Here is a 106,824-nt window from a genome sequence, read left to right on the forward strand (position 1 = left end):
GTTGTTGTAGGGTTGCCCCGTGCTGCCCCCCCGTGGGAGCACCCACCCGAGGGTGGTCCCGGCAGCACCCGCTCTGCGGGGCAGGGCTGAGCCCAGCGGGGCGCGGCCGCGGTTCCCCCGGGGGTCCCACGAAGGCTTCGCCGCTGCTGCCGCTGGTCCCCGCCGGCAGCTCTGGCCGCATCTCGGGGTGCCTGAGCGTCCCCGTGCCCCGCCGAGCTCGGGTGCCCCGCGGGGTGACGGGGGGCGACGGGGCCAGCCGGGCTCCGCTGGGTTTGCCCCCAAAGCGCTCGGCACCCACGGGACCCCCAGCCACTGCGGCCCCGCTGCACCTCGGCCCCCCGGCTGAGGCTCCGGGAGCGGGGAGGTGCGTGGGGGGTGTGTGCATGGGGTGTGTTGGGGGGTGCACGGTGGGTACATGCATAGGGGGGTGCGTGGGGGTGTGTGTGCATGGGGGTGTATTGGGGGTGTGTGCACGGTGGGTACATGCATAGGGGGGTGTGCATGGGGTGTAAGTGCATGGGGGTGTGCATGGGGGGGTGTGCATGGGGTGTAAGTGCATGGGGGTGTGCATGGGGGTGTGTGTGCATGGGGTGTAAGTGCATGGGGGTGTGCATGGGGGGGGTGTGCATGGGGTGTATCTGCATGGGGGTGTGCATAGCGGGGTGTGCATGGGGTGTATCTGCATGGGGGTGTGCATAGGGGGGTGTGCATGGGGTGTATCTGCATGGGGGTGTGTTGCAGGGAGTGCACAGTGGATACACGCATGAGTGTGTGTGCGTGGGGGGTGTGCATGGGGGGTACATGCATGGGGGGTGTGTGCATGGAGTGTAAGTGCATGCGGGTGCATTGGGGGTGTGTGCACGGTAGGTACATGCGTGGGGGGTACATGCGTGGAGGGGTGTGCATGGGGTGTATCTGAATGGGGGGGTGAGCATGGGGTGTACATGCATGGGGGGTGCATGGGGGGTGTGTGCGTGGCATGCATGTGCATGCAGGGTCTGTGTGCATGGGGGTGTGTGCACAGGGACAGTGCGTGTGGGGGGGTTGCAGGGAGGGGTGTGCGTGTGTGTGTGTGCGGCGGCCAGGCCCCCGGTCCCTGCGCTGCTGTGGTGGAGGCAGCCGGGTGCTAATGCACCCTGACACGTTCGGCAGCGGCTGCCGGTCCTGGTGCTGACCCCGAGGGGCTTGGAGACCAAGCACTGACCCCCGCGTGGGGGGCTCCAGCCCGGGCCCCCCAACCCCGGCCCAGGGGCCACCTCAGGCAGGCAGGAGCTGTGGGACCGATGCCCAACCCCTGCGGGTGTGGGTGCGGGTGGGTGCTGCCGTGTCCACTGGGACCCCCCTTCTGCTCCTCTTCTCCCATCCCTGCCCCGCTGGGTGCAGAGCATCCCTGCGCTCCCCCGAGTAGCCCTGGCCCCTGCCCGCCGTGCTCCTGCCCGCCGTGCCCCTGCCCGTGCGGCAGCGGCAGGGACCGAGGGGCTCAGCTGCCCGGGGAGGTTCGGGTTGTGAGGCATCTGCTCCCCCCACGGAGCAGGGACCCCCCCAAACCAGCCGAAATGCGAGCGCTTTCCACTGCAAAAGATGTGTTTTTCTCAAAACGGCGCCCAGCATCTGGGATTTGCTGGAAAGGGCAGGTTTTCACATCGGTTCTGGAAACGTCTGAGAAAAAAAGGTCACTGAAAGCTGCTGGGAAGCTCTTCGGAGAGGCGGCGGCTGGATTTAGGGGGGCTGGCGCTGGGAGCCGCGGTCGGCAGAGCCGGCGGTGCCCGGCCTTCCTGGGCCGTTGCCCTCTCCCCGTGTCCGCCCGCCCCGAGGTTTCCCATTTTCCCCACAAATCCCTCTTTTCTCCCCCTTTTCTGCGCTGCCGCTGCGCTCGGCCGGCAGCTGCCCGCTCCCGGGGGAAGCTCCGGCTGGAGCGGGAGCCCCGAGCTCGGGGCTGGAAGCAGCAGTGAGCGCTGGGGGGGGAGAAGGGGGGCAGTTTTACCTTTTGCACCCCGATGTGCAACCGCTGTAAGCATCAGCACCCCTCGCCACTGCCTGGATGCCAGGCACCCCGAGAACCCCGGGCACCCCAAGCAGCCTGGGCACCCCGAGAAGCCTGGGCATCCCAAGCAGCCTGGGCACCCCAAGCACCCCAGGCATCCAGGGCACCCCGGATGCCCCAAGCACCCTGCTCACCCCAAGCACCCTGGGCACCCCAGCTACCCTGGGCACCCCAGGCATCCCAGGCACCCCAGGCATCCTGGGCACCCTGGGTACCCCCAGCATCCCAAGCACCCTGAGCACCCCAAGCACGCTGGGGACTCCAGGCATCCCGGGTAGCCCGAGCACCCCAAGGATCCTGGGCACCCTGAGCCCCCTGGGCACCCCAAGCACCCCGAGCCCCCTGGGCATCCTGGGCACCCCAGGCACCCTAACAGGGCAATCCTCATCCGCCGCAGCACCCATGCCACCTCCGCCTGGGGACAGCCAGGCTGCAGCCCCCCAGCAAAGCACCCACGTCACCCCACTCCCCATCCCACTTGCACCAGTGTCCCCCGAGCCACCGTGTCCCTGTCCCGGAGCCTGCAGCCTCGGGGGGACGCCTGCACAGCGGTGCTCAGCCTCCGTGCTCAGGACCAGAGGGTGCAGGATCTGGCCTGGAGGGGCCCTGGGGATCCCACTGGCCCCAGCGAGGGGGTTCAGGGCTGGCAGTGGGTGGGTGGGCACGGCCCCACGCCATCTGCGGGGCTGGGCTGCGCGGGGGCTATTTTGGGTTTGGGTTTTTTTTCCCCCCTTTTTTTCCCCAGTTCAACCCAACAACAAAATGGCTGCGATGTTCATCCCCGCGCCCCGCTGGGAGCCGCCTTCCCTGCCCGCGCTGCCGGGGCACCCGAGCACGACTAATGTGCGAGAGCACCCCGGGAGGAGGCGCGACCGGCTTTTTCCCTTCTCTTTTCCAGCTCTTTATGTATTTGACAGAGCTTTTTGCTGCTTCCTCCCCCCCGCCTCTTTTTCTGCCTCCCCCCTCCACCCACATGGCACGGGGCACCCCGACTCCCGCTCCCCTGGCCCCCCGACATCCGCCGGCATCCCCAGGTATTGGGGTTTCTCGCTCTCCCCCAGCCTCTCTGCATCCTCATGGACCAGGGTGGGGGGTTTCCCCCCCTCTCATCAATCCGCACGGATCCTGCCTGCCCTCCCCAGCCCTGCTCAGCCCCACGGATGGGATTTTGCCCCCCAGATGCCGTGCATCCCCATGGATGGGATTTTGCCCCCCCCAAATGCCGTGCATCCCCACGGATGGGATTTTGCCCCTCACAAATGCCATGCATCCCCACGGATGGGATTTTGCCCCCCCCAAATGCCGTGCATCCCCACGGATGGGATTTTGCCCCCCCCAAATGCCGTGCATCCCCACGGATGGGATTTTGCCCCCCCAGATGCCGTGCATCCCCACGGATGGGATTTTGCCCCCCCAGCCCCACACATCCCCATGGATGGAGCTTTCTCAGCCCCCCCCAGCCCCACAGCCATGGGTTTTGCCTCCCCCACCCCACACATCCCCCCCACCCCGGGTCCTGGGGGGGGCCGGCAGGAGCGGGGGGGCAGCAGCTGCGCGGGGCCGAGCCCCATTCCTTATGCATCCCTGCCCTGATGCAGCCTGACAGCCCGTTGCATTTGGTACCTCGCACATCCGCGGCCGGAGCTGCCTGCTATTTTGGTTGATGCTAATTTGCTCCGTGTTGGGCGGCGGTTCACGCTCCGGTCAGCCTTGCCTGATACTATATTCCCATTTTTTCCAGTAAAGGTTTTTCTGTCAGCTCCCCTTAGCCTTGACGTGCTCCCCGAACTGTGAATGCAACGCAGTCGGGGACCGGGCCATGTGAGCCTGTCAGCTCTGCTCCCCTCAGTGGCCAGCGCTGGGGGCACCCCGGGGTGGGGGGCACCCCGCTCCCCTCGCCCCCTGATCGCCACGTCTCGGGGAGGGGAGAGGCGGTGGGGTGAGGGAGGAGCGGCGTTAGGAGCCCCGGTGGGAAGGGGGAGGTATGGGGGCTATAGGTGCCAGTGTGATATACTCCCCACAGCCACCTGTGAACTGGCTCCCCTGCCTCACCATCACTCCAGTGCACCCCAGCTGGGCCCAGCAGGTCCCCATGGGGTTCTAGGGAAGCCCAGGACATCCCCATGGGGTTCTAGGAGAGCCCAGCACGTCCTCATGGGGTGGTACGGGAGCCCAACATGTCCCCATGGGGTGGTGCAGGGCTGAGCACGTCCCCATGGTGTTCTAGGGGAGCCCAGGACATCTCCATGGGGTTGTAGGGGAGCCCAGCACGTCCTCATGGGGTGGTACGGGAGCCCAGCACGTCCCCATGGGGCTCTAGGGGAGTCCAGCAGGTCCCCATGGAGTTCTAGGGGAGCCCAGCAGGTCCCCATGGGGTGGTACAGGAGCCCAACATGTCCCCATGGAGTTCTAGGGGAGCCCAGCAGGTCCCCATGGGGTGGTACAGGAGCCCAACATGTCCCCATGGGGTTCTAGGGGAGCCCAGCAGGTCCCCATGGGGTGGTGGGGGAGCCCAACATGTCCCCATGGGGCTCTAGGGGAGCCCAGCAGGTCCCCATGGGGTGGTACAGGAGCCCAACATGTCCCCATGGGGTGGCAGGGAGCCCAGCAGGTCCCCATGGGGTGGTAGGGGAGCCCAGCAGGTCCCCATGGGGTGGTACAAGAGGCCCCCGTGCCCCTGCCCCACCCTGGTCCCATGCAGTGCCACCAAGGTCCCAGCCCCTGGAGGCTCCTCCTGGAGGGATCCCCCGGGGGGCAGAGGAGGTGGCCGAAAGCCCGGCAGGGCTGGTGAGATGCCCCAGGGCCCCCCACCTTGGCTGCGTGCTGTGGGGTGCTGGGCCTCGGGGGACCCCCAGCAGCAGAGCTCAGCCACCCGTTGGGGGGTGCAAGGGGTCCCCCACCACAGCCCCCGCTCCCCACTGCCCCGCGGTCCCCAGGTGAAAAAAAGTGTGGCTTTGGGTGGTCCCCTGGCTTTGGGGTGCCCGTCTGGATTTGGGGTTCCCCCTTGAACCTGGGGTGCTCACTTGGACCTAGGGGAGGCCCTGGGGTGCTCAGCTGGATTTGGGGGAGGCCCTGGGGTTCCCACTTGGATTTGGGGTGCTCCCCTGGCCCTGGGGTGCTCGCCATCCCTCACAGCCCTCTCTCTCTGCTCCATCTCCTGTCCCTCTCCCCGTCACTCGCGGGGTCTCCATGCCACCCCTCTTGCCCTCGGCGGGGGTTCGGGGGTCCCGTCTCCCCTCGGCGGCCTGGGCTCTCTGGAGCTTGGACTGCCCTCTAGTTTCCCGGCTGGCGGGGACGCCCAGCGGGGACCTCCCGGGGGGGCTTCTCCACAGGACACCCAGGACGCCCACACAGTGGGTGCCCCACTGGTGACACCGCCGAGCCTGGCCCTGGGACGTGGCTCCGGGGCCGGCAGCCCTTGGTGCAGGGACACGGGCATGGGGCCAGGGCATCGTCACCTGCCGGGGACCCCTCTTCCGCACGGAGAACCCTGGGAGGGTGTGTGTGTGGGGGTGCTGGGGCTCATCCTGCACACACCCCGTGGCTCAGCGCCCAGCACCCGCGAACACGTCGTGCAGCGAGTGGGGGGACCCCAGTACCCTGGGGGGGAGTGTGACCCTGCAGCCTGCAGTGCTGCACCCCCAGGGCACACCCGCACCGCACCCCGCTGCACCCACACCGCACCCCACTGCACCCACACCGCACCCCACTGCACCCGCACTGCATCCCACTGCACCCGCAGGATCTCGTCGTACGCACGCAGTGCCCCACTGCAGCAGCGCAGCACCCTGCTGCACCTCCACGGCACATCAGCACCCACGTAGTGCCCCGCTGCACCCACAAACACCCCCACCCCTTCCACCTGGTGCCTCGCTGCACCAGCACAGCACCCCACTGCATGCCAGCACCCACGTGGCACCAGCACCCACATGGCACAGCCACACACCAACACCCATCTGACCCACCAGCACCCATCCAGCACCCATCTGACCCACCAGCACCCATCCGGCACACCAGCACCCACCTGACCCACCAGCACCCATCCAGCACACCAGCACCCACCTGACCCACCAGCACCCATCCAGCACACCAGCACCCTCTGATCCACCAGCACCCATCCAGCACACCAGCACCCACCTGACCCACCAGCACCCATCCAACACACCAGCACCCACCTGACCCACCAGCACCCATCCGACACACCAGCACCCATCCAGGACACCAGCACCCATCTGACCCACCAGCACCCATCCGACACACCAGCACCGTCTGACCCACCAGCACCCATCCAACACACCAGCACCCTCTGATCCACCAGCACCCATCTGACCCACCAGCACCCATCCGGCACACCAGCACCCATCTGTCCCATCAGCACCCATCCAGCACCCACCTGACCCACCAGCACCCCCATGACACCAGCACCCCTGGCAGAACAGCCCCCACCCGCTACCCCAGCACCCACGCAGCTCACCAGCACCCAGCTGGCAGGGTGCCGACGCAGCACCCCACCGCATCCCCACCGCATCCCCCCGCCCCCTCCGCACCCCACGGCACCCCCGTTCCTGCCCTCCCCACGGCCACGGGGGGCTGCGGGAGGACCAGGGGCCCACCCATCACCCTGAATCCCCGTGGGCGAGCCCGGCCCCTGGGTGCCAGGGCGGCGGGGGGCTGGGGGAGCCGGGGGTGGCGCGGGGGGGCCGGGGGCTCGGGCTGCGTCAGCCGGGGATTAGCGGGGCCGGGATCCGCCTGAGCCCCTGATCCCGCTTAGCACCCGGCCCCGGCGCCCGCCCGGGGCTTAGCGGCCCCTGACGCCACCCAAAGCTGTCACCGGGTCCCCGGCACCCGGGGGGACGTGGGGACAGAAGGGCGGGGGGGTGGCAGAGCCGGCATCAGCTGCGGGCTCTGGTCTCCCGGACTGACCCCCAAACCCTCCCCCGTGCCAGATGCTGGGGGTCCCTTGCCGTGGGGGGGGGATTCTCGGGTGGCACCCTCCTGCCACACCGGCTCTGCACCCATCGGGGTGAGAAGGGGCTTTTTTAGGGGACACCCCCCTGCACCCCAGCATCGCACCCCCAGACCTCGGCCCCTCCGCTGGCTCCGGGCTCAGTCCCGGCTCCCGGGAGATGCCCAGCACGGCCCCACGGACACCCGTGGGTGCAGGGGGCCGGTCCCCCCCGGGACCCCCGGGTGGACAGCGGCTCAGCCAGCAGCGCGGTGCCCGGGGAGGCGGCGGGCGGCCCGGTGACGCCAGCCCGGTGACGCCAGCCCGGCTCTAAATCCCTCCTGTGAGCCGGAAAAAAACCTCCCGTGGGGTTTATTAACTCATTTTCAGAGCCCGGCCCCGCCGGCTGCCGGCGCGGGAGCTAACTGGGTCAGGCGTGTGCCTGGGCCGCGGCCACCGCCGCCACGCCGGGCGCCAACCGCCCTCCCGCCGGGCAGCGGGCACGGGGGGACACGGGGGGACACGGGGGGACGGGGTCACCCCAGCACCCCGCAGCCGGCACCCACCCTCGGGGCCGCGGCGCAGGCAGCCACGTGCAGCCCCGCGTGCCAGCGCGCGCCTTCCCGCACGCGTGCGCCGGGCCGCCTGCACGCTCACGCACACGTGTGGGCGCACACGCGTGCGTGGGGAAACTGAGGCACGGGGCGGTGAATGATGCACCAAAGGCGCCCTGAGGCAGGGCGGCGGCGGGGTGCCCCTGTCCGGGGGGATCCCGCCCCCCCCAGCCCCGCAATAATATCAATTAGGGATGCACAGATCAACTTTAACGAGCGGCGTCCGGCAGCTCGGCCGCCCTCTGCCCCCGCTAACGCTCTGCCTCTTGCGAAGCGGCTCCGTGGTCCCGACCCCCCCCAGCACCGGGACCCCCACGCCCGGGCTGAGCCGGGGGGCCGGGGCTGGGAAACGCTGAGTCGGCAAAAGTGCTTGGAGAGTGGGAGGGGGGTTTGGGGTGGGAGAGGGGTCCAGGGTCCAGCCTGATGGTGACAGGCACCCGCTCAGCATCGGGTCATTGGGGGCCCGGGGGAACCAGGATCCGTCCCTGTCCCTGTCCCCATCACTGTCCCCATCCCTGTCCCCATTCCTGTCCCTGTCCCTATCCCTGTCCCTGTCCCCGTCCCTGTCTCCATCACTGTCCCCATCCCTGTCCCCATTCCTGTCCCTATCCCTGTCCCCGTCCCCGTCCCTGTCCCCATCACTGTCCCCATCCCTGTCCCCATTCCTGTCCCTGTCCCTATCCCTGTCCCTGTCCCTGTCCCTGTCCCCATCACTGTCCCCATCCCTGTCCCCATTCCTGTCCCTATCCCTGTCCCTGTCCCCGTCCCTGTTCCCATCACTGTCCCCATCCCTGTCCCCATTCCTGCCCCCATCCCCATCCTCATTCCTGTCCCCATCCCTGTCCCTGTCCCTTGCTGACCGGAGGAGACAGGAGCGTGGGCAGGCGGGACGGGGTCTGGGGGTGATAGACATGGGTGACATTCCCCAGCGCAAAGGTCTATGGGGACCCCTGCGCTTGGCCCCGACCCTCGGAGCCGCCACCGCTCCCCAAAACGCATGGCAGCCCCCCGGCACGGAAGCCACCCTGGCCACTGGTGGGACCACCCGGGTGTCCCCAGCACTGCAACTCCACAGTGGCTGCCCGAGCTTGGACCCCGACGCTGCCTCCCCGGGCCCCCCCCACCTCCCCAGGCCCCCCCACCTCCCCGGGGTCCCCCCACCTCCCCGGGCCCCCCCACCTCCCCGGGCCCTTCCAGAGTTCACCTCCACGTCCCCTCCGCAGATGTCCCGGTGGAAGGTGGCGGGGACAGCGCAAGCACAAGTGCCACCGCACCGGCCGTCACGCTGTCCCCCCAGGCGCTGGGGACAAACCACCCCCGCACCCCCAGCGCCTCGTCCCGCTGCCCCGGGGCCCGGTTTGGGTGGTTCTGCCAACCGACACAATCCCCCTCCAAGGGGGACGGTCCAGGGGACCCCCGGCGGGGCGCAGCCGCGGTCTGGGCGGGCGCAACACCCCGCGCTGAGCCTGTCCCCTGGGCAGGGACAGGGGCTGGAAGTGGGGGGGGGATGAAGGGATGGAGGGGGGATGGAGGGATGGAGAGAAGGATGGAGGGAAGGAGGGAAGGATGGAGGGATGGAGGGATGGATGGAGGGAAGGATGGAGGGATGGAGGGATGGTTGGAGGGAAGGATGGAGGGATGGAAAGAGGGATGGAGGGAAGGATGGAAGGATGGAAGGATGGAGGGATGGAGGGATGGAGGGATGGAGAGAGGGATGGAGGGAAGGATGGAGGGATGGATGGAGGGATGGAAAGAGGGATGGAGGGAAGGATGGATGGAGGGATGGAGAGAGGGATGGAGGGAAGGATGGAGGGATGGAGGGATGGAAAGAGGGATGGAGGGAAGGATGGATGGAGGGATGGAGAGAGGGATGGAGGGAAGGATGGATGGAGGGATGGAGAGAGGGATGGAGGGAGGGAAGGATGGAGGGGTGGAAGGATGGATGGAGGGGTGGAGGGATGGATGGAGGGATGGATGGAGGGGTGGATGCAGAGCTGGATGAATGGATGGATGGAAGGATGGGAGCACAGATGGATGGAGGGAGGGATGGACGGGTAGGTGGATGAATGGACAGACGGACAGATGGGTGCATGCTATGGGCAGACACAGCACCTACCGCACAGACGCGATCTCTGGGAACAGAGAGGGGTAATGGAGCCGGAGGAAGGCGGCCAGGCGCGAGGAAGGACAGACGGATGGGGCCCGCTGCATCTGCATGTCTGTGGTTCTGCTCTCCCAGGGCTCTTCTGGCTGCTGCCTGTCCCGCTGCTCCCGGTGCCGGTGGGACAGAGGTGGCCCTGTGCCGTGCCGAACCGGACCGGGAGGCACCGCAGCCCCGGCACCGCCGCACCGGGATGGGGACGGGTTCGAGGAGTCGGCTGCTCGGGGTGAGCACTCCCAGGTCACCCCGAATCCAGCCCCTCTGCAGCCCCCCGCCGACTGCCGCCCCTGTCCCACAGCCGCCCCAAGCCCCCTTTTGGGTCTCACCAGCGTCCTCCTCCACGCGGGGGGTCCCCGGCTCAGCACCGCACCCAGCGCTCCCACCGCCGCAGCCCATTTCCCAACCCACCGGCAGCGGGACGGATCGAGATCCCCAAAAAATATCTCAGCCCCTCCAAGATCGGTGCTTCCACGTCGGCGCCGAGGGCGGCAGAGCAGAATAAAACCGCTCCCGGCTGCCACGGCGGGGCCTTCCTCCCGCCTCTCCCTCCTCTGCCTCCCGAGCAGGGTGCTGCGCGCCAGCGGGCGACCCCAGCACCCACGGGGTGCTCAAGCTGATGAAGCGGGGCTGGGATGAGCTAACGAAGCGGGGCTGAGCCCGAGCTAACGAAGCGGGGCTGAGCCCACGTCCCCGCACGCCGACGTCCTCTCCCCGCCCCGGTGCCCTCGCTCGCCCGCCCCACGCCCGGCTGGGACCCACGGTGGCTTTGGGGCCGGAGCCTCCCGGGGCTGCCCGGGGTCCAGCAGGATCGGGGTGTCCCCTGGAGCACTCCTGGCTCCCACACCCCATTTCTGGGGGGTCTGCGGAGGGGCGCGGTGGAGGCACCGGGGGGATTTGCTGCCTGTTTGCCCGTAAACCCCAAATCGCCGTGTCTTACCCCGAGCCAGTGCGGGGCCCACGCGCCGCCCACACGCCCGGGTTTCGGTCCGGCTGGTGCCACCTCTTGTCCTGGTTGGATCCGAGATGGGGGAGCCACCGCCGCCGGGGTGGGGACAGGCTTGGGGACGGGGTCGGGGGGTCCTGGGGACCGCTGCCCTCCGGTCCCCGTCCCCGAGTGGGGTGGCGGGATGCAGTCGGCGTGCTCCCAGCATCACCCCACTGGCTCCCTGGTGCCGAGGGTGGCATCCAGCCCACGTGGGGACATCACTGTCCCATCCCACGGGCCTCGTGGGACGCCCGCCATGGCCCCACGGACTCACCGGCAGCTCCCGGCCCCTCGGCAGCCGCCTCCGGCTCCGCTCAAACTTTGCCTCACCAAGTTGAGACAAAGGCAGCGGGTCCCGTCGTCCCCTGTCCCCTGTCCCCGCTGTCCCCAGACAGCCTGGTGCCACCGGGACTTAATGAGGGCACGAGGGCGGTGGGCTCAGGGGCTGCACACACACACACTGCAGCTTAACCCTTCCCCTGCCGCTCCTCTCCACCCCATCTTTGGGGCAGCTGGGGACTTTTTGGGGGCTCCCCTGTGCCCTTGGTGCTCCCTGCACCCAGCGTTGCCCTGCGGGGGTCCCAGCCGCAGCCCCCCGGGGCTCCCCACCCTGCAAAACGCTTGGGAAGGATGTGGATGCCCCCGAACATCTTCGTCCCCCGAGCCGTGCAGAGCGGGGTGCCCATGGTCCCCATCCCTGCGCAGCACCCTGGGGTCACGGGGCACCCGCCAGCCCCAGGTCCCTGCAGGTCTCACCCTGTGCCCCACGGCGCAGGGGAGCCCCAGGAAGGGCTGGAGCGGCTGGTGGGGGGGGAGCTGACCCCCATCCCGGGCTGGCTGTTCTGCTGGTGTCCCGGTCCCAGCACCCCGGGACCAGGGAACCCCCGGCAGCAGCGACGTCGCTGGGCCATGTGTGGGATGGCCTGGGATGGCCTGGACTGTCCTGCCAGGCTGGAACCAGCCCCCTGCCCACTCTGGGCCACCGCTGGGCCACCGCTGGGCCACCACTCCCCTCCACCCAGTCACCGTCCCATCATCCCCATCTTGTTACACTCCCTTCTACACCTCCTCCTGCCTGCCCCATTTTCCCCCACCTCCTCTTTCCATTCCGATATGCCCATCCACCCATCCATCTGCTCAGCCATCCACCTCTCCATCTGCTCCATCCACCCCTCATCCTCTCCATCCCTCTGCCCTTCTATCTTACCCGTCCATCCATCCATCCTCTTCATCCCTCTGCACCTCTGTCTTCTCCATCTGCCCCTCCATCCACTCCATCCATCCATCCATCTTCTCCATCCATCCATCCATCCATCCATCCACTCCATCCATCCATCCATCCATCTTCTCCATCCATCCATCCATCCATCCACTCCATCCATCCATCCATCCATCCATCCATTCCATCCATCCATCCACCCATCTTCTTCATCCATCTGCCCCTCTGTCTTCTACATCTGCCCCTCCATCTTCTCCATCCACCCATCCCTCTGCTCAGCCATCTGGCTCTCCATCCTCTCCAGCCACACCATCATCCTCTCCATCCCTCTGCCCCTCCATCTTCTTCATCCATCTGTCCATCCATCTGACCATTCATCTGCCCCTCTGTCTTCTCCGTCTGCCCCTCCACCTTCTCCATCCATCATCCATCCATCATCCATCCATCCATCCATCCATCCATCCATCCATCCATCCAACCGTCCTCTCCATCCGTCTTCTCTGTCCATCCATCCACGCAGCCATGCATCCCTCCGTCCTCTTCATCCTCTTCATCCATCCACTCCTCCATCTCATCCATCCACCTGCCCACCCCTCCATCCATCCACGCATCTGGCCTCCCCTCCATCCCCTCCATCCCCCCCCACCCTCCCCGTCCATCGCCCCCATCTCAGCCCCCGGCGTGGGGACAGCGGCGGGGCACAGCGGCTGTCACCCGCTGTCACCCGAGGAGGGGCTCAGCTGTGCCCGCGTCCCCGTCTGCCACTCGGCTGGGCCGCGGCTGATGGGAGCTGACAGCCGCTCCCGCGCTCGTTAGCGATGCTCTAACGAGGGGAAGGGGTGTCCACTCACTGGGAGCCTGAGCCCCTGCCCCTGTCCCCCCACAGGGGGATGTGGCTTTGGGGACAGAGGGGGACCCGGTGCCGTGGTGGCTCCTGGCCCACAGACACGTCCTCCAGCTCCCACCCCACGGCTGGGATGGGGGTGATGGCTGGAGGCGGGGGTTGGAGTGGGGGACCCCCCTCCCACGCTGGGGCTGGTCCCTGTGGGACCCCCCTTTTGCTCGGATCCAAGACCCCAGGGGGTGCCTTGGAGGGGGGGGGGCTGTGTGCATGTGTGGGACTGTGTCCCGAGTGGGTGCGTGGGGGACGGCTGTGTCCCGAGTGGGTGCATGCGTGGGGCTGTGTCCTGAGTGTGCATGTGCGCAGTGCAGTGTCACGGGTGGGTACATATGTAGGGCTGTGCCAGGGGATGTGTCCTGAGTGTGTGGGGCTGTGTCGCGGGTGGGTGTGTGGGGGGCTATATCGTGCGGGGGGGTGGCTGTGTCGCGGGTAGGTGCGTGGGTCTGTGTCCCGCGTGGGTGCGCACGTGTACGACCCCCGCGACTCCCGGGGAACGAGCCCTCGCCCCCCGTGCCCCTCCCACGGGGCTCCCCAGGGTTACGTGGGACGGGGGGAAAAGGCATCGGAGGGGCGGCACAGGGACCCGGGGCGGGCGGAGGGGCGGGGCAAGAACCCAGAGAGGCGGGGCGAGGCGGAGCGGGGCGGAGCCGGGAGTGTGGCGCGGGGAGGAGTCATGCTGGGGGGGCGTGGTCAGGGCGGGGCTTGTCCCGGCAGCGATGGCGTTGCTTTTCGGCGGCGTGGAGGGGTGAGGGGTCGCGCCGCGGGTGGGGGGATCCCCACGGGGCTCTGCACCCCCCCGTACCCTCACCCTCCCGGGTACCCCCAGCCCGGGGGGGCTGCAGCCGGCCCCCCACCTACCCCTCCTACCCCCCCCCGTGTACCCCCAGCCTGGGAGAGGGGGGGCAGGAGGGGTCGGGGGGGGGGCAGGAGCCGGTCGGGGTGGGGGGCCCGGCTGCAGCCGGGGGCCTGCAGCCGGGCCCCCCACCCCGACCGGCTCCTGCCCCCCCCCCCGACCCCTCCTGCCCGGTGCAGGGTGTGGCCAGGGACCGAGGGCAGTGGGGCGGCATGGGGGGATCAGCAGCCCCCCCCCCCCCAAGGGACCCCCATCCTGGTGTGTCCCCCCTCCAAGACCCCCCTCATCCTGGTCCCACACCCCCCCCACCCAGGGACCCCCACCCTGGTCCCACAAACCCCCACCCAGGGACCCCCATCTCGGTGTCTGCCCCCCCCAAAGGTCCCCCCCATCCTGGTCCCATAAACCCCCACCCAGGGACCCCCATCTTCGTGTGTGCCCCCCCCATCCTGGTCCCACCCACCCCCCCCAGGCACCCCCATCCTGCTCACCCCCCTCCCAGCACCCCCAAGGGCTGGTGGGGGTCCCCGGGGAGATGCAGCGCGGGGTGGGGCTGAGCGAGGGTCCCCCCCAACTGGGGATGGGGGGGGTATGGGGTGATGCTGGCAGCGTCCCCCCTCCTCTCTCCGCAGGGGGGGCACCCACTCCAGGGTGGTGGTGGTCTCCGGAGATGGCCGAATCCTGGCTGAGACGGAGGGACCCTGCACGAACCACTGGGTGAGCCGGGGGACGCCCCCCTGCCCAGCCTGGGGCGGGGGGGACGGACACGGTGGGGGAGCCCTGGTTGTCCCCAGGCTCCTGGGGCGCTTGGGTGGGATGAAGCCACCGGAGAAGGTGCCGGGGTGTTGCTCATGGGACGTGGCGAAGCTTTCGGCCGCGTGGGACCCCCGGGGATGGAGCCCCGGGGGGGTGTGTGGGGGGCTCTAGCGTGCCCCCCCCTCGGCTCTCAGCTCATCGGCTCCGAGAAGTGCCTGGAGAGGATCGAGCGGATGGTCAGCGAGGCCAAGAGCAAAGCCGGGGCCGACCCCCAGGTCCCCCTCCGCTCCCTGGTGAGCCCCCCCGTCCCCCCCGCACTGCTCCCCTGCGACCGGCATCCTCCCCAGGGGTGCTCCGGCTGCGCGTGCCCCCCCGGGGGGTGACGGGGACCCTCCGGTGTGGGACAGGGGCTGTCCCTGAGCGGGGGTGACCAGAAGGACGCCATCGGCAAGCTGACGGAGGAGCTGCGCCGGCGCTTCCCCCACCTGAGCCAGAGTTACCACATCACCACCGACGCTGTCGGGGCCATGGCCACCGCCACCGACCACGGTAGGGGACAGCGAGGGGGACGTCCCGGTGCGGGGAGGGGGGGGTGACCGCGCGTCCCCCCTCCGCCGGCTCTGACCCCGCAGGTGGCATCGTCCTGATCTCGGGTACCGGCTCCAACTGCAAACTCATCAACCCCGACGGGTCGGAGACGGGCTGCGGCGGCTGGGGACACATGATGGGTGACGAAGGCTCAGGTGAGGCCGGTGGGCAGGGGGTGGTGGGGGGCACCGGGGGGGGGTCTCAGCCGACTCCGTGCTCCCTCCGCAGCCTACTGGATCGCGCACCAGGCCGTGAAGATGGTGTTTGACTGCATGGACAACCTGGAGGTGCCGCCCCACGACGTCGGCTACGTCAAGCAGGCCATGTTTGACTACTTCCAGGTGCTGCCGGGGGTCCCGGGGGGCTCTGGGCTGTGTGCCAGGGCCTGGGGGGGCTGCACACCATGATGGTGGGGTCTGGGGGATGCTCCAGGCTGCACACCGGGATGGTGGGGTCTGGGGGATGCTCCAGGCTGCACACTGGGATGGTGGGGTCTGGGGGATGCTCCAGGCTGCACACCGGGATGGTGGGGTCCCAGAGGCTCCAGGCTGGATGGTGGGGTCCTGGGGGGGGTCCCCTGTGCTGGCAGCCGGGCCGCGGGGCTCACCGGTGGGTTCCCCCCTGCTCCCGGCGCTGCAGATCTCCGACAGGATGGGCCTCCTGACGCATCTCTACCGCACCTTCGAGAAGTCCAAGTTTGCGGGATTCTGCCAGAAGCTGGCGGAGGGTAGGGAAGCCCCGGGGGGGGCGCAGGGGGAGGGGGCCGTATGGGGGGCAGCCTGTCCCTGCCACCCTCCGTCCCCGCCTGGGGACTGTCACCACGTTGCTGTCCCTCCTGTGACGGCTCCCCGGACCCGATCTCTGCCCCCTTCGCCCCGAGCACCCTCCACCCTTGTTGGGGGACCTGTGTCGGTCCCCCCCACAGCCCAGCCCAGCTTGCAGGGGTGCAGGGGGGGGTCCCAGGTCCCCATCCCACTCCCCCCCACCCCGTACCCAGGTGCCCAGGCTGGGGACCCGCTCTGCTGCCACATCTTCAACAAGGCTGGCGAGGTCCTGGCTCGCCACGTTGTCGCCGTGCTGCCCAAAATCGACAGGGTGAGAGCTGCTGGGGATGGGGAAGGGGGTGCACGGGGTGTGGGGGGGGGTCCCGGTGCCAGCTCTGACCCGCTGCCCCCCCCGCAGAGCCTGTTCCTGGGGGAGCTGGGGCTGCCCATTGTCTGCGTGGGATCCGTCTGGAACAGCTGGGAGAGGATGCGGGCGGGTGAGCAGAGGGATGGGGGCTGCTGGGGGGGGGGGTCCTGCGGTCCCCCGTAACCCCGACCCCGTCTGTGCCCCCCCAGGGTTCATCCGCGTGCTGGCGCAGGCGCGGGGGGAGGCTCCCGGCTGCGTTTTCTCCCGGTTCAGCCTCCTGAAGCTGAAACGCTCCTCGGCGCTGGGGGGGGCCCGCTTGGGCGCCCGGAGCATCGGCCAGGCTCTGCCCTTGGACTACGCCGGCAACGTGGACGTCTTCTACACCCACGTCTTCTAGCCGTGCCCCCCGGGACGGAGGGACCCTCTGCACGCGGCGGCAGGGGCTCGGATAAATGGGTTTTGTAATTTGGCAATAAAAAGGTTGCACCGCCCGAAGGGAAATGGGCCGGGGGCTGGCACGGGGGCGACGGGGCAGCGTGGGGCCGGGAGCGTGGCCACGGGGAGGGGAACCGGCCCCGGCGCAGCCTTGCTGGGTGGGGAGAGCTCCGAGCCGTGGTGGGGCTGCCGGAAAACGAAGAAAAACGGATCTTGATGGTTCCTGTTCGGTGCCCGAGGAGGACGGGCTGCAGCGGCCGGGTCTGGGGTGCTGCCCAAGCCTGCCGGCGGCTGAGCCTGCCGGGCGGGCAGGGAGGGGGTCCGGCGCTCGGGGGTGGCTGGACCCAAGCGGAACAGGAGGGAGGAGGTGCTGGGGAGGAGGAAGAAGAGGAGAAGGAGGAAGCCTTTGGGCTTTAATACCCAGGGTGCACGAAGTCAGCGGGGTGCGGGTACCTCCGGCCAGCGGCCCTGGGGACCATGGCGAGGTGCAGCCCCGAGCAGCGGCCCCGGCGCAGGGGAAGGCTGGGGCTGGTCTTCAGTTAAAAGAATTAAAAACCAGGACAGCCAGGACAGCGTCCCAGCAAGGCTCCTCCGCACGCCAACGTCCTCATCCAGCACAGGATGAAGCCCTGGGCCGGGCGCTGCGGTCTACGATACCCTGCGTCCAGCCGGGCGAAGAGGCAGCAGGAGAGGCGGCGGCCTCGATGCTGGGAATCCTCTCCCCTGGCTTTCAATTTTTTTTTTAAAATTTTATTTTCTCGGTGTCAAATTCCTGACCAGGCATAAAGCGGAGCCGTTTCCTCCTCCAGCCGTTTCAGGCTCTGCCCAGCCAGCTCCGCGGCAGCCCCAGCCTCCGGCAGAAGATGCTGGAAGCCAGCGCTCCCACGGCCCCGCAGCAGGGTACCACCACGGGGGTGACGGAGGAAAATCCTCCAGGAGCTATCCTGCCGGGACCGAGACACCAGAGGAGCTGGTGTTGAATGGAGACCTTACCCCTTCTCCAGGCAAGACTTCTGCACCGCTCAGTTCCAAAAAAAGTTTATTTTTAATAACGCATTGTCTGAAATTTACAGCACGTCAGAGGGTGGGGGTGGGTTTTTTTGGTAAGAAATCAAATAGAAACCAGAGAAAGGGTGGTGGCGGGGGGGAAAACTGCGCTACCGCTACAAAAGAAGTTTGCCCAGCGTACAGCTGCCCTTCCCCGCGCCCCGGCTCACGTCCTGCAAAGCCCTGGGCGCAGCCGGAGCCCCGGCGCGGAGGGACGGCGCAGGCGCTGGAGGCACGGGCTGTACCGGGAAACGGGAGAACTGCACCCAAACCAACCCGTACCTCTGGGCAGCAATATTTAAGATGGGCACCTTCAACAGGCTGCCGGCTCCAGCTGCGGTAGTGTCGGGGTTTAGTGCTGGTTTTAAGACCGGCAGCCAGCGACGGGACATCTGTTGAGTTACAGAGAGCAGCTGAGTTAAATCGGCTCAAACCTCCGCTCGCCATTAGTGTTTGTGGTCCAATAACCCCGGGCCCTCCTGCCGAGCTCGCCGACGGGCGCCGGCGGCTTCGCTGTGCCGAGCTAATGGAGACGGAGCAAGCCCTCGGCTATCGAGCGGCCATTAGCTTCCATCTCTGCAAACCCCGCAGGGATCTGTAATCCCCCTCCATTAACTACTCCGTTTAAGTAAAGGGAATACTGGAAGTAAGTGCGCCCGGGAGGTGAGATTTACACGGATGAGCAAGAACTCACCCCCAACGTTACCAGTAACTATTTTAATGGTCAGGCTACACCCCTCACCGAGAAGCCCCTGCTTCCTCTGGATGCAGATTTCTGACCCGGGCTCTCCAAAGGAGCCCGCCAAGCACGTGATTTAAAACACCAGAGGCGCCCGGGGCTGCGGTTCGGGGAGCTGAAGCCCGGCCGGCTCCTGCCGATGGGGAAGGAGGCCCCCAAGAGCAAGTTCACCCGACAGGCACGGATGCTGCTCACCAACGGATGGATGCTGCCGCTCCGGCGGCTTTGCCTGGAATGCCACCGCCTCCAGAGCCTCAGCCCAGCCTTCGCGCCCTTTGCACGAAGACGCTGCCCATCGCCTTCTCTGTCTACGTCTGTGGGTGCTGCTGGGGGCTCAGGCTCGTCTCGACAGAGGATCCTTCTCCCGGGGAGGCTGCTTGACACCAACTCCTCCCCGCTCCACTCTGCTGAGAACGGGCTCTGATCGGTTTTTCTTGGATTTATTTCAATGAGAAATGAAGGTACAGACGCTTCAGAGCCACAGCCCATAGTGCTGGATAAGCTGAAGAGCCGGGGCGGGGGGAATTCTTTAAGGAGAAGATGTGTTTTGTAGGGGCAGCCCTTCCCTTGGGGTGGACGGCGGGGGTGGTGTCTGACGGGTCTGGTCTCCCCTAAGAGCTCCCGCAACCGACTGAGCCGGCAGGACTCTTGCCTACCAGCAGAGAGGCGCATGCGTTAGTGTTCCGCACCTATCGGAGCGCTGGGGCAGGCGGCTGCTTGGAGGGATTTAGGGTTTACAGTCTTGTTACACTTCACTTTTCCTTTAGCGAAAGAAATCCTGTTTAACGGAAACAGGGAAAGCCAGCGCGGCTCCTGGCCCAGGCTCGCTGCCTCTGGGGAGGGAGCAGGCGGGCAGGGGGATCCCTACAAATTCTACTTAAACAAGAAAACATGACTTTTCCACTAGCAGGTTTGAAGCACGCATCGAAACGGGCCTCTGAAGCAGGGGGAGTGCTGGACTCCAGGGCAGACCTAAGGGCTGCAAGTCCTAGAAAGCAAAAACTGCCAAAAAAAGGTGATAGACAATACAAAGGAGGAGTTTAAAAAAAAGGGGAGGGGGGGGAAAGAAAAAAAAAGAAAAAAAAGGTACTTGAAGCGTAGAGCAAGATTTTGCCACGTTGCAGCAACTCTGCTACGGCGCAGAGTCGAGCTGGGGGCCGATCCCCTCCCTCCTTCCCCCCCGCCACCTTCCCCCGGAGCAGGGACACAGTCTTTCCAAAGCCTGCCTTGACGGTCAGTACTTCACGCCGGGCACAAACTCCTTGGCATCTGGATTCAAGTTGCTTTTGCTCTGGAAAAGAAGAGGGAGGGGGGCCCATCAGCGGTCCAAATACCGGCACCCCCGCCAAGCATCGCTCCACGGACCCACACCCCGAGGATCCGTCACGGATGTTCTGGGCTGCCCCGGCCCTCGTGTCCTCGCAGGCACCCGCAGCACTCGAGATGCTGCTGAAAAAGCACCAGCTTGAAAGCAGCTCCTCCCAGGCTGGGTTTTTTTTTGGGGGGAAACACAGGAGAACCTGCTGTCTCTGTCTCTCCCTGTTCTTGCTTCGGCACAGGGCCGCTGGTGGATGTGCTGCGAGGTGCGAGCGGCTGTTTTATCCCCGCCCGCGGTGAAGCAGCGCAGCCCGAGCACAGTCAGCAGGGCTGGGCCAGAACAACCCCCCCGCCGCGCTGGTCCAATCAGCCCTGCGGCAAATTCCTGCTTTCAGGGATGAAAACAGGCATTGCCTTCACGCTGCTGCTCGTCCAGCCACCCAGAAGGTTTTCACCACTCTAAACACCTATATAAGCTCGGGGCGCCCAGCACCCCTGGAGCGGACCTGGCTGGTCCTCCCGTACCTCTCCAGCCTGCCAGGACACCCCAGCTCTGCCCAAAAGGCAAGAAAGGTCCCGGCTTGCTCTGGGATAGAGCCCCGCTCACATCCAAGTGGCAGCTCCATCCCACAATTTCTGGAGAGCAAGTTGTGCAACTTTCAGGGTACGTGGCTAAAACGAATAGCCTTGCAGAAAACTCCAGTCGTCACCGGTGCGTTATCACCAGCTCTTGCCCCGACACCCCACTGCCAGTAAGGAAGCCCCCCATGGAAATCCCCCCTGCTTCCCCGGCCAAGTCCTCTGCTCTTCGCCAGACCTCGCAGCACGTTCTCCGAGGTCCTTACCAGAATGTCCTCTGAACTGTGGCCGTCGCCAACGGAGAGCCCGTTCAGCTGCTGCTGCAGCTGCCCCATGCCCTGGGGCAGGTCGCGCGATGGAATGAACCAGTCCTGGTCTTCTTCCTCCAGCATCTCCTGGAAGCAGCGGTCGAGAAACTCCTGCTCCTGCAGCTCCTCCTCCACCTGCCCAAACACACCCGTTAGTCGCAGGAACAAACGATGCCTTTTCCGCACGCCGTGCCCACCTGGTAAACGCAGGGTCTGCAACGTGCCTACCTCACCCCGGTACCTGTCCATGCCTCAGAAACACTACGGCAGAGCCAGGGCTGCATTTTAAACCTAGATGAAGAACACAGCTGTGTCACCTGCCTGTAGCCACCCCCAGGAACTGCAAGAGCACAAAAACTGGCACCTTTTGAGCGGAGCAAAGCCGTGCTCAGGCATCGCTTCCCGGCCGCTGCAGACCGCCGGGGAGGGGAGATGCAGCCTGCAAACTCATAGCACCAGGCGAATCCAGAAGGGAACGGGATAGGATTTACGGGACATCCCGATGGATCAACGCACGCACAGGATTTCAGGCTGCCGGGCTCCAGCAGAGCTTGCTGCAAAATGAAGGGGATGGCTAACAAAGTCACAAGCGGGAAGCAGTGCTAGACGCGCGTGTTGCTGTGCGGATCCTCTGCCACGGAGCGCTGCTGTCGCCCTGCCAGCCCGCATTTTGCTTTCTCGCTTCCCGTGCTTCTCCGGTTCGCTAAACCGGCTCTGCTCAGCCCCCTCGGCAGACCGGTGCTCTGCCGGCACCGACGCAGGGTGGCAGTCGGCTCCCGTCGAGCGCACCACGGGTGACGCCATCTCTGCTGCAGGAAAACTCCTCCCGAGGCCGAAGAAAGCCACGGGACCTGGCTCGGGCTCCCGGCGCGGGGGAGCGCAGGCAAAGCGAGGCAGGAGAGATGGGCAGGAGGGGGTCCGGGGTCCCATCCTCACCCTCCAGCAGGCGCGTACCATCAGTGGGTCGCATCGACCAGCTGCTCCCATCTTCCAGGCTGGTTTTCTCTGGATGCTGACTCGAGCAAAGCAAGCGAGGCAGCGAGCTGGGCAGCCCGCGCCGCCAGCGGCCTCCTGCTAAACAGGCACGTGGTCCCCAGAAAATGAGCAGACGGGGCGACAGCCAAAAAACAGCACGATTTTGAGCAGCTGTTATTGAGTCCAAGAGGGCTGAGTGAATCCATGAACCACAAAATGCTCTGAAAAGCTTTAAACCCTTCCATTTCACCAGAAAGCAGAAACTACAACCGAAACTGGCTTCCTGGGGGGAAAAGGGGAGCTCTGCAACCCACCGCGCCCCGTACTGCGGCCCCTGAGCTGGGGACGGGCCAGCAGCCCCTGCCACCAGCGGGTTATCGGGGTCCCACTGCCCCACCACGGCTTTACAGAGACCTGCCCCTCAGAATCGGCTGGGGAAGGTAACCCCTACAGCGCTAACGACCTTCAGGTTATTCACAGCCAGTCCCTGCCACATTTTAAATCACATGCGGGAAAACCCCTTGCGAGGGTTGTGAAAGGCTCTCTCACGGTAACCAAGCCTTGGACGCTGTCTCCAGCCTCAGCTACTGGAGAGCTGCTCTCCACCAGCATTAGAAACCAGTTTGGGGCAGGGGAAAATCCCCTTTACTGCTAGCAAACCATACCATCGCTATCCTCAACTGCGTTTCCAGAGGCTGTCCTTGAAAGTACATGCTGGCATAGCATGTGAAAACAGGGTATTTAAAAAAAACAAAACAAAACAAACACCCCAGGACCGCTGGCTCGCCCTGGCAGGTGACGATGACGATGACTGCCCTGGGATCCTGCACTTCTACAGGGCGCTGGACGGAGCGAGCCCGGGGCTTTGGGCATCTCGCGACCCTTCAAACCCAGGTGAATATTCCCCCTCCTCCGAGCCTCGGCCCAGCAGCACCCCGTTTCCCTTCCCACACCAGCGCCTCTTCGGTGCACGCAGCGGCCATCGGGGCCAATGCCAGTGCTGGCTGCGCGCCGGGGACGCGGTGACGGTGTCGGTCCTGGACCAGGGGACAGGGAGGGAGAGATCCTGGACACGCTCACACCTGTACCTACCTGCTGCCCCTCTGGCCAGAAACCATCAACTCCTTCGCACTGCATCGTGACAAGAGGAGAGAAAGGGTTTAGTACTTGCTCAGGGCTCTTCCTTGGCTCCCTGCGGTATTCCGTGCAGCTCTGTCACCTCCCGCCCCAGGCTCTTCTGCACCAACTCGCCCGCTGTCAGCACAGTTTCTTCTCAGCACGAGAGCCCACCACTCCCTTTTTGCCCTCCGGGATGTGCTGGCTCCGTGCAAAAAGGAACGTCGCTAGCATAAATAAGGGAGGACCGTGCCAAGAAGCTCGTGGGTTTCTGAAAACACCTGCCTGTCCCCTTGCTCAGTGCCCGGACGGCAGAAACCCCTGCGGGGGGGCGAGGAAGCAGCGTGGCTTCCGGAAGCTGAGGAAGGTGGAAGAGAAAGCGGGTCTGGGGGAAGATTCAACCCCAGATCTTACAGCAGCCCCAAGCCACTGGGGCTTGCACGTGAAGGCGGCAGAAGCCACCATCGCCACTGAAAGGGAGGTGCCTGCTGGCCCCCACCCCGTGCCCCCATCACCGGCGTCTCATCCTCTCCCGGGAGCACTCGGGAGCGACTCCGGCCAGGGAGCAGAAGGCAGCCAGACGAGAGGCGCGAGGCGCAGCGTCCCAAGCCAAGCCCCGTGAGTAGCCATGCCGGCCTGAGGACGGCTTCTTCCAGGAGCGCTGCCTTCCGACGGACGCAGATCCCGGCGCAGGACAGCTCTCCCTGCTCCGGCTGGTGCCCCCCCAGCAGACACATGGACTTCAAAGCCCTTAAAGAGCGACTCCAGCTCCTGTGCGAACCACTTTCCCCCGAGCAGCGTTTCACCTGGAGGTGGACGAAGGGCTGAGCTCCCAGGGCATCGCCAAGGAGTTGAAGTGCAGAAGCGAGGGCTGGCAGACCAGGAAAGCACGGGCGAGTATCTCGGCGACACCGTGCCCAGGACAGGGAAGCCCTGAGGTCTTGGCTGCGTTTTCCTCCCTCCGCCTGCACATGCTCCCCTCCGCCGTGCCTCGGCCGCCGCTCCTCCGCCCCGGGGACGCTCCCTCCGGCAGGGAGCTGCAGTATGGTTTGCTTTGCACTTTGCCTTCATCAGGTTTTTAATCAAGACAGCGCTTTACAAACATTAACTAATTAATCTAGCACATTTCCATCAGCACAGCTGCTTGTGGGGGCCGGCTGCTGCCTAATCACGTCATGAAATAAAACAAAAGCTTTGAGTCACAGCCCGCTAACAATTGCTAACGTGACGCGGGGCGGCAGAGGGCTGCTGCTGCACACTCACCAGGAGTTACTGTCAGCGGGCGGCTGCAGTTCCCTCCTGTGGGAACGAGACTTAAGCATTACCATATGGAGATTTTCTGCTGAGAACACCAGTAAAGCTGATGAAATCCTCCTTTAGTGACCAGGGGTGTGGTGGGGACGTGAAATCCCTCTGCCCGGCCTGCCCGCAGCTCCAGCAGTCCCTCCCTGCCGGTCTCCTGACACCCCGGCGATGGGAGTCTGGTGCTCGGCCACGCTGGTGGGGATGTTTCAGGGAGGGGACAAGTGTCCAGGAGACTTCAGATTTCCTGCCAGTAGCACAGCTCAGCCAGCTGAAGGGGCAAGCTCCTTCCTCGCCCAGTTCAAGCTGGCTGACTTCTCTCCAGCTACTGGGATGATGGCAGGAGGGACCAGTGAGCCTCCAACAAGCTGCCTCGTGCTGCCCTGGCGTTTGGAGGAAGACCCAACGCAGAAGCACGAGGAGGACGCTATGCGGTTGCTCCCTCTGCTCCAGCTCGCAGGGTCACATCTTTATTCCACAAGCAAGAGCTGCTCAAATCCCACCACGATCCACCAGAAGCTCTCGAGAGCTTAGCTGGCCGCTACGGACCCAGCATCTGGTGGCCAAGGCTCCTACCAAGCGGTCTGGCTGCTCCAAGCGTATTTGGGACCATTTCACTGAAATGGAGACTTCTACCCAAAATGAGAGGTACTAACTGCAGGAACTCATTGCTGAGATAGCCAGGCTCCAAACGCTCTCAAGTTTTGAGCACTGATTTTTATACTGGTCCTCTCCTTCCAGCTGAGCACGCGGAAAGCAAAGCTGTTATCACAGCAAAGCACAGGAGAAGATGAAGGTGCCATCACTGTCCCTCTGAGAAAGATCTGAGAGGGTCAAAGGCATCGCGAGGGTTTTTTTCTGACTTTATCCAGCCCATGTCCTTACAGGCAGATCCAATATAAACGGGATGACTCTGCCCTTGAGCCGAGAGCCACCGTCTCCATGCAGGGCCCGCGCCGGCGTGACTCACACGCACTTCATGGTGCCCATCAAAGGACACCTTTCCCTCTCCCCTACCCTGGCCTCAATTTTAGCCACAGAAACGCGGAGCTGGCAGCCACCCTCCCGGTCTTACCTGTCTGTTGAAGTCTTCTTCGTTCTCCATCCACATGTACTCTGCAAAGGGGTTGTTTTCCTTTTCATCGTGGCCATTCACTACTTGGTCCTCTTTGGATTTGGGACTGGACGCTGTTGTACTGGCGAGGTCGGAGCCATTCATCATTACTGTGGGAAGAGAAAGAAGGGGGTGAGGGAGCTGCCGGGGACCCCCGTGCACCCCAACCCGCGCTGGCCACCCAGCTCCCAATGGACGCTCGCCACTGGCCGTGCTGATAGCTCACAGCTCAGGCTGCCGGCACAAGAACCTGCTGCTTCCAGGCTGCTTTTTTTCAAGGCACAGCGCTATTCCCAACTCCTCCTCTCTCCTTGAAAGCGCTGGAAACAGCATTACACACCTCCCCGGCAGTGGCAGCGTTTATTTTTCATGGTTTTGACCCGTCACAGATAGTCAGAACGTACTTGGTCTGGACTTAGAGCAAGGGGTGACCTGACCAGCAGCTCCTGGAGAAGTTGTGAACAGGGCTTGGACAGGCACCGGCACCCCAAACCCCGTCCATCCATCCGATTTATTTTAAATCTGCCACAAAATACACCAAGAGACCACAAGTGGGTTATCACTGCAGTCAACATACCAACACCACAGAAGCAGATTGCCCCCTACCCCAAAATACCGAATTTTTTGGCAGAACATACGCACGCCAGTTCGTGTCCCTTTATCTCTGCTGTAATTTCTTTATTTTTAGAGGGCATTTCGCAAAAGCCTGTTGCTTTGCGACATGAAGGCTGCCTTTTTCTAAAGCAGGCATTCAGAGTCCCAGGAGCATGGCTTGAAGCAAGACAAACCTTAGGGAATCCCAAAACTCGCCTTCCGAAAGGCTCCCGGGAGCAGACGGAGAGAACACGCAGACAGATAAACAAGACAATAATACAATAGCAAAATCCTACGGAATAGCAAAACGCGGACTAAGGCCAGCACAACCCTGCTGAAAAATGTCCGAACATCACGTAACGACATCCCAGCTGTATGTTTTACTCTCCCCTGGTAAAGGCTTTATCTGGAGCTGAGCTGCGTCCAGCACCAGCACAGCCCCGGGGCACAGGGATGAACTGGAGAGCATCCCACAGGAGCAGGGGCTGGAAAACGCTTCTTGGGATGACTGGCAGAAGCGGGTTGGTTTAGTCTCAAGGAGGACGAGAGCCAGGGAGCCCCGCACAGCAACCCTTTAGGTACAGAGGGAGGTTGCAGAAAAATCGGCCTTTTCTCCTTGTGGATACAGAGGGTTTTTCGGTTTTTGCAGCAGTAGAAATTGGATTTGGAGGGGGGTGAGGTTGGGGAGACCAGTAGTGACGATGGGAACCAATACCCTTCGCAGGGGGACAAGCCTCTCCCCAAAAGTTTCAGGGAACAGTTAGCGATGGGCACCAGGGTGGTCCAGGTATGCCTAATCCTACTTTAGGAACACAAAGACAAATTAGACGACCTCTCAGAGCCTCCGCGAGCCCCTACAAGGCTGTGAGAGCAAGCAACACCCCCGCCGGAGCCCGGTCTTTTCTGTCCCCCAGCTCCCATCAGATCTGCATCCCAGCAGCCGCTCCAATCCCCCGGGAGCAGGGGTCCCACTTTACTCGTTAAATGCAGCCTGCTGTAGGGGCCAAGCAGATTATTCTTATTTTTGGGAGGAATCTGAAGCACAGAGAAGTACACGACCTGTCGCACGTTACTCTCTGAAAAGCATCCCCGCCGATAACAAAGGCGCGCAGCCCTTGCATACCGACAGCAGCACAGCTTTAACACGGCTGCTCCTGGGCAAAGGAAAAAGGGGAAAAAAGGGGAAAAGGAAGAGCAGCCAGCCCTCAGGCTGCCTGCAGCCTCGGGACGCAGCAGCAGGCCACACTGAAGCAGCCTTTGCTATCTGCAGAGAAGCAAGAAAGGCTCCGAACCGAGCACGGAAACGTAAGCGGTGCCAAAGCCAACACGGCGGCTCTCCCGCGATCAACGAGACTTATTGACGACAGACAGCTCACGTCTGGCAGGAGGGAGTCGCAGGGCAGGCGGGGGGGGAACAGAGCTGCAAAGCAAGCGAAAAGGCATGAAAGGTTTGGACGGGGGAGCTCTCCCTCCTTCCCTGCCTGCTCCTCTCGCCGCCAGCGCAGACGTTTGCACAGGCAGAGCCCGGAGCTCAAGGACACGCGGGTTTTGAGGAGCTGGTGGGGTTCACTGCTTACGTACAGCGTCCAGAGCCGGGTCCTCTGCACAGACAGGCAGGATCGGTGCCGGGTCGAACCGAAAGCCCTCCCGCTGCCCGGCTGTAGGTCAGGCAGCTGCTGTCAAGAGACAAAGCCAGGCGCCTGTGCCGGTCCAGCGGCTCTGGACCAGCCACTGCAGAGAACAGCTTAGCTGGAGAAGCAGTATGAGAGAGGAGGGAAGGTTTTGCAACGTTTAATTTTACGGTTTTTATGTTTGTTTTTCAAAAAAAAAGAAATAAAAAGCTTCCTCTCCCTCCCCAAGTCTCCACACTCCTTACTAATCTGGCTGCAAAGAGACCTTGCTCCCGTGGTGCCAGCTCTCGGCAGAGCTTTGCAGCTCTTGCTGAACAGCAAAGGGGGTTTTCCCCGAGCGTCTGGCGTGGGTGAGCCGGGACCCGCAGCACGGCCGTGGGGAGCCGTGGGAGGAGGAGAGGCAGAGGAGGGCGGCCTGTTGTGGTTTGGGAGCAGAGACATGAAAGGATGGCTTGTGTCTAGTTTCCCTCCCAGGTTTATAACGCAGCAGCAGGACTTTCATCGCGGTTCCCGTCGGCAGGACAGGTTTTTCAGGCGGATGGGGAGCAGCAAAGGCAGCAGCTCTCAGCACAACCAGATCGCAACAGCCCTGAGCGCTGCCAGCATCCCAGCATCCCTGCAGAGCCTGCAGCCCCTCGGCCATCCACACGTCCCACTTCAGTGCCCGGAGCGAACCGAAGGGCTCCCATGGGGCAGGCAGGGTCCGGGAATGCCGGCTGAGCTCAGCTTCCCGATTTTGGCTTCCACCATCCCCTAAGGGGCAGAGGGAGAGCCCGGGACCCCCGGCTTGGAGAGGCCAGCACGGACATTTAAGTGTCTCGGAGCGAGACAGGAGCCCTTCTGCAGGGCGAAGCCCCTGCGCTTTGCTGGGAGAAGGAGCAGGCAGCAAGGAGAGGCAGGCACGTCCCTGGCGGGGGGGGGCTCCTGCCTGCACATCCACTGGGAATATCCTGGGTGAAAAAAACTCACCGAACAGGAAGACAGGCACCCAAATCTCCCGTCGGTGCTGGCATGAAGGGCAGCGGATACCCAGGGGCAAGGGTATATGCACAGGAGCGACCTATGTGATGTACCGCTTCGGCAGCCCAAACACGAAAGGGAAAAACAAACCCAACCAAGGTGGTTTTTTATCTCCCATTTTTCACAGGTGGGTCTGAAGGACCCAAGGTCATGGTTTTCCCCTATCCGCCGGCACTCGGAGCATGCCAGCAGTCCCTCGCAGCAGCCCCGGCCATGCGGAGCCATCCCCGCCTGGAAAAGCGCCTTCCAAGAGTGCATTTTCCAGTCTGGCCGAGCCAGGCTCAATGTATGTTTTGGTCTGCGTGTTATTTATCTGAGTCACCGGAGCAGCGCTGTAACTGTCAGCCTGTTGACGCTCTACCAAGTACGCACAGAGCCAGGGTAATTTTGATATATTGCTGAGACGCTGCAGCAAGCTTACTGCTCTGAGCCATGGCGCCCCATTAAAACTAAAATAAATAAAAAAATCTGCTTTCTTATAATGAAAGCTTCTTGGACTTGTTTCTGCTTTCCCCTGGAAAATTAAGTAGATTTAAAAAAAAAAGTAATCTTCAACCTGGGGACTGAGAGTCCAGAAAACACATCCAGAGCACACAAACCACCTCCCGAGAGCTGCATGACCTGAGCCGGAGCACAGCAAATCCCGAGGAGCTACGGCAAATCCCGAGGAGCTACGGCAAATCCCGAGGAGCTACGGCGTGTGGCTGCCTGCAGGGCAGGGAGGCAGCCTGGGAGGTCCCTGCTAGTCTTTACAAACATCATCGTCATTCTTAATGCTCCCAAACTCGCCTGCGGCTGGAACAGCAGCCTGGCAAGGTAGGTTTCCTTCAGAAAAGGTACTGGACAACACGAGCTGGGAAACAGAAATTCAGCCCCCATTTGGTATTTGGGTGATGCTTAAAGGGATGATGCTTTAAAGCTACAGATTTCACGGGACCTGACCCCAGCTGGGGCTACCAGGAGGTCCTGGCTCCATTAGCCTGGAAATTGTCACCGAGGCAAATTAGCACAAGTGACCGAGACATCCGAGGGCCAACTAATGAGCGCAGCTTGCGCAGGAAGATGCCAACACAATACCACCGTCCCAACGCCGACCGCATCCGAAGAGGATGGACTTTTTTCAGAGGAAACATCCACGTTTCTGTGCGGTCGTGCCTCTTAACCCCTGCGCTGCTGCGTGGTCCGGGCACAAGGCTGGGCATCGTCCAGCCCTGCTGCAGAGCTCTCGGCAGGGCTCTGAGCATTACCTGCCCTTCAAAGCCAAGGGGGAGAAGCGGCAGGCGCGATGCAGGTTGTGACGGCGGCTCAGCGCTGCCCCCAGCCCCTCACCTGGTCCCTTTGGCAGCAGCGGACAAGTCCTGCAGCTACCTGTCCTCTGCCCACCTCCCTGCCTCCTCTGCCTGCACTGCCGCGGTCCGATCCTGCACGCACCGCGCTGGTGCAAACCCCGCCGAGGTGATGGGTTGTGCGTGCGAGACACGCTGCCCTCGCTTCAGAGCAGACGCTGCGAGGCCAGGCGGGCTCCCTCATCCCACCGGGCTCCCGCTCCTTGGAATTACAAAGCAGAGCAAGAGCAAGGTCCCCTTGTCACCCTGTTGAGACGTTTGATGCAAGGAGGGCAGAGACTTTGTGAACCCGAGTGGGCAGGAGGTGGGGAAGGACGACTCAGAGCGGGAAGCACCCCAGCGCGGTATAAAAGGGGGCAGCCGACCCCGAGGGAGCTGAGACAGAGGAGCGAGCGTGAGAGGACAGCAAGCGCAAAGGCGCAGGTACCCGCCGCGCCGCAGGAGGAGCGCAGGGGGCGAGAGCCCGATGCAGAGGAGGAGATAACGCAGGGCGATGCGGTCGAAGCGGCAGGGAAGCAAGCTGATCTCGCAGGCAAGCATTCTTCCAGCGGCGAGCCACGTGCGGAGGGAAGGGCAGGCAGGCAGGGCTGCGTGGCCGCCTCGAGCGGGCCGGCGGGCTGCGGCACCGTCCGTCGGGTGGAGAGGGGTAAGGACAAGAGGCAGCAGGCGGCGAGATCGCGCTGTGGTTGGAATGAGCCGTCCTGGGAGGAGAGCGTACACGCAGGAATGCTTCAGGCTCCTGCGACGGAGCAGCATAAGGCATGGCGAGTTATTAATAATCTGGATAACGCACTTCGATACCCCAGAATTACACATATGGTTATCTGCTCTTCCCAGGCAGGCCGTTAGACCGTTTCCTTACCCGATTCAGGAGGGTACACACGGCAGAACGAACCAGGGTTAGGCACAGCAGGACTGAGGAGCTCCCGGGAGGCAAGATCCTTCGCGAGTCCCGCTTCTGGCCGGTTTCTGCCCCTACGAGAGCGTCCCTTTCTTACGCCAAGCACGGCACGAGCTGCATTCCTCCCCTTCGCCCCCAAAGAGTTAACAAACAAGCCGGCACCAGACAGGAGAATCGAGCACAGCTGCGCGCTTGGCTCAAGGCGAGGGACATATGGTCCTCCTTACCCTCCCAGGCTGGCGCGGCCAGAGCCAAAACCTTGGCGGAGGCTGCTTCGGCGGGGAGCGCCGGGTTACGTGATGGAGGAGGCTGGCCGGCCAGGGCTCCCAGCTCTATAAATAACTTTGGGAATCATTGTGTTTGCAGACGGGCTGGTCGTTCAGCAGGAAAACCCACCCAGCGCAACCCAGACTTCAGAAAAAAAAAACCTGAGCCCTTCTTTCTCCCTGCACTTTCACGGCTCCTCTCCCTCCCGCCTGCCCCGCAAGCGCGCAGGAGCCCGGCTGGGTTTGCAAGGGCTGGCACCCCGAGGGGAGGCGAGAGGTTACCGCTGCGTCCCCAGGCCTGTGCTGCTCACCCTCATCCCCGCTACGCTTTGGGTTTGACAACAATCAAATTGCCGAGCATTCATAAAAAGAAACCCACTATTTTTCCCCCGCCTCAACCAGTGCAGAAACGCCTCCCGCAGAAGAGGCATACTGGCGCGTGAGCAAATTGGTTTGAAGTCCTCGACCAGAAGCCCAGGACTGATCCATGCCCAGGCAGCGCTGGGGCAAGGCGGGGAGGAGAGGGCTGGATGTTTTTGCAGGCCACCTCTCAACTCCTCCGAAGCAGCAATTAGAGAAGGGCCTCATTTCCCAAGAGTCCGGATTCTCCCATTTCAGCTCGCACACGTACTTCTCGTGCTCCACAGGTCGATCTGGTTCAGCCCCACTTCCAACGCCCTCGCTCCTTCCACCAGCTTCTCCTCCTGGCCACCTGCGCCTCGCACAGCAAACGCAGAGATTACCTTGCTCTAATCTCCGTTTACAGATAAGGTCTCCGCACCTCCGAGTCCCAAGCTGCACTTTTTATCTCCCAACCGTGTAGATTTTTCCAGTAGCCGTGAGCGTTGCCAGCTGCCCCGCATGGCACTTGCGATGTTCCCCCCTCTCTGCTGCCAGCTGGGTCTCACCGGGTGTGACTGGGTCTGGCTTTTTCTGCTAGGCTGCAATCCGGCTCAGCCCCAGCCCACGCTCTATCACCACCCTGACGTCTTTAAAGTGTTTTTTTTTTTCCCCAGGCTTGTCCTTCCTATTATACCGGCGCTTCAGGTTTTATTCCCTACCACCGACGCCGAAGCGCTGAGCTGGCGAGCTGCTGCAGACCTTCGGGAGTCACCCAGCGCTCCCCGCTGTCTTCAGCCCTCTGTAATTAGAGGGCGTTAAGTCTTCCAGGTTAGTCTGGACTTCTAATGTTAGGCTGGACTCCTGGTACTCCCTTCTCGCGCTTGCTGGGCTACTGCGGGGGGGTGCCAGTCCCTGCTCGCAGCCCGCAGCAGATGTGGAGCTTTCCATTTTCAGATATCTCAGTTGCTGAGGAACTGCATCCTATTTCCATCTCTGATCTGGGGGATAATCTCATCCTGCACTATTTTAATCTGCATCCACAAGAACAATCCCCACTTTACTCAGGCACAAAACGCAGTGCAGCCAGATCCCCCCGTCATTTTGAAACCACCAGAAACATCGAGCACGCTTTTGCGCTGTGTCCAAGAAACGCTTCGAAACCTCATTCCAAATTCATCCTAAACACCGCTCTTCACTGAGCTACTTTTAATCTCAGGCAAAGACGACACGTTCTGCACTTGACAGCTCACAAACGGGTCCTGCTGCTCGCCAGGATTAACGCTGCGATACGCTGCAGCGGCGCTACGGCCAGCCAGCACCGCGCCTGAGCCCGCCAGCAGCAGGGTTCTGTAATTTCTTTATGGGAATTGATCACAGAAATTTTAAAGACTTCAAAACAGAGCATCCGTCAAGCAGCACCTTCCAGCTCCCCGGGCAGTCACGGCCACTTCTGCTCTGGGAGGGGAAAACTCCTGACGGGAGCCGGGAGACGCTCTTCCCACGGACACGCCGCGAGCTTCCCGCACCGGGACATCCACGGGGCAGGGCAGGGACAGCGTTCCCTGCCTGAGAGAACCCAGGGCAGAAAAAGCCAGCGGTGCAATTTCTGCAGCAGCAGCGGCTGGAAACACAGTCCGGGGCAGCAAACGGAACGCTCGGCCAGGGCTCTCCGGATTTGCAGGAGCAGCTTTATCTTTGTTTGTGCCGGAGGCCCGACACGGAGGCACCTTTCCAGGCACCTCGCCGTGCGTGCCCAGTACTCGCATCTCGGGCTTTGCCCGTGCCCTCCACGCCATCGCTTTCACTCTGAGCAGGGTCGGGGGAAGCACAGCACGGCGAGGCCGAGAGGGCTAAGGCAGACGTGACGATTCCACCCGTGTTTTGGGAGCTTGGGTCTGCACCTCGGCAGCTGGACCGCACTGGCTGTGGCTGCTCCCTCCCTTGGATGGTAGCACCGTCACAGCTGCCGGGGCTCGGCACCCTTCTCCGGGCCACCAAAGCCTGACGAAACGTTCCCCGTCAACACCAAACAAGAGCGGGCGCCGGGCAGGCCGGCTGGCGGCTGCCTTTCAGCAGCCTGGATTTCGGCTGCTGACAACAGTGGCGTGGGTCAAATTAACACCGGGGTAAGGGCCGGCGCGATGACAGCTCCGGGGACAGATGCTGTCCTCGCGCAGCTGCGGTCCCCAGGGCGCTGCAGACCGGCCAGCCCGGCCTGGCGGGTGATGGATGACCCGGAGGTGAACGGCCGAGGGTCTCGCTTCACCGTCCCGCGGCCGTCTGCAAGGGGAAAAAACCCTGGCTTTAAGGGAGGGGAACAAGCCTGCTTCCCTCCTCGGCCGCTCGCTTGCGGAACAAAAGCCTGAAAGTTTGCATGGAAGCGCAGCTCCCTCTCACAGCGCGCTCTGACACACCATCCACCTGCCTACGGCTGGTGTTTTCTGCCCGTCTCAAGTAAGTTCACGGGGAATCCTGCAAGGACACGTGTGCATCTTAGATAGAGCGTGCACGCACGCCTGGCTCTTCCCTACCCAGCCTGGAAAAGGGCTGTCCCCTCAGCTTGCCACCCAGGAGCTCTTCAGAGGGAAAAACTGCGGACTTCTTTGCGCAGAAAGGAAACGCGGACATTTTCAATGCAAGATTGTAATACGCATTTTGATCTCGAGCTATTAGGAACCGAACAAACACAACCAAGGGTTTCCCGCTGCCTTTTCTGTGGCCTCCATGGCCAAGGCTCACAGAGGAACAAGGATGCGGATCAGCCGTACTCCAAAGCGACGCAGAGCCCCGCGTGCATCCCGCCAACCAGTCACCACATCAGACGCGGAAAGAAGTTTCCCTACCTGGCTGCGATGCTCCTGTAGCAATACCTGACTTGTCACTGCACGCCAGGCTGAAACCTGAAGAGCCAGCACGTAACAAAATACCTGAAGGGCACAAGCCAGGAGCCGGCTACGCCGTGCCGAGCCTGCCGGTGCCGCATCCCGTCCCCCGTAAACACGGCTGGCGGGGGCAGGCAACCTCCTCCCGGCCCAAACCCACCCGTGTGCTGCATCCCGAGCCTCCGCGGCACAGGCTGAGCTAGGTTTTGGTTATTATTTTTAAGGTAAATTTGAGAAACCAGCTACCGGTCACCGCCATCTGCAAAGACAGCACGTTGTGCCGCCCGCCTCCGGGTTGGGGGTCCGTGCGGGGCCGCCGTGCCCGTCCCCCCGCGTGCTCCGCTGGAGCGGAGGTCGTGCCGTGGGAGCGGGTCAGAGCGGGTTTTGGGAGGGAGAAGCCAACCTCCCCCTGCCCCATGGCTTTGCTGAACGCTTCAGGGCCGGCAGCACGCTCCCCTCGCCTGGCCCCACGGGGGAGAGGGGGCCTGGCCCAGGCAGAGAGAAGCCCGGGGACTGTTTCGGGAGCCCGGGGCCAGGAGAGGACGCGGGGCAGGGCAGCGGGAGGGCGCCCGGCTGGGTCCGGCAGGGCCCCTTTGGTGAAACCAGCCAGGAGGGACTTCTGCCGGTCTCCCCGACCGGGGCCCGGGGTTGAGTACCCGCTCCCGGGCGTTCTCCGCACCCGCTTCACCCTTCTGGGGAAGGAGCTGCTCCAGCAGCCCCGCGCTGCCCGGTCTCCGGCTCTACCCGGCCTGCGTGTCCCGGGGAAGGAAGCTCCCCCAGCAACACGCGGCACCTGCGATCCGGTAACGGACCTGGAGCCCAGCTGCTCCCCCGCCGCCGGAGGAGGGCTGCCGGAGCCCGGTGGTTGCGCTGGCAGAGGTGCGAGGCGCGGCGCGGGCCTGCGAGCGTCGCCCAGCCGGGCCGGACTGGGGCCTGCCGGGCCTGGGCCTGCGCCCGCCGGCCCCACAGCCCCCGGTGGTCGCCCCGAGAGGCCCGCAGGCTGCCGGGGCCCGGTGGGCCTGCGCCCCGGGCTCGTCCCGCAGCCCCCTCCCCGCCCCCGTACCTGCGGGCCGGGCCGGGCCGGTGCCGCTCCGCGGGCGCCCGCCCTCCGCTGCCGCCGCCGCCGCCGCCGCCGCCGCCGCCGCCGGACCCCTCCGCTGCCCGCCCCGCGCGGCGGGGACACGCCCACCCGCCCCGCCCTAACAGGACCTGACATCCCCATTGGCCAGACCCCCACGCGTCTCCGCCCCCCCGCGCTCAGCTCTAAGTTCGGTTGGGCGGATGGGAGGGCGAGCGTGTCGCTATTCGTTCAGTCCGCTGTCACTCCAGATCTAGTCGCACCCGCTCTGCCGCCCTCTGATTGGAGACCCGGCTCCGCCTCCTAGCCTCCGAATTGGTTAACCTCGAAGGGTCGGATTGGTTGGGCGCACGCGTCCCCCACGTGGGGTCAGACAGGCAGACCGCGGAGGCGGGACCGTGGCGGGGTGGGCGTGGCCGGCTACAATGTAAATAACCACATCTCCCCGCCCCGTCGTCCAGATGCTGATTGGCGGGAGCAGCGCCCAATGGGAAGAGGCGTCACAAGCCACCCGCCCCGCCGCGCGGGAGTGCTGCTAGAGAGCCGCTGATTGGCGGGTTGATGTAAACACACCGAGGGGGCGGGGGATTCCCCGGGCACCCGCGCCCGAAGCTTGGGGGGCGGGGGGGGGGCAGTCACGTGGTGGGCGCGTGGCTCGGCGGGGGGGCCCAAACCTGCACTATCGGGGGGGGCACCTGGGGGGGCACCCGGCTTGCACCCCAGTGCTGGCGGCACCTCGGTGGGGGGGCCCAGCCCTGCACCCCCAGAGTGGGGAGAGCACCTGGGGGGGGCCAGCCGCGCACCCCAGTGTTGGGGGCACCTGGGGGGGGGCCCAGCCCTGCACCCCAGTGTTGGGGGCACCTGGGGGGGCCCCAGCCGCGCACCCCAGTGTTGGGGGCACGTGGGGGGGGCCAGCCCTGCACCCCAGTGTTGGGGGCACCTGGGGGGGGGGCCCCAGCCGCGCACCCCAGTGTTGGGGGCACCTGGGGGCGGCCCAGCCCTGCCCCCAGTGTTGGGGGCACCTGGGGTGGGCTCCAGCCGTGCACTCCCAGTGTTGGGAGCACCTGGGGGGGCCCAGCCCTGCACCCCAGTGTTGGGGGCACCTAGGTGGGCCCAGCCCTGCACCCCAGTGTTGGGGGGTACCTCGGGGGGCACCCAGCCCTGCACCCCCCGGCCCCCCAGCACCGCCCCCGAGGCCCCCCACGCCCCCCCGGGTACCCGTGCCCAGCGGCCGCCCGTCCCCCCGCCGTGACGAGCCCGGGCCGGCTGCCAGGGCCGAGCCGGGGCCGCGCCAGGCGGCACCCGCGGGCACCCGCGCCCCGGCCCCCCGAGATGCCGGCGGGTGGTGGCGGGGGCTCCGCGCCCCGAAAGCGGGGCTCCCAGCACCCCCCGACCCCCGGCCCGCTGCCCCTCGACCCGCTCGGACGGTGAGTGCCACGGCCCCGGGGGGTCCCCGCAGTTCCCGGGGGTCCCCGCAGCCCCCTGGGGGTCCCCATGCCTGGCTGCCAGCCCCTGCGCAGGGTGGGTTTGGGGGGGGGGGTGAGCCTTTCCCAGCCCCTTCTGTGCCCCCCACCCCAGCCGGACCCCGCATTGGGGTACGGAGAAGCAGCCCCTCTCCCCGGCACCAGGACGGGGGTCCGACCCGTGGGGGGGGCTTCAGCAGGAGGGTGCCCATGGGATGGGGGTGCATCCCCCGTGGGGACCCCCATAGCAGAAGGGGGTGTGCCAAAATCTCCTCCCACCCATCGAGGTGACCCCAAACCCCTTCCACCCTCCGGACTGGGATTTTGCTAAAATGGGGAGGGTGGGGTGGCAGCTTGGGGGAGTCCCCATGCCCCTGGCCAGGGGGGTCCCCACTCAGCAGGAGGGTCCATCCTGGGGGGCATACGGGGTTTGGGGGTCAGCCAAGGGATGCTGCGTGGTCCAGGGACCCCCACAGGGCTGGATCCCCCCCTCCCTTGTGCCAAGCTTCAGGTTTGTCCCCAGAAATGTGGGGGTTTGCACGCACGTGTGCGACGCCCAGACCCCCCCGGTAGGATGGCCCCCGGCAAAGTCCCAGCGTCTCTGCCACTGGTGTCCGGGATGTCCCTGGGCATGTCACTTAGCTCTCCTGCCCGATGGGGAGATGTGCTACCGAGCAAAACACAACCTGCTGGGCTGGGGGACGAGGGGAGGGACGGATCCAGGGCCAACGGGGTATCCGTCCCTCCCCTCGTCCCCCAGCCCAGCATCTAGATGGTGGCACCAGCCCCATGGCCACCACGCTCCCATCGATGGCCGGAGCGACGAGCTATTTCTAACCGCGTGCCCTCATCCGTCAGGAACCTGCTCATCGCTAGGTGCTAATTTGGGGGCGTGTTGAGAAATAGGGGCTGGATATCGGGGGACAAACATCACAAGGTGTCCCCAAGAGGCGAGCAGGATGTCCGCAACGGCCGGCCGGGCATGTAAGACGAGCAGGTTGCTTCGTGGAGGTGACAATCCCTCCGTCGCTGCCATCTACTTGGGCGACCTGAAATGTGGCACCCTGGGGACAAATTAGCTCCCCGGGGCGGCTGATGGCTCCTTGTATGGCTGAGGACCGGGCTCCGCCACCAGACAGGATAAAAATAGCTCATGGCCTGATCCAGGGAGGTGCTGGGCACCCCCCCGGCACAAGGGGATGGTGCATCGGGTCTTGCCCATATGGGTTTTGGGGTGTGGGAGATGCTGGTGGGGGTCTGGGGGTGCTGCCGGGCATCTGCCGGCACAAGGTGGGGGGACAGAGCTGGGGCAGCCCCGCTCTGCGGTGGCAGGAACGGCCCCGGGGAGGCAGCACGGGATCTCCCCGGGGCGCGGGGACGTTTGTCCTTGCTGCCCGTAACGGGAGACGTCCCCGAGCGCAGGACGCCTGGGTCCGGCCCCGCGCCGTCGTCCCACCACGAGGAGCCCTACGGCTCCGGTGGATTTGCAGTTGCCCCCCCCCACCCCAGACCCCCACCTGCGGGTCCCCTTTGGCTTTTGGGGGCACAGGGACCCCCGTGGAGCTGGAGCTCCCGCGCACAGCCAAGGCGAGGACCTGAGCTGTTTGGGGGGCTCCCGGGTCACTTTGGGGTACGAGAGCCGGGCGATGGCGCAAGTGGGCACGGCTCTGCCCCCAGCCACCCCACCCCCGGATTCTGGGGGGTTAACGGGACGGGTAACGGGCGAGGGCAGCCCCCCAAGGTCAGTGAAGGCCATCGAGTACCCGAGTTAGTCCAGGAATGCCACCGACGCGCGGTCACACACCGCCCCGGCCCCAGCCGCCGCTGGAGGAATGTCAAACGGCTTCCATCGGCACCGCACGTGGTCTCGGCCACGGGGATGCCTCTGCGGGGACGGGGACACGGGGCTGCACGTCCCCCCCCGCTCTGTCCCCAACACGGACGCGGGGCTGCACGTCCCCCTGCCTTTAACCAGCCCCCTCGACCCACCAGCCCCAGCGCCCGCATCTCCCCATCTGTGCCCACGCGCTCCTCCACATCCCTTCTCGCCCTCCTTCCCATCTCTCTTGCTGCTATTTTGGGGTGGATTTGCACCGGTTTGGGGGTACTGGTGGCCAAAGCAGCACCCAAAAGGCCCCGTCTGGGTCCCTTTTTGGAGCCAGAGGTGGAAATTCGGGAGCCGTTCGAACTGGGAGGGGAGAGCCCTGTGCTGGGGGGTAGGACATGGGGCATTTTTATTTTTTTTCCCCCATTCCTGTGCACGGGTTGTTCCAAACCCCGACAAACCCCTCCCAGCCCCAGAAACGTCCCTTCTCCTCCCAAACTCCCGGTGGGACCCCCCGGCAGCACCGCTCACCCCTGCGCTGCGGGCAGGGGGGGCTCGGAGGTGGCGGGCTGGGGGGACACGTCCTCCTGGGCAGGGGTGCCACGGGAGGTGGCACGGAGGGGACACCGATGTGCCTGCGGTCCTCGACCCGTTAGAGGCAGCCCAGGGGTGGCACCCGGAGGCAGGGAAGGGGGCTTGGGCAGGAGAAGGATGCGACCCTGGAGCTCAGCAATTTCAAACGACATCAGTTGCTGGGACTTTTAAGCCTGGTGTGACCGTGTGGGGGACTGCCAGCACCAGGGCTCCCAGTCCTCCCAGCTCCCAGTCCTCCCAGTGTCCCAGCTAAGGAGCTGTGCATCAGCTCACCCAGCTGTAAAGCAGCGCCGCGGGGACGGCATCCTCCGGAGCCGCGGGCGTGCCCGTGAGCTGTTTTGGAGGCACGGGTGGGTGGCCGGAGGCTGTCCCCAGCCTCGGCGCCGGTGTCACGCAGCGTGAGCCCCCGCGCCGTCCCCGGGGGCTGGCGGCTGCCATCTGGGACGAGGGGCTGTCACACGATGGGGGGACAACGGGGGGGAGCCCAGCTGCCGCGCCGCAGCCGCTAAAATGTCACCCTCGTCAGGCCTTGCCGATGAATTAATAAATTACGCGCGGGACCGTGGGAAAGCAGGTCCTTTGACACCTCCCTCGTCTCCGCTCCAGCCCCAGGGCTCCGGCTGGCGAGGGTGCAGCCGGGACCGGGGGGCAGAAAGCGAAGCCCGGGGGTCCCTTCCTGCGGCGGAGGAGCAGCGGGCGACGGGGAGGTGGCGGCTGCTCCGTGTCCTCGTCCCCGGCCAGCCGGGGTAGGACCGAGGGGAATCCTCTGTCGGCAGAGGATTCAAAGGATGCAAAGTGGAGGGTTTCTGGGTCTGCTCTTGCTTGAGCTTCGCAGGAAAGAGCCTGAATAAAAAGGATGTTTTAGGGGGGTTTCCAGCAGCCCCGGCACCGGCGGGCAGAGCTGCTGCCTCGCTGGGGCTTTGCTCCCGCATCCCCCCGCACAGGCAGGGGCCAGAGGGACCCGCCGAGGAGCCGGACGCGAGAAGAGCCAGGGCAGCGCGTTTTGCTTCTCTGTCGGGGGGGGGCACCCCCTGTTCTCTCCTCGGAGCCACGTGGAAAGCGAGCGGAGGGGATCGCACCGCAGCTGGGATCCCCGCGGGATCGCTCCGTGCCGCCGCAAGACGCTGCTCCCACTCCAAAACTGCCTTTTGATCTTGCCAAGCTCAATATTCTTATTTTATTCTGACAGCCTCATTTACACGCGTGGCCTCATCTCTGTGCTCACGATCTCGAGGGGCCGATGCAGCCCTGATCCATCCCATCGCCCCAGGCCTTGCCCCACTTCACCACTATTTAAACCGAGCGTTGAAATTCACTCTCACGAGATTTTCTGAAGCTCAGCATCCAAACTGAGGCCAGGCACCCACCGAAGCCGCTCCGTCACTGCCCTCCTCAGCTGGACAGCGGGGAGAAAATACAGTGAAAGGCTCGTGGGTCGAGATAAGGACAGGGAGATCACGCAGCAAGTACCATCACGGGCAAAACAGGCTCAACTCGGGGAAATTAATTGAATTTATTGCCAATTAACAATGAAGTAGCATAATGAGAAATAAGAACAAATCTAAAACCCCCTTCCCTCCACCCCTCCCTTCTTCCCAAGCTCAACTTCCCTCCTGAATTCTCCACCCCGAGCGGTGCAGGAGGACGGGGAATGGGGGTTGTGGTTTGTGCATCTCATGTTGTCTCTGTCGCTCCGTCCTCCTCAGGCTCTTGCCCTGCTCCAGCGTGGGGTCCACCCACGGGAGACAGTTCTCCACCATCTGCTCCGCCGTGGACCTCCACGGGCTGCAGGTGGATATCTGCTCCACTGTGGACCTCCACGGGCTGCAGGTGGATATCTGCTCCACCGTGGACCTCCATGGGCTGCAGGTGGATAACTGCTCCACCGTGGACCTCCACGGGCTGCAGGTGGATATCTGCTCCACCGTGGACCTCCACGGGCTGCAGGTGGATATCTGCTCCACCGTGGACCTCCACGGGCTGCAGGGGGACACCTGCCTCACCATGGTCTTCACCAGGGACTGCAGGGGAATCTCTGCTCCAGTGCCTGGAGCTCCTCCTACCCCTTCTTCCTCACTGACCTTGGTGTCTTCAGGGCTGTTTCTCTCACATATTCTCACTCCTCTCTCTGGCTGCAATTCCACATTTTTTCCCCCCCTTCTTAACTACGTTATCCAGAGGTGCTACCACGTCGCTGATGGGCTCGGCCTTGGCCAGCAGCGGGTCCATCTTGGAGCCAGCTGGTGCTGGCTCTATCGGACATATGGGAAGCTTCTAGCAGCTTCTCACAGAAGCCACCCCCGTAGCCGCCCCGCTACCAAAACCTTGCCTCGCAAACCCAATACAGGAGTAGACGTACAGTTGTGGCAAAAAATGGATCTCAAGGGGCAGTCCCGGGGCGGGGAGCAGTAATTTCAAGCCCTGGGACGCCTGGCTGGGAAGGCAGTCCCCGAGGCAGCCAGCCCGGAGAGCCCGGCCGGCGGTGCGGGATCCCAGCCCGGCTGCAGCTCTGCCGGCTCAGAGGCACCATCTGCCGGGAAAGCTCCAGCTCAGCCCGGCAGCTCCGGCGGGGATGGATGTGCCAGCAAAGCGTGAAGAAAACATATTCCCCCGGTCAAGCTCGGCTCCTTCCCTGCAGAGCAGCAGCCGCAGGGGCTGGGGCACACGGCTGCGGGGGGACGCACGGCGTCCTCAAGTCTCCAGCATCCATCAACGTGCCCTGACGGAGGGACTTAGCTGCTCTGCCACCGCTCAGGTCCTTTTTAAGCTGCTTTTAAAACACCTGCTAAGGCCCCGCTTGCAGTCAAACAGGACGTGCTTTGAGGGCAAGCGTGTTTTTTTTGCTGGGGCAAGAGAAACTGCGGTCATTTTTTGAGCCCTTTTGGGTGTTTCTGCTCAACGGGGAGAGCGCAGGGACCCGAGGAAGCTGCAGGAGGGGATGTCCTGGTGCCCCCTTCCCCCCGCAGGAGGATGGCACGGTGAGGCACGGATCCGGCACGCTCCCGGGGTCTGCAGGCTCTTCTCCCGGGAAGCCCCAGCGCACAGTGCATCAGAACGGGTGCAGCGACTTGCTCGTGTGGGTGGTGAGGAAAATGGGGCTCGGGGATCCGGATAGGCATCATCCCAAGCTCAGCTCTTCCGAACGCACAGCACAGGCACCTCCGTCCTCGGCCACGGCAAGACGAAGAAACCAGCAAACCAGGCGGAGGTCCAGAGCTCCTCGACACGGGCTCTACCCATCTACACTCCAAGGTGTGCAGCATCCATTAATGGCGACCCCCTTGTCCCTGTGATCGACAGGAGCACGCCTTGGGTAACTGTGGTGGCACAGATGCCCAAACTGACCGAGTCGTAACACGACCGTGTGTCTAGGCTGCGGTTCTCCCACTCCTCCCGACCCCAGCCCTGGCTCTCACCCTTTTTTTTGGGGTGTGACACCTTTCCTACAAGGTGTAATCGCAAACAACTTCCCCAGGATGCTTCAGAGGGAAGCGGCAGACCTGCTACGTCTCTTCTGCAGGGGAAGCACCTGAATTCCCACTCCCTCATAGCCCCACATACTGGGCAGAGGAACTGGACATCTGAAGATGTAAAACCAATTAATTGCATCCAATCCGTTCCCAAACCCGGCTGCGGGCTGAGACAACCCACGCTGTCACGCGGAGCAGGGACAGTTGCCAAATACCGATGTGTTGGGCAAAGAGTACGCGGGGCTCTGCAGCCGCCAGCCAGGTCCCCGAGCTCACAGCCTAAAGCACTATTAATACCCGTCAGCCCGGGATCAGATCGGGTGGAAAACACAGACTTTGGGCAAGGCTTGATAATGTGATGGGGATGGGAGAGCAGCTGGGAGCCAAAAACCTGCCCGAGTGAAGTCCTTTGCACAAGGAGACGCTGGCTGCATCGGCTCCTTCTGACTCCATGGTTTACATCTCTCCTACAAGATTTAGCCCGCACCTCGTGTTAGATGTGTGCCCGCTCCCCAGCAGCGACTGCCTCAGCCTGAGGCTTCGGCAATCACCCGATCTGAAAGCGGATTGCAGTTCTGAAACATCGTCTCTTTCCACTTTCTGGCTACACCCCAAGAGCCTTCTCCCCGCAGCCCCACAACCCTTGTGAAATACAGGGTGGTTTACGGTGAGCTTCAGGGCCAGCGCTGGAGAAGGCACTCGGGCTCCTGCCGTGGCGGACCCCTCTCTCCCGCGCGCCGAGCTGCTGGGCTGAGCTCTCAGCTATCTCCTGGGGTTGTTCTGGCAGCAGGTTTTGTGGTTCGGTCAGGTACACGTCTCTTTTGGGGACCTTCTCTTATTTTGACCCAGAGCAGCATGTCTAAGAGCCAAAGGGGTAAAGACAGTTCGGGATTACTAAGCCCCCTTAGAAAGAGCAAGATTCCTTGTCGTATTCTCACATGGACACCCCTTGTCCATGCTTGAAATATTCAGAATGAAATCTTATATGCTTGTCATCTGTGTCATTTTACAGTTAAAATGATCAAAACCAGTTCCAAGAGCGAGGCCTGGCAACGTATCCTTGGGCTACGTAGCATTGCATTTGCAAAGGGCAGCTTCGTGACTTCAGCTGTGGCTCTGAGCACCCTACATCACACCTGGAACCAAGTCAGGAGCACAGAAAGTTTGGCAAAGAACCAGCAAACACCTAAAACAAGCTGGATTAAGAGACCTGTCCAGCATCCCACGCGGATTTCTTCACAGGAGCAAGGATAGGACCTGACTCTGGCTGAAGCTCTTATGAAACTAAGACTTTTACTTCAATCCCTTTGCATCTCCCAAATTTTGCAACAAATGAGGCGAAGTCCTGCAGCAGACAGGTCCTCCAGGCACCCAACCCCACCAACGCAGCAGAGCTGCCAGGGCTTCAGTGTCGTATCACGTAACGGGAGATTGTGTCGGGACACCAGGATATGTCAGACAGATCAGGTTGCACAAGCAGCCTAAATGTTTACATTCCCAAAGGTCTTAGTGCTTAATTTGTTTAATTTTACCATCTTAATGATGCCTTTTAAGACAGCGCTGCTGTAATTGCTACAGGATATTTAGCAAATGAGACCTTGGACGTGATTCCAGCCTCGTTTGCACCTGGGCCTCAGTGCGTTTTGACTCAAATTTAGTTTCTTATTTTCAACTGTTATGTTTTACAGCTTTCAGGGCAGCACCATGGGAGCAGGGCGGCGTTCAAGCTCCGCGTAGGCAGAGCACTCATCTTATCTTTCTTTTATAAAGCCTTTGACCCAAACGATGCTTTCCCAATAAAACGTTAAAGTCTCCACAGCAGGGGCCAGGCAGACTCCACCCTTGGGGTGCTCCTAAAACCGCAGTTAACTCTGTCAGAGTCCCGTGGTCTCACCAAAAAAGCTGATCCTATCTTTTAGTTTACAACAGATTTTCTCTTCCAGGGTACTTTGTCAGTGAAGATCTTCGGGCTGGCCCGAGAATGGCAAAACAGACACAGGCATGGATCACATAATTTAGCTGTAAATTTGATTCAGAAGTTTAGGAAATACAGCTTCCAAGTCTCCAAAATGATCTTAGCTTCTTAATTCCCCTTGCTGAGCTGTGGTGGGAGTAAGGAATGCCTGTGGTCTACAGAAGTCATGGGTTGCAGGACTAGATGGCTCTAAGCAGGTTTCAAAAGCCAAGAATAAGTGGGAGTCTTAACCTTTAAAGGTTTTTAGGGTTTCCAAGACTGTGATGTGCTGGAGAGGAAAAAAAAAACAGGTTTGGAGACAAAGACCAGGAACCTATTTCTGTGTCAGCCCAGCTTTGTCACAAAATCCAGCACCAGTGAATCATTTTTGCTGGATGTATGCAAAGTGCCTGCGGGATCTCAAACACAACGAGAAAGACAAACGCCCAAGCGACTTCAAAGCGGTACAGCCTGACAGATCTGCACGGCAGCCAGTCCACCAGCCCTGCTCAGCCCACTCCCAGTCTGCTAAAAAAGAAGCTGAGTGGGTGCCTGCTGTCTGCCACATTTGCAGCAAGACGCAGCGCTTTCAGCAGCTCTGAAATATGCTCCACCGCACAAGCAAATGGTGTGGTTTTGGGCAAAGCTGGTCACAGGCCTGCTTTATACCATACGTGCTTTGGGGGCAGTCACCGTGACGCAGCAGCAGGGTTTCTGGCCGACTCTGTGGTTCGTTTTGGCATCCGCTTTGGTATTTTCAGGAAATAACGTGGAAGCTCTTAAAGGCATCTCCTGTCTCCTCGGGGAGAAGCCTGTGACTCTGCAAAGGTGCTTCACGGGCAAGAGCATGAGGGAGCACCGAGCAACAGGAGCTCCCTGTGCCAAAACCTCGTAGGGTCGCCCAAAGTGACAGAGCTTTTTAGACTCTCCTTTTCAGGTCAGCACCAGCACTGCAGACTCTAGTTAATGGGGGGGGGATTGCATTTGGGGACACTGATTCACTGTATCCCCAGGGAAGTAGGCTTGTTGGAGGTACCAGGTATTAATGCTGCTGCTCCAAAAGCGAACATCATTCCAGACAGCAGCACGGACAAGCCCTGTGAGTCAGTGCCTCAGAAGTCTTATGCTCTGTGCTGGTTTCCACTGGAAAACTGGGGCAGCCGCTGGCTCCCAGTCAAACCCAGGACACCTCAAAGAGGAATTCAGCAGAGGGAATCCACACGTTCAGCTGGGGCCACGCGTGAGGCCGAACATACACTGGAGAAACATAAGGTGGGAGCCACCTGAGATGACACTTCCAGAAACTCATGGTGTTGCTGAGGGAGGCTCGGGCAGGGAAGAGGAGGACGGCTGCTCAGGGCCCTCACAGCTCTGAGGTCCACAGGCGCAGGTCAGCGAGCAGCAGCAGGCAGACGAGGGAAGGCAGGTGCCCCCAGACCGGCAGCCACACCGCAGGCCCAGAGCGGACACCAGGCCTTCAGCAGAGGGACGAGGAGAAGACAAGAAGCAGGATGAGAGAAACAGGGGCTGGAAGAGAGGGAACAACAGCAGGCCTATGAGAAGCAGAAGGAAACAGCAGCGATGCCCAGAGAGAGGCGGTGCGAGCATAAGCACCGAGCACAACCCGACCGCAGCCGCCCCCGCCGCCATGACGGGCTGAGCCCGGCGGCAGCGCTTATATAGGGGGAACTCCCAGCATGCTCTGCGGCAGCAGCCGCTGGCCCCTTTCCGCACGAGGCGCATGCGCAGCCCCTCCGAGGCCAGCGCTGGCGACTGCACATGCGCACTGCGGGTACCGTGCCCACACCGAGGGAACTGCCCCGCCGCGGCTTCGCGGGGCTCAGTGCGCATGCGCCGCGGGCCGCGGCTCGCACGCCTGTTCTGCGCATGCGTCCTCCGCGCCGCCGGCCGCGCTCCGCCCCTTCCCTCCGCGCGCAGGCGCAGTGCCAGTTGTCGCCGTCCCCGGGGTTGTGTCTCAGCGGCTGCGGTGCTCGGCCAGGCCCGGCCCGGCGCGACGCGGCGGCGGCGGGGGGAAGCGGCGGAGGAAGCGGAGCGAAGGGCGGCTGTGAGCAGCGCGGCTCGGCTGCGCCCCGCCGGAGGTAGGAGCTCGGCGTCGGCCGCCCCCCGCCCGTGCGTGGCGCAGCGGGGGCTGAGGGGACGCACAAAATGGCGGCGGGTGGGGGCGGCCGGGGCTCCTGTCGCAGGCCTGGGGACGGCGCCCGCCGTCAGCCCCCACGGCGACCCCCCGGTCCCGGTCCCGCTCGCCCACCGGACCCCCGAGCAGCGCCGGTGCGGGCTGCCCGCGGCGGGGGGACGCGGTGTAACGGCCTCGCCGCCTTTCCGCGCTCGTTGCTGCGAAGCGCAGCTGGTTGATAGCGGGGTGTTGCGGCTGGTGCCCCTTTATTTATTTTGCTACCGAGAGGATTCAGCACGGCGGCGGTGTTGTGTACTTCCCGCCCTGCCGGGGGCTGCAGGTGAACACAGGCATGCCCTGCCCCAGTGACCCTGCACCTGGTTGTGTTTTCTTGCAATGCAAAAGGCAGATGAATAAACACGCGCTTGTAAACAGCGGCATAACGTTTATCTGCATTGCAGCCGAAGGCTTGGCACGCCAGCAGTGTGCGTATTGGTTTAACAAGTTTGATAATACAACCTGTGTTTACTCAATCTGAGCTTTTACTTGTTTGTTAAGGTAGGGAAGTGCACCGTTTGCTTTCTGATTCTTACCTGTGTTCTGTCTCTGTCTAGCTGTGTTTAAGTGAAAGGTCAGAGCTTTAATTAAGTCCATAAATTTAGCACATTACATTGAAACAAAGCTATCTGGCAGTTTGGGAATAGTGGTTTTGGCTTTCAAACCAGCCGTTGAATGAAGTGATATTCACTCTGGTTAACTGCAGAGGTTGTTTTTCATCACCACCGTGTCCTTCGAGAGCTCAGAACGTAGACATGTCTTCTGGCACCTCATACTTGTGTGTTGGGGTTAAAAAGATAGCTTTCCCATTTCTTGACTTTGAAGATGGTGGTAATTGATCTGAATTGGTCAAAATAACCGAAACAACAATGAAAATTCTTTTCACCGAAGGCAAAGTGTTTTAGCACTGTAGCATAATCTGGTTCATAGTGCTTACCCAGGAACCTCGCATATTTGGAGATTTTTTTTTTTTGCAACTTGGGCACATACTGCTTTAGTATTTTTGCTTAGTTACAATTATTTTAATACAGTAATGTAATATAGGTTGTATTTTTTAAAAAATTATTCTTCTATGTGATTATTTTAAAAAGTATTTAAATAACTGATTAAAATGTATTGTGTTTTTAAAAACAAAACAAATCATCCATCCTGGTTTATAGCCCAGAATTGCTGTTGAAATGTGTGTTCAGTTTTGGGTTATGCTTTTCTCTCTGGTATGTGATCATTCACTAGGCATTTAAAATATTAACTTATAACTATGTTGTGAGATCTTCAAGAGGGTGGATATAAAAGTGAGATAATTATTTTCCCTATTGAGAAAGCACTCTTGAGGGACAAGAAGTATCTTTAATTGCATTTTTTTTTGATTAAAAAAAAAATCATCTGCCAGAACAATCACGCTGATTTGGAGGGTGGAGGACGTAAGGGACTAGGCTGATCTCTTCTCCAGCTTCTATGACAACTGATAGAACTGAGTGGTGTTTATCCAAGGGTGGGGTTCCAAGTGATTACAAAACTTGCTGCTCCCTGCTATTCGGTTGGATTCCTTTTCCTCCCTTCTTCCATTTCCCAAGTATCTTGCAATTTGGTTTTGGGGCTGAGCTCGGTGGAAGCTCAACCGTACTCATCTTAGTCCTTACTGAACAAGGAGCTCCTCTGTATGAAAGGGGAAGAACATTGAAACTTTTTTTTCCCCAGTGTTTCACGTTTGAAGGTAAATAAAATGTTTTCTTTGTGTCCTGTTTTCGGCTGGGATAGAGTTGATTTTCTTTCTGGTAGCTGGTGTGGTGCTGTGTTTTGGATTTGGTATGAGAAGAATGTTGATGGCACATTGATGCTTTAGTTGTTAAGTGGTGCTTGCATGGGCTAAGGACTTTTCAGCTTCCCATGCTCTGCCAGGTGCGCAAGGGGCTGGGGGGGGAGCATAACCAGCTGGCCAATGGGGTATTCCATAGCATGTGACGTCATGCTCAGTATATAAACTAGGAGGCATGGTCCGGGAATCAGCGATCACGGCTCAGGGACTGGCTGGGCATCGGTCGGTGGGTGGTGAGCAGTTGCATCGTGCATTGCTTGCTCTGTATATTCTATTATTGTTGTTGTTATTATTACTACTACTGTTTTCCTTTGTTTTTTATTTCAATTATTAAACACTTTTTATCTCAATCCATGAGTTTTCTCACTTTTGCCCTCGCAATTCTCTCCCCCGTCCCTCCGGAGAGGTGGAGTGAGCGAGTGGCTGTGTGGTGTTGCTGGCTGGGGTTAAACCATGACACTTTGCCATCAAGTTAAATATTCTGAGTGGAGTTTGAGGTTTTTTTAGTCAGTTTTAGGCAGAAGTATTAGTGTTTGCTCTTTGTCCGCAATGTTCTTGGGCACATCTCCACGTCAGGTGTGCAGAGCTCTGTATGCCTCAGACCTGTTGCATGCATATTGTACTTATGAAACAGCGTGCAGGATTTGTACTGCTCTAAAATTTTACATGGAAGGTGAAAATTGAAAAAGGCCAGTAGATTTCTGCTGCTAATATTCCATGAAGGTGCTGAAATGCCCTGTTTCATTTTGTGTTAAGAATTACTTGCTCAAAGACTTGTGCTGATTTTTTTTTGGTGTGTCTGTATAAAACTTGGTGCAGTGAACCTGATGAACGCTGGAATGGAATGGACTCTTTTTGGAATATTTTAGTGAATTATGTTCTGAGTACTGAGTGGTACTGGCTCTGGCTGGGATGGAGTTAACTGTCTTCACAGCAGCCTGTGACCTGTGTTTGGGATTTGTGGCTAAACCAGTGTTGGTCACACACCAGTGTTTTGGCTGTCGCTGAACAGTGCTTGCAGTGTCAAAGCTTTCCCCCCTGCACCCCTGAGAGTAGGCAAGAGGTTGGAAGAGTACTCAGCTGTGACCTGGATTGGCTAAAGGGATATGCCATACCACGTCATGTCCAGCTCGGCAGTAAAAGCTGGGGTAGAGGAAGAAGAAAAGGGTGTTTTTGACTTCCAGGGTGGCCGTTGCTTGGAGCCTGGCTGGGCACTGGTCTGCCTGGGGAAGGTGGTGAGTAATAACTGCCTTTGGTTGGGTTTTTTTCCTCTCTTTCCTTCACCTGTTAGATTGTCCTTGTCTTAACCCTTTCTCACTTTTGTGCTTCCTTTTTCCCCCCGTCCTGCTGGGGGGGAAGTGGGGGTGAGTGAGCGGCTCGGTGGGTGTTTGGTTGCTGGCCGGGGTCAACACACCACAGTCCTGTGTAGAGCTCAGCGTGGGGCACGAGGGGGATCGAGATAGTGACAGATTTGATCAGAGTGTGCCAGACTGAATTTATTGCTGTTTAGCTGCTACTTGGTAGGGCTTTGAAATGGCAGCTTTCAGCCTTTGCTGTTTACTGTGTTGTTTTGTTTTGCCTGGGAAACCTACGATAAAAGCAGTGCTTTGAGCCTGGTCTGGTGTTTGGCCTCTGCGTTGCTGTCATCCCAGTGCTCCGGGAACCATCCCCTGGAGACAACAGCGATTACACTTTCCTCCTCTTCTCCTCTAGGACAGATCCTGCCAACCTTGTTGCAATGGCTCCTCAGTTTCTTGAACATCCTGGCATAACTGGAGTGTTCGTACTGGTGTGTACTGTGAACCTGGTTTTGATTTCGACTGTTGTTTGTAATGGTAATAATAGTGTCCCCCTGCCACCAGCACCCTGCTGCGTGAGCCGGCACAGGCAGGACGCAGGAACAACCACAAAACCACAGATGAAATGCACAGAGTAAATTTATTTTTGTTACCTCACGGACCGAGGGATCCCCGAAGCAGCACCTGGGCAGAGGCACGCAAGCGGGGACGCTGGCACCGCGGAGCTTGGTCCATGCTAGAGGATCGCCGATCCTGCTGTTTTCGCCCGTATTTCAGGGATTCGCGCAGGCGTAGTTTACCACTGTGCTTTGATCTTGGGCAGGAATCTCAAGCATGTTTGATAGGGTGCCTCTGAGTCTGTCACAGGCCCATGTTATCTAAACACAGATGTTCTGCTTGTCAAGCCCACAAGGCCAAACAACCATTAGTGTGATAGATGTGTTTTTCGACACCTCAGCTCCAGGTCACTTGAGCGTGTTCACAGTCCTCCTGGCCAGTCTTCCGTTATTTTCCCACGCCTGCACACGCTGCCACCTCATCAGGCTCTGAATCCACTGATCCCAATTCAGATCTTGGTGGATCCTGCGGTAACCACCCGGCTGGGGATGGCGGACGGGAATGTGCCCTGTGGCAGCCGGCTCCTGGGTGGCACAGTGTGTGGGAGAATTTGAGCAGGTGCCTAGAGTGGTTTTCACCTCTGATGGCCTGGGAGTTTTTGCCTGAGCAGGCATGTAATCCTGCTGAAATGGCAGACCACCTGAAGGAGGGATGCCTTGTCTCTGCCAAAAAGCGACAGCGACTTCTAGTGCTGTTTTGGGACCTGGCCTTCTCTTCCCAGGCCTGTGTTCAGTGCCCTCAGAGGAACTGGAGGGTCCCTGGATCCGAGGGCATGCAAATGGACACCATGGCTAAACCTGGAGGTGACTGCCCTGGGGTGGAAGCACAGCCCTGCCCTTTGCCATGGACTGATACGGGCAGCACCAGAACAGCGTGAAGCCCCTGAACACCCGCCATACACTAACATCATCATTGTATTGGACAACACAGTGGAGAAGGAAATGTTTGAGAAGGGAAAAGAATAATCCAGATCCTTCTGAAGGCTGGTTTTACCATAAAACAAAGCAAGATCAAGGGACCTGCAAAAGAGATGCAGTTCTTAGAACTGAAGTGGAAAGATGGACGTCGTCACATCCCTATGGATGTGGTCAATAACGTAACAGCCGCATCCCCACCAGCTAACAAAAAAGAAACATCAGCTTTCCTAGACGTGGTGGGTTTCTGGAGAATGTATGTTCTGGGTTGCAGTCAGCTTGTGGGTCCTCTCTATTGGGTAACCCAAAAGAAGAACTATTTCAAGTGGGGCCTTGCGACAGGCCTTCAAATAGATCCAACAGGAGATAGTTGGTGCGGTCACCCTTGGGCCAGGCCGGACAGACCAGCTGCGAGGAGCGTGCTCTGCGCTGCAGCCAGGGAGCACGGCCTCCCCGGGAGCCTCGGGCAGAAAACCCCTGGGGAGACCCGCGGCCACCTCCAGGGTTTGGGAATATTTCAGTGAATTATGTCACTGAATTGTACTGGGCCTGGCTGGGATAGAGTGTGGTGCTGTGTTCTGGATGTGTGGCTAAACCAGTGGAGGCAAGCACCGATGTTTTGGCTCTTGCTGGGCAGTCCTTGCACAGCATCAAGGCTTTCTTCCCTGTCCCCCCAAGCAAGCAGGCTGGGAGGGGACAGAGCGGGGACAGCTGACCCAAACTGGCCAAAGAGCTGTTCCATGCTGTGTAACGTCATGCTTAGCAGTAAAAAGTGAGGTAGAGGAAGAAGAAAAGGGTGTCATTGGCTTCCAAGATCCTGTGTGTTTTTGAGCCTGGCTGAGCATCCATCTGCCTGTGGGAGGAGGTGAGTGATTGCCTTTCTTTGCTCCTGGTTGTTCCCTCCCTGCCTTCTGGGAGGGGGGTTTCTAAAGACCTGTTAGACTGTCTTTATTTTAAGCCATGGCTTTTCTTGCTTTTGCTCTTCCTATTCTCTCCCCGTCCGGCTAGGGTGGGGAGGTGGTGGGGAGTGAGCGCGTGGCTGTGAGTGCTTGGCCACTGGCTGGGGTCAGCCCACCACATAAGTATATATTGTATTTTGTTTACATTTATGTCCTGGTTTCAGTTGGGATAGAGTTGATTTTCTTTCTGGTAGCTGGTGTGGTGCTGTGTTTTGGATTTGGTGTGAGAGGAATGTTGGTAACACACTGGTGTTTCAGTTGTTGCTAAGTGCTTGCATGGGTCAAGGACTTTTCAGCTTCCCATGCTCTGCCAGGTGCGCGAGGGGCTGGGGGGGGAGCACAGCCAGCTGGCCAATGGGGTATTCCATAGCATGTGATGTCATGCTCAGTATGTAAACTAGGAGGCATGGTCCGGGAATCAGCGATCATGGCTCAGGGACTGGCTGGGCATCGGTCAGTGGGTGGTGAGCAGTTGCATCGTCCAATGCTTGCTTTGTATATTCTATTATTGTTGTTATTATTATCGCTACTACTGTTTTGCTTTTTTTTTAATTTCAATTATTAAACTGTTTTTATCTCAACCCACGAGTTTTCTCGCTTTTACCCTCCCGATTCTCTCTCCCATCCCACCGGAGAGGGGGAGTGAGCGAGCGGCTGTGTGGTGTTTAGTTGCTGGCTGGGGTTGAACCATGGCAGTCCTTTTTGGCACCCAACATGGGGCTTGAAGGGTTTGAGATAACAACAGATTAACTAGAGCATATTAAGGAATCTATGTCTGTTAACAGTTGCCGGTCACAATATTGATTCCTCTGTTCTTGATGTTAGTTTATCTGATCTGCACCATGCTCTTGTTTTTGCTGTACATGTTAAAGATTGGTGTTGGTTTTTGCAGTCTGCTGTGCTCTGCAGTGATTAGTGATGTTCTGCCTGGGAGATTTGTTATTAAGGCCTTGGACATTACATGGTATTTGGGTTTTGTACTGAAGCAGTTACTGTACTTTGGGTACCACCTCATGGAGACCATTAGCAATTATAGGTCTTCCTCTGAGAGGTTTTTTATGGAGGGAATACAGGATGGCCCCTTCACTACTTCTATGATGTTTTCTCCTTCGTTAAAATAACTTGTCAGTACCTTGAACATCCCTGGGTAGTTAAGATACATGTATTGGTATTTCTTGGGAATATTGTTTCAGCTTTGTCTGAGGTTAATAAGCAATTTAAGAATGTCATCCAGAGATCTGCCCCAAGGCTGGATAGTTATGAGTGGCAGGGCGAGTGGGATAGCATGGGCAAATGCCTAGGACGGTGGGCACCACCCAGTGTTCTGGAACTTCAGCCCTGAACAAGTGCAGAATCCTGAAAAATTAGTAGAATATTTGGAAAAAGTATGCTGTCACCCTGGCCATTCTATCACTACAATGTGCTGGGGCCTGGCCCACGCCTACAGAGCCCTGTTCAACACCACTCAGAACCCCCAAGGGGAAGAGAAGGTCTCTGCAGCTGATGACAAAGCAACATGCCCTGCGGCTACCCCACCCCCCACAGCAGGCACTGTGGCTAGCCCAACCCCTGTGACTAGAGAGAACTAACCCGTGCTGGTATCAGTCGCCCCTATACAAAAGAAGAAATGCACAAGAAAATCAGCTCGTTTAGTGAGGGATGAAGATGAACAGGGCTATCACAAGAACAGGAGGAGGAGGAGGCAGGACCCGTAAATGAGATGGTGACCACCCGATCCCTATCTCTGGGTGAGCTGCGAGATATGCAAAAAGACTTCAGCCGAGATATGCAAAAAGACTTCAGCTGTCGTCCAGGCGAGCACATTGTCACCTGGCTGCTCCGATGCTGGGATAACGGGGCCAGTAGCCTGGAATTAGAGGGTAGGGAAGCCAAGCAGCTGGGATCCCTTTCTAGGGAAGGGGGCATTGACGAAGCAATTGGACAAGGGTCACAGGCCTTCAGCCTCTGGAGGCGACTCCTGTCAGGTGTGAAGGAAAGGTATCCCTTCAAGGAGGATGTTATATGCCATCCAGGCAAGTGGGCCACCATGGAGAGAGGTATCCAGTACCTGAGGGAATTAGCCGTGTTGGAGGTGATTTATGATGACCTGAACAACAAACAGTTATCCAAAGACCCAGATGAAGTCAAGTGCACCCGACCCACGTGGCAGAAGTTTGTACCAGAGCGCACCAGTGTCGCATGCAAAGTCATTGGCAATAGTGACCTGGAAAGAAGGAGAGGAACAAAGGGTCGTTCTGCGTCCTTCTGCTCAAGAGAGAAGACATCGTGGGTACACACCCCGGGGCACCCTGTGGTTTTACCTGCGTGACCACGGAGAGGACAGGAGGAAGTGGGATGGAAAATCTACCTTGACCCTAGAGGCACGGGTCTGTGAGTTGCAAGGAAAAACAACAACAAAAGGGGGTTCTTCCAGGAAAATGGCTGCTTCAGTCTCCAGCGAGCAGTTCCCCAGACAGAGTGGAAGGTCTGATTTCATTTCCAGTCTTAATCAAGGGACTTTTGATTCACATCTAAAGAAGTGAGTACACAGTACTATGACCAGGACTAGAGGGGCCCTGGCTCCGGCCGGGTGGAGGAAAGGGGCAACCGGGTTTACTGGACTGTGTGGATTTGATGGCTGGCACATCAGAGCCACAGGAGTGTAAGGTTCTAGTGGACACTGGTGCACAGTGTACCCTGATGCCACCAAGCTATAGAGGGGCAGAACCCATTTGTATTTCTGGAGTGACAGGGGGATCCCAAGAGTTAACTGTATTGGAGGCCGAAGTGAGCCTGACTGGGAATGAGTGGCAGAAGCACCCCATTGTGACTGGCCCAGAGGCTCTGTGCATTCTTGGCATAGACTACCTCAGGAGAGGGTATTTCAAGGACCCAAAAGGGTACCGGTGGGCTTTTGGTATAGCTGCCCTGGAGACGGAGGAAATTAAACAGCTCTCTACCTTGCCTGGTCTCTCGGAGGACCCTTCTGTTGTGGGGTTGTTGAGGGTCGAAGAACAACGGGTGCTGATCGCTACCACAACAGTGGCAATATCGCACCAACTGAGACTCCCTGATCCCCATCCATGAGCTGATTCGTCGACTGGAGAGCCAAGGAGTTATCAGCAAGACTCGCTCGCCCTTCAACAGTCCCATATGGCCAGTGTGAAAGTCTACTGGAGAGTGGAGACTAACAGCAGACTACCGTGGCCTGAACGAAGTCACGCCGCCACTGAGTGCTGCCGTGCTGGACATGCTGGAACTCCAATACGAACTGGAGACAAAGGCAGCCAAGTGGTACGCCACGACTGATATTGCTAACGCGTTCTTCTCAATCCCTTTGGCGGCAGAGTGCAGGCCACAGTTTGCTTTCACTTGGAGGGGCGTCCAGTACACCTGGAACCGACTGCCCCAGGGGTGGAAACACAGCCCTACCATTTGCCACGGACTGATCCACACCGCACTGGAACAGGGTGAGGCTCCCGAGCACCTCCAGTACATCGATGACATCATTGTAAGGGGCAGCACAGCAGAAGAAGTTTTTGAGAAGGGGAAGAGAATAGTCCAAATCCTTCTGAAGGCCAGTTTTGCCATAAAACAAAGTAAGGTCAAAGGACCTGCACAGGAGATCCAGTTTTTAGGAATAAAATGGCAACATGGACGTCATCAGATGCCAATGGATATGATCAATAAAATAACAGCCATGTCTCCACCAGCTAGCAAAAAGGAAACACAAGCTTTCTTAGGCGTTGTGGGCTTTTGGAGAATGTATATTCCAGATTACAGCCTGATTGTAAGCCCTCTCTGTCAAGTGACCCGATTTCAAATGGGGCCCTGAGCAACGACAAGCCTTTGAACAAATTAAATGGGAGATAGTTCAGGCAGTAGCCCTGGGGCCAGTCTGGGCAGGACAGGTTGGCTTGGGACTCTGAGCAACCTGATCTAGTTGAAGATGTTCCTGCCCATGGCAGGGAGGTTGGGCTAGATGACCTTTAAAGGTCCTTTCCAATCCAAACTATTCTATGATTCTAAAGACATAAAAAATGTGCTCTACACCGCAGCCAGGGAGAACAGCCCTACCTGGAGCCTCTGGCAGAAAGCACCGGGGGAGACTCGAGGTCGACCCTTAGGGTTCTGAGTCGGGGATACAGAGGATCCGAGGCCCGCTACACTCCAACCGAGAAGGAGATATTGGCAGCATATGAAGGGGTTCGAGCTGCTTCGGAAGTGGTTGGTACTGAAGCACAGCTCCTCCTGGCACCCCGACTGCCGGTGCTGGGCTGGATGTTCAAAGGGAGCGTCCCCTCTACACATCATGCAACCGATGCTACGTGGAGTAAGTGGGTCGCGCTGATCACACAACGGGCCCGAATAGGAAACCCCAGTTGCCCAGGAATCTTGGAAGTGATCACAAACTGGCCAGAAGGCAAAGAGTTTGGAATATCCCCAGAGGAGGAGGTGACGCGTGCTGAAGAGGCCTCACTGTATAATAAACTACCAGAAAATGAGAAGCAATATGCCCTGTTCACTGTCATCTTGTGGGAAAGCATTGGAGGTGGAAGGCTGCTGTATGGAGTCCTATACGACAAATTGCAGAAACTGCTGAAGGAGAAGGTGAATTGAGTCAGTGTGCAGAGGTGAAAGCCATCCAGCTGGCTTTGGATATTGCTGAACGAGAAAAATGGCCAGTACTTTATCTCTACACTGACTCAGTTTGGCTGCTGCTGACCAGTGCTTGCACGGTGTCCAGGGTTTTTCTTTTTCTTGCTCTGTGCCCCCGAGAGGAGGCTGGGGTGGGCAAGAGGCTGGGAGGGGACACAGCTGGGACAGCTGACCCGAGCTAGCCAAAGGGATGTTCCATACCGTGTAATGTCATGCTCAGCAGTTTAAATTGGTGGTGTGGTTTAACCCGGCAGGCAGCCAAGCACCACACAGCCGCTCGCTCACTCCTCCCCACCCCCAGTGGGATGGGGGAGAGAATTGGGGGAAAAAAAAAAGTAAAATTTGTGAATTGAGATAAAGACAATTTAATAGAACAGAAAAGGAAGGGAAAATAATAGTAATAATAATAATGATGATAGAATATACAAAATAAGTGATGCACAGTGCAATTGCTTACCACTCACTGACCGATGCCCAGCCAGTCCCCAAGCAGCAATTGCCCCTCCCCGGCCAACCCCTCAGTTTATATACTGAGCATGACGTCTTATGGTATGGAATACCCGTTGGCCAGTTTGGGTCAGCTGTCCTGGCTGTGCTCCCTCCCAGCTTCTTGTGCACCTGGCAGAGCATGGGAAGCTGAAAAGTCCTTGACTAGGGGAAAAGCTACTTAGCAACAACTAAAACATCAGCGTGTTATCAACATTATTCTTGTACTAAATCCAAAACACAGCACTATGCCAGCTACTAGGAAGAAGATTAACTCTATCCCAGCTGGAACCAGGACAGTGGGGTGGAGGAAGAAAGAGGAGAGTGTTGGCTTCCAAGGTGGCTGTTGCTTGGAGCCCGGCTGGGCACTGGTCTGCCTGCGGGAGGTGGTGAGTGAGAGCCTTTGCTTGGCTCCCCCCATTTCACTTTTCATGCCGTCTCTACCTCATCCCATGAGCTTTATCACTTTTCCTCTCCCTGTCCCACTGGGGAGGGGGTACGTGAGTGAGTGGCTGTGTGAGGGCTTTGGCTGCTGGCTGGGGTCAGCCTTCCGCATGTTTAAAGTCTCATTGCTGTCAGTGCAAACAGTTCCCGGGCTTGCCATTGCTTTGTCTTTGTGGCCTGAAGATGTTGGCTGTGGGTGAATATTTGATGATGTCCTGGTTCCAGCTGGGATAGAATTAATTTTCTTCCTAGTAGCTGGCATAGTGCTGTGTTTTGGGTTTGGTATGAGAAGAATGTTGATAACACGCTGATGTTTTGGTTGTTGCTAAGTAGTGCTTATGTAGTCAAGGACTTTTCAGCTTCCCATGCTCTGCCAGGTGCACGAGAGGCTGGGAGGGAGCATAGCTAGGACAGCTGACCCAACTGGCCAGTGGGGTATGCCATACCATATGATGTCATGCTCAGTATATAAAGTAGGAGGTGTGGTCTGGGAAGCAGTGATCGTGGCTTGGGGACTGGCTGGGCATCGGTTGGCGGGTGGTGAGCAATTGCATTGTGCATCACTTGCTTTGTATATTCTACTATTATTATTATTACTACTGCTATTTTTCTTTGTTTTATTTCAATTATTAAATGTTTTTATCTCAACCCATGAGTTTTCTCACTTTTGCCCTCCCGATTCTCTCCCCCATCCCACTGGAGAGGGGGAGTGAACGAGCGGCTGTGTGGTGTTTAGTTGCTGGCTGGGGTTAAACCGCAACAGTCCTTTGAGCAGTAGTATTGGTCTCTGCAGTATGCCTGGGTTCCCAAAGTGTCATTATATTGAAATGCAATCTTTACTTGACTGTTCTGTAATTAGCACATATGCAGAAAATTTGGTACCATTTATAGAGACAAATCAGCAGAAAATTATCCTTTCAATGACTGTGTGAAACTATGTCTTCAGATAAAGCCTTCTCTTGTGTCTAGAGAAAGCAGCTTCCACATTCTTATGAGGTCTCATTGCTGAGCCTGTAACTTAAGCCTCCTGTTTTGTTTGTGATTGATTTTTATATTGCACAGCTGACTTGAAAGTGTCTCTGGTGCTGATAGACAGCTTCAAGATGTAGGTACCATTTTTTTTTTTTCACCTTCAACACTACGAGCTTGAACTCAGCGCTTTTTCCGCTTGCAGCACTTCTCATATTTGCTTCAAATCTGCTAATACCCACTGCCTTTGACTGTTGCTTGCTGTACCTGTGAGAGAGAGGAGTTTTCTACGTATTTTCATTGGCTTGCCTCCAGATTGGTTTAGTGAATCGTCAGCTTTGTTAACATCCCTCTCTGGGTCACTTTGGTTAGGTGGCATTAGCTTTGCACAGAGAGGCTCTGCAAGCGGGCTAGAGAGAGTTTGAAAATGCAAAACAGTTATTTATTGGTAACCAGGCACTAAGGCTGGTAGGATGTAACAGACTGCTAGTCTAAGCGTTAGTATGCTCACTGCTCCCAGTGGGACAGCCAAAGGGTATTTGCTGACCAGACGGGCACGGGGAAGAGAAGGCCTCGCTGCTCCCCTGAAAGGGCTCCTCAGTGTTGTTGGTTGCTGTCATCCATGCATCAACAGCTCCTCCCTGTTTTTTTTTTTTCTTTAGGATTTTTTTTACCGTTCTCAGTTGGTGTTTTTCCTGTTAAATCCTTGAGCTGCAAATGGGACATGTCTGTCTCTGCCCATAGTCCCCCCCCACCTTTTTTTTAACTGTCTCTACAGACTTTACCAGAACTCTTTCCTACAGCTCTAGCTCTGGCCAAGGTTATGCAGCTGGGCTGCACCAGAGGTGGACCTTGGATCCTTAACACAGGCAACTGGACCTCTGGGGAAGGAGGAGGGTTATAGGGAGAGAGGGTAAAAGCTTATTCCAGCTGTATCCTCGAACCAGGGAAGGTGCAAGACCAACCTGTATTCACCACGTGGGCAAATGTTGTCATTGAGGCCCTCCAGTGTGTAAGCAGGCAGCCAGAACTTTTACTTTATCTGTCCGTGTTGGGAAGCTTTGTAAAATGGACTGATGAAGTTGAAGGGAAAGCAAGAAGGATATCATCTGGCTTTTCTGTGATACTCTGAGATTTTAAGTTTCAAGGACTAACTTTTCCAGGAGTCAAGTAAGAACAATGGTCGTTGGGGAATTCCACCTATTTTTCATTCACTTATGATGAAGCATCAGCAGGGCGCTTGGTCACTGCTGTAAGACTAGTCAGGATGTCACTGCACCAGAAAAAGCAGTCTAGAGGATCACAGACTGTCCTGGTTTTGGCTGGGATAGAGTTAATTTCCTTCCTAGTAGCTGGCATAGTGCTGTGTTTTGCGTTTGGTATGAGAAGAATGTTGATAACACTCTGATGTTTTAGTTGTTGCTAAGTAGCGTTTACCCTAGTCAAGGACTTTTCAGCTTCCCATGCTCTGCCAGGTGCACAAGAAGCTGGGAGGGAGCACAGCCAGGACAGCTGACCCAAACTGGCCAACGGGTATTCCATACCATAAGATGTCATGCTCAGTATATAAACTGGGGGGTTGGCCGGGGAGGGGCGATCGCTGCTTGGGACTGGCTGGGCATTGCTCGGCGGGTGGTGAGCAATTGCATCCTGCAGCACTTGCTTTGTATATTCTTCTATTTTTATTATTGTTACTGCTATTTTACTTTATTTCAGTTATTAAAACTGTTCTTACCTCAACCCATGAGTTTTCATATTTTTACTCTCCCGATTCTCTCCCCCATCGCACTGGAGGTGGGTGGAGTGAGCGAGTGGCTGTGTGATAGTTAATTGCTGGCTGGGGTTAAACCACGACAGAGACACATCCCGACAAAGCTGCTTTTGAAGAGGAAGGTGAGAATCTAGCCTTAAATGTCCAGACCATTGTTTCCTTAGTCTTGGCATCTCTTTATCTTTCAACTGTCATTTCCAGCATTTCTTTTGAAAAGGTCGGTCACGAGACCCAACCAATGAAGGCTTCGCTGCACGCCTGCTGCTGTGCGGCACTTGGTTGGATGTCAGAAGAGAATTTGAGCGTACGACTTCCACGGGAAAGAATGCAGTTTAAATGTTTGGCCTCTATTTCCTACGACTTCAGGTGCAGTTAGGGCCCGGTGACAAGGAAGCTAATGTCTTAGATGTGCTCAAATATGTTTGCGTTACTGTGGACCTGAGTGAAGTCCTGAATGTTTCACTGCAGATAGGTTTCAGAGTCATTAGGGGCAATACAGCACAAATGTGGATGTCTTCTAAAACCTCGGCTTTGAGGTTACTTTGTACTTATGTTTTGAATTCTTTCATGAACTAGACTTTTGATCACAGAGATCACAAAACTGTCTTTTGTATTTCTTCAATTATTAATATTGATGGAGAACCTAACAGCCTTAGTTTGAGAGATAAATTCTTAGTATCTGTTCTCTTATTTTCCTGACCCAGGAAGGTAGTTTTAAATGCTACTGCCACGTCTCTTCTGTTTACCTGAAGAGACTGTTTTTGGTGTGTGTCTTCCAACACCACAACGGCTGAGAAAGTGGCTCTCACGATCCTGTTTGTTAAGGGCACCCATTTCTGAGGCTGTTTGTTTTTTAACATTTTTGGAGGGTGTGTTGTGGTTTAACCCCAGCCCGCAACTAAGCCCGCACAGCTGCTCGCTCACACCCCCCTGGTGGGAGGGGGGAGAGAATCAGAAGCCTAAAAGTGAGAAAACTCGTGGGTTGAGATGAAGACAGTTTAACAGGTAAAGCAAAAGCCGCACACACAAGCAAATCCAAACAAGGAATCCATTCATTGCTTCCCATCGGCAGGCAGGTGTTCAGCCATCCCCAGGAAAGCAGGGCTCCGTCATGCGTTAACGGTGACTTGGGAAGACAAACGCCATCTCTCCGAATGTCCCCCCTTTCCTTCTTCTTCCCCCAGCTCTATATGCTGAGCATGACGCCATATGGTATGGAATGTCCCTCTGGTCAGTTGGGGTCAGCTGTCCCGGCTGTGTCCCCTCTCAACTCCTTGTGCCGCCCCAGCCTGCTTGCTGGTGGGGTGGGGTGAGGAGCAGAAAAGGCCTTGACTGTATGTAAGCACTGCTCAGCAGGAACGAAAACATCCGGGTGTTACCAACACTGTTTCCAGCACAAAGCCAAAACACAGCCCCATACTAGCTACTATGGAGAAAATTAACTCTACCCCAGCCAAAACCAGCACAGTAAGTTAGCAGGCCCAGTATTACCATGTCCTGAACAGATTGCAGCATTTTGTTCGTTGATTCTGAGAAAAGCCTCTGACTATTTTGCTTAATTAACATCTAGGGTAAAATGACATTAGAATCTTTAGACTGTTAACTGAAGAAAGTTTCAGGACTTAGGAGCTGGTACATTAACTTATAGCATGGTCTGTAGCATCAGCACAGAATACTGGACCTCTGTTCTACTTCAGTAAGGCTATTTTTATGCTTTTAGTATTCAGAATGGAAGATGTTTTTTCCTCATTTTGGAGTACTGTTGCTAAAACAAAGTGGGAAAAAGTTATCCTCAATTTTAGTTTAGAATATTCACTGAAAAGCAAAGGGAATTTAATCTGTTTTGCTTTTAAATAGGTTATTCCAGTAGCGCACTCTGGGCTAAAGTGAGTATATACCCATATTCCCTGCTGAACATGACTGTGTGCCTTAGGAGTTTGCTGGAGTGAAAGCTCTAAAAATTGTCATGAAAGAGAAGACACCTCATCGTGGCATTCTGATACCGGACTGACCGCGCAGTATGCTGGTTGGCTCTTTCTACCTGCGGGTTCCCGGATCACCATTTCTGAGCAGGCTGGTGGGGTGTGAGCTCAGAAGAGAGGTTTGTGGGGACATATGACTTGTGGCAGTGGTTCAAGATACTGGTGTGGGAGCATACCTGATGGCAGCACACTGGTGGTGGAGTGGGCTACGCTGCCTGGGAATCTCTACTTAAGGGGTAAAAATTCTTCCCGAACAGATCCCCTGGGAGTTTCCTAATCCATTGAATTAAGGTTCAGTTTGCAAACCAGCATGTTTATTTTTAAAGTGTGCTCTACTAATGTATTCTTACTTGTTCTTGTTATGGGTGGCTTTGATATTGTTCTCTCTCCAACTACTTTCCAAATCAATGTGCTGAGAGGGTTTTTTGCCCTCCAGTGATGAGAGTTCCAGAGAAGAGCAAAACTGAACAGCAAGAGATTACTTTGTGGATGTTTGCTTAATAGTCTGTTTTGAAATGGTCTTGAACGAACTTGGCCTGACATGCAGTTACCATTTAAATATGATTTATTTTGTGAGGGAGGAGGGATATTGGGTAAGGAGTCCTGGATTAGAGGCCAGGGTTCTGGGATTGTTGTTGGTGGGAATCTTTTCTTTATGATGACTTCCGATGTTTTTGTAATGGAGAAGAGAGATGGGTAATGTTTCTGTAGCTAATGTTTCTCCTTGGCCTAACTTCAGTTTGTACTTAATTGAAATTAAATAATTGCTAATAGATCTTAAAAAGAATGCTTAACATACAGATAGTAACAAGTTACAGGGATTCAGCTGTAAAATCTGAGTCTCCTGCAGCTTGTACGTGGTTCACCTCTCTCAAGCTATAGTGGCGTGTAATTTTTATTTTTTGAGTTGTGGTTCTCAAACTTCAGAACTTCAGTCCTTACAGATGAGAAACATGAGAGAGGCACCTCTATTTACTTGAAAAACTTTTGTTTAGAGTCAACTCAAGTGAGGTTTGAAAACAAAACCTGTGGTGGAGTTCGTGTTGGTGAGACGAGAACCTCAACACTGCAGAAATACAGCATGCAGGTTCAGAAACAACTAGGAGTGTCTGCAAGCCCTTTTATAGTTAATGCTTAGTGGAAATCTGCTAGTAAAACCCATTCAAACCTAATGTATTGCTGCACGAAGAATGTAACCAGCAGGTTATCCGGTTTCGGGAGACGGCAGACTGACACGGGGCGGAGTGGGGACTTCCTGGGATCCTTCTGACTGTGCCAATTGTGCAGTTTTGGAGTGTTGTAAATGCAGGCAGAGCTGGGCAGATGAGGCACCTTGCTTTGAGTATGCTACAAGAATGCATTTCCAAAACTCCGGTATTTCATTTGTTGTTAGTGTGAGCATCGCTTTGTCTTAATCTACCTGTATTTGTACATTCTTTTACTGCCTTACAGGATTGAGTTCTCAGTGGTTTCAGCTGAAGGAAAAGATGTCCGTTTCCATTGCCATTGTTCTTTTTTTATGCTCGTATGTAGATGGTTTCAGTTTTTGTGTGATTTTACACCTTTCTGTTTACAGTTGCTTCAATATAAGATCTTGCCTTTAACATCTGGGAAATGGAAATTTTCTAGCCACAGAATTCAAATGTTGTCACACCCTTTGAATACTTTCAGGGTATAGTAGTTTACCCATGAGAGTGGTCATGGGAGTGTCCCTCCTGAAAACTGTTCTGCTGTCTTCGGATGGATTCCACGATGACTTGACATCCAACTTCTAACTGTTCTGAATTCTCTACATAATGGTTTCACTTAGAATTCATACCTCATAAACATTTGGAGAGGGTTTTAATACTTTGGCTTATTGCTCATAAAATAGCTCTAATTGTAAATAAATCCAAACTATGTTGTCATTAAGAACTGAAATGTGAAGTTTTAGAAAATGCTGTTGAAAGTGTCTCATCACTAGGTATGTTATCTGTGACATTGAACTTGTTGGGTAAAGCTCATTTACTTAATTATGTGTTACCTGTTCGCTGCATATTAAGATTTTATCCAGCGAAAGAAAATGGTTTTGTTCAACAGAATTTCGAATTCAAAAGTACGATTTAAACTGTCATTAAAATACTGTTTTGTGACTTCAGTTGTTTTTCTCACCGGTTATAGAATCCACCGCGTAAAGTAGGTGAAAAGATAAAATAATCTAATACTTGTCTTTTAACTTTCAGCTTTGTGTTATTCTTGGAAAGTTTCGCACCACTTGTGAATTCCTTGAACCTTGGCATTGCAAGCCCACTTCTGTTGGGCCCTCCTCCTTTACAGCTTGCACAAATTAAGACACAGTTGGCTCTTCAGCAATTGACCTCAGTTGCTACCAACAGTTCTGCACCTCCTCATGCTTGGTTAAATCAGGCATTTCTGAAAAGCACAATGTTTAGCCCTAGAGGAACTTTACCTCAGAGGCCGAGAGGACCTAATCCATCTGGCACAAAGCCTCCAGGATCCTTTAGGGGAGGAGGTGCAGCAGGTCTTCAGAGAAAGCCTGCACCTGGAACACCTCAAGGAATGTCACCAAGATTTTCGGGACAGGAAACGTTTCAGTGGACGGGTTCACAGAGGATAAACGTTCGGGTAACTCTGCACAGGCCTGATCCGAGGCGGGTGAAGGAGAAGACAAACCTACACCAGGAGCAGAAGGGAGAGCCTCGCACAGCTTGCTGGGATAGTAACCCGTGCCCGGCTGGGACAACTGGGCAAAAGCCATCGGCCCCGGCACGGATCTCGGAGCAGAATTCAAGTGCCCAGAACCGTTACACACCAGAAAGCGCTTCCAGCATTTTAGCGAGTTTCGGGCTGTCTAATGAAGATTTGGAGGAACTCAGTCGCTATCCAGATGATCAGTTAACGCCTGAAAACATGCCGCTAATCTTAAGAGAAATACGGATTCGTAAGATGGGTCATTCTTTATCTGGTTTACAGTCTCAGAGCAGAGCAGAAGAAACGATTGGTGGTACGAGTGGTGCAGCAGTCAAGAGTAAAGTGATTGATTATGGGCATGCAAGCAAATACGGTTACACTGAAGATCCTCTTGAAGTGCGTGCTTATAATCCTGAAGTGCTGACTGAAGATCCTCTCAAAGCACGTGTCTATAATCCTGAAGCATCGAGCGGAGAGAACAGGGAAGACTTCCAACGAGAGCAGACTATGTCAATGAGTGTCCCACCATCTAGCGTGACATGTAATTCAGTGTTTCCAGTTGAAGATTTAATAAAACAGACGAGGTTCCAGAATGATTCCTCAAATACTCGATCGTTTTTTCCAGCTGAGACTCCGGGAAAGGTGTCGGGTTTGTGTGCAACGCCCGCTGGACTCCCCGTGGTGAAATCTGTATCCCAGCCTGCCATACCGCCTGTCATGCCACCTATGATGCCACCTATAATGCCACCCTTGGCACAGCCCATGATGCCGCCTGTCATGCCGCCTCTTGTCCAGCAGTCCGTGACCCAGCACGTAATGCCACCCATGACCCAGCCACCCTTCTCAGCTGAACTTCTTGCAGCTCTAAGCCAGCACGAAAGAATTCAGCGTGAATCTGGGACAAGCCAGTCTAACGCCCAGAGCGGCTCGGGAGCGGGACAGAAGCCCTTCCAGACACAGTCTGAGGGGCCAATTAGATCTCCTTTTGGTATTGTGAAAGCGTCGTGGCTTCCAGCGTTTCTACAGCCTGATGCCCAGAAGATAAAAAGATTGCCCACTCCGTCAATGATGAATGACTACTATGCTACATCTCCAAGAATATTTCCACATATGTGTTCTCTGTGTAACATTGAATGCACTCATATGAAGGTGAGTGTCTTTCACAGATTATTGCATAAACTTGTACTCGGCATCTTACCTGCTGCACTGTTTTATGAACTAATTTTTTACTGTTCATTAAATGAATTGTGATGCTGTTCACCAGTTTGAGTGCTTACATGCAAATTTCAAAATGGCAGAAACAGCGCTAGTAAATTATTGTAACTGCTGCACAGCGTGTTGTCTTCCAGATTGCATTTCAAAGTTGCCATACACATTGATTTTTATTTTTTTAATATTAAAAATTATTGGTGTCTTCTGCAGTGGGTTTCAAATGACAAAACAAACCCTTTGTCAGTGGAGTAAAATACTAACGTCATCTGGGTGACCAAAATGTGTGCAAAAATTGTATGCTGAATCTTGGTAGGGTAGATGAGATGTTCATGTATTCAGCCCCTCTCCTGCAAAGTCTGCATTAAAACAAAGCAGCCTATTTATCTGCAAAAATTTAATCTTCCAAATGTGGTCTGTGTGACATTGGCTGTTCCAGAGACTGAAGACTAGCTCTGAGGGACACACAAAATGCTTTCATTCATCTGGCTGGGCTTTCAGCTGTGAAGCAAGTAACAGTTTCAGCTCTTGAAGGAAGAAAAAGAAGGAACTGGTGAATTCTGAAAGCTGTGGATTTTTCTTGAAAGACCTAGGCTTGATATGTCAAAAATACAGGAGAACGTAATTTTAAAAAATTGAATAATTCATTATTAGTTTCATGTGTTTAAATTTTAAATAGTCTTCAGCAAACGTGTGGAAAGCCTGTAGGGGAGTGCGTTTTTTGCAATTTGGCAAAATCATGCAAGATTGCTAGGCCCTAGTTGTGCTGTGTATTAAAAAAGCGAATGAATAGTTAAGATGGTGACAGCTGTATTAGGGGCTTCAGAATAAAAATAAATTTTCAAGTACTTTTACACGGAAGCACTGAAGGCCAGGGAGAAGTGCAGCTGTTGGGGCAGACTTGAAAACTTAAAGGGAAGTTTGATTTAAAATAAAGATGTGTAAAATTGAACAGGGCAACAAATTTGGGCTTGTGTTAATAAATGGACGAAGCTCTTTGGAAAAGTGTAATCTGTTTAAATGTGAATTATTCAGTCGCTTGCTTACTGGTGCTTTCTAAAATTAAGCAAATGTTTTTACTAAAAATACTTCTTGACAAATTAGCTATGAAGTTTTCTGGGGAGATTAAAGGTTATAACTTCTTGCCCTAATGGCGCTACAGCGTAGCATGTGCAGACATTCTGATCCGACTGCAACTACGCAACCTTTTCTGCCTGTCATGGCTGCTTCTAGTTCTGGCATATATTAACTTTATTCTGAATAGTATTTTTTTTTCTTTATGTACACCTGCTGCTGCGTAGGCAGTTCAGACTGTTTTGAGACCTCATGGGACAAGCCATGTTTAGACAACAGTGTTGCAAAATAACCAAAAGAGTTAGTGGTTTTTTTTTTTAACTGCAAAAAATAAAAGTTTGTGTTAAGAAATGTCAGTCTTGTGTATTTGTGAATTTTAAAGAATGAAGAATTCCTCTTACTTCCAGTTTTACAGTTCGGTTTTACAAATAAAATTGTCGTCTTTGTCTCAGTTGCATGGTTAAAGGTGACGTAGACATTCAGGTTTTTTGTCTCTAAAGTTGTGCTAAGTGTTCTAGAGGAAGCGTACGAAACAGCACCTTCAAACTGGAAGTGATGGGGAAATGATGTAGTAGAAGTGGATAGTCGTGTGGTATGACTTGCACTAGGAAATGGTTGTTTTCACACAGAGCATAGATGCTGTTTGCCACAATGTTGTGAAATTTGAGCTGAAAAATAACTGAACAAGTTCATGGAAGAAAATCCTTCAGAGGCTATGCAAAGACCCTCCGGTGGCTCAAGAAGTCCTTGATGAGCAGATGGCTGCAGGTGTCTTCTGGGGAAGCGGCTCTGTTTCGTTACGCACCTCCCTCGCCACCCCCTGTTGCATGCCATGGGAGAAGAGGTGCTAGGTGAGCTAGATGGACCTTTGGTCTCCTCAGCACGCCTGGAGATGAACTGGATCTTCAGAGCTGTTTTTAGGTCAAAGTGATTAGATTTCTGGTGTGTAGTACCAAGTTGTAACAAGCGGTTTAAGAATGCTGTGTTATAAACAGATGTCTTTGTAACGTGGCAAATAGGAAGGAAGATAGGCAAGCAAAGCGGGTAACGTGAGACAAGAATGGATGAAGATGGTGAAAGATACCAAATGAGGAAAACCTTCTCTTTATCCAAGGCTTGAAGATACTAGATATCTGAAAAACAAGGTTTCAATGATGTTAAAATGATGGATTTCAAGTTCAGATTATTAATGGTGATGAGCTGTCTTTTTTCATAGATTCTTTTAATCCAGCCTTGTGTTGAAGTACAAACTCATCTAGGATTCATTTTCTTGCCAAGGTTGAAGCGGAAGCTGCATTTCCTATCGGAAGAGAATCCAAGTGTGTTACCTGGCATTAGTTTATAAAAATGACAGGATTGGGGCTGGATGTGAGACCCAGCTCCTGGAGAGTCAGTCTGCCTCTGAAGCTACGGGGACAGTTAGTGGTTAAAACGTCGTATTTGCATCATCTGAACTGTATCGCCCTTGTTCTTTCCACTTGGCTCTCCCGTAAAGGCAGTGAACCACTGGCTGAGTTTTGGCTTGGAGTGAAAAATGCTTCTGCTGTTCCCCAAAGCATCCCATCAGTCCTCCCTGTAGGTCTTTCTTCTTAAGTATCTAATTTGCTTAATTAATGAGGTCTGATGAAATCGGAGCTGAAGATGACCTTGAGATGTCTGCAGTATACCAAAATACAGAGTTCTGTTTTGAGTGTCATACAGCTAAGCAAGTAAATGTATTTTCTAGTTCTTTTGTAATCTGAAAAGAATCCTGAACACCTCTTCTACACAACTATTTCTATATATTTGAAGGTGGGGTTTTGCTAATACACTGTTCAGAAATCAAAACTTAAAATATCTTCCATCTGCATGGCATAGCTATTGTAGATCTGTCCATGAAAAATGTATTTTTTTTAAGCTTTGAAACTTTTTTGTAGGACATGGATAATCCTCGTGTGCAATGATACATGGCAGGTCAGCAGCTGCACAATAAGCTGCCTGCAGTCCGCGGCTGAATGTGAAGAATACTTCAGCTGTTTCATGCAACAGACTTTGGAAAGACTCCGTTCAGCATTTCTTTTCCTATCAAAACCGTTCACTGGATCTTCAGCAATAGGTGGCGGGAGCCTCGGTTAGTTGATGATGCCTCCAGCCACCTCGGTGGGGTCTTGCTGAGGTATTTGTTCAGAGGTGAACTGGGAGAAGTGCTGCTTCTTGAATCAAAAGTGCAGCTTTGGGCTTGGCTATCTGTGGTCCTTCGGTCAGGTGTCAGCTCTCTAACAGGGAGACTTAGCAGTCTGAAATATTGTGGGTTCATGGTAACTGATGATTACCATGGACTTGGAAGCGAGTTGTTGTGGGAGCAGCATCAGAAATGTGAAAGATTTGTCCTTATTTTTATCTTGTGTTAGGAAGGTTTCTGTAGCTTTGTCAGAGTTGGCCATACACAATACTGTGTTAGAAGAAAAGGTATATAAGAAAGGTGGGCTTTTTGAGCTTTAAAAAATTAATTTGGAAAATTAATTGACGCTAAGGTGACTTGCTGGAAGGTGTACTCAAAAATTTGTGCATCCGTGTCCTGCAGCTTTTTTTCGGGGAAGGGTGCCCAATTCTGCCCTTAGTTAGATGGAACCTCACCTCAGTGTTGTCTTCTTTCAAATATATTTACAAAACCCCCAACAGATTGAAACATTTTGTAACTATTTCACAGAGCAGCTTCATTTTCAACTTGAAATTGTGGATATATTGGAATAACAAAGTGTGATTTCTCTGTCTTCAAACACATGCCAATTTTGGAACAAAGTGGATGTGCAGTATTGCCAGCACGAGGGGTCATATTTACTGTGTATTACAATTTTTGTTTTCTAGCTTAAATAGCTTTAAAGTGAGGGTGATGTCTTCTTGGGCTTTAAGTGCATGAAGTCATGGGGACTCATTGTTTTCCACAGAGAACTGCACTTACGATTCCTTTGCTGAAGTAAGGGGACAAAATGGGGTCTACACCATTTTACTCCTAATTTTTCTTGCTGTGAAACCAGCACAAACAAGTGCAGGTGCTATCCCTGCGTGTTATTGTTACCTCACTTTGGCAGAAGAGGCGCGTTTGGAGACTGAAGACACCACGCTCTGTTGTCAGCTGCTTCTTCAGGACCCTTTTGGTGGCGATCCACAAGTAACGGGAGATGTGCCGGTCGCACGGAATTGGGTGACAAAGGTGCTCGTCCCTGGGGGGTGTCGGGTTGTGGAGCAGCAGTGCTGCTGCTGCAAGAAACTGGCTGCAAGTTCTCACTCGTTCCAGGACGTGCTGGGAAGGGATCCTGTCCTTTGGGGAAGGATCCATCTTCGGGACAGACTTGCCAGAGAGAGTGGAATACTTCTGAAGACTGAGAAGGGCAAGGAATTCATAAAAGAGGAGGAATATGCATAAATGGAGACTCCTGTAATTCTGTGAAATGCAAGAGGGCATTGGCATACTGAAGACTTGAAGAAGAGAAGAATGTTGTGTTTGTTAGGGAGGAGAATATCTCTTTGTAGGCCTGCCAGTCTCGTTAATGATTGTTGGACCGGTAGCTAAAGACGCTTGGAAGCAAAATGGCCTCCCTCGGCCCTCGCGGAGACTGTGTGCGCTTTCTTCGTTTGGGACCGCGGAACTGGGATACTTGAAGCCCAATTTCCTTTCATTTCCGCAAGCTAATTTGTTTTAGCCCTTGAGTAATAGTTTTTCTTTTTCCTGTCGAACTTGAAGACTCTAGAAAAATAGCGTTCTTAAGAAGGGGAGTGCTTAGTAATGGCGTGTTATCAGGAAAAAAAGCATATAATGGTGAATTGCTGCTCTTTACTTGTGTGCATGCTGTGTATTCACTGTGCATGCAGTTCTGTGGCCACAAGTGGTTTATCGGTCTGCTCTTCAACTCCTAATATGCTTTGGTGCAACTAGTGAGACTAATGCAAAGGGTCTTCTGAGTAACATTTTTCTGACTTTATTTGAATAGTTAGAATGTTTTCATGAACACAGCGAGTAAAATCTCTCGGTGCCTTTCTGAGGTTGGTTAACCAGTCTATCTGTTTCTTCAGGAAATTATAATAAGTCTTGTGCTTAAAATGTATTTTAATTTCTTTAAAACCCATGGTTTTTATATGTGGAGTACGAACAGTTTGGGTGGCTCTCCTGCAGCTCGTTTTGGTGCTGACAGGCTGATAGTGTAAGTGCAAGGAACGGCTGTTTTCACCACGTTCTCTGTGCTGCCGAAATGCACAAAACTAACTGTGCCCTGGTCACGGTAATTTTTCCATCTCATAGGCTTTGAGTAAACCATCACGAGCTTTTCTTTTAACCAGTGTGTTCAGCATTTCTGTTAATAAACAAGAGTTTGATACTGCCAGCTACGCATTTTATAATCTCTTGTGTTATAAACCAGCATGCGCTTAGAAAAAGTGATATGTAATCTTGCAACTGCAAATTATTTTATGAAGCCGTGCCGTCAGTTGCATTATTCAGCCATTATTACCTATTCTAAAATATGAAAGCAGCTAGAAGTTGGTTTTTTAAGAACGCTTAATAATTATTGTTGATGACATACGATACCTTAAAGCTTCAGACCATGCAATATCTCTCCTCAACAGCAAACTGACTACAGCAGTTGCTTTCAGTAGCAGGTCAGTTTACTTTCAGAATAATAATATTAGAATAAAGTCTTCAGGCATAGTTTCCCATGCTGGGGACTGATTCTGTTTACAGTTAAACCTGTGCTTAAGTATTTTTCAAAATGGAGGGCTTGCACTGTACTTCTGCATTTGTCTCGTGCTTAACCCATCAGTTATTCCCAAGTAAAACTTCTGTGAAGGTTTTTTTTAATATAAAAAAAATCAGTGTGTGTGCGTGAAAAATCTCATCAGACTTTTTGACTGACCTTTAGTTGTAACATTATTAGGAGTGAATGTTCTTGAGCTTAAGGCATGAGAAGTCACGCCTCTGTAGAAATGGTATTTGGCTTAAAGATACCATGTTGTGTCGGGTTCTCTGATTTATTCAGCTTAATTTGTTGTGTATGTGTTCATCAGTCTGACAATCTGTGAAGACTGCTAATAGTTTTCTTTCTTTTAATATAGCCGGCTATTGGATCAACCTTTTGCATTAGAAGTGTGGTGACAACAACCCAGTGTACTGCTGGAAGTAACAGATTCATTTCATACGACACATTTTGTTCAACTTCCGCTTAGATTCCTTTGTGTTCTTTAACAGTTTTTGATAATCAATAAGTATTTTAATCTTTTGCATAAAGAGTAATTAAGTGAGAAATTTGACCTTGACGTAAGATCATTCATTAGGTAAAATTTGATGGAAGGTAAAATACGGCAACACATAACTAGAAATTGTGGTCAAATGCTAACATTTTACACACTAATTAAACGTCTCTGGATGTCTTTTCTCCAATTAGGACTGGATTCTGCATCAGAACACTCCTTCTCATATTGAAAGCTGCCGCCAGTTACGTCAAAAGTAAGGAATCTGTTTAAAAAAGTTCACTTAGTGTAAAAAGTGTTTTCTGTGCATGCACGTAGTCTGTGAAAGTGTGTCAGGTTTCCGTAATGAGGATTGTCTGTGTCTGAGCGCTATTCTAAATTGCCTTTAGACCGTTAGGGTAAAAGGTGAACTGACACGTGGTGCTTCTGGAGTCCCGAACAGGAATGTTTACCTGTGAAAGCTACTGCATGTAAGTGAAAATTGTGTTCAGATGGCAAATTTAGCTTTTTCACTGACGGTCGTGTTTTTGATATTTAATAGATACCCTGATTGGAACCCTGAGTCTCATTCTTCAAAGAGGTAACTGCTTTTTGATTACAGGTTGTTTTTAATTTGTTGCTATTATAAACATGGTAATTAATGCAATTAATTTTCCTGTTTTGCTTACTGGCAAGCTCTATTAGTGGTGTCGTTGTAAAATCATGTGGGGTGTTTTTGTGGGTTTTGTCCTAAGTTTATTTAATAACATGAATGGCACAGTATCTAAAATTCTTTCACGAGGATGAGAGTAAAGTCTGTAGAAAAATCTGAATACTGATATTGTCAGCAGTCTCCCCTTGAACCTTTCTTCTAACCGTGCTTCAGTTAGTCGTGAGTTATTGGATGTGATATAATAGTAACCGAGCGGGACTGACGGGTGCTAGATCACTGATTAAACTGTCTCAATGGTTTCTGACTCTTAGTCTTTTCTCCAGTTAAGCCACTCTTGTTTGCAACTTGAAACCTGTTTGACAATAGGCGTGCTGGTGTTAGCTCTTATTTCAGTCTTCAGTCTCCCTCGGGGAGCTACGTGATCACAACTTGAAAAAACACTGGAATTCATGAACTCATGTCTCTTCTGTCCTTAAAAATTATGCTGTTTACTATTAATTTTTTAAAAAACACACCCTGTGGACTAATTCTACTTGAATCTCAGCAGGATTGGATTGTTTTACTGGTTCAACATTTGTACATATTTCAACTTGCATACAAATAGGAATGATAGGGCTTTAATTTTTGCTAGATTTTCCTGTGACTTTCTGTTAATTAGTGTGACATACTTCCTAAGAAGCTAACTATTCAGTTAAAAAAAAAAAAAAAGTTAAAAAGCTGGATATGTAGGTCAGGTTAATTTTGCAGAGTGCATCTGAGGTCTCTCCATGTTAATGAAGAAGGAGAAATAAAACTTTAAAGAGAGAAATAAACCAAATAAGCTTCTGAAACTTTCATGAAGAGAATAATTCTATTTCAAAACCTCAAACTGAAATTGCTGTCGAGTGCTGCTGATGTTATGTACAACCCAGGCAAAGGAAACTGCTCTTAGCTGGAGGAACTTCATAAATTGGAGAAGTGTTTAGTAGCACTTTTTGTGAGTGAGGGATCTTCTGTGCTTGCAGGTGGGGCAAGAGTGTCTTTTAGGGTGGTGCTTTCTTAAATCCTTCCTGATGACAGCACGTCTCCAGCTGGGAGGGTTGGAATACAGCTGTAGGCTCTCGGTGATCGCAGACCTCCAGAGCTGCTGGGTGCAGTCTCAGGGCAAGGTCGAGGAGCTTGCTACGTGCTGTTACCACTCTGGTAAATCACTTCACAGTCTCTGCTTTTTATAAATTGAGCTGGTTTGTTAATACATACAAACGTTTTTATTGGGCACAGGAATAATGGGATTTATATGGATTTGTAATGATGTTTGAAACTTGCTAATTAAGTAATAACACTGTGAGACATTGCTACATGGGGTGGGTTGGAGGAACATTTAGGAGACCTGGGGGTTGTTCAGCTTTCCTCATCTAGCTGCTGGCCAAAGAGGTTGGGCAGCAGTTGCCTCAGTTGCTTGTCATCCCCTTCTCCTGTCTGCCAGTCCTCCCTCCTTAACCTATTTCATCTCAGAGGAACTTTGTCTATTTGAAGTCTTAAACAGCGATAATAGGGTTTGATGTGGTGATTCATTAAGTGCTGGTGCTCTAGATTACCTTTAACAACTTAGACGCTTTTCAGTTGAAATGTGAACTTCTCTTCCATGTTGTGTTAAAAGACTTGTGTATTTTAGTTGTCCAGCATACAGTCTTCCCAGTAAGTCTAGTCGTACTGGGCATACATGCCGTGTCAGTTATTTCCCTGTGTTTCGTTTAGTTTTGCTACTATAATTACTAGTGAGTAAGCGAAAGGATATGCTACATCAGTGGCTTCTTCCAGTTTCAGATCTCAAAGGTGCTGTGTCTGCCCTACGCGGTTTTGAGTGCTGGTGCAGTGTATCTTTGGGATCAAAGAATTCGGTATGGGCTAAAAAACTGGACAAGTGTTTGGCTGTAACACACTGGCCTGCTGCCTGCCAAGCTCATCAGAAATGTTCTGGATATTTAAGCGTATAACTCAGTGCATTTTCAAGGTTTTCCCTTTTACTCCTGTGATCTGTCCTGTCAGGGTTTTCCTATGCCTGACTACCTCCCGTGTCTCTAAGAGGGACTATTTCTCTCGTGGATCTCTTCACCCTTACTTCTTTCCATGTTCTTCATCCATTTGACATCTCTAGGTAGCATAAGTATGCAGGGGATGTATATTTATGTAGTCCTCTCAAATCTCTCTTTTGGTCTCAGTCAATCTTCTAGACATAATTCTTCCAAACTAAATTTGGAAGAAGCAAGGAAAGTATCTTAATTCATTACTCTTTCATGTATCCTTTTCCTCTTCCTGTTATTTTTTCATAGCACTTGAGCTTGTAACTCCAGAGTTTTCTTTACAGCTTTCTCTTGTTCCACGCAGGTTTTTCTCTCCTGCTTGCTTATTTCAGTTCTGTCTACCTATCCTACATTCATATAGCAAACATGTTACCAGTATGTGAAGTATGTTTTTTAACAAATTAGACTCTAAACTTTGTCGGTTTTGGTTCTTTTTTGCAGAAAGTCTGTTTCAGCAGACTTGGGTTAATTATTCTTTTCTGCATTGTCAAAACTCATTATCTGCCTCTCTTCTGTTAGAAATGCTGGGGACAGAAAAGAAAACCAGACCCCGAAGCGTCGTTCCAACTCTGCCAGTCCCAGTCCTAGGCGTTCGAGGGTCGGAGGCTCCGGCTATGTTCTTCGGCGATCACGATCGAGATCCAGAAGCCCTGGCCGCTTCAGGCCAAGGCCAAGAAGTCGAAGCCCGCGGCAGATGCGACGACGTAGCCCCAGACACAGGTCAAGGTCACCGCAGCGATCGAGAAATCCACTGAGAACTAGTCCACGACCTCAGAGATCTTCCAGTAATGATTGGTCATCAAGGAGGTCAACCCGATCTCAAGGTAAAGGGTGGACACACACTGCCAAATTGAAACTTCCTTTAATTGCAGGAAAACTGAGTTGATTTCGAGAGGTTTATCTGTCCAGGTGTCACCTAGGCATTTTTTCATAGCAAAATTCTGTTTTTAAAAACAACTTTTCCTTTTGCTGTTGCTTTGTGAGAAGTATGCTTGGAAGAAAAGGGGCATTCTAAAAGGTCTGAAGTCTTCCTTACCTCGTGTCAGGAATTGGTTAATCATATCAAATAACTGCTGAAAAAGTGTCTGTTGCAAGTCTGCTCCGTTTTTAAACCAGTCAGGATAGTCAAGAATTGAAAACAACTGAAGGTTGTTCTTCCTTCAGCATCAAAAAAAGTAATTCTGCAAAGGCAGTATAGATGAGGAGAAAGAAAATGCGATGCTCAGAAACTGCATTGAATGGAGGTACAATTCACAAGGAAAGCATAATGTTCTGAAATAATTTTGTTGAGATGAGAGCGTGATATGTGAAAGACTTTCAATGAAACATCCTTTGTAACAGTTAATTTCGTTGCACCATTTTGTGACTCTCCGTTCACCTTACTTCTTCCAGTTTGCAGTTCTAGGAGATTTTATATAAACTTGGTCAGTTCCATATAGTTCAATTTGAGCTCAGTCTTTGGCTGAAATACCAGTTTGTTTGGAGTTTCTGTTTCTTTTTAAAATCTGAAGAGAAAAAAAAAAGAGGAATTTTAAAAGGCTGATTTTTTTTTTCTTTGATCTGTATACTGTGGCTGTGTTGTTTGTATGCTTTCAGAAAATTAAGAGGTACTGAGCTCTTGTGGGAAAGAGTCTAGGTGAAAAGTTGTGGAGGGACAGGCAGTTTCAAAGAGATCTTCTTAAGGGTAAAATGCAAGCCATTTTAATGTAGAAGAATGAAGGGAAGAAGCAATTACTAACCAAAATACAAATTTCCCACAGAAAGAAAGCATACAGGAAATTAGTGTTGTATCAGATCATTAAAGAATAATTTAAAACAAAACATCAGTCTGTAGGACAAAGAGCAAGACAGAGACGGCTACAGAATTTAGCAGAAGGCATCAAGATAGTAAGTACTGCTGTGCATCAGTATGTGAGAGGAAGACCAAAGTCTTGAAAACGTCTTTTCTTTTCTTACCTTCCCTGACATACCAAAATAAACCATCATTCTTTTGCTCCAGCCATTAGGATTTTTGTAGATATCATTGCCAGTGTCACATCGTCAGTCTAACTAAAAATGTCAAGTTACACAACACACAGTGAAAATAATACAGAGGTTTATTACTATTTATGGGCCATCCTGCTAGAGTGTGATTGAGATTCTCAACTTCAGCGAGTCTCAAGATTGAATCAGGGGTGGGTGGTGAAACTGAAGCTGTAGAAAACCAACCAGCAATATATGTAACTTTTCTTTTAAAAACAAACAAACAAAACCCAGTTTGTTTTCCCTTCCCCTCACAGACAGAAAGGCAGTTCTGGAGGCAGTAGTGAAAAGTTTGGGACCTGGCTTTGTAGCAGAGTTCAATAAACATAAGTCACTTCAAGCAGCTGGGCAAGGATCTTCGGGATTGGGAAAATCACCACCATCTCATGGACCCTTAGGGAAGATGCCTGGAAGTATGAAGAAGCCACTGAAAAAAGGTGTTTCTGCAAAGGCTTCGAAGAAAGACGTGCCTTCTTTGCCTGGGTCAAGCTCTTCATCTCCTGAAACTGATGATTTACCTCAAGGCAAAGAAATGGAAGAGGATGAGGAAGATTTACCCACAGGAACCGGTAGACCTCGTCCTACTCCTTATAATAGGGTGAGTTTCTTAATGTTTTTCTCTGTGATTTTAAGAGTGTGGTTAGTATCTCATTTCAGGGGGATCGCTTGTGGAAAGATTTACCACTCTGTTTGCTGATTCTGTGCAATAGATACTGCCATCTTCATGCAAAGGTTTGCTGGCTGCAAGTAGGTGTGGTAATCTACATAGGAAGGGTTTTTTAACAGATGTGAAGCAAAACTTCTCGAGTGCTTTTCAACAGCAGAAAGAAATGTCCATTAAATTTGGGCCCTTGTTCTACTGGGCACTTGTTTGTATGAAGTGTGAGTGATGAGCTCTCTTTGGAGGAGCTTACTGTGTAAATAAAAGTAATGGATAGGAGGCAGAAAGTGTTCATTTTGCCCTGTCAAGCAAAAAAAACGAGGCAGAGAAATTTCCTACTCTTGTTGTAAGAAGGATCTTAAGCCAGTGTTGCCTTAATCCCTCACAGTGACTGTTGGGATCTCTTGGAAGCCCTGCCTATAAACCAGGTTTGTGTTAGGTTACTGTTGGATGGCTGTGGTAGATGCAATCGTCCTTGGTAGCTTCTAGCCTCTGAATGATAGGCAAAGAGAACATTGCCTAGTGCTGTTGAAAGCTAATAGATAGTACTGAAAGGAAAGTAGTGGAATTGAGCAGCTCCTTACCCATACAGCCCAGACAACTGGAATTATGTAGATCTATAGTACCTGATAAAAACAAAAAGGTTGTATTGAGTTACTTGGTAATCCTATGCCATGTGTTCTAATAACTGAAGATTGAGACAGAGTTGGAGAAGAACAACATTGTGGCTCTGTTCTTGTGTTAAAAAGCAAAAAACTCAAAATACCACCGTGAACTAAGCAATCTGTCTACTTTGAAGTAATTTTTATCACAGATGCTTTTTTCTTCCTTTCACTGGACTTGACTTGGAAAGTGTTTATTTTTGTTTTTTTTTTCAATTTGTAGCTGTTGAGAGAGGAACTGCTGAGTTGTGGGACAGTCCTTCGAATATCTGATTTACCAGATGATGGCTTTTCAGATCAAGATATTAAAAAAATTGTTCAGCCGTTTGGCAAAGTTAGTGATCTCCTTGTACTGCGCTCTAGAAATGAGGTAAGTTTTCCTGTAGAAATGTTTTGTGTCAGAATGCAAAAGAAATTGTCAAGCCATGAAAAAGTGTAATATTAGGATCCTCAGCTGAACGTAGGATAAGGCTTCCTGAACAGTTTGTCATTAAAGTGCACATATGTAATGTTGGAATAGCTGGGAATCTTAACTTTATAAATTCAGTCTTGCTTGCTACCGAAGTCTTAAATGTTAGAGGATGCTTTTTGTATAATACTGAAATCCAGACGACTTCATCAAACTCCACATGAACTTAGAGGGAGAAGTACATGCAGTTCAGTTGTGAGCCGATTTGCTAAGAAGAAATTGCAGTGAGTTGTATCTTGTGTCTGGAATATAAATAAAGACTGAAAGTGCCATTTATTTTAGGCCTTCTTGGAAATGAACTACAAAGAAGCTGTGATAGCAGCTGTGAAATACGGTGAAACTGTGCCAGTTCTGGTAAATGGGAAACGGGTGAAAATAAGCGTAGCAGAAAAGCCAAAAGCATCTCCTGGCCAGGTAAGCAGTGAACAAGATGATGAACAAGGGTGGTGAACAAGATGATACTTTGTGTGTAGCTTGGTATTTTGCTCCAAAACTTGATGTTCTCCAGAAAAATAGGTTTAGTAGTTCTAAGATATTTTTAATATCCTTTTCATAAACAGCAGTCTAAAATAAATATGCAAATGCACTTCCTAATTCCAGTTTTTGATTTTTCTTGGTTAAATTTGATATTTGTGAATAGCATCAGTTTAACAACCAGTGAAAGATACAACCTATATTAATACATATACTTAATTACTATTAATAATTAATACTATGCTTATATGTGTATATATATAAATTTATAAATAAATTATAAATGATGCTGTAAAAGTTTTTCTTTCTGTCCATTCCAGGCCAAAATGAATATAAAAAAACGGGCTCAGAACATTAAAAAAGTTGCAGCAAGTACAAAGTAAGTGTTGCCATTACATGCGTTAGTGTTAGTTGTAACGATTGGAAACCAAACGGGTTCATATCTGTTTGGTTTCTTGTGTTTTATTGTTTTTGAGCTTTTTTAGCTGTTTTAATATTCATTAATTGTCTTTAAAACTGATTTTTCTTTATTTTTTTTTCTCATAATAGAAAACATCGGAACACCACCACTAAGACAACTAAATCCATTACAGGTAAGGTTTTGGTTACCTTTTGTCTGATGATACCTCTATTATTGTCTTCCTTCTTTGTTCCTATTTCTTTGTTTTTATGTGAGTGCTTTTCATAGTAGTGACTGAAAGCACGTTCAGAGAGCTACAAGAAAATGTCTAGTTTATACTTTCAAATGTCGTCTTTTCATGTGACCCTATCTTTTTAAAAAAAAAAAAAACCAGTAGCAATAAAAAAAAAAAAACCTACCTTGGCCTGTGCTTATACTCTGTAATTTTAAAAGTTTGCCCCATCTGTTGAAGATAAGTGTGGCACTTTGGGCTTCATAAAATAAATGTAATTCTTCAAGTTGACTTTAAGCCGAATGTATAACATATTTAACATTCTCTTTCACAGTTAGCGCTAGGGCTTCCCAGTGTCTTATGTTCCCTGTACTTTCCAAATGCTTTTAAATTTCTGCCCTGGTCTTCTACTGATCCTGACAGAAATTATTTCAATTATTATTATTACTTGATCTGGCAGAAAAACTTGTATGTCATGCTGTTAGAGTCATGCTGTTGTTTTTTTTTTTAGTACTTCAACGAAAACAGGACAAACTGCAGTAAATACATCAAAAGCCAATGAAACTTTATAAAAATTTGTTATTATTAAGACATTGGAAATAACAGCCATATCATTTTTCGTTGCCTGTTTTATTGGCTTTCGTGAGCAGTTTTTCTGAGCAAAGTTAGGGACCAGACATTATTTTGATGGGAAATGGTGCTTTTTAAAGATGTATTGCTCTTGATTAATTCGTCAGCATGGTCACTTCTGAATCCAGTTTCCAGAATGGAATTAAGATTCATGTAACAGTGCGTTTCAGAGCTGTCTCGCAGATGGAAACCGTGAATTTTTTACAGTCATTTAAGAGAAAGCGAACACAAACTTTTTTGTATGAGCAAGGTTTTGTCACCAGAATCCTCAACAAATTCACATAAGATACTCTACTTCATGGCTTTCACTCGGTAGTTTGTTGGAATTAACTTATGTTTTAGGTTTTGGGGTTTTTTTTGTCATATCAGTTGAATTTTTGCAGATTAAACTATTTTTGTATCTATTTTTATACTTTTAGTTCACAAATGTAAGACTTAAGAAATAAGCATTTCTACTGACTTACTTGGTTTTGGATATTTTACGTAGGTAAAAAAGAAAGGACTAAGAAATCGACAACGACAGGAGATAGTAAAATCAAGAAAACTTCAAATACTGCGGGTAAGACGAATGAGAACTTTTACTTTTTACTTGGAAAACACAGGCGGGTGCTTTTTCATCCCCCTACTCTCCCCTCCCCTTTCCAGAACCGGTATTTATGGTAGTGAGTCCAAGCTTTTTACACCTTTTACTGGGCTTGCCAATGTAGTAGATTGTTAGGGAGGCAAGCACCCTTCTTGCTCCTTGTGACTTGGCAGTGACAATCAGTGCTGTTTGTAGATCTAGAATAGCAAAGAACCAGGGAGAGGAGATGAGTCTGGGGAAGCAGACCCTTTCCCATGACCACAGGCATACACTTGTTTTGCAGAGCTTTTCCTGCATGTACATTTTCTGTTCATTTGTAACGAGGAGCAGGAATTTATGTGATAGGAGGCCTCCAAATGTCTGGCAGAAAAGTTTACAGTGTAGTATTCTTCTTTTGCAAATCGATTAGCTTAATATATGGAAGTGAAGAATGCTTTTTTCTGCTGTTACCCACCAGCAAAATCTATAGATGAAGACCTTCAGATCTCAGCAGAAGCCGAAACGGAAGTTGGGGAAACTAAGCTGTCGGACCCAAAGAGCGTTACAGAAGGGGTCAGCGTTACAGACCCTGTGAAGACAGTAGAGACCCAGTCCAAAGGAGTGACTAATCCTGCACCTCTACTAGGTAATTCTGAGACGATAATGTCATTTTTAAGTTACTTTGCTAGTTGTAAGTTACGTGAAGTTTAACATTGTAATTCTTCTTGAATGTATTTATTTTTTAGAGAGACTTGCACAGATGCCTCAGGTGGTGGTGTTGGACTTGGATAAGTTTAATGAAGCTTTAATTGATCAAGGTAAATTGCAAACTGACAGGGGTTTTCTCATTTCTGTCCTAAACCTGTCTGCTGTTGTGACCTAAATGGGAATGCTTTTGAGGCCAGGAAATGAAGATGACACAGGATATCAGAAAAGAAAATCTGTTAAAATAGATTCACTGACAGAGAGATAAAACAACAGTTCATCGTGATGACTGAAGTGACTAAAAACACCCAAGATTTACCTCTTTCAGCGGACATAGTATTTTTAACTAGGCATTTTCAGTGCGACAGGAGGACTTTTATTTACAGCTCATTACAGCAAAGGATTCAGGCTTTCTGTATGTTCTGTTTACAGCTCCACCACTAATTCTTTTAATCTCAATGCTTTACATTGCCTGCTAGAGCTGGTTCAATTGATGCTATTCTCCCTGTATTTTGTAACTAAAATCCAGAAAAACGACATCCACCGCCTTCCCTTCATCCCCTGGGTGGGTGACCTTATGCTAGAAGGATATCCAGTTGGTTAAACAGGACTTTCCCTGCGTGAACCCACGTGCCTGATGATTGCATTATTCTTTAAATACCTTTCAATAGTACGCAGTATAATCTTCTCCATAATTTTTCCAGGAACTGAGGTTGGACCCTCAGGTCTGTAGTTCCTTGGGTCTTCCCTCACGCCCTTCTTGTAGATTGGAATAACACTGGCTCGCTTCCAGTCACCAGGGACCTCCCCAGGCTCCCGAGACCTTTGGTAGACGGGGTCCTGCCATAACATCCGCCAGCTCCTTCAGAACTGTGGGATGAATCCCATCAGGCCCCACGGACTTGATACAGCTGTATTAATAACAGACTGATTAATAACAGACTTTGTTTTAAACATAGCGTAAGTGTATATTAATTCTCAGTTACTATGCATATGATAGTAGAGATGCGGCAAGGTTGTAGTTGCTGAACCTGATAGATATAAACATTTTACAGTAGAAGTGATGCTCCTTTACCTGCGCTTGCCTATCCTGTATGATTGCTGTTTTCCTGTTTGCTGCTCTATTTTTCTGAGCCTCTCGCATATCGCTGTGGACTTTTCCCAGGAAAAAGAAGGAAAAAGAAAGATTGTGTGGACACAGGCACCTACATAGTCCCAAGTGTGCCCACAAGAAAGTCTCGTGGTTGTGATTATTCAGCTGATAAGGCCTTAATGTCAGCAAAGTGTTTGCATGTTAATTAAGGAATTTTAATTATGTTTTTTACGCCTACTTAAAACCGTTCTTTCTGGAAGTCTTTTATATAACACTATGTGTCTCACTAATGTCATTTGTCACTGTAAGTTAAATAAAGGAATATTTTATTTTTCACGATGACAGTGGTGATAAAATGTATTGCAAGAAGTTCTTAAAGCTCTGCAGTATTTAAAGAACTCTGTGGAACTACTAAACCACACCACCCCTTTTTTTTAGAAACAACGATAGCGACTACAAAGAGTGAGGAGCCAACAGAACCAGCTAGCAAGGTCAGTCTAAAGGTGCTTGAATCTCTGGAAGTTGTACGTACAGACTTGGTGCCATTTCCAAGTGGTGGTGTGCTGTCTGAAAACCTCCGATTGAAATCCCCTGCCTGTTAGTTTCTTGTGAGAAATAGCGAATAGTTTATTTTCTCCTTGCTGTTTGTGATTTGCTAGACATCTACCATTTCACTCTTTGGCTTTTTATTTTTTCCTCGGAGTTTGTTAGTTACATCAAAGCTCCTTTATGCTCTGACCATCTGTATTGCCCTACTGTGAGTTTCTTCTCTTCAGATTTGCACGTACAGACCTGCAGTATTTGATGTGCGGGCGTGCCATGGATATAAAGTAGTGGCATAATTATAGGGGGTTTTGGTTTGGTTTGAATTTTTGATGAGGTAGCATGAGACAACCTAAGGTTTGTGCAGAATTAGCTTAGATGTAGATATATCCACAATTAAGCAGTAATTAAGGTGATTACATGACATAATTAAAGAAAAGGGTTAAAAAAATTGTTTAATATGCTTTGCTACTAAATCCTAAAAAGGCTTAAATGGTCTTTGGTTTTGACTTAATTACAAGCATTATAACATGCTTTTAAGCAAATGCTTCATTCAGTTTAATGGTGGTTTTACATAGTAAAAATAATGCTCCCTTCAGTAATATAGCAGTTTTGATTTAGAGTTGAAGAAATATCAGTAATATTTACTTTCATTTGGTTACAGGAACTTGATGATGTATGTGTGGTTCTTATTTCAAACTTGCCTGAGAAAGGATATTCTGTTGAGGAAGTTTCCAACCTAGCAAAGCCATTTGGAGGACTGAGGGATGTGCTCATTTTATCATCTCATAAAAAGGTATTCTAATTGGTATTTAGTAGTGTTTCTACCTAGAGAAGCAGCAAATGTGTTTTTAACAAATGCAAATGTGATAGTAGAGTGCGGCAAGCATTGATGTGAGATGCTTTTGATAAATTACAATTTTAAAAAAAAATTGTTTTCTTTATTTTAAAAGGCATATCTTGAAATAAATAGAAAATCTGCAGATTCCATGGTTAAATTTTACACCTGCTTTCCAATGTCACTGGATGGAAATCAGCTCTGCATCAACATGGTGCCTCAGTGTAAGACAATAAAAGATGAAGTAAGTAATAAAATATATTGAAATTCTAGGGTACGTAATAACATTTAAATACAGAGCAGGAGTTTGTATTTAAGCTGACTTTTATACACTGCCTGTTTTATACATTCTGATGGTGTGTCCTATTGAGGATTGATTCTGTTAAATGTCTTTTTGGGTCCTGGCCTTCTGATAAAAGAATAATGCAGATGTCAGAAGTGCTGATGCTGTTGATTTTATTAATAAAGCAGAAACTAAAAAGTTGATGTGCGTCAGTGACTCCCAGTTAGTTGCTGCTAGCGAAGCTGTATTTTACAGTTCAAATCTTATAATGTCTTTTTTTTTTTTTTTTTAAAGGAAGCAATATTTACTGCTATAATTAAAGATTCTGACCCTAAGGTAAGGTGCTAGCAATCTAACTTTTCCTCCACATGCTATCAAAATACGTTACTTTAGATTGGAATTAGTATCCTTCTTACTGAAATATTAGCTAATTGAATTGTTATCTAAGCTTTCCCTTGAATTAAATGTTTATATATGTTTTCATGGGTGGATGAGCAGGGAATAGAATGAGTAAATGTTCACTCAGTTTAGCTCCATGATGCGTGAAGTGCAAGGAATTAAACATTCAATAGGAGTCTTTTGAGACCCTCTCCTTCTGTTACCTTTTTTTCATGTTCTAACAACAGGCTGCTCACCACTATAGCTTGGAGAATATGCAGTGTTTGCCTGTGTATGATGCCACCCATTTTCCCAGTGTGTTTTGTAGACAGATATTTTCATTTAACTGTCAAAACTACCTCTGTGCTTTGTTCAGTGTAGTGCATCTCCCTTATTATCCCTCCTGTTCCTTCACTGCACACAGTGCAAGCCGGCAGTTGACGTACGAAGGATTTTTCGCAGTTGTAGGTAGGCAGAGGTTAGCTTTTAGGTCTTGCTTCTGAGAAAAACATTTTCAGGATGTTCTTGATAGGAGTTCAGTCATTGAGTCTGCATGTGTCTCTGGGCTTAAACAGTTGGCACAAGAACTTCACAAGAGTGACTTTAAGAACAGCAGTGTCAGAAGGTAATGGTATTTGTTTAAAAAGCGTATTGCAAAGAGCCCTGCCAACAATAAATCACTTTCCAAGAAACCCCAAGAGGCTGAATTTCCAGTTGCAAATGTGTCTGGGGGATATCTGCTTTCTCCTTATGGTCATTGTTTGGCACTAACAGATGCATCTGAGCACTTACTGCCAACACCCCTGCTGCCATACCCTCCTTCTGCTTCCGATCTGCTTGTGGTGCAATATTTATTTTCTGCTCCTAGCAAAGTCATGAATAATGGAAGAAAAACATACCAGACCTGGAGGGGGGGTGGAAATCTCTTCCTTGTTGGGAGTGAGTGTTGTGTTTCTACGAGACACGCAGCTTTCAAGTACTTAAAGATAAGACTTGTTTAAGATTTTGGAAGTCTACTAGTACCTTTGCACTTTGTGTCCCAGGGCCCTTCTCTTTGATACTGCACAAAATATTTGGTGCCAGGGTTCCGTCTATGGTTCTGCTGGCGCTACGTGGCTGATGGTGGCTTTCCCTTTGCTGTCAGCCCACTCATACCTTCTGCACCAAAATCCTTCTTGGTGAGAAGACTTACTGGTCTCCTTGATAGCCGGTGGTGGTGATGGTGGTAACTCCGTTTGAAAATTGAGAAACACAAGAAATGATATTTGACCAAGGATCTTTATTTTACTACAAACTGATCAAGTAAACCAAACTCCAACTTAAAAACCAGGATTGGAGTCTTTCGCATAGGTTTCTATTCCTTCACCAATTTATAATCTGACTAGTTAGTGTCTGCTTTTCAAAATACCAAATTTTATTTAAAATTCAACTGTATTTTGCAGTGTTCTCAAAGAGATTTTTACTAGTTTAAAAAAAAAAAAAACAGATAATTGATCCTTTTAAGTTTGTTATTCTTCACCGGGAAGTATAGCAGGTTCTTTTGATGTACTGCACAGAAAAGTGGAAAATCTGGTGTGAATCCGAAAATGTGAACATTGGATGTGTGTGAATGCTATTTTTCGGTAAGATCTGAGTGATACAGAAACTTTCTGTGGGACTTTTCTAACCTAGTTCAGTAGTTGCTAATAAAGTGTGTTACAAAGTTAAAGCAAGTTTTGTCATCACTTTTCTTCAGGTAGATACTGAAACTATACATAATCACTTCGTGCACCTTGGGAACTTGCCAGATGATGGGTACAGAGAACTTGAAGCAGTTTGTGTGGGACTTCGATTTGGAAAAGTAGATCATTATGTTGTACTGAAGAATAAAAACAAGGTAAATCTTTTTTTTTTTCCCCTGTGGTGCAAAGTACCATGTTAGGGAAGAAAAAAAAAAAGTAGCTTTTTCATCTCCCAATACCAAGAATGTTCTGCTAATGAGAGATCAAAGTCTATGACTCTCTTCCCCTCATCCTGAACAAGAAAGTAGTTTGTCTTATTTGTTGGGGACAGTGGGGAAGGAAGAAAAACCAACCAACCAACCCAAACTTTTGGCTGTTATCTAGCCTGAACAATACAAGAACAGTTTGGTAAGCTCTGAAAGTAAAGCTTCCCAAATGACTGGAAAAATTAGTAACCTTTGACAGTAGAGGTGTAAGTGCGGGGGAAATAAGTTCCCATTTTGTAGGAAACTTGGGGAAAAAATTTATTTTGATATGAGAAGTGAAAATGTCAGAATTGCTGAAATTACTTCTTGTTTTGGGACACTTCAAAACGTAGTGACTTGATTTTCAATTTTTTCCATTTTGATATTTTAATTTTTAACGTTGCTGGTTTTGCACTTAACATTGGATTTTTATTTTATGAATTGGATTTAAGTCACTGTGTGTACATGTGTATTTTGATGATGAAAATGCAGTTGTGCTCCCATTGTTATGAGCTATTTTAAGTGTCCGGCTGCTAATAAACCATAAAACAGGTGAAGATGCTTTTAAGAAAAAGACAGTGTGTTTCTGTAGCCGGAAGGTTGGACACATGTAGGTAGGGAAGCTCCAGGCTCCACTGTTTTGAGATGTAGTTCTTTATTTAGTTCTAAAGATAATTCCAAACAGGAGAGATTTCTTCCTTCAGCCTCTCAGAAAGAAGAGTCCACTGTTCTCCGTATGCAAGAACATAGGATTTAATTAAAAAAAGGTGCTTATAGCTAATTTAAAATGAAGATGATGAAACCCTTCAGGAGTACTAGATATACCATGCTATACCAACTTAATTTATTAAACTTGTTCTGCAATACAGAAATAAGATGAAGTAACAGTTATTTGAAGCTTGTGCTTTTTTTCTTTTAGGCAATTCTGCAGCTGGATAGTCCCAAGTCAGCCAGATCCATGTACAGCTTCCTGAAGCAATATCCGTATAATATGGGTGAGCATACGTTGACCTGTACATTGTCACCCAATGGAGACTCTGCTGAGGTAAGACTTCTTATTTTCAATAATACGTTATTTTTGTGGAATAGAGCCACCTTTCCACGAAGAGCAGCTAATGGTGACAATGTCAGTATTTCCTTCACTATTTGCTGTCGTTGTGGATGAGAGTGAAAACTGTGCAACAGCTGGGAACTGGATCACTAGTCTGCATTCTGGGATGTGGCATAGGTGTGAAAGTGTGTGTTGCTGTTCGTCTTTCTTTTATATCTTTCTCCATTTTACAAACATATACAGAATTTCTTTCATCTCCACCGATGAAAGTATTTCTTAATGAAAGATAAAGAGACGAAGGAGGAAAGCAACTATTTAATACTGGTTAGAAAAGGATTGATAATCGAAATTAGTGGACTTTTTTTTTTTCTCTAGAGTCTTTTTTGATTTAGCTTGATTCATCTTTAGCAGTTCATGTGCTTTAGTCCTCTTCAGACTCAGTTGCTATGTCAGTATTGGTCTGTGCGCCCACAGCTGCTTCCACCTTCTCTCTTACACATGAAATTACTTGCAGTATTGAGCAGCTCCCAGTTTAGTTCTGGTGATTTGCTGAAGGAAAGCAAGCTGCAGCAGCTGAACACCAGAGAGGAAGGAGCTTAGTGCATGTTGCATTGGCTAGATAAGAGCATTAAGCAAGAAATGTGAACATTAGCCATAATAGTGTTCTGGTTTCCAAAGTGGAGAACTTAAATCCAGATTTAAGTGGTGTCAAGATTGAGACCAAAATGTGTATAGGGGGTTTTCTTTTGGTTTGGGTTTTTTAAAGTGATTATCCATGTAAATTCCATTCTTGGAGCTGTCATTCCCTGTGCGTTGCTGTTCCTTTTCAGTGGCACGACTTTGGGATCCATTCAAACAAGAGGCTGTACCTGGAGGGACAGGGCGTCTTAGGTTTTTTTCCCTTCGCTTTTATTCGTCACAGGAGACAGTTTAACTTCAGGTGCCTAATGATAACAAGGGCATCAGTCCATTACTTCAACAGGGAGGAGAAAAGTCCAGACGTGTACTTCTACTTACCGTGCTGACAAAGCTGTCGGTATTATTTGCGCTGAGCATCACAATGAATTTCAACTGTTTTTCAGAGACTAGGTTGTGTACTGATCATTGGCTTGGATCATAGTTTGCTCTCTGTTGTGCTGTCAGTTTCTTCTGCTTTATTGAAAAGCGTCCATATTTATGAAATCTGTACGGTGTTTAGGATTCACATTTTTAAAGACATACTGGGTCAGTAGAGATTTTAGGTGTACATTTTTGGTGGGGGTCTCCTGCAATAGTTGTCGAGTTGCATCTGTGATGGTTTAGGACATATAGCAATACACAACCAGATGTGATTTGGGCACACGTCTTTCGAGCGGATTCATCGTGCCCCTTTCCAAGTGAATCAGCAGTTGCTGTGCACCTGCGGAGCCTAGCCTGTGTAAGATCAGTTATTTTGCCTTTCTGCGAGTGTAGACCTCTGATGCAGGGTGGGGACCCGCTGCAGGTGAAGTGCTGATAGCTAAAATCGGGTGAGCGCGGGTGCGTAGTGTGCTCTTTTCTCTTCTGCTAGATACAAGAGCCTGGATTAGATGTTCCAAGAGTTTTTCTCTCTCTCCTCTTCCCCATTGCAGGGATGATTCTCCTCATTGCTGGCTCTTTGTATAGGACAAAATACGCTCTTTTTCCGAGCCACTTTATTTTGTATTTCAGTTCATACAGTGAACTTCAGATCACTTTAAAGAACATAGATTATAATTGTATTTGATGATGTCAGATGCATTTAAGAGTAATATCTTTTATTAGACTAACTTTGTAGCTGAAGAAAATAACCAAATCTCCAGGCTTATGAGCTTTTTCTCAAGTCTGGAAAATGTAGGTAATAAGGTCCCTTAGCACTGAAAAATAAGCAAAATATCATTCATTAAAGTGCTCACGCTAAGGAACATCTGTCAAGGATGCATTGTGGGAACACTTTGTGACTCAAATCGGCTTTTTATAGCTGTTCCTTATATCTTGTGTAGCAACAGAATAACGTGCCTTTGTCACTCTAAATGTTTCATCAGAGCAGAGTTCAATGCCAACAAAGACTGGCATTCACACTCTGTTTTCAAAATAATATTTCTTTCCAGCTGCTCACTTTGGGTGATACAGAGGGCTTGTCTGATTTAGAGAGGTTGACCAGCCAGATAGCAGTAACTGATGCCAGTGGCATAGTAACAGCAGTAATGTAAGTGATCGCTTAATCACATTATAGTTTTGTTTCTGTAGTGCTGATAATGTCTGACTATAATACTGCTGAAATAACAAAAATATGGGGAAACTGCTGTGACAGTGAAGGAGGATGTGCAACTGGAATACAGAATCGTAGAGCATGGCTGCAACTGGTGTCATTCCAGTCTTTGTCAGTGCGACTGTCACAGCTTTTGCACAAATGTTGAAATACATCTGTACTTTGGAGATACACTCCTCAGCTTTATTTTTAGCTGAGGTGGAGAGAAAAATGCCTGGTCACACTGATAAGAGGGAAAGCTGAATTTTTCCATCTGTTGTTCTTCACGGCATTTTGAGTCTGTTACCTCTTGTCCATCTTCTCGGTTACGTTGCCAGAATCTGGATTATATGCCAAGGTACCATAGGAACGTTAAGCTTGAAGCTCCATTTGCCACAAGCTATTTTCTCTAGAAGCCTTTCATTCAGAAGCTTGTCTGAAGGAACAAAATCATTTTTAATTCATTATAACATGTTTAAATTACTTTTGGCACTTATCTCTGGAATAAATGTTTTCAGAAAGGGAAAACTGAAGGCTCTGGAATTATGTGCATAAGTAAAAGATTAAAGTGAATTCTGAGTCACTGAATTTATCTGATGTTCTTCCTAATAGTAGTAGTCTTCAAATTAGTTTGTAGAATGCCTTCAGAAAAGAGATAGAGATTTCAACACTGAGTTTTTAAAGGTTTTTTTGGTTGATTGGACCTACGCTACTAACTGTGGTAGCTGCAGAGCTTGCATGGTTTGTGGTTGTCTTTTTTCCAGAAGACATTATTTCATTTCACATAGTTTATTCTACATAACAGAAAGCAGAAAGTAGTCATCCTACAAGAAATGCATGCTACATTAGCAGGTTTTAAGGAATAGAAACTGGCCTTGGGTTTTCTGTAGATAATTGCTTGACTGGGAATATAACTTGTCTTTAGAAAAGGTGTGCCACTGTTTTCTGTGTAAGACTTACCTGTCAGGCTAACTGTATTCACCCTGAGCTCTGCAGCCGTTAGCATCCTCACCAGTACAGGAAAGAAGGTGGTGTCTGGGAAGAGATGTGTTGAACATCCCTCTCCTCCAAATATATCACAGACTAAAAGCTAGTTCTGCTCAAAAACATGACAGCTCTGAAGATGAGACGAACAAAACAGATAGTGGTGTGCCACATGTTCCGTCTAGCAACCTTTTAGTAAAATCTCTTATACTGCCATGCAGTTTTATTTGTCATCTTATGAAATACATGTTTTAGAACAGTTTTAGAACAACTTACTGTCATTTGATCTTTGAGGTTCATGGAGTTATTAATTAGCTGGGCTATGCAAATTCTGTGCTGATGCTTCTGAAAGTCATAGATACTGAACCCTGATTTTTGCCTTTCAGGCTGAAGTTGTGAAAAAAGAAGTGAAGAAAGAGGAACCAAGCAAAGGAAGGTATGCCTTTCAAGTATTTAAGGAAGTTTTTAATTTACCTGTATTGTTCATGGAATGCATATCCAAGATTGAGCAGATTGCTGAGCCATGTCTCTAACTAGGCTTGATGAAAAGGCCCGCTGTGAGATCCGTCAGCTGTTACCTGATGTTATTTCTTTCAAGCTTTTGTGTGTTCTGTGTGTGCAGGACGTGTAGTGTACTGCTGCGGAGCTGTAATGCTTGTGATTTCTTTGAAATCGGGGATTTCGAAGAACATGGACAAATGGGGTGAAATCCTGTTTTCTGTGTAGTTTGTTGAGTTGTTATTGTTTTACTAATTACAGCCAGGATTTTACCACAGGTCCTGGAAAGTATGTTTGGAAATACGTGTGGTAAGACAATTTTTTGTTGTATTTAACCTTGAAGTGATTGCTTTATTTCGTCCTACAGCGCTTTCCTCTGTCAGAGCACCTGGCTCTATTGTTTCTGTTTCCAAATGCTAAAAATAAACTGAAACTTCCTTGTTTAACTTATTAACATTAACTTCACACTGTGATATACGTCCCTGAATTGATTTAAAAAAATGTTTAGATGCTATATTAACATCAGAACCTAGAAATGGGAAATGGTGGTTTTGGTATGTTCCATTTAAAATTGTTTTACGGACACTGCTTGTAGTAAAAATTTTTAATTGTGGAGTAACTATTTGTTGGTTTTAGAGTCTTGATTATGTTTTTTTAATAAATGGATAGATCATAATAAGAGTTCGTGTTAACAAATATGACTTAAAACACCTTCTGTGACTCAAATCCGTATTTCTGGGTAAGTTTTATCATTAAAAAAACCCCAAAACTATGTAGTAATGGTCCTAAACTTCAATTTCAAGTAATGCCATTATACTGTCATGGACTGTTACTTTATTTCCAAAACCTGTTTCTTTCAAAAGTAAAGTTAGGCACTCCTAACTTAATGAAACTTCTACTCAGGCCCTAGTCAATTTTGGAAGCATTTCGTTTGTAAACTGTCTCTCACTCACACCTAGGCAGACGTGCGGGTAACCTTTTTGATTCCAGACTGGTGGGCTTTAGCTAGCAGTGGTAATTAATCAAAACAAGTGACTCTTACATGAATCCCAGCTACTGCCCAGCATCCTGCTGTGGCTGGTGACCAGCTGGGATCACTGACCATTTTCCCTACAGATAATGCTATGCACGTTCTCTTTGTCTCAGGCAACTCTCTTCTCCTCGTAAGCTTTTGTGACCTGATCAGTTATTCTTTTGAGTTACCTTTTACAAGAAGCAGAAAATATCTTCAGTATTGTTATATATGGGAAGACCTTGTCACGTGTTTCTGGGGAGGGAAGGAGTAGCAGAACCTGGGGAGCAGAAGGGACTGCCCTCTCAGTTGCCCGGGATGATGCGGTGATCTTGAAAATATTTTTCATATGCTTCTGGAAGCTCGCTTGTTGTCCAGCCCGAGTAGGTCGTTCGTCTGACCTTGCGGCTGAGGTGACTGCCGTGCTTACGTGAACGCCTCTGCTCTTTTCAAGGGTGCTGATGCATTTTGTTCGGGTTTATTTTCCTCAGCTAAAATAGCTGAAACTTTCCTTGGCCAGGTAACGAATCAAGGACTATTCGATTGCTCCTTTTAGTCCTGAGCCGACGCATAGGAAGCCGGTTGTGTCTCCGCTGTGACACAGCCCCTGCGCTGGCCTTTCTAGGACTGAGCTCTCCAAGCCTTTCCCTCGCGCGCTCAGGCAGTAATGGCTGCGTACGGCAGCTAACGCAGGGACGCGCTATGCAGAAACCGAGCACCAGGTATCGTTGGTTTCACCCTTTACGCTGACTTCTGTGCAGGAAATCTGTCTTGTAGGTCTGCGTGCTATTTCTTCCCAATGCCCAACAGGTCTTTTAAGTATTACGTCAAGCACCTTGATGCTCCATCAGGCTCACTCATCTTTATGTCTGTGCATTACTGCCTCTGCAGAGCTCTCCTTCCGCTGCTTCACAGTCCGGTTTGAATCTATCAGCGTATTCTGGAGACCATCAGGGCTTTGTGGAAGGCACAGAGTGGGTGTTGGCATGAAAGGAGACAAAGTCCTGAGGATTCAGAGACTAATACCTCATCTGAATTGCGTAGAGGATAATACATGTGTGCTACTCGCTGTAAGCTTTGCAGTTAGTGTATGGTTCCAGTTTTCACTGACATTTTTCCATTCCCTGCAAAAAATGCATAAACGGAGGCTGTGGGGTACGGTTTAGCAAGGCATTAAAGCTTGCATTTAATTAAGCTTTCTATGCATCAGTGACAAACCTGGGCTTTCAGAGCTGCACGTCTGGCTCTGACTTATCCTTGAGACATAAATCTCAGTGGTCTGTAGGATGCTCAAATAGAAGAGAAGATTAACTGAAGTGTTTTTTGCTTTTGGAACACAGTGTTTAATTGATGTCAAAATATCTTCTGTGTTGTGACTGGGTAAACCAATACTGTGGCATGAAAAGCCGATCAGCCCCGACTGCTTAGCCACTCGTGAGGCACACTTACCCCAAAACATTTGCAAGTAACAAGTTCAAATTGGTGACAGGTCTAAGAAGCCTGTTGGAGATGAGCGGGATGTTGGAATGAGTGAAGTTGCTTTTCTTTCATAAGACTTCAGTTACTGTGAGTTGAGCCGCTCGGGCTCGGAAGGAGATTCCCAGCATTTCGCGGGGCAGCGCTGGGAGCATGCACGCTCCGTCGGTCCTGCGAGCCCTGCCTGCCAAGCTGCAAAATGCTGCAGGCCTGCCGCTTTGCTAGGGGAGGAGCGCCCTCGGTGCTGCAAGTGTTCATCTGATGCGCAGTCGTGACGTATTAATCTATGTCAGTTTTAAATTGGTGTTGTGAAAGATTTTGGAGCAGAATTCATATCCCTTCTTCTCTCTCCTCTCGCATTTTGTAGCAGCGGAGGACAGTGCCCTCAGGTCTGGAGGAAACCTTCGAGCTTGGTGTTTTTGTTGTGCTTGCATAGCACAGGTGTTAACTGAGTTTGCCTGTTTTCACATTTCTGTTGACTCCGTGTATTGTGTCTTTGTCTCATTAACCCTCGCATCTGGCCACTTCAAGACTTCACATTTTTGTCAGCGCTGAGTTCCATTTGATCTATCCTTCCATTTTCTTGCTGACATCATGCTGGGAGTATTGCCAAAATGGCAGGCTTCTCTGCTCTCTTTTATTTTCATGAAGGTTTATACAAATGTTCACCCTTCATTCATATAGATAGGTTCTGAGAAACCGTAGCACAGGCTGCTCCATTGTGCATAACCACTGAGTAATTATGTGTGTTTGCTTTTGTGTTTGTTTCGACACTTAGCGAGGTTGTCAGCCCTGGTATTTTGGCACCTTTCCATCTGGAGATGCATGAGGTGTTGGGATGCTCGTTTTCTCGAGCTTTGTGGGAAGAGAGGCACAGACATCTCTAATTTCAGTGTCTCCCAAGATCATCTACGGAGGATTCTTTCTTTCAGAGAAGAATAACGCACTTCCTGTAACTGAAGTTCTCTGAAAAGCGCTACCCTCTGCATTGTCATCTTGGGCTTTATTGTCCTGGGAGCTGACAGTGGGATTATACAGTGAAAACAGAGCCTGGCCAAAAGCAGCCTCTGTGCGTGTATTCTGTTTCCCGCTATTGTGCGAGGTCAATGCAGTTTAAAACCAAAGCAACCCCTCCCTCCCTTCCCCCAAACCCGGACCAAAAAATATTAACAGACTTCAGACCCCTAGCTACTGGAAGAGTTCTCTGGGTTGGTGACTGCAGAGTCTGCTGTCTTCAACCATAACAAAACTCTGGTAATGCCTTTATACAGGGGGACTGAAGCTTTATTTTCGCTGTATATATGTATTTTCGCTTTCACAGTCTGCCTTGCATCAGGGGATCTAAATTTTAGGAGTTCGTGCCAGCACCGAGGTCACAGGGCACATCTGTAGTGAGTGCTACCTTGAGGTACTCTGACTACAAGTAATGTCATGCGAAGTGTAAAAGGCTTGCGGTACTGAGGTGGATTAAAAAGAAGCATAAAACTAATCAGCTATTCGCCTCAATGTTTTTAACCATTTTAACACTGATAGGGTAGATTTCCAAATGCTAAGCACTAATGCGTCAGGAAATCCCCCACCATTGGCATCAAGAGGTTACTGGTAACTGTAGAATTCTCAACATAGTTTGATTTCTTCTGTTTTTTTTAAATGCATTTAGCTCTGGCTTGAAAAAATATCCAGAGGGATCAGGAGTGGTGCAAACAGCAGCTGCTAATCCTCCAGTAGAGCCTAGTGTGGCAAAGAAAGGACCCGTTTCCATCTCTAATGTCAAAGACGAGATGTCAGCAGTACAGATAGAGCCCTCTGAGTCCCATCTTGAAAGAGCAGTAAGGGAGTCTGCTCTGAGACTGGCAGAAACGTCTGCGGAGAAGGTGGGCGCTGGAGGTGAAGCTACTGTGGCATCTATCAAATCCGCTGCTACCAAATCATCCGAAGCGAAGTCAGAAGAGGTGCCGCCTTCCAGTGTGGAGAAGGAAGAGGCAGTTAAAGATAATGCTGAACCAGAGTTGTCTGAATCTGCTGCTGTATCTGCTTCCAAGAAGGAAATTAGAGAGAAAGATGCAGAGTTGTCTGCTCGTGCCGTTGAACGACCGGAAGAATTGTCCGATGTGGGCAAGGCTGAAGATGTGCTGTCAGGTGGTGCCGTGAAGCCGGCAGCAGGGGATACGACAGGGGCTGTCCCTGAAGCGGTGACCCCTGATTCTGATGCAGCTTCAGTGGAGATGGTGTCATCTGTTGTCACACACACAAACAACAAGTTGGATGCTCCTGAAAAAAATACTGTTTCTGATGCTGTGAAAACCGAATGTAAAATGTTCATAACTCCAATAACAGAGAAGAAGCCTGTACTTAAAACTGGGGCGGGCATGGAGAAGAAACTGGGTGTAGCTGGAGCAGACAGAGAGATGAAACTAGAAGAGTCTGCGCTCAAAGCTGGAAGAGCTGTGGAGAACCCTGAAAAGCTTTTGGTCAAGACTGGGGCAGAGACGGAGAAGAAACTTGAAAAATCTATGATCAAAATCTGTGCTATGGAAAATGCTGCAAATGCTGTCAATGAGATCAACGAGGGAAGTTTAATCAAAGCCCATCAAAATAAAGGAACAGGACCAGCAAAAACTGATGAAACCCGCAAAGCAGTTCTGTTAAACTCCTCCCTCTCTGTCAAGGAATCTTCCTCTCTTGGTAAAATGATTTTAAAGGCAGTGGTGTCTCTTCCGGATATATCAAAGTCAAGGATTCCAGTGCGGAGAAATGAGCCTTCCCTGTGTAAAGGAGGGGAGCAGAAAGCTCCCTGGAAGCCTGAGACCCAGGGTGCAGCGGTGGAGAAGAAAATCGCATCAAAAGAAGAGGGTCATCCGCAACCTGGTAGCAGCCGATCAAGCCCGGGAGATGGCAGCGGCAAATGTAAAGTGAGCAGAAGTTCTGTTGTGGATGGAAAGGGAGGCAATGGGAGGAATTCATCTCAGCAAGAGAAGGACTCGCGAGTGGAATCTAGGGCTAGTTCAAAACAGTCTCAAGAGGGAGAGAGTAGATCATCCAGCATGAAGAAAGACAACAGCAGCAATAAGGTGAGGAGGGCAGGAAGGCCGGTTCAGTGTGCCTGATCAGTAACTAACTCCATGCTTCTCTCAGATGTTGAGTATGGGACGATGAGATTATGTTCCCCTTCCCTTTTCCATAAATCACTCAGCCGGTTTGGGCCAACAGACAAGTTGGAATAGCGAGATGGCGGGCAACCAGTTGCTTTTAGATGCAGTGTGTGCAACGCAAGTATGTAACTGGTTTGAAAATGCTACTCGGAAAAAATTGCAGGAAGGTATTTTTGAAGCGAGTCTTTATTGAGTGTCATAACTTTATGTTCTTGGATTAGTTCTGAATGGGAATTAATAAGCTTTCTGTCCTTTTGTGAGCTGATATTTGCTTTGTCAAGTCCTGCACAGACACTGGTTACTGAAAAGAGGCTACTAAGCAAGCTATTACCTGTGACTTGTTGCTAGAGACTGTATGCCTGGACTCTACCACTGACGGTTGGCTTAGTTCTGTATTTGCCAAGCATGTGATCAGAAGCAGCAGTCTGGACAACTTAAAAAAGTTCATTAAGGGAAAAAAATAGCTGATTTTTAAAATTATTTTTTCTCTTGTGGACAGGTTAGTTGGCTTAACTGATTCCGTGTGAACTTTTGTCCAATTTTGCAGGCTCCTGTTGGTGGCAATACTAAAACTTCAAAAAGTGGCACTAGCAGTAATGCAAAACAAAAGGAGGTAAGGATGTAACCGTAAACAAACTTAAAGTCAGATTGTCTTGAAAGCGTGTGTGTGTGTGTACTAAGAATTTTTTATGTCCTTCCCTAGGGAATTTTTTGTATTACTAGTTGTTACAGACTACGGGCATAAAGCTGTAAAGACAAGTAATTTGGAAGAGAAACTTAATTCAGGAAGTGAGTGTTAAGAGGAGGTGTTTTTTGGTCTCTGGATATCATTTGTTTGAGAAAGAGAGAATCAATTCATTGGATCCCCAGTTGCCTGCACAAGATCTTTATTCATCATCACACTTGTGAGAAGAGGAAGGCAGGCTGAAGTCTTCTGGCTCTTTATAAATGATTTTGTACAACAGGAGGTAGTCAGAACATCTCTATCCATGGTACCTCCTCCACGCAAAGATATTTCCAGTGGGTTGTTTTGCAAAGCAATGATTACTGTACATTTTTGGTGCAGTGATGGTTTGAAGAAGAGCTTGGGAGCCTAGAGGCTCAACTGCTCAGTCTGCATTTTTACAAGAAGGTTAAAAGAGATACCCTCTCTCTCTCTTAGATAGCTTGGGCTTTGGGAAAGAAAAACAGAAAGAAGGGAATAAAAATCCATATTGATGAGTTTGTAGAAGTAGGGTTACAGTATTAAATCAAAGATCTACCAGGTAAGTAGTGGGTCCCTATGGAAAAGGGATTTCTGAGATAAAGTTGGAGAACTGAATGCTTTTATAAATCTTTATCCACATAAACTTACTGCATCACCAGCGCAGTGTGTTTGTGAAGTTGATGGTAACAGAGAACGCTTTCACATCTGATGTTCCAGATGTGTTTGTTAATCCCCAAGAGGAAATTCTGCACCTCTTGAAAAAGGTTTTGTTATGTCTATTACTTCTTACACCTTTATTCTTCACTGTTATACAGCTGATGAGAACCAAGATCTGTGTTCTCCTTTTCACGGGAGAAAGAACACAGTAACGCTTGATTTCAGTTGAAATGTAACCAGATTCTTCCTTTCTTTTTCTTCACTGTGCCCACCTTGCATTAAGTATTCCTCAAGTTTCTGCATCAGAATGTGGGTGGAGGCACACATTATTCCTAGTATTTGTTAGCTTTTTAAAAAAGAAAGGGAAGAAAAGGCATGTAGCCTTTGAATTTCAGATTCCTTTTTCTGCTGGAGGATTGTTTTTAGTATTTCTTAGCTGCAGTCTTGCTCTGTAGAGAGGAAAATTCATCTTGCCTTGGCCTTAAGTTCTGCTTTGACAAGGGTTTTTTCACTCTTCTTGTGTTTGACACCGACCAGTATTTGATGGTAGGATGGAATATTTTGCAAAAATAAAAAAAAATTCAGGATTGTTCATTGAAGAAATTGAATACATAATTTGGGGTGCAATGGATATTTGGATGTGTTTTAATGTCTAAAATTAATTTATTGATTGACTTAAGTACCCATCTTATCCACCTTATCCTACCATCCTGATTATAAAAGTGTGGCTATTTTACAGTGAACAAAGTATAATGCTCTGTTCCAAAAACATGACCGCTGTCTATTCAAATAACCTAAAAGTAATTTGGGTTAACTCACTCTTTTATTAAATTCAACACTTATCCATACATCCTCCTCCAGATCTTCTCGGCTACATATGGCATTAAATTGCTGCTAATTCTTTCCAGTGGTCCTAGAATAAATTGTGTGAGCCCTGCTGGAAGCTGGCATGGTCAAACTGCGGGATAGGAGGAGTTTTAGATGCCAGACATGCTCCAGTAAGAGCATGCTGCTGACTGAGGAAAATTGGAAAGGGTCAGGCTCTGTCATCTTAAACATAAAAATACTGTAAGGCATTTGCTGGAAGGCTGGAGTTTGCCCCCTGGTCCCTAAGGAAAGGTGGCTGGCACAGGAGGAGCAGCAAGTCTGCCAGACGTCTGCGGGGCTAGTCAGACCTTAACAGAAAGGAGAAAATTACCTTCTTGTACGTGTTGGCTGAGGAGAAACAGAGGGAGGTTCCAGTACTGGGACCCCTTTCCTGGGCTGGAGCGTAGGGCCATCGGAGGACCTCTCTGAAACCGAGATGTTTGTTAGGAGATTGAAACCAAAGAGGCAAGATAAGACAGTGAGCAGTCATCAGGACACAGAATGACTTTGCTGGATCGAAACATCTAATGTAGTCTTCTGTTCGTAGCAGCGGCCAACAGCATACGCTTAGGGAAGAGAATGAGGTATGACACAAGATAATAGTGTTTTTTGAAGGATAATCTGGAGGTATTCGGATTTTCACTAGTCTTCCTGCAAGTGAGTGCAAAAATATACGTGAGTATTCAGGGCATTGGCCCAGTTCTTCTAATAGACAGAGATTTTGGCTGTTCATCTGCTGTGTTTCAAAAATGCGTTCAGTTTCTGAATTGAATCTGCTTACTTAACACAAATGCTGATAATGAAAACTCTTCCACATGAGACTGAAGGCCTGAAAATTGTTTTCTACCCTTAAGGCAAGTTGCATTTTTTTCCCCCTTCAGCCAGGTTCAGTGTGTAGATATTTTTCACTGGGCACCCTGTGGATGGAGGTGCTGGTGTCACTGGGTGAATGTTAAACTTTGTTATGTTCACATTTTTACACTTCCTAGGAAGAAGAGCTGTTTCCATTTAACCTGGATGAATTTGTTACTGTGGATGAGGTCGTAGAGGAAATCGAGTCTCCCGTTCAAACACGGCGAAACCCACTGAGGGGAAAGAGAAAAGATGGTGCTAAAACCAACTCCTCTTCTGAGCCTAGCTCTAAGAGAAGGAAAGGGAAAAGCTCCATAGCGCGCATTGCTGAAAGCGAACTCTCTTTTGTCACTCTGGATGAAATCGGTGAGGAGGAGGATGTGACTGCACAGCTAATGGGAGTCGCTAATTTAGAAGCGCTCAGTGACCCGCAGGGTCTGGTTGTAGTGGATGAAGTGGTGGAAGAGGAAGAACTTATGTCAGAAGCAGTAAAGGATCCGCAGTCGCTTGTTACTTTGGATGAGATATCCGAGCAGGAGGACCTTAGTTCTCATAAAGACATCCCTAGGTCAGTTTTTGAGGAGCAGGATCTGAAAGCCGAACCCTTGGTGACTGTAGATGAAATCGGCGAAGTGGAAGAGCTGCCTCTGAACGAGCCTGCGGACTTGAGTATTGAGGATGTGCTGAAGCAGAAGGAGGAGGATAAAGCGACTGCTGAGGATACTGGAGACTGTGCTTCCTCCCAGGTGCCTGACGATCCCAGTGCTTTAGTGACGGTAGATGAAATACAAGAGGACAATGAAGATAACCCTCTAGTGACTTTGGATGAAGTTAACGAAGATGAAGATGATTTTCTGGCTGATTTTGATCGTCTAAAAGAGGAACTGAACTTTGTTACAGTAGATGAAGTTGGAGAGGAGGATGAGGAAGAAGAAAATACTTTCCCAGGGAAAAATCTGAACGAGGATGATGATGATGAAGATATTGTTGCTGTTGCAGGACCAGAAGAAGAAGAAATTGCAGGACCAGAAGAGGAGGATATTGTTGCTGTTGCAGGACCAGAAGAAATGGAAATTCTAGGAGATATGAGTGCAGAAGAAGAAATTATTGCAATCTCAAAGTCAAAAGGTGAGGAACCTCTCAGAGTTTCTAGAGGGGAAATAGAAAATGAGATGCTTGTAATCAGTGCCACGCATAAAGAGATCCTTTTAGCAAATAGAGGAAACTGAAAAACCCCAAATCTTTGACAAAGTTAATGAAAGAGATGCTGGGGTAAAAAGGGAGACTGAGCGTGAACAACGGCCTGAAGGTAGGATGTTTTGTTAATGCGTTTTACAATGCATCTTTCTTTTGATGTGACATTAAGCTGCATATTGATTTGAAGTGTTCATTTGGTGTTTATGATGGCTAAAATTGGGGAAAATACCGCTTTTAATGCAAGGCCTGGTAAACTACCCAACACAGATGATTTATAGCCTGTAATTACAGGGCCAAACCTCATTAGGTTGAGTCCAGTGAAACAGACACACCGATACAAAGATGTAACAGCTTCCAGGCTGGATCTAGAGGGAAAAATGTAGAAGAACATCTGTAGCGTGGAATCAGCGAAGAGTTAAGAAAGGCTAACGGAGAGCCAAGGAGGGAGCTATATATAACCAACACACAAGAAGAGTTTTGGCCAGAGCGTGGGTGAAGGCTCTGTGTGATGCAGCCCACTACTCTCGAGTTTTCTTTCTGTCTCTGCTGATGCAGCTGAGCTCTGACGCAGCACCTTTTGTTCTAGTGTTTTGGAAGAGCTTTTCTCCTCTCTCACGCTCGTCGTGGAGCAGAGGCAACCTGAGTAGTGCAGATCTGGAGGAGCTGCAGAAGCAGCAGATACCTTGCTTAAAACAGAGTATTTTAAACTTCGGTTTCTATAAACATTCGGAAGGGGATTAGTTGTGACTCTGTACACACCCAAAAATATTTAAATGTTATATATTGTTTTAATCTTGTTAGTGTTATAGAACAGAAGCTTCCCCATGATTAATAAAAGCATTTACTGAAAATGCAAAATATTTTCTATGTTCTATTAGCAAGTTAACTCTAAAAAGACCTCTTAAGATATCCAAGCCCTTGAGTTGATTTCTAATCTAACTGGTAGTGACAAATTATAATAAATGTATTTGATAGACAGTAAATAAGTGATTTTAGTTCCTTTCTGTATAGTAAAAACCTCAGGCAAAAGAGGTAGGTTTAGGAAAGGCCTAGTTCCTCCGGAGTTTGAGAAGTTTCCTAGCAAACTAGGAAACAGTTTATTGATTGCCTCAGGCCAACAGTTCAAAGGAGACGGTCAAACCGCAGCTGGTGAAGAGCCACGTGGCAAATCTGAAACTTGGTGTGTTGGTGGTGCGGTGAGGTACTCGCAATCTGCTGAAGCGTCTAGGGGATGCAGGAGCGATGCTGTCTGTTGCGTTCCTTCGACAGCTTCCTGGTTTTTGTTATTGAGGGAAGGGATCTATTGCGTTAACCTTGTTTAGGACATACTGGCATATAGGTTATTTGAACATCGAATTAGAAAGAAAACAGGTATTTTTGACGTGTGACTCTTCACCTGCCAGTTGGACTGCTTTGGTAGTCTAAAAACCAAACACCTTGTTTATCTTGTAATAGAAGAGACTCTGTCAGACTCCTTGTCTGCAGAAAAATCTTAAAATACTGATTTTGATCTTTCCTTAGAGCTGGTTAATCCGATAACATATTCGGTAGGCTCTGACTGGTTCTGTAATGAAGCTGAAATACTGCTGTTGGACCTCGAGCTAGATTAATTCAAGAAAGCTTGGTAGCTTGTATTATAAAGAAGTTGAGATTTTTGCGATCATAATCGCAACGTTGGTTTGAAGCTGCTGATAAGAGCTGTAGAGGAAGGCAGCGGAGAGCGGCGGTGGTCCCTCTGTGACGAGTGCCGTGTGGTCAAGAGCACTTTTGGAGTCATTCACCGCGGCACCGGGGCTGGATTTGGAAGTCTCGCTCGTGGGATTGATGTCAGGAGCTCCTGAGAATTGCTCTATGGAAAGACCAAACCGGTAGTAGAAAACAGCCAGGACCATACGGATCGTGTTTGTTTCAAGCAGTCACGAGCCATTACGCTAGATATAGAAAACCTTTAAACGAGCGGGTACCTTTGTTTAACGTGCATTTATGGCCTCCAGTAGATCAGCTGGGATCAGGCGATAAAGAACCAGAGTCTAAGCGGAGGAAAATGGGTTCTTCAGATGCATCGAAGACGCAGAGTACCGCAAAAGGTAAAGACAAAAAAGCCCACCCCAAGTGCTCTGTACTTTTCTTGCTGGAAGACAGCTTTCTTGCCCGTTTGAAAATGCCTCCTTTGCCTCATTACCACATCTAACTGTGAAGTCATGGCCCGTAATTTGTATTTTTATCTTGGCTCCTACAAATGCATGCTTAACAAGTTTCTGCTGTTGGCTTAATAGCAGCAGCAAAGTTGAAAGTTCTTTTTTTCCAAAAATTTAATTTACAAATATAGGCTAATTTACTTATAATTAGCACAATGCAGTGTAATATCTACCTGCTGTTGTAATCCTGTTACGAGTTTTATTACCAACTTTCTCTCAATGTATAGAAATGAGGGAACAGCTTACATGGTTTTAAAAATGTGTGCGTGTATATATTCCAAGATCCTCATCTAAAATACTTTCATATAAAACTACTGATAACACTTGAACTGTAAAAGAAGTTGCTAGGAAAGTACGGATCCTTGCCTGATGGCTTGTGTAATAGTCTCTGTGACAGAAAATGCTTGCGTAACATACTGCAGGACAGAGGTTAAACTTGGCAGATGAGTTGTATATAAAATACTTTAAGGCCAAAAGACGCTGGGGTAGTTGCAGCGAGCTTCAGATCCAGAAGGTCAGTCGTCCTCCTCACAGAAAAGTATGTGGTGTTCTCTGTTTATTGGAAGTAGGGCGGGTGACCAGCTCGGATTAGAAGCCTAATTTTTTGAACACTGAAAAAATGTAACTAGTTTCCTTCCAGTAATAACAAATTCTACAGATTTGGCGAAAGGAATCTGATTTTTAATTTTTTTTTTAAAGCTGTGTTTTGTTCATGTTAATGTGTGCTGTCTCTTCAGATTTGGATTACCTAGTTCCGAAGGCAGGCTTTTTCTGTCAGATCTGCTCGCTGTTCTACGCAGATGAAACGTCTGTGAAAAACCACTGCAAGACACCACTTCATCAGCAAAACATGGAGGTAATGCTGAGGCTTCTCACAACACACAGGGGTGAAAAGAATATCGTTCTAAAAATGTTTGCTTTAACGAGCGCTAGTAATTTCCTCGTGGCATAGGGAGCTCATGTTAATACTTCAAGGGGTTTTAGTTTTAAACTCGGACAGATAGTGTTAAATCATGCAAGCTCGTTGCCTACGTAAAGCCTTCCTTACCTAGGAAGGCGTGGGAATAGCTGTTGTCTTCCTTTCATTTTTAAGAAGTGATTTTTAAAAACTATGCAGTGATGTGTCCGAAAGCATGGTTTTGTCAGATTTCCTGGCTTGCCGAAGCTGCAGACTGGCTAAAATGTCTTGCAGATACAAAATGACCAAAAGGTCAGTCTGGCAGCCAGAGACCTTTGGGGTCAACCCCCCCCAGCAGTACCCCTTGCCCCGTGCACCCGGCCGCAGGGACACGGCGTGTGCCAGCTGGGGGAGGAGGCAGCCCCGTCCCGTGCTGATGTAGGGGTAGAAAACTGGGAAGAAACTATCGACGTAGACTTCTGTAAGGTGGGCGTAATGAATACACAGCCGTGGTGAATATTGAATTACTACTTTAGATTTCATGACCAGTCACAGGTCGCTGTCATCATGTGAACTCCTGATATTTAATATTTTGCCGTATGCCCTGTAAAAATTCCCCTTGGGAGCTTCACCACTTGGTGACTCTGTGTGTGTGCCAGTTTGTGAGCAAAACTTTTGAGTGTTTTTTGGTACAGATCACACATTACAGTATAAGGATTGGCCGATGCGTTTATGAAACCTGCACTGTTTTTAAAGCATGATCTTGTCGCGGACTGAGGCATAACACAGTGGTATCTTTTCACTGGTACCCTTATTTCTACAGAAATTCATGGCCAAGCAGAAGGGTGAGCGTAACGATGGGGAAGAGCGGAGTTCAAGGTGATCGGAGGAAAGAAGAATTCTTTCAGTGAATTAAACTTAGGGTCCAGTCGATTTTGTGTATTTTGTTATGATTTAATTTGTAATTTTGTTTCAGAACAAGCATTCACGTTGTATAAATTTGAGCTCAGTATAGAGAGACTAAAAGAAAAACGTATCGTGGCTTTGATTTGTATATCAAATCATCTGCCTTGGAAGAGACTTCTTTTACAAGCGTCGACATGAAATAAATGTTCTTACTGTATAGTTACCACCAGCGGATTGTGTTTGGTGTGATTTATTGTGTTTCGTTAACTCTCTGGATCACAGTAGAGACTAGGAGGGGATTCCTTCCAGAGATCTCTCTGGTGCCGCTTTGCAGAGCTCTCAGCAGGTGGAATTTCACTTGCTACATATGCTCCATGCTGCCCCGAAGCAGTGACCCTCACGGTAAAGGTTGCGGTGATCCTGTGGATTATTACGCTCCGTTTTCCTGTGGCCTCTGCAGTCCCCGGGTAGTCTCAGGAAGATAACGCCGGGGCCGTCGAGGGGAGCGAAGCCTATCCCAGCACTGCGTTAGCGTGCCTGTAGTTACTGCGGTCAGCCAGGGAGGTCACTGTCCCTTGCTGTTTCACCTTGGTGACCGAGTATGCTTGTTTATTTTGGGTTGTTTTTCCCTAGTTTGTTCCAGTCTGTAGGTCAGAGCCTGTGGAGCACTCAGCAGTGTGGCTGAACTTC

General features: G+C 51.8%; 3 protein-coding genes across 13 annotated transcripts; 2 read left to right on the forward strand and 1 right to left on the reverse strand.

The window, feature by feature from the left end:
* Positions 1-13,548: 13,548 nt before the first annotated feature.
* On the forward strand, positions 13,549-16,688 carry NAGK (N-acetylglucosamine kinase). Of its 2 annotated transcripts, XM_075148319.1 has the most exons (10): positions 13,549-13,614; positions 14,355-14,439; positions 14,673-14,771; positions 14,886-15,027; positions 15,111-15,221; positions 15,295-15,407; positions 15,706-15,793; positions 16,064-16,161; positions 16,249-16,327; positions 16,407-16,688. In XM_075148319.1, exons 1-10 carry the CDS (start codon positions 13,586-13,588, stop codon positions 16,592-16,594), a joined length of 1,032 nt encoding a protein of 343 aa, XP_075004420.1. In that variant the 5' UTR covers positions 13,549-13,585; the 3' UTR covers positions 16,595-16,688. The 2 variants fall into 2 exon arrangements, with proteins under 2 accessions (XP_075004420.1, XP_075004421.1); XM_075148320.1 differs by lacking the exon at positions 16,249-16,327.
* A 966-nt stretch (positions 16,689-17,654) lies between these two features.
* On the reverse strand, positions 17,655-35,267 carry PAIP2B (poly(A) binding protein interacting protein 2B). Its single transcript, XM_075148321.1, has 4 exons — positions 35,175-35,267; positions 25,091-25,239; positions 20,581-20,757; positions 17,655-19,709 (listed from the first exon to the last, which is right to left on the reverse strand). Exons 2-4 carry the CDS (start codon positions 25,235-25,237, stop codon positions 19,653-19,655), a joined length of 381 nt encoding a protein of 126 aa, XP_075004422.1. The 5' UTR covers positions 25,238-25,239; positions 35,175-35,267; the 3' UTR covers positions 17,655-19,652.
* An 11,164-nt stretch (positions 35,268-46,431) lies between these two features.
* On the forward strand, positions 46,432-106,363 carry ZNF638 (zinc finger protein 638). Of its 10 annotated transcripts, none has more exons than XM_075148326.1 (27): positions 46,442-46,594; positions 64,825-66,442; positions 72,994-73,055; positions 73,341-73,379; positions 76,034-76,338; positions 77,794-78,134; positions 79,083-79,229; positions 79,611-79,742; positions 80,123-80,181; positions 80,352-80,395; positions 81,552-81,623; positions 82,105-82,272; positions 82,373-82,444; positions 83,863-83,915; positions 84,632-84,763; positions 84,921-85,049; positions 85,383-85,424; positions 87,202-87,342; positions 88,352-88,477; positions 92,102-92,151; positions 92,475-92,522; positions 96,362-97,772; positions 98,401-98,466; positions 101,073-102,063; positions 104,127-104,219; positions 105,068-105,186; positions 106,052-106,363. In XM_075148326.1, exons 2-27 carry the CDS (start codon positions 65,027-65,029, stop codon positions 106,109-106,111), a joined length of 6,318 nt encoding a protein of 2,105 aa, XP_075004427.1. In that variant the 5' UTR covers positions 46,442-46,594; positions 64,825-65,026; the 3' UTR covers positions 106,112-106,363. The 10 variants fall into 10 exon arrangements, with proteins under 10 accessions (XP_075004429.1, XP_075004427.1, XP_075004428.1 ...); XM_075148327.1 differs by having other exon boundaries at positions 104,130-104,219; XM_075148322.1 differs by lacking the exon at positions 106,052-106,363 and adding an exon at positions 105,523-106,043 and having other exon boundaries at positions 104,130-104,219.
* The last annotated feature ends 461 nt before the right edge of the window (positions 106,364-106,824 follow it).

The sequence above is a fragment of the Calonectris borealis genome, chromosome 4, assembly GCF_964195595.1.
Source record: "Calonectris borealis chromosome 4, bCalBor7.hap1.2, whole genome shotgun sequence".
In the NCBI taxonomy this organism is placed as follows: Eukaryota; Metazoa; Chordata; class Aves; order Procellariiformes; family Procellariidae; genus Calonectris; species Calonectris borealis.

What these genes read in the sequence shown, in the direction of transcription:
- NAGK (XM_075148319.1), top strand. Translation starts at nt 13,586, where the DNA reads ATGGCGTTGCTTTTCGGCGGCGTGGAGGG. An exon ending in CCATGTTTGACTACTTCCAG is followed by an intron (nt 15,408 to 15,705) that starts GTGCTGCCGGGG and finishes CCGGCGCTGCAG; the next exon opens with ATCTCCGACAGGATGGGCCT. An exon ending in CTGGGAGAGGATGCGGGCGG is followed by an intron (nt 16,328 to 16,406) that starts GTGAGCAGAGGG and finishes GTGCCCCCCCAG; the next exon opens with GGTTCATCCGCGTGCTGGCG.
- PAIP2B (XM_075148321.1), bottom strand. Translation starts at nt 25,237, where the DNA reads ATGATGAATGGCTCCGACCTCGCCAGTACAACAGCGTCCAGTCCCAAA. An exon ending in AAGAAGACTTCAACAGACAG is followed by an intron (nt 20,758 to 25,090) that starts GTAAGACCGGGA and finishes GTGTTTGGGCAG; the next exon opens with GTGGAGGAGGAGCTGCAGGA. An exon ending in ACAGTTCAGAGGACATTCTG is followed by an intron (nt 19,710 to 20,580) that starts GTAAGGACCTCG and finishes CTTCTTTTCCAG; the next exon opens with AGCAAAAGCAACTTGAATCC.
- ZNF638 (XM_075148322.1), top strand. Translation starts at nt 65,027, where the DNA reads ATGTTTAGCCCTAGAGGAACTTTACCTCAGAGGCCGAGAGGACCTAAT. An exon ending in TTGAATGCACTCATATGAAG is followed by an intron (nt 66,443 to 72,993) that starts GTGAGTGTCTTT and finishes TTCTCCAATTAG; the next exon opens with GACTGGATTCTGCATCAGAA. An exon ending in GAGGAACCAAGCAAAGGAAG is followed by an intron (nt 92,152 to 92,474) that starts GTATGCCTTTCA and finishes TACTAATTACAG; the next exon opens with CCAGGATTTTACCACAGGTC.